The following is a 144,179-nucleotide window of genomic DNA, read 5'->3' on the forward strand; positions in this document are numbered from 1 at the left end:
TATTTGGCTGGTGAATATTTTTGCCGTCAGTTCTTTGACAAAGGTCAGGTCTCCTCTCCTGTTTGTTGCGAAGTGGGTGGAAATTTTGTTGAAGAATTTCAATAGTGAAATTATTTGTAGATGTTTTTGACATTATTTATTTTACAGCTTTTGCCTTTGCGATTGTGTCAGATATTTTGCTTTGTCGGAAAACAAAAGTTGGTAAAGATTATTATACATGGATAATTGGTGGGACGGGGGGGGGGGTGTTGGAAACGAAGAGCCTTTTGTTCAAAAATAGTTATTTTTTTGAGCAATTTTTTGTGTATGTAGCCTTTGCTTCCATTTGACGTAAAGAGCGTTGTAGGCAATCGCCCCTTTAATTGTGAACAGTTTACCAATATAAAAGTTCAGCAAAACTTCTTCGTGAAGTTGTTTGCAAGTGGTCATTTTTCGAAAATTCGAAGCCGGGTTGATTGACAAGAGGATTTTGAAAGAACGATGAATTTCATCTTAAAAGTATATATTAATGTGTTCTGGATATCTGTATATCTAAACACACACACACACACACACACACACACACACACATATATATATATATATATATATATATATATATATATATATATATATATATATATATATATATATATATATATATATATATATATATATATATATATATAGTATAGATGTGTGTATGTATGTATAATAAATAAACTGCTGTTTTGCAGTTAAGGAAATTGAAGGCATGTCGGGCCATTAACAGAACGTGTAGCCTATACCGACACGTTCTGCAAAATGAATAGCACGTACCAGTTCCAGAAGCACAGCCACTGAACATTCATTGCTAATTTTTATGTATGAATCTGTAACTTAAAAAAAATTCTCTCTCTCTCTCTCTCTCTCTCTCTCTCTCTCTCTCTCTCTCTCTCTCTCTCTCTCTCTCTCTCTCTCTCTCTCTCGTATTGCATGCTCCTTGAGTCTTGTAATTCACATGCCTTGCGTAATACTATAATCCTTCAGAGCATGGCGTTGACTTCGCGTGTGCCGGCGAGCGTGGTGGCAGGATGAATCTGCGTTATTCATTTCTCAGGGCAACAGAAATTCACGTGGTCTTCAAAATAGAGGAAGGTTCACCTATGCTATTTTTGTATTGATGAGAAGAGAAGTAACTTGGGTATTTTTCGGTTTAATCATTGTCATTTTAATGTTGGAAATGAGTGCCGTTCGAAGCCCTTATAAATAACTACAACCCTCAAAGTCACAAGAGGGGCAGAGAAGAGAGGAAAGAATCCTTTACTTCGTAAAGATGCTTTATAAAGCAATCAACCAGAGAAATAAGAATCAATGTATAATTAACTACAGATGGTAAGTTAGAACTAGGTTAGTGTTTAAAATTAGTTTGTATCAATGTGCTATCTGTAGTTTTTGATGACTGTTTGAAACGTCATCTTTTTATATACTTTGGTTTGGTGCATGATAGCCAATTTTAGCATTTTTAGCTGTTTACGCTGTCAAGGTGGCTGTTGTCATAATACTGATAATGTTGCCTCGTCATAATGAGAGGAATTATCTCTCCCTCCTGTAGCGTTTTTTATTTAACTTTTTCTTTGTCGTTTACTTTTTCCTCATTTGTTATTTCGAGATTTGAAGTATTAAATGGGATTTTTGGGGGAAAATCATCGTCATTGAGAGAGGGAGGATTGGGATTTGGATGTGTTTACAAGATTGTCTTGCGTGATGCACAAATTACCTTCCAGGAAGAGGTGATGGAGAATGTTTTTGGGAGCTGGGAAAGGGGTAATAAGAAAAGGAAAGGGAATGAAAAGGTCTGCGTGTTCGTTGTGAAGTAGTCGCTTCATAGAGCCTAAGAAAGCTCTTCTTTTGAGGACGTGGGGGAGAGGGGCGGGGTTGCAAAGCGAGATGTTATGTTCGTGATATTGTGTTGTGTGTGTATATATATATATATATATATATATATATATATATATATATATATATATATATATATATATATCTAATGGGGATGGGAGGGTGCTACGTATCTACAATAAATAAAACCAATAAAACCAAACAAAATATAAACAAAACAGGCCGTGTACCCCTACACAACAGTGTCACGAACATGAATCTCGCTTTGCAACCCCCTCTCAAAAGAACAACTCTCTTGGCCTCCATGATGCGACTATTCACATGGAACAGACGGACCTTACATATATATATATATATATATATATATATATATATATATATATATATATATATATATATATATATATATATATATATATATATATATATATATATATATATATATATGTTGTGTGTGTGTGTGTATTATACATATATAATATATATATATAAATGTATATAAATATATATAATTATATAATATATATATATATATATATATATATATATATATATATATATATATATATATATGTATGTATGTATCAAGATACATGGATACTTGCAACATGCGTGATTTCAGACACCTATTGTTTCACTGAACGATGCTTCTCACTCTTCATCGAAGTGTCAACGATCGTGAGAAGGGGACTCGAGTCTTCCTTGACAGTGACCTACATTTGCCTGAAGTGGAGGAAGAGAAGGGAGGGAAGGTCTCTCCCTCCCCAAACCAAAACTCTGGTGGTGCTGGTGCTGCTGCAGCAGTAGGGGCGTTGGTGGTATTGACCCGTCGGGCATCTCCCTCTCTCTATCTATTCTCCTCCCCTCCCCCCCTCCAACCTTCCCTCCACTGCCTCCTCCTTTCCTATCTTCTATCTTAAGTTCACGGCTGCTCTAAACCATTTATCCCTTCTCTCCTCCCCCTTCTCCTCCTATTATTCCTCACACACTCGTTTATCTCAATAACGATAAGGAGGACCTTTTGAGTAATTGGGGTCCACAGAGAAATGGGTTACCAAAAATTTGGGAGTATGAAGGAAAGAACATTCCTTTCGACATCAGTTTCCCTGTGGCTACTGTGTAATCAAATGGGCAGCAGTTTCCTTTAAAAACATGCCTCGTGTTTATTCTGGAAGTAGAAGGGGTTGGAGGCGGGGTTTAGCATTTCTGTAGGGAGCTGTTTTTGTTGTGCGTTATTTATTTATTATGATGTAGATGGGGGCGGGACGGAAAGGGGGAGTGGGGCGCAGAAACAGGGGTCAACCAATCGCGTGCGTAGTGCAGGTATGCGAACCGTGGGTTACTTTCACGTGCGTGACCTTTGATTTATGTATTTATTGTTATCTCCCCTACGTCTTTCGTGACCGGAGGAATTCTCCGTCCCTTTTAAAACATCGACTTTGGTTTTCCCCATTTTTACGCAAAGGTTGAGGAATTGAGATTGATCTGAATTGATCCTGGGGGATGTCCTTCATTGACAGGTTTTGTGGTTTGTCGTTGTACTGGTGGGGTAATTTTTTAAAACTTTCGTATTAAGTACTTGAATTAGTTTACTCCATATTGTGACAGACCAATTTAAAACCAAAATATTTTTTTCTTGCGACAGATAATGGGACTTTCCTTGTTTATTGTGGAAGACTGCATGGAATTATAGCTGTTGATTTATCAATTTCCTTTTCTTGTGGAAAGGCTCTTTTTTGAAAAAACAAGTGCTTTTGAACTCGCCATACAAAAAAAAAAAAAAAAAAAAAAAAAAAAAACCGGCTAGACAGGGAAACGTTCCTCATTTGGGGGCATGAAATTCATGTTGAATCCCTTCCCGTCTCTCTCTCTCTCTCTCTCTCTCTCTCTCTCTCTCTCTCTCTCTCTCTCTCTCTCTCTCTGGCCCGGCGTATCCTTATTAGCGACGTTAATGCAAGAGACGGTGGAAATGACCGGCATTCAAAACCCCTCTTAATGAACATTAGCAGGGTGCAGTCTTCATTTATTAATGACGCATACATTCCCTGTCTTACACGGTTTATTTTCAAGTTCACCTTTTCCTTGCCTTTATGAATCGCCAGGAATTGGGTTGGCTGATTTGACTGGCATCGTATTAACTGTGGAGGACACGGGACAACTCTGCGAGAATGCTAATAAGTGATCGCCAATATGTCAGCTATTATTCTCAACCCAGTCCTTGCAGAAATTAACTGAATAATTAAAATGCTAAAACCGTCAGCAATACGGCACGGGAATCTGAGCTTCATATTTTTGAGTGAAAAGTCGACAAAGTACAATTAAAATAAAAAAAAAACAAGCATAATACGTATTTAATAAAAGTTTATTTCATATTGTATAATACTTTTTTATCCTATTTTAGCGGTATTTCATTGACTTTTCGGTGGCAAATTTAAAACTCTGATTTCCCCAGAGGTGTTGCTAGTGGGTTTAGTATTTTATTTTATTTTATTTTGTAAATTTTTTCTAGGACTTGGGGTGGGAGAGGATAATAGATGATATCGTAGCATTCTAGTAGAGTTGCCGTGTGTCCTCCTCATTTATTGTTACGCCAATTGAATCAGTCAACCCAGTTGTTGGTCTGATTCATGCTCAAAGAATTTTCTAACAAGGTTTCCTCGAGGTGAATGACTTCAAGACTTCTTTACTCAGTTCCAACGCTTTACACATTTCTTAGAAAATACGCTCTCTCTCTCTCTCTCTCTCTCTCTCTCTCTCTCTCTCTCTCTCTCTCTCTCTCTCTCTCTCTCTCTCATATATATATATATATACACACACACACACACACACACACATATATATATATATATATATATATATATATATATATATATATATATATATATATATATATATATATATATATATATATAAATATAAATATAAATATAATATATAATATATATTCTTTGAATAGCATAAAAACTCTTTCTGCTGGCCTTTCCTTAAGTTGCTCTTTGATTAGGAAACTGAGATAGTGTAACTCATAAATTTAATTATGTATTTGTCAAAGCACTGTTACCCTTTGATCAAAGTGGAGTAATATGATGCATATAGATGATACAATATTTGATAAGTAGGCGCTGAAATATTGGGGTACATTGTCACAGCACAATGTAAACACGACATTTTATGGAGACACATCGCAGTAAATGCATATAATTCAGTAATCAAGTTCCCTGTTTACAGTCTGCAACCGCTGCCTTACGTCATTTACATATCTGAAAAGTCGCCAGTTATGAACGTTAAAACCAAGTACAGCTACGAATTTGAAGGAGACGGTGTTCCTCAAGGTACAACGTTACTGTTGTTAGGTATCTCGTTCCGTCTTATCATTCCACTGTAGTTCCGCTGTAGAACTACTTGTAATCTTAGGGGACACAACCTCAGTTCCTCCAGTCAGTCTGGGGACGATCGAATGAAGCTGAGGGTTTTGCCAATGTTGTTTTTCATTCGACTTGTCATTCGACTTATGTAGCTCGGTATTTAGGGCATTCGCTTACATAGCTTCGGGTATTTGTAAATTCATGTCGGTTTTTTGCAACTTCATGGATTTTTTTTATCCAGCACGGTTCTCCCCTTTACAAATAAGTTCAGTGAGCATTTCACTTTTTGAAAGAGCATTTTGGAACTGAGAATAATGCAAAAGTTTATACTAGGTTTGATGAGACTGGTGTTAATTGTTTGTGTAATGCTCCACTGGTCGCTTTTAAGAGTGCCCTTGGGCATTTCGTCGTTGTCCTATGTAAACGCCATAGCCCCAACCTTTAGGCCTAATTCCTGAACCCTGTTGTTCCCTTTATTTGAACTTCCCCTGGTAGGTAATGGAATCTCCGTTAGAGTCAAATTTTACGGAACGGTTTATTTATTTTTATTTATTTATTTTTTTTTTTTGGGGGGGGGGCGTTACCGCCAGTGCCCAATTTTTTTTATTGCTAGTTCACGTCCAGGCTCGTAGCGCAAGTCTCAACTTACCCAAGGTCAGTGTGTGTTTTTGGTGCAGACCTTAGACTTCCTCGTTTTCGTACGTGGTTGGTTTTTCATCAAAGGGGTAGGAAGGAGGTACCTCACTGACTGAGACGATACTTAAGTACTAAATAAGTAACTGTCATGGGTTTCTTTATTATTCCGTCTAGAAGCTCTTCGCCCTTTTGATAACATTTTATCGCGTGCTTACCGGATCTTTTTTTCATCTTTGTAAAAGATAATTTTATAGTTTTTCGTAGCCATTATGTAAAAGATTGTTTTTTATATATATTTATTCGTAGCCATAGTTAAAAAAATTTTTTTAGCCATTTTGTAAAATATCTGTTTTTTATATTTTTTCCCGTAGTTATTGTGTAAAAGATTTTTTTTATATATTTTCGTAGCTACTGTGTAAAAGGTCGTTTTTTTTATCTATTTTTTTCGTAGCTAATTTCTCAGTTTAATCAGGTTCCCAAGCAGTAAGGGTTTTGTAATGTTACTGTTACTTCTATTGTTTTATTCTGAGACACTTAACTTCACCTGTGCAGTTCAGGCTATTACCACCTCATGGCCAAAATAATCCGCTTCCCGTGTCTGTGGACCATTATTAATTTCTCTCTCTCTCTCTCTCTCTCTCTCTCTCTCTCTCTCTCTCTCTCTCTCTCTCTCTCTCTCTCTCTTCTTCCTTCCTGGCTTTCGTGTGTCTAATGGGAAACCCAGGACTGCTCTGATCGATTAAAGCATGCGGACGCAAGGTGATTATCCAAGTAACGTTTCTTCATTTCTTAATGCGTAAGAAACTGAGTGTTGCAAATTAAACAATGGCAGCGGTATTTCCTGTTATTACTTTTATTACTTTTAAGGTCAGCATTGTTATCAAAACCCGTAAACAGAAGTTTTTTTTTTTTTTTTTTTTTTTTAACATTAAGAATATCTGGGAATTTTAAGAATATCTCGGGATTTTAAGAATAGCCTATCTCGGGATTTTAACAATATATCGGAATTTTAAGAATACCTTGGAAATTTAACAGTGTTTCGGGGTTTAACAATATCTCGGGATTTTAAGAATATCTTGGAAATTTCACAATATCTCGGGATGTCAACAATGTCTTTGGATTTTAAGAATATTTCGGGATTTTAAGAATATCTTGGAATTTTAAGAATAACTCGGGATTTTAACAATATCTCTAGATTTTAATATCTCGGGATTTTAACAGTATCTTGGAATTTTAAGAATATCTCGGAATTTTAATATCTTGGAATTTTTAAGAATTTGTCGGGATTCTAAAAATATCTCGGAATTTATTTTAACAATATCTTGGAATTTGAACAATACCTCGGGATTTTAGGAATATCTTGGAATTTTAAGAATTTCTCGGGATTTTAACAATATCTCGGCATTTTAACAATATCTGTGTATTTTAACTATCTTGGAATTTTCACAGTATCTCGGCATTTTAACAATTACTTGGAATTTTAAGAATTTCTCGGGATTTTAAAAATATCTCAGGGTTTTAATTCAAGTGCGGAATTTGTGCGGTGATTGACTGGTGTGAATGAGTAATGATATAGGCTAGGTACATTACGCTATTCATTACGGCATCTTGACTGAGGTAAACGAATTTCATGGATGGCTGTGAAGGGACCAGTTGACCAGGACCCGCTGAGTTAATGGGTCCTGCGATTAACGTTCGTCGAAAGGCGAATTTTATTTTCTGGGGGATTTTTTTTTTCACACGAACACAGTATTCTGTTATTACACCTCCACTTAAGTGAATCATTTGAATTATAGTAGGTTCATGAAGGAAGGCACTTTCTACTCATTCATGAGTTGGTTTTTAAAGCATGTCGTGATTACGTTTTCTCTTAAATGAAGATGGGTCAACTGTTGTATGCCATTCCAGGCACCTGTGAATAAAAGGGCCTTTATGAAGTCACATCAGACGAGACTCCATGTATCATGATATGGTGGTTGTTGTTGTTTTTGTCTTTATTGCCGTTGTTTTTTTATCTCTGGTGTTGTTGTTTTATAACTAAAGCTTTGATCTCATCTTGGACTAAACTTGAACATGTCTTCTGTAAAGCGTGTAAAGACCTCCGAATGAAACCACAGATCAGCAGTTCTGTGTTAACATTTGCTGGTGTGCATTGTTATTCTGTCGTCAACCTTAAAAGACGTCCCATTTCATATTGTAGCTAAGCCTAAAAAACGTGAATTTGGGATGGTACTACTGCATGGTTGATTATTTATGTCATTTATTAGTTTTTTTTTTTTTTCTGAAAGTATGAAGGAATATCTTCAGGTCGGGCCCATGCCGGTTATTCAGTGTTTTAACTAGATAAGATCTTCCCAGGAGAGTATGCATAAATAACTTGTATGCATGTATTCTCCCAGTATATTCATTAAGTGCTGTTTTGGAAGTCTTCAGTTTATTAAAAGAGAACCCAAGTGGTTTGTAAGTTACCCTTGAAAATGAATTCCCTAAGTCAGCTGAAGTCAACGCTTTACCAAAGAATGGAAGGTGAACGCTTCCTCGAAATCGTTTCATATGGAAAGCTAAAATTTATCATCATGCTTCGTTTTTAAGTGCTATTCATAGATACTCTAACATTAGCGAATCTCACGGGCTGCTTGTCATATTACAGTCATGCATATTTAATCTTGTGAGCATGTCATCACTATGTTCATTCCATTGTCTTTGCGTCACTATTTTTGCTTTTGACATTGCCATCATCATGATCTGCATTTAATTTGTGTGGCCATCGCCACAAGCTGATGCCATTCGGATACCTCTTTTGTCATCATGTATATCATCATGTTTGCATCACTTGCATCCTTCTGCCTCACTGTCACATGAGCAAAAGCTGTTGAGAATAACCCTCACTGCCTTCCCGTTTCCTTCCTTTCCGTTTGGTTTCCTTTTGTGGGTCATTTATTGTCGTTTAATTTAAAATTGCTTTTTTTAATACAATGCGCATTCTGTCGCCTCCTGCGTCACACACTTCAACTAACACAACGTTTATTTTTTCTTCTACTTGCTTCACAGAGTAGTGTACAGCACAGGGTAAGCGGAGTGGAGAAGTGATTCGAGGTTGAGAGAGAGAGAGAGAAATAAAGCGAGGAGAGGTTATTGTAGAAAAAGAAAGCAAGAGATAATGTACTTCGCTTCCCAGAATATTGTATTCAATCGTTCTCCAGGGCTCTCCCCCACGTGCTCTTGGCCATCATTCAGAAAAGGGGATGAGACCGTGACAGTAAAATGATGTATACTCAGAATTATCGTTGAAAAAAATTGTTCCTTTTGTCAAGCTTTAACGCATAACTTGTCGAATTTTTATATTTCCACGTCAAAATTGATTTCAAAACTCAAATTCTATCGATTCAGATTTTATATTTTCTATACCAACAGAGCACAGAGCCCTAGGGTACGATATGCTTTGATATTTTAGACTGGTTGAAGGAGCCTGCTACGCTACTACAGTTATTAGCCAAAGGGCCAAAATTATTTGGTCGCTTTTTTCACTTTTAGGAGCTGTGGCACCATGCGACTCTAACGTTCCACCGAACATTGCCTTAGTTGCACGAAAAAGAAAGGACCTGGCAAATTGCGTACTAAGAGATCACGCAAGTAGACATACACACCTGTAATTTTGGTGTTGGGCAAGCTAAATTTGTTTAGTAGCAAAGTGAAAGATCTGTCCTTGAACTCATTTATTCGGAAAGTGGAGCCTTTAGACAAGAGGCCTGCTGTTCAGTAAATTTGAAAATGTTGCATGATTAGCCATGACAGCCACGGAGCTCTGATGTAGAAGCACTCCTTACAATAATAATAACTGTGGTGGCAGAGGCTGGCAGCGCATCACGTAATGCCTTCCTGTGTGTTTTTGGGGGAGTGGGCCTCTCCTCAGATGTCAGTAAGTGTTTATAATTAGGTGGAGTACGTTTCACGTGAATAGGCAGTCTTAAAGGTAAGTGATTTTGCTTTTCAAGGTCAAGTGCACTTTTTCCAATGTACACAGATTGTGTAGAGGTGTGTAGGCCTATATATGTGTTGCAGTCTGTATACATACATCCCACACACATGAATGTACTCGCATAGAGGTAATGTGTGTACAATCTTGACACCTCAAAGGAAAATATTGAGCACTCAGACCTTTAAATGGCTGTGGTCTTCATTTATTTATACAATAACCCCTTATTTTGGTGTTTCTCTTTTGTAATATCCTACTACCTTTTAGGAAGCCCTTGTGTGAATTGGTGTTTCAAATATTTTAAAACTTACCATTCATAAACCTGTAAGTTTTAAGTGTAAGGAATTTAATGGTTCAAAATTTAACGCTCTTTAAATTTCCAGAATCAGTTCTTTAACACGGAAACGTGTAAAATCGGCCCACTGAGCACTGTAATTTCAAAAGGTTTTCTAGTGTCTGCTTGTAGATAAATAGATATGTTGGTGAATGGAGTCAGGTCGTGCTTTTTTGAGATTTTAAAATAAATTATTGTATGTTTTTGCAATGCAAATAATTCCTCATGAGTTGTGTGTTTTTTGTAATGCTTGGAATAGTTTAGCCTTTTTTCTTGAAGCAAGGCGTTAGCGTTTTGTTTTTGTTACTTTCAGTGGTCAGATTCCATACACAAATATATTCAATAGTTTCTCAATTTCTTTGGTTGCTCCTTATTAAATCACCATCTATTTCACATGCTTTTTTTTTCCTTTGAATCCGAGAGAGTATTTCATTTGCTGCTTGGTTTTTGAGACCCCTAAAAATCACTGTTAAACCTGTTCAAGAATTTAATTGACTACTGTACTTGTATTTATAGCTACTCAGTCCTTTAGTTGTAATTATCAACACCAGAATCTCTCTAAAAGACGTTTTACTTATTTTTTTCCAGAATGGACAAAGATGGCACCTTAGATATAAGCTTCGATGAATGGCGAGATTATTTGTTGTTCCATCCCTCGGCCAATTTGCATGATATTATCCTCTATTGGAGACATGCAACGGTAAGATTTGCTCTTGTTTTTGTTGTTGTTGTTGCTGTGTCATTCATGGTGTAATCTATAACGTTAGATTGGCAAGCATGTAACATTCTTGTCCTTTATGAAAGTTAAGATTTATTAAACAGGTCGACTTTATTGATTCACCATAAGTGTTATGCTGTCAGCTATGTTGTCCCTCTTTTGAATATATTCGAACTTTAATTATTGAGTTTGTTTAATTTGATGTGACATTTAACAAAGTATCTGACTCATAAGTTTTTAGAACATTAAGAAAGTAAACGTAACGCAGAATACCCTCCATCCCCTACCCACGTTCACCTCTCCCTCCATGATTTTGCTGAGTGTGTGACGTCATTTGCTTATCCCCAGAACTTGGACGTAGGAGAGGATCTCTCGGTACCTGATGACTTCTCCCTTGAGGAATGGCTCTCTGGGAAGTGGTGGAGACACCTGGTTGCAGGCGGGGTTGCCGGAATGGTGTCCAGAACCTGCACAGCCCCCCTGGACAGACTCAAAGTTTTCCTTCAGGTGAGATTAAGTAAATCTACTACTGTTATTATTGCTGTACTAGTATTATTAGTAGTTGTAGTTGTAGTAATACCGAGTCATTTTGTACAGCATTCAAACCCAGAATGCATTTACAGACACCACCCTACTTACGAACATTCAACTTGCGAACATTCAGAAATACAAACGGGATCGCAGATTAAAATTGTGTTCAGCGTGCACCCCTTTGCCACCCGTAAGTTCAGTTTTTGTTTTGCACGCCTATTCTGTACAGACATACTGTATGTAAAGTGTATTGTGTTTTAGGATGAAAAAACATACAGCACTGTATTTATTTTATATCATACTGTACTTAAATGGGCATGAAGAGTACTGTAATCAACTTAACACAAACAAATCAACTTACAAACGGCCGTCCGGGACGTAACTCGTTTGTAATGAGGGTGGTGTCATATATGGAACAGGCCTGAATGATCATCAGTCTTACAAAGCAGACCTCAACAAAATGAAAGGCCCATTCATTACAAAACCTGATAATTTCCAAACATTTATATAAAACGTGAATTTTTTCTACATGCTGCCATGTCGAATATTTGTCCCCCTTGGAGCGCAAATATTCCGTGAGCATTCTTGCTGCGGTATTTACTGCGTTTTTTGAGAGCAGGATTATATACCCAAGATCCTGCCTGGAGCTGAGAAATTTTTTACTACAATCTTTTGTTAAAAAAAAATTATGCAGTGAAATACATGTACTTTATATACAAAGGACAGGATAATTCACTGTAAAATTAAGTATTAGATGGATTTTATACGGTATTTCTGTGATCACATTCCAAATTTTTAATCATGCTGTATCTCTAGATGACAAAGTTTAATGGCTTTTGAAGTTAGATGTTAAACTACAAATCATGTTTCTTTTTAATGATCCTTATCTGATGCCATAATTCTCTAAATTTTTGTAAAACAGCAGTGAGAAGTGTACTCTTGTTATTAGTATAAAGTAGTATAGTGAAATGAAAATTTGTAATCTGTATGTCAGGTACTCTCTCCTGTGTTTACTCCTTTCAACCTTCTCTGCTATTTGTCCTTATTGTCTCTTCAAAGCTACAATATAATTTCCATTCCTTTTTCAAGGTTCATGGAGGGAAACAATTCCAAGGACTAGGAAATTGCTTCAGATATATGTTGAAAGAGGGTGGAGTGAGGAGTTTGTGGCGAGGAAATGGCATTAATGTCCTGAAGATTGCTCCAGAGTCTGCGCTGAAGTTTGCTGCTTACGAACAAGCAAAACGCATGGTGCTACAATTTGGCGGAAGCAGAGAAAGGGAGCTGACCATCTACGAACGTTTTGTTGCAGGCTCCTTTGCTGGAGGCTTTTCTCAGACAGTCATATATCCCCTTGAGGTGAGTCTGCTTTGGAGAATCTCATCAGTTAGAATCTTTTAAGTATTTGACCTTGTATGTTGTAATGAATTGACAACGATCTTGATTATAATGGAGGGGACTGTTGACAAAGGCTAACAGAGCTCCATTTTAAATATGCAACAGTATTCTGGTATTGTACAAACTTTGTATTTAGTGGTAGTGATGTCTGTTAATTTTTTTTTCATAAAGAATGTTTGTTTTTTTGTTTTTTGAAGGTGCTTAAAACAAGATTAGCCCTTAGAAAAACAGGACAATATAAGAGCATAAGTGACGCCGCAAAGAAGATTTATAAGCACGAGGGAATTCGTAGTTTCTACAGAGGTTATGTCCCGAATCTCCTAGGCATCATTCCGTATGCAGGCATTGACTTAGCCATCTATGAAACACTGAAGAAAACGTACATTGATCATCATGCCGGGAATGCCACTCCATCAGTGTTTGTCATCATTGCTTGTGGTGCATTCTCTTCCTCTTGTGGCCAAATTGCTTCCTATCCCCTAGCCCTCGTCCGCACTAGGCTTCAAGCACAAGGTGAGTCATCATTGTCCATCGTGATATAGTCTCTCTTTCCTTTTGTAATCAGTTCGGATTCTATTTACGTTTGCAAAAAAAATTATGCTTATTCAATATGAAAAATAAATTTGGGAATTGATAGCGCCTTCTTAATAATTCTAACAGTATTTTCTATTGATTTTTCAGTCATAACCCCTGGTGTGGTCCAGACGCATCCAGTCACTATGTCTGGCTTGTTCCGCCACATCATGGCAACCGAGGGTTTAGTGGGTCTGTATCGAGGCATTACTCCAAATTTCATGAAAGTGGCCCCAGCTGTGAGCATCTCGTACGTTGTATATGAGAAATGCCGGCAAGCATTAGGTGTGTCCATGACTTAATGTGATTGTTACTCATTATCATCATCATACTGTTTGTTAGGAAATTTCATAAGCTGTGTACAGTTCTGCAAGTTGTGTGGATCAGCTGAGAGAATCATGCCCTCTTCAGTTCAATTATTTGGGTGTATATCTGCAGACTTCCTTGCTCTGATTTCCAGGTTTCAGAATCACTGTTATGTCAAGTTATCTAAATTAAATGATTATGTATTTGATAATGCCGTATTCTGTAATTATGGGGAGTAGGCAAGTTTTCCAGTGTTATATTACCCATTAATGATAAGTGAGGGACTATATGAAAATGATGGTGTGGTTACTATAACCAAAGGGTGAATGACTAATTCACATTGGATTTCTGCACTTACGTAGGGATAAAATGCTGTGCATATTCATCAATTTTGTGTCTGTGTGAAGTTGGTCAAAAGTAATAATTTTAAAAAAAAGAAGAGAGTGGACACTGTATACATGTAATTGAGAAGTAAACCAAAAGGTTTGGGGGATTAAGTTTTTGATGGAGACTGTTGAACAATGGTGTTAGTTTTTCTTACTGAAAACTGGTGCTGGCACTAGTTTCTGTGTCTGTGTTTAACCAATATTACTTAAGAATATGGTCTATTGCGAAAGGGGAAAATAACTAATGTGGCACTTAAGGTCTTTTCAATCGAATTGGAGGAGGGATGACATTAAGAATTAATCTCAAAATTATGCAATTGGTTTGGGTAGACTGAAGAATCAGATTGAGGGTCATGGTATAAACTGGAATCAGGCAAACTTGGTAGATGTTTCCTTCTGGATGATGACAGGCAGATTCTTCAGCTGCACCTCGTTCACTAGTTTTGTTTCAACTTTTCGCGACCTGTTTCCCGTAACTTTATATTGTGTGTATGACATACTTTAACCTTTTGCATGTTCCTGTCATAGCACCGGTGGTTATGTAACAGGCCTCGTACGCGTTCCTATTACTTTGCATGTCTCTGCCATAACACTAGTGGTTATGCACAGTTTTCATATGCTATCAAGTGATATCTGGCCCCAACCCCCTTATTTTTCACCTAAATATGGAATTGATGTGCTTTGGCCGTTAACTTGTGTCTGTTTAATGCCATCTCCCTCTTTTGTTGGCAAGTTGAAGCTTTGCCATTAACTTTCACAGTACAGTACTGTGATTAAGGCACAATACTGTGATTCATGCCTTATTGCCATTTCAAGCTGAATTCAAGTGTTAAAACTTGGTAGTTACTGTCACGCATTTCTTTCCTCTCTCTAACATTAATTAAGAGAAGTGGATGCCTCCATGTCACCTACATTTAACAAATCAAGCAGCTTGTGCTGTGCAATGTCATGTTCAGTAGCTTTTTACTCTATATGTTGGCTGCTTAAAAGTGTTTTACCAGCTGTTTCATCCACCTAAGTAGCATAGGTCAAGAGGAAGTGATAAATTCCAGTCAGCATTAAAATTTGCTAAGACACTATTGATGGATATGCACCAGATCTCCGAGTAAGGGATTTTTTTTTTTATTTAGTTATGTGGTGAATGCATGAGATATTCTTCCTAGTGAGAGCAAACGTGTTTTTCAAATTTTGACTTCATTGGTTATCAGTATTTTGCCAACCCAAAGGATTTTCATTTCTATTATTTAAATATTTGAAGAATCAGTTTCTTTTCTGGGTAATGACTTCCTCATTCTTTCTTTTAGTCTTTTTTGATTTGACCTGATTGTTCACATTCTTGATTTGCTGCTTTGTGGTCCTGAGATTTAGTTATGGCATGAGTTTGGTCCAAAGGAGATGTGTCGAACATAATCTCATTTTACATTCTCATTCCAGCCGTTGCACTGATATGTGTTTTTCACCTATGCCTTGTGTCTCAGTTATATGCTGTGAATGTGGTCAATGAGTTTATATCCTGTATGGAAGTATTAAACCTTATTACTGTATATGTATCTTACTGTAATGTTTCAAGTTTACGCCTCTGATATGAAGTGGACAGCTAGTTGTCAAAGTTTTTATTGGGAGGGTTTTAGGGGTTAATGATAGTTCAGATAAACTTTTATATAGAGTTCATAGTTTCTCAAAGATTTACTCTTACCATCTTGTCCTCCTCATGTGTTGTGAATCAAAGGCAATCTGAAATGCTGCTTTTTTTTTTTTTCAAGTACTGGAGTATGATTCTAGAATTTCAAGTTGTATCTCTATTACAATAACAGGTTAAAAGGTAAACTTTGTTCCTTAGTTTTATATGTTTGAGTTAAAGTAGTAAATGGTGTAATACAGAAGGGCTTCACTTTATGGGATCCTATTGCCTCGCTAATCAAAGTTAGGTATAGTCACAGATGGAAGTTGAGGCAAGATATTTTGTAAAATCTTTCCTTTTCCGAGCATGTCAGGTTTTCTTTTTTATCTGTTTATTACATTAGACTCAAAACTTTTGTGGGTAAGATGTGGTCATCATAAAGTTTGTACTGAAATTTCCATTCTGAATTTATGCTTGGGTATTTAGGTGACTGGAACTATAATACTTCTTCCTGGTGGGGGGAAGGTTCTGAAGTTTTAATCTTGAAGTAAAAGTCAGACTATTAAAACAAAAACAAAATACAAAAAAAAAAACCTGAAATGTATTGTAACTCTGTTTACTACTCTCAGGCACTTTGCAAAGAGTAATATTGGCTTTTGGATTAGTTAAAACTGGACCTTGGTTTGATATCCAACCATTCCACGGAGTAAACTAAGCTACCAAAGTTTTTTTATAGTTAAGCATAGCATTTTTTATCACTCATTATGCAGGCTAATAAGAAAAGATAAAATTTACATAGGTTTGGAAGTAAGGAAATAAATTCTTAAGTTTCCTAGGTTAAGAAGTAAGGAAATAAATTTTTAGGTTTCCTCCTTAAGTTTGATCAAAATTACTTCGTACTTAGCAGTGACACACTTACTGAGGGCTCTTAATTTGTGAAAGTGGTAAAAGAAGTCACTAGGTGAAGCCGCTATTGCCTAATAGCCATCTATCTATCCAGCCTGTCAACATTGTATAAACTTAGCATACTCTTAGCTTAGCATATCTCGTTGCATCAGAAACATTCTGTACAGCACACCGGATAATCAGGTAAAAATGAATAACTATGTAGTATGCTTACTTCTCTCTAAAAAATGATAAAATTTTATGGTGAAAAATGTGATATTCATGATGTACATAAAGCAGCTTTGAATGTGTGTCAAAACTAACACAGTTAACAGGTCCTTTTCCTTGGTATATACTGTATTTTGCGTAGGTTCAATGCTCGCCGTTCAATGCTTAGTTTTTTCCTCTTTCTCTATTTCTAGTATTGTACTTGTTATACTCTAAATGCAATGGGCTGTTATATTTTGGCCCATTCCTTGTTCTGATTTTATACACAAGGTTATTCCAAATGTAATAAGCATAATTGTTGAATAGTTATGAATATAAGTGCATTTTTGAACCTTTAAGAATATTTTTGATAAATGAATGTCCCGTACTTAAATTCAAAACTTTTTCTGTAAAGTTCTCATTTCTTTATTGAAGGCTCCTTTTAATTTTAGTGGTATCATTTAGCAGTGCTATCTTAGTTCTCTTTCGTCAATGACAAAACTGAACGTTCGTTCAATTAAGTTGGGTGAGCAACAAGAAAACGGCTGTCAGGAGCTTTAGGTGTTATCCTCTGCCAAAGGAAATTCTGTGGCAGTTTCATCTTAGTAGCAAGTCTCCATGAAGAAACCACTCCTAAAAGGTTTTAAGTTCTCTTTTTCAGATAATGTTTTATAGAATAAAGCAAATCCTTTTATTTTTAACTTCTTGTCCCGTGAACCAAGTTTCATCCAATGCTGATTGAGCTGCTATTGATGAACTGTTTCTCATTAAGATTGTGTAGTTGTGACTCATTCACGAATGTTGGTTTCTGATGAGTAAGCCTCTTTCATTTTCTCGAGCGTAGAGCACAACAAAATTAATGACTGACTTTCCGTTTGGGTTTACTATTTAGAAGGAACATTTTTGAGTCTTTCTACTACCGGTTTCTGTGATTGAATATGTTTCTAGTTTGTGGTAAATAAGTTGATTAAGATAGATTTTTTACTTTTATTTTTGTAAACTGTGTATTGAATTACTGTATTGAAATCAGTGTTTCCTCGGCAATGCTGAAATATGTGCCCCTAAATAAAATAAGGCAAGAATGATACAAGTGTTATGCACACACTGGTTGTCTTCTCTTAGAAAACATATAGACTGGTGATGAGACATAATTGTCTGTTAGTGGGAAAAAAATATTTATTGATAAAACCACCTACAAGTGTACAAAATGAATTTGTGTTCGTCACATATTTTAGCATTTTCAAGGCTAAAATGAAAGAGAGGTATGCCCTTGAAGATTTTTGCAGTTTTGTTTTACGTCCAACCAAGCTCATTAAACTCCCTCCATATACCTAAGGAGGAGAATCTTTAATTTTCTCCAGTCAAACATTTATTTTTTCTTAGAACGGTATATTTCTTCTTAAGCATACTTGCTCTTTGAAGTGATGAGCTGGTGCAATGGGAGGATAACACCCTGACAGTTCGGTTATGTACAGCTGTTGCTGGGAAAGCCTCAGTTAAGTTATTGAATGTTATATATTTATGTGTTTGTATATATATCATTATTTTTATGACTGCTGCAGACTGATGTTACGATTCTGTTACGATGAAATAAAAGTTTTTCCCCTTGACACTGCGTTTTTTTTCAAACGAATTGATTGTTGCGTTGATTAAGTATAAGGTTCTAATATTTTAAGCCTAATACTGGATTGAGGTAAATTTTATGCTAAGTGTTCAGTTCATTGAAAAGTTAATCCATTTTGTGGCGTTTGCCAGACTCAGTGGTCTGGTTGAACTACCCATTACTGATTAAATATTTGGTATTTCTTCGGAACAAACTTGAAATGTTTCACAACATCACTACAATATTCTGTGCAAAGAAATGTGGTTGCCATTAATGAGACTTGAAAGTAATTTGTTTTCCACTAAAGTAGTTAATGCATGGTGGGATAGAAAAATTAGGCAGAATTCAGATGAATTTCAGGAAGCTGTATGCTGAATTTAAAGGCGCTTGCAAGGCAGACGCTTTCAAATCACTGTTGATGCTAGGAAGCAAGATTGGAAGAAAGTTTTTCTGTGCAAAATTAGCTACTTCAAGGAATATGTTTTTTGAAGTACTCTGCCTGTGATAAAATAGAAATAAGAGGGGCTTTCAGAGGATCACTAAAGCTATTATATGCTCTAGATGATATGTCTAAAAATGGTCACAAACATTCCTAAAATGGAGAAATCCTCATTGTTTAATCAACTGCTGTGTAATATGGAAAAAATTGTCACCTACAGTATTTGCAAGTACACAAGAGAATTTACAGGTTTGAAAATATAACAATAAACAGTGCACCTTAGTAAAGTGGCAATATCACTTGAATGCGAAGTAAATCTTCTGTTGATATGTCATCTTCCAATATATTTTGAAATGAGGTGGTAGTGTTCTCTTTTTGACAAATGTACCATCTGAAGCTGCCAAATGCAAAAGAGCCTGTGCACGATACTTAACAGAATGAACAACAACTGAATCTAAATAGGACGCATCCTAAAAATTTGAACAGGAATTCAAGTTTCCTTTATAGTGATCTAGCGAAGAAGTCTAGAATTTATGGCAGGAAAATGGTTTGTCTCTAATTAGACCACGAGAAAATACATAAGTAGATATTGATGTAAATCGTTTTTGATGGTTTAAATCAAGATTGCCTTGTACCATCACGGGCCGTTGTAGTAAGGTGCTAAAAGGTTTAGGAGGACTTGGTCTCCTATAGAGGGGTATCGTTGACAGTGCACCTCACTGGGTGCACTGTAGGCTACTAAAGATCCTTTGCAGCGTCCCTTCGGCCCCTAGTTGCAATCCCTTTCATTCCTTTTACTGTACCTCCATTCATAGCTTTCTTCCATCTTGCTATCCACCTTCTAATAATTATTTCATAGTGCAACTGCGAGGGTTTCCTCCTATTACACCTTTCAAACCTACCTACTCTCATTTTCGTTTCCAGCGCCGAATGACCTCATAGGTCCCAGTGCTTGGCCTTTGGCCTAAACTCCATATATTTCATTTCATTCAAGAGGACTGAGCAGACCTCGTGACTCGTCCGAACAACAGCGCCAGTGACGTATTGGTGCAGATATGATGAACGGCAGGAACTACTGATTTTGTTGACGTTCTTGCGAAAGTGCGTTTAGATTCAGCCGCACGTGGTAAGAAGCACTTAGAATTTGTACAGGGTAACAGTAAATAATTAATGGAATAACTTACTCTTCATTCATCTACGTGATGAATAATACAAGAGGTACATACACTACACGGAAGCCTATGGGTTCAGTATTTAATGATACAGAAACAAAAAAACGGGTCCTTCATAAATTTCAACATTTCGTGAAGGTCAAACATTTACAACCAGACCATTCAATCATGAAGGTTCAGTTAACATAAGATAATTTTGCAATAATACAATATAAAAAGATACATGCAGTGTTCACAATAAAGCTTGTGAACCTGTCGTATGTAATCATGTTTGGCTGCGCTTTTCATTCACTGGCCTGGTAGAATTCCTTAAATTCTGATGGTTCTTAAAAACGCCACCAGACTGTCTTCATCCCTCGGTCTTCCAAGATATGTGGCTAGGATGTGTGAGGCACACGCTTGAATCTCTATCTCTCTCTCTCTCTCTCTCTCTCTCTCTCTCTCTCTCTCTCTCTCTCTCTTTTAAGTGTCAAATTCAGTGTGGTTTGATTTATGGCCGATTCCACAAAAAATGATGGGAAAAATATTCATTCATGAAACCGATGGAAGAAGAATGTCTTGGTTTTTATCAGAAACTAAATGAGGTTATTTACCACAACAACGGATGAAAAAGAGTATAATGTAACAAATACTCAGTATTTACACAACCTTGGACCCCGCAGGGGGCTAGTGCCGTCAGTGTACCTCATGCGGTGCACTGTAAGCATTACTTAAGGTTCTTTGCAGCGTCCCTTCGGCCCCTAGCTTCAACCCCATTTGTTCCTTTTACTGTACCTCCTTTCATATTCTCTTTCTGCCATCTTACTTTCCACCCTCTCCTGACAATTGATTCATAGTACAACTGCGACGTTTTCCTCCTGTTACACTTTTCAAACTTTTACTGTTAATTTCCGTTTCAGCGCTGAACGACCTCATTGGTCCCAGCCTTTGGCCTAAATTCTATATTCAATTCTATTCAATTCACACAACCTTGGAAAAACCTCTTTCTAGTTAAAATTAACTTAATCCAAACACTAAGAGTTCGTCGATTGTGGTGCTAAGTTGAATCAGGATTATTGCTGTTAATCCTTAGTTAAATATAAAACGCTCAAGTATGCACACGATCTCTTAGATTGATTGATGTATAAGGGCATTCAGCACTTAAGAGTGAAAAGATTAGCTGGAGTGGTTGGCCAGGAAGATAAAGAGACCTAGAGTAGTATTAAAGTAGTTTAACCAGACCACTGAGCTGACTTTCAGCTCTTACAGGGCTGGCCGAAAGTGACCTAGAAAATAAAGGAAATAAAATACAAGAATTCAAAGCTGGAACTGGGAGAAAATCCCACAGTTGCACTAAGTTAGAGGTGTTGGACAAGATTGAACAAAGGAAGCTAGAATAGGGTTAATTAAAGTAAAGGCTTAAAATGTGGATCAGCTAGGGGCCGAAGGGACGTTGCAAACTCCCTTTACTAATGCCTACCGTGGGGCGCACTGATGCCACTATTCCCCTGCTGGAACGATCTCTTACAGCGCAAGTGTACATCCGTAGTTGATACGTCTGAGCAAAACTTATTATAATTTTCATAGTCTATACTGTAGATACTACTAAACGCTAGGTGATCTATTCTCACGTAAATGAGTGATATGTAGATTAGTTTCTCTCTCTCTCTCTCTCTCTCTCTCTCTCTCTCTCTCTCTCTCTCTCTCTCTCTCTCTCTCTCTCTCTCTTTGTTTACTTCAAACACTTAGTTAAGAATCTCGTTAACAAGTTTAGCCATAGTTTTATACACAACCCACCCTCTCCCCCAAAATGAGCAGTGACCCTTCCCTAAGCCATTTATTTCGAGAGTATATCTTAACAAAACTAAAAAGACAACGAGCATCTTGCTGTGTAATGGTAATTCGTTATTTCTTGTTTAATCACTGAAAGTTCTAACAAACAGCCAACAAAACAGATATCAAGGATAAATGAAAATGAACGGGAAAATAAAGACAAATGAAAAAAAAAAACAGGAGGCGTTCTTTGAATATTATTGGAACAAGCAAATCGTTTGTCATTCTTAGTGAAAATGTCTTTGTGCAAACATCTTCTGGAGTCTCGAGAGGAAGTCAAGGTATAGTTAGGGAAATTTTCGATTTTTCAGCTTGACGAAAGTATTTGCTAATCATTTCTATTAGGTACCTGCAATCTGTAGTGCAGATCAACAAAATGTTTACTATAGATGAAAATTGTCGGAAGGCCGGTAGTTTTTCATTTTCTTGTGTATCAAAGCCATCCATTCTCTTGGGCATGTGCTGGCGAGCAGCGATCACTCTGGTCATTTCGTGAGTAGTGGCAAAGTAAAATTGCAGTTGTAATCTCGCCATTGCAGTGTTTTCGTTTTAAAGTGTACGGTATGTTTCTTGCAAACCCAACATAAAGCAAATCAATTGCTGTTTTCGTTACCAGTTACAAATGTATCTTAAAGCCGGTATTCTTCTGCTTCCGAGTGCAAAAGACACCAAAAACTGTGGAATAAAAATTGTTTAGTTTATTGAACAACAGTAGTGGTACCGAAGGCCGGTATTCACGAAAAGTAGCTCTTAATTATTAGACAACCAAGAAGGGTTCCCCCAATGTACCACCCAAAATGAGAGCCGGTAGGAGGGCCATCAGAAATTTTGAGATTGGAAGCGTAAATAGTAGAGTAATGTGTTTTACATATTAAATATTCTGTTATTCTCTAGAGACACGAATCAAGTTTAATCTTAGCGTTAGTGAAATTTTTCGGCAAAGTATTTTTTTTTTCATCATGAACTTTAAAATTAATATGTTCATAGACTGACGAATGCCGGACCAGTAAGCGTTTGCACGAGGCTGTAAAAAGACATGACTTGTCATTGCTGCCCTCGCATGGAGAGTTTCATGTCGATGTGCCCGTTCGCCTTGCTGACAGTTATTAAAGGGGACATCTGTGCACGGTGCTACATTCTTTTGGAATGGTAATGTGAGTATTTAGTTCTACTTAACTGATGTGTGTCTTTTCTGTTTATGATTTGTATAGGTTCCTATGATAAAAGGTTGTGTGTGTCATACAGCCGTTCTCCTGCAGATCAGTTTTTCATAGGCAGGTTTGTCTTCAGATGGCTCCACCCCGCAGGGGGGATAGTGCCGTCAGTGTAACTCATGCAGTGCACTGTAGACATTACTAAAGGTTCTTTGCAGCGTCCCTTTGCCTAACTGCAACCCCTTTCATTCCTTTTACTGTACCTCCTACACATATTCTCTGTATGCATAGTTATCCACCCCCTCCTCATAATTTTCATCGTGCAACTGCAAGGTTTTCCTCCTGTTACACCTTTCAAACCTTTCTGCTTTTGATTTCCTTTTCAACGCTGAATGGCCTCATAGGTCTCAGCGTTGGCCTTTGGCGTAAATTCTATATCCCATTCCGTCCACGTGGCTTCAGAGTTATTGAGGCTGGAAGCTTCGTTTACGCCAATTTTAAGCAACTTTCTTCCATTCTTATAGCACCGTTTTTTAATTAAAGTAAAGCTTACCAGGACCTGAATCAACAGGGGGTGGTGTTGGGGTGTGTTCCCTCGGGTGATCGTTGCATTCGCCATTCATGAAATCTTGGAACCCGGACGGTTTTGCGAAGTGGACTGATTTATAGTGACACAGGGACTATTCAAAGAAGATGGTTTTACTTTAGTTTAGATTTCCGCCCCTTTTACGTGTATGTTGATCATACGGCCGCATGCTCCTCAGGTTAGTGAAAGGTCGATTTTATTGGAGTTGCTGCATTACTTGCGGGTTACTGTCGAGTGCTAGATGCTTTGTGAACGAGTGGCTCTTAAGTTGCCAGCAATACCATTATTATGCCAGGAACCCTTAAGAAACGGAAGCGGTTTTTCATTTTGTTTTGAAACCTTTGGCTATAAGGTCGAAATTAGCCCTCTTGTATACCGATGCATGTAATTAATCCCCTAATTTGTCAACGACATCGCTAAAGTTGCCAGGCTCTTACTCACTGACAAGCAGTGGGTCATGGGATGATTTTAACCTTTCTGTGATAAAAAAAACCATTAAATTAGTGACCATAAGTGGTTTCCAGAATTATTACTGCACGGGAACATTTTCAATTCGTGAGGTGATGGAAGCTGGTTGACTGTTCGGGCTTTTCGAATAATTAGGAGACAGATGTAGATCTTAGTACATCGATGTTATTTTATTTTTTTCAAGGCACTATTTTGAAAAAAAGTATTTACGAGAACCTAATACATTACCGTCGCCCTTTTTGCGGCATGCTTAACTGAACTATGGGAAGTTGGAGTTGAAGAAAACTCGAATCAAAACACAGATTAACAGTATAAATAAATAACTGACAATTTTCTAGTGGCAATAAACAGTTAACGAGAAAAACGATGAGTGTAGTTAAGTGTCAGTGACTGGTAATGAACACTGATAAAAATCGTGAGTTAAATATCAGTAACAATAAAACATTTGCACCGTCAGAACTTCTCCGTATTTCATTATGTTAGAAGATATACTAGTATTAATAAGCTAAACACGCTTGAGCTATATCGATCGAGTTAACACGTTAGTCGCCCATTTAACCTGAACTTGTTCTGCTTGTAGTAGACTTCGTATCCGGTGCCAGTGAACCGGAAGCGCTATTTAGGACCTGCCATTCATTTGATATACTCATATGATAATAAACGCATTGAAAGAATCATGCGGATTACCCCATAAGTGTGAGATCTGCGCCTTTATAACAACCCAATCTTCTTTCCCGAAATATTGTATTTTCAGTCAAGTTGGTGGGAGATTACTGAACAGTCTTTGGGCTGCAAATATGGAGGCTGCAAAACTAAAATTGTCAGTACATCTTGGGTCAGATTACTAGAAACAATCTTTAGCCAGTCATATGCCGACTCCATTCACTGCACAGTGAAACTTATGGTGAGGACATCCAGCTAGAGTCATAACGTATTTCGGACATTATTCTAACTTTGGTAGGTCGCCAGTGCAACTCAAATAAGAGTACTGCCTTCCCGAGGTGCGAAACCCTTCATTGCCGTCCTATTTAGCATATTTTGTAGCTGCTTATGTTGCATCTCAAATAAACTGATAATTGTATTAGTCCATTCTGTTAATGGCAACTATACGTTAGTTAATAGAACTTTTAAATTATTACTGATCTGAACATAGTATTGGAGTTCGGGTCGTTTCGGCCGTAAGTCATTTAGGCCGTAAGCACGTTTACGTGCAAAATGGGCGCCGTGTTTAGTACCAGCCCCTTGGGGATGTACGTAAAACATAAAGTAATAACGATAAATACCATAAACATAACGGTAAATACCATAAACATAACGTCTTACATTGTTTTGGATGTTACGGCCTAAGTGACTTACGGCCGAAACGACCAGGACCGCAGTATTGCAGCAGACCTAAATCAGAGACTTACTATGATTCTGAATATCACCGAGGTTTAAATTATTTTTCTTTCCCATCGACGTAAATCATAGTTTCATTTGGGTTTAGCTGATTATATGCTACCCATTCCTTAGCATTGGTTAGAATATTATATGTTAACTTTTATTCTCGGTGTCGTATATGGAAGAGCAGATTGCTTGTCATCCATCAATGTCATGAACTTCACCCGTTGCCTCTGTAGCACGTTTGACAGTCTAGTCTTCATCCATCAATGTCATGAACTTCACCCGTTGCCTCTGTAGCACGTTTGACAGTCTAGTCCTATGAATCTAAAACAGTAATGGACCTAAAACACTTCCTTGGGGTACTCTTTATTTTCAATATTACATCAGATGAATATGGGTTTCCAATCTGTACACAGTATTTTGACATGCAATCATCAACAGTTCCACTGGATTGTGAATAATTTTGTAGTTCCTGCACAGCTGTATCAATTCCTGAATACTGAAGTTTCTCTTCGGTCTTTCAAAAGATAATTCAAACTTGAGGCTTTTTCACATCTTGAGCTCCAAAGCCTCACCACTGAACCAAGATGATTTGCTCTTAACTGTTAGAAATTTAACCATTAACGGACACACATATTCACTTTAATTCAATTTAGTTAACGAAGGCAGCGCATAATTACCATGACCACAAGGAATGCTTAGTTGGTTCTTAGCCACGTAAAATAAATCTAATCCTTCGGGCCAGCCCTAAGAGAGTTGTTAATCAGCTCAGTGGTCTGGTTAAACTAAGGTATACTTGTATCTTCATTTATTTTCTGAGTCACTTCAGCAATGAAAACAAGCTCAGAGAAATTCTATTTATTTCCAAAATTCATGTTCTTTATCGCATTGTTTTCCAGTGTTGCTATTCCAAACTTTATACGATATGCAGTGAAGAGATGGTGCACTTGTCATCAACACCATTTTCTAATTCATTTTGGACAAAACGTAATATACGTCCAGTCCAAGTTCTTACAAAATCCACTAGCTCTGGGTGAGAAATAAACAAGCGATAAGAACTGCTTTCAGCAAATTTCCCAGTCTTTAGTGTTACTGAAAAATTTGACTTAGTACCATTCTATCCGGAAAGCTCTTAATTAAACTTTAATCGAGTTCTCGGTGTTCCGCTACATTCAACCTTTATGGAATGTGTTAAACTCTAAAATGAATTAGCGGCATGTTTTCCAGTAAGCCACAAAGCGTGATACTTTAAGTTTACAGTGAAATTATACCTAGTCCTACGAGTCGAAACAAAATACAACCACGGAATGTAACTACTAGTTGCAACTATAACCGAGGGCTTCAGCTCGAACCTCAGTGAAAGGCTATATACAGTATAACAGTAACGTCCGTGCACTCATGCATGTGAAGGGAAATGTTGGTTTTATTCCCGTGTGCGCTTACAACGTATTCACCTAATTAGGCTGAACTGCAGAAAAAATTAGGCAAACTATAAACTTTTAACCGACGAACAGGGGCCTATTTAATAAACTGAGGGCGACGAAGAACAAAAATTAATAGAACGTGATACCTTCACTCGAGACAAACATGCGTTAGCTTTTCCGATATTGTGCTGTGAAATTAACTCACTATTTTCTTGAGGCAGGTTGAAATACCTACTATTTTTAAGTTTCAACAATTAAAAGTAAGTAGTGGTGAGAGTGTATAACAAAAGTTGGAATAAGCTTACTGAACATAACAGACACATGAACTGTTACCAGTTTCACCGTCCTAATAAAACCTAATTTTTTTCTTGTTTGCCCCTTAACGTGTAGTCACGAGTTTTCCGTACCCTAGTCTTCAATTTCATTTGACGGTACATTATCTCAAGTTATGACACATGCTCCTGTATGTAGGAGAAATATGTAGGCAGAAGTATATTTTGCAATGCTTAATAATGCTTCGAATAAGTGATATTATTACGCACTTTAATGGTTAGTAGCCTGTTCCTGAACCTAGGGGTTCTAACTGGGGAAATGGGAAAGAAAAGACATGCAGGAAGTAAGCGAACTCTCACATATTTCTTCTACCCCTGTGTAGTACAACACAGTATTTCATCCGGAAAGTGTGCCATAATATTAGCCGATGAAAATGGTTGTGATGATTAATACAGTAATCTTATAGAAAATGGAGATGCCCTTATTAAATCATGTTCAACATGCTACTATGGCTTTCCGTTTTTATTTTGAAGGCCTTCCTATTGACCCATGTTTGGTTCATCAGGCTAAACACTTTCAAATTTGATAAGCTTCCCATTTTTTTTAAATGCTTCCTAACTTTTTCCTTTACGTTTCCAAGTTTGTTTGTGAAGAGACTAGGCAATCAAATGAGCAACATAAAACCTGGAAAATTGTGTACAATAATGTAGTAATGTGTCGTTCTATAAAGTAAATGTTTACCTTTTAAGGTAGTTTTAATTTATATTTTGGGCTTCGGTTTTTTAAGACACCATATCAAATTTCCAAGAGCTTTTGACGGCCATACGAGTACTTTTTAGGATAGCCTCCAAACGGAACTTGAAGGACTAGAACACGGAACTTGCATTGGAGCGAATTCATAGTAAGCGGTCAGGACCACTATAGGCTTAGTGGGCACTTCAGAGGAAATAAGACCTAACCAGACTGACCTTTACCTAACCTAACCTCGGAAGCCGTGTTTTAACCTGGCCCGCGGGGTTTCCCCCCCTCCCCCCGCCCGCCCCAAGTAAATCGATACTTACACTGCATTCCACTGTACGGAGGATTTCAAGTCACATGAAAATAGTTTTGACGTTTTCTGTACTGCATAAAATAGAATATCAAATGAAGAATGTTTGGGTAACAAAAAATTAAAATTATGAATATTTGACGTTTGCAGTCTTCATCACTTACTAAATGCTTCGATTTGTAATGTTGTAGTCAACGATTTTATTCTTCAAACACGCCAAAAGTTTCTTTAGACAGTCTAGTCGCTTAGGTATAGTTTAAATAGGCAATTTGGAATGTTTAGCATATCGGCAAGGTTCTTGTCACAAACGGACTCGATAAAATTGTATGTTAAAATACAATTGAAATTGTGTAGTTTTCATATTAACAACTGATTATTACCAAAATTTAAAGCACGGTTTCTTGAGACTCGTTTTTACCGAAAGCAGAAAGCTAAAGAGTTAAACCGTTATAGTAGTCTACATATTTTATAAAATTTGGTCATAAATATGATTTAATTCTAGCTGTGCCATGAAATTTTTTTTATGGGTCCACTTACTGCAGTCTTCATCACTTACTAAATGCTTCGATTTGTAATGTTGTAGTCAACGATTTTATTCTTCAAACACGCCAAAAGTTTCTTTAGACAGTCTAGTCGCTTAGGTATAGTTTAAATAGGCAATTTGGAATGTTTAGCATATCGGCAAGGTTCTTGTCACAAACGGACTCGATAAAATTGTATGTTAAAATACAATTGAAATTGTGTAGTTTTCATATTAACAACTGATTATTACCAAAATTTAAAGCACGGTTTCTTGAGACTCGTTTTTACCGAAAGCAGAAAGCTAAAGAGTTAAACCGTTATAGTAGTCTACATATTTTATAAAATTTGGTCATAAATATGATTTAATTCTAGCTGTGCCATGAAATTTTTTTTATGGGTCCACTTACTGTAGTTTTTCAGCCAGCTTATCAAGATAGTTAATGGCAAGGCCAAAAAGTTAATATTTTGAGTACTAGGAACATTTTTTCTGAAGAAATACGCTACAATAATCATTATGCTTGCTGCAGTCCTGGTAGATGTCGAATGGAAATCGTAGCCTAGTGGTAAAATATTGATACTTAATGATAGTGACTATTGAAGCTTGTCTTAAAAATAATAGGCATTAAGCACTTGCTTTTAAACTTATTAGTAACATTCTGTAAGGAGTGTATTTGATTGTGTCAACAATGTGTGCTTATATATGAATTAATTTTGTGGACATTTCTTTGTTAGGTTGGAAACGTCACATTGGATGTCACTGTTATATCTGAATGGGACCAACAGAAACAGCATTGATTCCGAATATGTGGGATGCGAAGAAATCTACAACGGCGATCCAAAATTCACAATACAGGGACATAAGGGGACTAAAGGAACTGGGATGCAAGAGAGAAGGATTTACCCAGCTGCCGGTGACAAAGGTGAGGAGAAATTTTTAGAAGTTATATTCAGTTTTATTTATTTATCTTTGAAACAAATACAGTAACTTAATCCTACAATCCGGCGTAATGAAAGGTAAAGCATACACCTACACTGGGTTAAAATTGACCATCACTAATTTAAGAAATATACATCTGAATGAAAAGGAAATAGCATGCACATGCTATGGTATTTATCAGTGTCTTCTTATCAAAGTTGTGATCACTCTTCAGCCCCGTTATTACTGTGACACCTTAGGCCAGTTTGGAAATTGAGTGTTTTAACGTATAATCTAAAGTGAATATTACCTACTCGTTGCCGTTTGGTCATCATTGATCAGTCATAAAGTTGTGTGATTGCCATACTCTTTGTTGATATCTTAAGTGTTACTCAGGCTATTTAATTTAGATTTTGCTGAGAGCGGAATGCCAGGCAGTTACGGAGATTCCTAAACATACCGTTGTACATCGTTGCCACCCGCACGTTAAACTTTGTAAGAAAGAGTATATATCGTATAATGCCATTTGACATTTGAAGGGGAAGGTGGTGGTTCTCGTTATATCACCAAAGACGTAAGATTTTGGATACGACATTTTAATGTAGTGCTCGTTGTATTGATAATGTTAACGGGTACTGACAGTAATTTAAAGTTACCGGGTAGTGAAAAGTACTAGGGAACCGGTGGTAGTTAGAGAATATATTTTTGTTTATATGCTTTGAAAATTGAAGATTGCCCTGCTAAATTAGCCCTGCTATTACTGCAGAAAGGCAAGGGAGAAACTACCATCTAGAAAACTGGTGGTATGAAAATGTGTATATATATTTTTTATACATGTCGCATGAATAGGCTATTTGCGTTTAAATTTTACAAAGGAACTTAAAGTGCATAGACTGTTTCGCACAATTCACCTGAAAGTTCCTCGTAGTTTTGAGTTAATTTAGTTGCATCAGCTCGTGTTAAATGGAAGCTAAAAATTGTCTGGACGCGGAAGCATGTTGGTCATTTAGCATTCGTTGAAAGGAAAATTTTTGAGCTGAACAACATGACGTTATTGGCTCGGCTAGTTGTTTGCATTTAGTGTGGATGTTGATACAAGTTAGTTTTAACCAGAATTAATAGAGCACTCTATTAATCTTGGTTTTAACCATACGGACGACTAAATCGTTGGCACGGTCAATGAGGTTACTGAGTTTCCCTTTCAAAGTCATTTCTCTCGTGCCAAGAAAATTCATCTCGATAGCCTTTTCTTGTTGTTTCCCGAGACAGTCATTTTTCTAAGAATTCTTTAAGCCAGACCACCTCTTATAGTATATGTATTTTTTTCAAATAGTTTATTAAATTACAGAGGTTTCATAATTATTAATGCTTTGCCACAAAATTCTCTCTCTCTCTCTCTCTCTCTCTCTCTCTCTCTCTCTCTCTCTCTCTCTCTCTCTCTCTCTCTCTCAACATAATTACGCAGGAGTTTTCATAGACATTGTTAGCCTTTACTCTGACCATTAGAGTTTTACCTGTTAATACAACATCTTTTGTGCTGGGCAATTTCGTTATTTGGATCATCCCGGAAAGTTCAAGAAATTTGACAGTGGGAAATAATCAGGACCTTGTTTTTGTGGTGCTGAAAAATTTTTTTTTTTTTGCCGAAACAGGCTTGGTCGCATATTGATTAGGATGACCATTGTTTGGTCATCCTTATCGTATCCGTGATTTATTTATATTAGCATTGCCTTCATTTGACACAATCTCCCGTTTTTTTTTTATTACTGGACGACCTTTTCCTCTTTTTCCATGTGTTTGATATAAGATCTCAAGCACTTCAAGCTGTGATGATCTCGTGGTAGATTCCTCCGCTCGAGGCGATTATCTAAACACGTGAAATTTGACATTTCTCACTGTACATGTAGGTTTTGTTAATTTGTTGCTTTGGCGGCCACTCATTCATCCTCTTTAGGACCCCCAGCTTCGGGCCCTATTTTCGTGGCACCTCCTCGACGTCGTTATCGCGCTCAGCAGGTCTCTGCATTTGAAGACAAACGGACATGATCTCCTCGAGAGCTTCAGATCAGGAATTCTAAACAGCACCAGCACAGGAACCAGGGGTGTGTTAGTTTTACCGTTACTCCTCTAACTATACTACGTGTCTGTAATTACGAAACCATTTCCCAATAACAACGGTTTCTATCAAGCGGTTTGTCACAAGCAGAGTATTTATAATCAAATCAAGCAGAATTAAATATTGCCTTCGATTTTCTAGCTTGAGTGTATACAGAAGACTCCACGATATAAACTTTTGATTTACGTAAAAATTGAGGGATTGTATTGCTACTACAGAGACATGGCAGTTTGATCAACGACGTTTAGCGTGTTTAAGCGCGATGCGAAGTCAAGAGACGTGTATAACAGTCAACGCCGCCTGAGTCCTCATTACATGAAAATGAACATGAGATTTATTCAATCATTCAAATGTTAAACGTACTTGAGAATTCAATTCTTTTTAATTTTTTATTACTGTAATTAGCCATCTTAAGATTTTCGCAAATGAACTATCTAAACTAATAACTGCGCACCAGTCATCATTCCATGAATTACTTCACTTCAGTTAGCAACGTGGAAATTCCTGTGTAACAACAAAATGTGCTTTCTTCACGTGGCGTTTCTGGGTCCAGATTTACGATCTCAGGAGGACATCGATATTGGCAAGCGACGTTTGTCAGTTCCCGAAAAGTACCTTCATTCGGCTAAGCACCTTTTGGTAGACTGAAGGTGTTTATATAAATTGTAGTGGTTTACAGGATGAAAATGATCTACTCTGTTCCCTACATTACATTGCAGGGAACTGCCGCCAACCTTTCTCAGTTTTTTTTGTTTTTTTGTTTCAGCCGTTTAGATATAGTACTGATGGGATAACTTTGAACAACTGAATAAGATATACATTCAGAACGTGTAAAAAAAGAGAAAGTTTGGTAGGGAACGTTTGTAGTTTGAGAATGATCTGGAAGGGGTTACGTGAAGTTTTATAATTCTCTCTCTCTCTCTCTCTCTCTCTCTCTCTCTCTCTCTCTCTCTCTCTCTCTCTCTCTCTCGTTTAAAGTTCACATTTTTTTTCCTTTTTTTCATGGAAATTTATTGTTCCACTTTTCATCAAAGGTCTTTTTTTTTGTAAACAATTTACCCTGACTGTTGACGATTCATGATCCAAACTGGCATGTTCGCACACCAGTCTTTCTAGCTATCAAAAAGATTTAAGTTGCAGGTAATGGCAGAACAAAATAAATTGGTGCAAGGCCCTCTTTTTATACCAAGCATTTCGTTGAAGTGTCGTGTTTTTTTTTTTTACCCTACAAGCTATTTCTTTTTATTACATGGGATATAGTCGTATTTCTCTTTGTTTTTTATCTCCATCACCAGGAACGATAAAGCAATAGCGTTCGGGTCGTTTCGGCCGTAGGTCATTTAGGACGCAAGCACGTTTACGTGCAAAATGGGCTCCGTGTTTGGTACCAGCCCGTTGGGGATTTACGTAAAACATAAAATAATGATGGTAAATACCATAAGCATAACGTCTTTCGCTGTTTTGGGCGTTACGGCTTAAATGACTTGCGGCCGAAACGAGCAGGACTGACAGAAATCAACCGCTCAACTTCGTATACTATTTTGGTACGGAATTTGACGTGGATTCGAAATCTGCACATTCTTGTGCAGTTATATACCTTGCTTCATGCCTGCATTCGAAGTTCAAAATGGAAATGCCTGCTATGAAAATATTTGTTAGCTTGAAAAGTTCATGAGGTAGGTCGTTCAGTATAGTCATGTGACGTCATAAGTGTTCGTATGTAAAAGAAATGCCCTCTGCTATCTTTTTAATTAACGGCCATTTAGCGTTTTATGACGATAGGTTAACAAACCGTCGGGAGAGCGAATTTTGCTGGTTTCTCTGAAAGATTTTCGTAATCATACCTTTCGTAGATAATAACGAAATGTGACCATTACATCTGTTATTTTTTAATTTTTCTCTGAAGAGATTTAGTTGATCTTTCCTAGACAGTAACCCCCAAGGGTTTTCGGGGGTCGTTATCTAGGACTAATATTTCTTGGGGGTCATTATCTTTATGATATTTACAGTCTTTTGTATGTTTTTACGGTCATCCCCAACAAGACTGTAATAAACACGCCGCAAAGGTGGAGACAAGCTAGGTTAAAACCCGTAGGTGTCACTAATCTAGGAAAGATCCGATTTAGGGAGCCAAAATGTTTTGTGATTATAACGCAGAACATCGTGAATTTTTTCTTTTACATTTTTCTGTAATATTTTTCAAATTATTGGGAACTTAAAGAGAACCTTTCTGATGCGCTTCAGTTCTTAATGAAAAATTAGCTGACGCTCGATTCCACGAAGATATTCATCATTACTAAAAAAAAAAGTGCGATATACACCGGCCTCATGTCGAGAATCAATGAGACTTTACCGCACTGTAACAGCAGTGAGCTTGGTCTAAGAAAAATTTATATGAAACCCCAAATCCAAAATGGGAGCCATCATAGCGCCACAACTCTGGATGATTGGCGCAGTTAACGTCAAAAGGGCTTAATTTTTCATCTCCGCTCCAGACAAGCGAGGTAATGAACTAATGCCACAGACTACGTTTGAGCTCGCTCTCTCTCTCTCTCTCTCTCTCTCTCTCTCTCTCTCTCTCTCTCTCTCTCTCTCTCTCTCTCAGGAGATTGTTCATAGACGGCACCGATGGGTATTTACTATCATAGTCTTCAAAAGATAGTGTGGTTACGTCCATGAAAGTGGAATATTTTGTAATTTCTTTGTACAGAAACAAAAGCTCCGCTTTGCTGTTTACATACAGGAAAATGAACCAAGAATGAGTACCATTAGAATGTTCATCCAGCCATTTGAATGTTTTGTAAGGGAGACGAACTCCATCCCTTTTGTTGACCCTTTCCAATTGACTGGTATCTAGCTAGCGCTTGCTTCTGTGTTATTTGTTCAGGAAACGTTAGCATAACAGAAACATCAAGTATTAATGCTCATTGCTTGAAAATATGGGGTAGCTGGTCAATTTTTTCAAAGTATTTTTGTCTTGTAGTAGGATTTGGTGGCCGGTAATAAAGTCACAGAGAAAAACACAATATTGGCTAGAAACAAAAAATCACAGGAAAAAAAGTCACAATTTTGGCTAGGAACAAAAGTCGTAGGAAAAAGTCACAATTTTGGCTAGGAACGAAAGTCACAGGAAAAAAAAATCACAATTTTGGCTAGGAACAAAAGAGACAGGAAAAAGTCACATTAATTAAAGCAATTAAAGTAATCAAAAAGAAAATATTTTGGATTTTTCCTAGATGGTGACTCCCAAGGGTTTTCAGGTTTCGTTATCTAGGACTAATATTTCTTTGGGGTCATTATCTTTATGATATGTATAGTATATATATATATATATATATATATATATATATATATATATATATATATATATATATATATATATATATATATATATATATATATATATTTTTTTTCGGTAATACCCAACGGGCTTGTACTAAACACGCCGCAAAGGTGGATGCATAGGGGTTAAAAACCCTGGGGGGTGAATAGTCAAGATCAATGTGACTTTTTTTCTGTGACTTTTTTTACGTGTGGCTATTTTACCTGGATTCATAGGATTTCGTGTCAAACTGATTGGCCTTGTAAGTTTCACTGAGAATCGATTCTGCAGATATAAAATGATTGGTGGCCCAGTGGCGATTGAGGGAATTCTTATCCTATTTTTTTTTCTTGCCCTGATTTCACGTCCAACAAAATGCTAGGGAATCAAGAGATAACTTTCCAGATTGTGTGATCATGGGCGTTTTTTGAAACTGTACTTGGACCAATGGTAGTATTCCCACATTATTCTAATTTAAGTGTTGAGTTGCCAAGTTCGTCAATTTCATGTTCATTATTAAATGCATGGCTTTATCAAGGTTCTTCATTTTGTTCTCCTAGCAATAGCTTTTTATCATAGTTTCCGCTAGAAGCATTGGAAAAAGGATGTATATAAAAGAATTTCATTTTCCTAGTAACTGGTTTATGCAGACAAATCGCTTGTTGCGCAGTCCTTGAGTTGGAGGGCAGTGAGTGGTCGGTTTTCCATATTCTCCCTTTTTCGCTTATAGATGAAGCCTACGAATTTTTTTGAGCAATGGCAGATAGACGTTATACTGAACTTCAAAGACACTTTGTATGCTCAGAATAACTAAAGAACATTATGACTTTGGTCCTTTTAATCATTTCAGTCCTTCCAGCGAGTTTATTAGAGCATAGAATTCCCTCTTTTCTGTTATATTCTTGACTGGAATGATTTTAAACCTAAAGAACATTAGTCTAGCGTGAGCCTTTTATAGGTGTCACTGGTTCGTGATTGGTATTTGTATGTGGGAATAATGTTATTGTAAACTGCTTGTGCTTGATGGTGCTAGGAGAGGAGTCGTTATTGCGTTCTTTGGATGATATATACAACATAATGACAAGGTCAGTTCATGTTAGCAGTATTCAGCCTTGAAAATACATGTTTTTGTTCACATTTAATCGTATCTCGTTCGGCTTTCGTTATGGACGCATTGCCACTGAGAGTCGAATACATGGGCACGAATCGTATGCAAGTTAAACAACCTGTTACGGCTCGAATTATTACTTAAAGGAATGGCTCAGACTCCTGAAAACTTAAAAAAAAATATAGTCGGTAACGAATAGTTCCAGGCATGCTATAATGGGTATGATTATTATCGAAGGTAAAATGTGGGTATAGACTTATATATTAGGCTTCTGTACTGAACCTCTAATTGAAAAACTAGTGCCGTTGCGAATACTGATAAATGGCTCTTTACGAGACAATCGAAGAGCAGACGAGGCTGGATATTCCAGAGAATTATTGAGATGCTCTATGAATCTCAAAGTCCTCAGGGAAAATGAATAAGTACGGTGCATGGTGTCATCCCGAGGGGCATTCATTTAACTTAGAGTTGGTATCCCGTGGTTTTATTGATAACTGTAATGAAAAGTAATTGTTTACCATCTCCTGAAACGGGATTATCCTTAAACAATTTAAATCGACCAGTTTCAAGGTCATGGCTAATTAAGGCATTGCTTAAATGTACAAACTAGAAGCCGTGCAGTCTTTTTAACTGACATGCTCGACTGAGAATAAGTCAAAGAATATGTTTTGGTGGTTAATATTTATATATGCTTTCTTTCGCATAAAATGCACTGGAGTGAATGTCATACATGGAGGTTAACTACAAAATTCTAAAATAGTAAATAGAAAAAATTACAGGTTTAATACAAGAGTGTAACAATATTAAGCATAACGCCAAATCCCTCCAAATCCCAAAAATAAAGTTAACACCGGTCATCAGTATGTTTACAAAGTTTTTCCAAATTTTGTTACTTGATGCCTTCATTCTACCAAATTTAGTCTCTGGGTCACCCCAGTTTTTAGGCGAGGAAATTTTGTTTGAAACCTCTTTACTAACTTGAATCTCTCTATTCAAAGCATCCTGCGATTGAAGTTACCGGCGGTTTGATTCCTTTCGCTAGATACTATAAAATGTGTACCAACAAGAGTTTCTGTGTTTTCTGGGCTTGCGTAAAATGTCTTGTACGATCATCCTCTCGAAAACCTGCTCTTTAACCGAGCCTTTATCATTTATTAAGCTTCAGCTAACTTAATTGAATCATTTTCAAAGTTGTTTTGTCTTCAGTAATTCTCTGTCATTGATCTTTTGAATGAGTTTATTAATTTGAAAAGGCCTCCTTCACTTTTTTCAAAAGAAGCGAAACCGGAGTTAGAGGATGAAAGAAATCTCAGTATATGAATCATTCAGTTCATCACAGTATACGATGTGCATACTTATTCTCCAGCCCCTTGAATTCCGCTATACGACTTTATTAAAGAATAGGCAATATGTATCAATTATCTCAGAGTACAGGCTAAACATTACTGATCTGAAACTTTCAACATATAAGGTAGTTTCGAAAGTACATCTTCAGTGCTGACTTTTAACCACAATGTGACGTGATTACATTAGAAACTACGGAAATAGTTTGCTTTTTTAGATTTGCTTAACCTCAACTGTTACTGCTGTGGACAAAGGAATTTTCTTTATAAAACCGAGCAGTAAATTTTGTTTGCTCTTTTAAGTGAAAGAATACGGAGAAGTAATGTTCACTTCCACACAATGATCAAGAGTACTGTAGCTGTGCAAGTAAATGATACTAGGAGGACTGGAAGCATGGATCAGGAAATCAAGTTCTAAGCTTTCATAGTTCGCAAACATCAGACATAATTAGGAATATGAAGATTTGATGTCCAGCCAACCTTGTCTCAAGTCTATTATATGAAAGAAAAATCTTTCTGTAAATTATACTGTGTGATCCCCCAGCATTCGGAACTTCAATGGGAGTCACGTAGAAAAGTTCAGGAAACATCTTAAGATTATATGACTGTGATAATTTCGTTCTACTGTACTGCCAAGCTTCTGAATTCTGTTACTGCTTCTGTTTTTCCCGACACTAATAACGTTTCCTACTTTAAGAGGCCGTAATGTCTGTCTGGGGTTAAGTCTTGTCCTCTCCAGCTCATTGTAATTTTAATAATGTCCTCGTGCCTGGGCTATGAAAGTGCAATGTTCTGCCCGTTCCGTTGGCATCCTAACGACAGCATTCGTAAGGCGATTTCTCCAATTCCTCACAACTGGAAAACTATTGGAAAACACTCTCAAGAAGTTTGAATGGGAATAAAACGATAAAACCCCTCTCTGGAGAAAAGGTAAAAGACTTTATTGTAAAGTATCTGAGTTTGCTGTTTGGAAGCATGTGCAGATTTTATTATTATTGTTATTCAGTAGATGAAACCTATTCATATGGAATAAGCCCACAGGAACCATTGACTTGAAATTCAAGTTTCCAAAGAATGTGGTGTTCATTAGGAGGAAGTAAGAGGTGGTAAAGGGAAATACAGGTAATTAATCCTTTTTTTATTATTAGCCCCACTAAGCGAGCAGATATTGAGCACACACCTGAAGTTTGATCGGGTATTCATTATGAATGCACACAAGTTCATGTTTTGCCAAGTACTCCTATCCTGGAGAATACTGGGTTGAATCATCTGATCTCCGGAATGCTGATCAGTAACGTTGAAGACGTTTTAACCCCTAATTATGAACAGTATTAATCCTGATTATGAAAACGACGACTTTCCTGTTTGGCAAAATAATGATAATAAATTGAGTTAAAAAAGACTCGCTTCAGTATGTTGATTTAGAAATTCTGACTGCTTTGGAGAAAGAAATTTGAGCCTTGTCTTAAAGAGCTTAAGACAGAATTAACAGGGTCATTTTAGTCATTGATGACTTTAGTAAGGAATATGAGAACCTAATCTAGAAAATTTTTCAAGACTGGCTTCCTCTAAGGCTGTAGTTAGCCAACTTTGCTTCATGTGAAGTGGATAAATCGTTGGTTGGCTGGCTTTGATTGAACCGGCCTTATGCCAACATCGGGCTCAGCCCATAAGTGTGGTAAGAAGCTAAAAGAGATGGGAGGCCTGTTATGAACTTGGTATTTTTGCCTAACAAAGGGAAGATTTCTAGATAAATGTTAATTATCTTTATTGGTTTTATCTCTGACACATTTTAAGGATGGTCTAAACATTAAACCTCGTAAGGGGGGTAGTGCCGTCAGTGCACCTCACTGAGTGGACTGTAGGCATTGCTAATGGTTCTTTGCAGCGTCCCTTCGGCCCCTAGCTGCAACCCCTTTCATCCTTTTACAGTATCTCCATTCATATCTTTTTTCCATCTCGCTATCCACCCTCTCCTAACAATTGTTTCAAAGTGCAGCTGCGAGGTTTTCCCCCTGTTGCACCTTTCAAAGCTACCTACTCTGAATTTCCTTTCCAGCGCTGAATGACCTCATAGGTCCCAGTGCTTGGCCTTTGCATAAATTCTATATTCCATTCCTAAATCTTGAATGAAAGACATATTCTGAAGTTAAAGACCGACTTTTGCTCTTAAAATAAATTATTTTAGGTTTGAAATACAGAGGAGGGGAAATACGAAAAGACAAAATTTGTTTGCGAGTATAAGAGCTTTTCGTTGTAAAGTTTCAGGAGTTAAGTGATAAAAACAGGATTGCCTAGCGCGCTCCTTCCTCAAAAATCCTTACTGCTACAGGCAACAGGCAATCCCCTCGTTTCCTTATTCCTGCCGGCTTCTACGACCTATTACATAAGCATTCTCAGCTGCAATACAATTTCTCTTCTGATATTATATGTACGTTTTCCTTTAATATATTGTGATGGTAAGTCTCTCTCTCTCTCTCTCTCTCTCTCTCTCTCTCTCTCTCTCTTGAGTTTATTTGCGTAACCATAAATACAAGAATGCGATGTATTTTTAATTTTTTAATTTTCAAATATAAGATCCCTGAATTCATAGCCATTATTTTTAATACCCAACAAGGAGAGATTTGTCCAAACGATGTGTGGAGCCAAGTAAGGGCCATACTCAATACTGGCCTGGTTTCTTCTGTCGACAGTAGATATTGCCAGGTTTGATATATCTGATTCAGCCTTAATTTTCTTTCAGCCTTCCAATATTTAACACCCTCGTCTGAAATCGTACTTATGGTGGATGGGTAGAATGAAAGTGTTTGAAGAGGATTTATTTTATATATTAGGTGGCAGCATATCTTGCTTTAGAATCCTGCTTTTGTGGTAGATGTCATTATGGTTGTTGGTGGTACGTATGCAAAAAAAAAAAATTATAAATAAAATAAAACAAACAACAGCAAAAGAAACTAACGTTACATTTTTGTACAGGAGTAAAAATTACAAAAGTATTTTAGTAGCAAGACATGATATCTTACAAGTCAGCACATTCGAAACTATACCAAGTTCTCATGTTAATAATTTAGAAGTTTGTTTACCAAAGGTTTTAACCGTCGTAAGAGTAAAAAGAAACGTTTATCAACAGTTTTAACAAACAGAGAGAGAAAGAGAGAGAGAGAGAGAGAGAGAGAGAGAGAGAGAGAGAGAGAGAGAGAGTTGGCGGGGTGGGGTTTGGGAAACAGACTCAATTGCTGTCTGATATTATTGGAACATAAGCCAGCAACTTCACCGTACTAATGAACCTAATAGATTTTATACAGTTTAAATCTTAAGCTTATTTCACAAGGCTAAATTTCTTAGATGTTATTTGAAAGCTAGTCAAAAAATGCTAATCTATGACAGTTACGAAAACGGAATTCGTAAATTTGCAAATAGGTCTAAAGTCAGTTCCCCGCTAAGATTGTTTTGCCATTTCTAAAGGCTGGGTCATCAGTGTAATAGGATGAGAACTAAAATTTACAGACTGAATAATGAATCTGGAACACATGGATCTGATTTATAGGTAAAAAACTTATTGTAAATTAGGTTAAATCTTAAGGCTGTTTTTCTGTTCCTATAACTATTACGTACTGTACATTCTTCATACAATATTTCCTCCCTGTGTGTGTGTGTGTGTGTGTGTGTGTGTGTGTGTGTGTGTGTGTGTGTGTGTGTGCGCGCGCGCTCGTGCCTGCCATCTCTACTTGTTTTTATACTGCAATGCATAGATCATCTTGCCTGCCGAAGAGACTGCAGATCTATATGAAGAAAATAGATTTCTCAGCCCTTAGCTAAATAAAAATTAGAATGATCAAGTAATGTTACAAAATGTGTATATTTGGCACGAGGAGACAAATTTTTCTTCAATAATTTTTCTTTAATAATTTCTCTTTGATATCAGGCATTCATATTTAGGAATTAGCAGCAATCGAAAACCATTGCAAGCATGGGGCACCACAAAGGATAAAGTAACCCATGTTGTAGGGTCCTAATAATCCCAGATTGTCTTTTTATGCACTTTTTTAGTTCAAAATCGGGCTACATGTGTTAACTAATATAATGCAACATGACAATCTAGCATTTTATAAGCAGTTTTCGTGGAAACAATATTGGGATTTTCTTTACTTTTCATCTTAAGGTTTTCGACTATATAATTTGGTAATTCTTTCCCCTCACAGTGCCTTATTGGTAGTACAGATGGACTCAAGAAGTTGCGATATGTAAAATAACTACAATAAAAAAAAAAAAGATGCACTAACTACTCATTATTTTTCAGTTTGTGGTTAGAAAGGCGTGGACCTCTCGATTCGGCCCAAGTAACTGAGATGAAGATTTTTATTTCTCACCACAAAATCACACTTCAGCCAACTCTGGAAGGAAGGATGGCTTCCTGGAATTTCCACCTGCCAGTCTTGGTTCCCACCAGCAGTCAAAAGAATATATTCGCTGCATAGCATGCTAAGAACTGAAGAGTTTAAATTTCTATACATGTTCATCTCAGTTTTCACTTGGGTATTTTTGTAAGTAGTCATATGAACAGAATACGGTATGGGTCTCTCTTACGGTGCACTGAATTACTTACTGAAGTTATAACAAAGCTTAGTCAAAAAGGCATCCAAACTGATAACGAATATATCCCTCGGTGATAGTGAAACACATTTCAGTAGAACGACCATTTGGCGCAAATTGTTCATGTAAGTTACCTTGCTGGTAGATTTTGGCACTTTGAACATCTTTTATTCTATGCAATTTGTCACTTGGAGTTACAGTATTGTTAATGTGCTGTAGGCGCGTCCCGCGGATATACAAACAACCCCAGCTCTTAATTTATAATGTGTGTAATAATCAGAACTGTAATTGTAACATTATTTAGCACTATCAGATTTAAAGCTTCCGATATCACTATAATTCAGTGGTAATGTATTCTTTTATACTATAGCGTCAAAGGCTCCCGAAAAACAAAGTTTTTATGAAATAACAAAGTAATTTAAGGTCTCATTTAAATGAATAACGTAGCTTGGACAATATAATTCTCGGTGCTTGTAAAACAAGTTTAATTAAATTTGTCTTTGGCAAAGAGCGTAAAGTTTTGGTTAGTCTACAGACATTGCAGATATTTAGCTTTATCTAGGATTCCACGGCCATAAATTATGTCCTACTCGCAAATATATTCTGAAACAGATCAGTATGAAATAAGTGTATGGAGTTCAAGGTAAGATTCTTAATCCCAGTAATAAAAGATAAAGGAATGCATAGGTACAAATAACTAAGACATTTTATAACAATGAATTTGACAGGTGATGTTCCGTTTTCATTTGCCCCGAGTTAACTAAAGTTTGCTAAAATCTTGAGCACTCAGGATGTTACGTAAATTATGAAGACGTACGCTCTTATTCCTCCCCAAAATCCCAAGAAATTTATGATCACAGATCGTGGCAATACTTGAATTTTCCTTATACTTAATGAATGACTCTTTTTGGACCGTATGGCAACGGTCCTGTTTTTGGTAGTAAGAGCAGTACTACTGTAGACAAATTTTTCCAGATAAGTAAAGCGTTGGACCCTCAAAGAATGGAGTTGGTTAAAGGATGGACTGTCTGATGGACCAATTAAGACGTGATGAGTGCCGAAATGAGTTCCAGATTTACATATATGCAATTAAGAGTACTCTGCAACTTTGTGGGCAAATTTTTTCCTCTTTATTTGGGCACGTAATAGAGATTAGTATTATTGTAATTTTAAATGCAGAACACAAGTGTAACAAACGTGTACCTTACTAATATGTGTTGAATGAGGATTAACTTTCTTTAACAGATATTCTGGTGTTTAAAGGATATAGTATTCGCAGGGTTAATGTTCAATACATTATACGTTAGGTTCCATAATGTATTTACTATTGCAATGAAATGTAAATTGAGATCACTGTAATCCCTAGTCAACATAGCATTATTTTAGAAATAGTTATTAGGTGACTTATTGGTGCACTGAAGGGTGATCATATCCATTCCTCCGCTCTAGTGACCAACGTCGCCATTATAATTCAGTTTCATATTAGACGGGCTCGTGCGCAACTCGATGCTCATACAAACCTCATTTGGTCCATTGTTCTGTATGTCATAGCGTTAGTTATCTAAAGCAAATAGTAATATTGTGTTTTGTTAGTTTTTTTCTACAATAGTTAAAAAGTTTTGCATAATGTCTAGCATTGGGAATCCCTTAACACTGCATACTTCCGATAAAAATTGCCGATGAAACCCAACATAGGTGGGGATTGACTTGTACCCAGTTTGGTTGCCTAATTGACGAAGTCTTGCTGTTTTTCAGAGTAATTTTGTTGACATCGTTATAGTAATATGTTATCGTGATGATAACGTACAAGCATATTTTTACAAACTCGTCCAAATTTTCATTTATAGTTGTCGTCATCCAGATTTTTTCAAGGCTCTTTCATTGGGTATCATTTGGACCATCTGGCAGACCCCATTCATTTGCCATGCTCACTGTCTCAACTGCACTTTCTTCATTTCTATTTCACTAAAAGTGATCTGCAGGCCCCGACACATTCATTTACAGTACCACTTCTTATTAAGCTATTATGCCGATTTGTTGCCAGGCTACGTTTTCAGAAGTGATGCATTTTTGATAAATCTAATGTCTATTTAACTGTTAAAGTATAACGTGTAAAAGTACAGTTTAATCAAGAAACTGGAATTACCGTCGGCCGTGGATGTTATGAAAATTACCTACCGTATGGTTGTACTTGCTATTCTTGCAACTTTCTTGTAATCTTGGCATGATCTTGTCCTGTTAAGTGTGGAATGAAATGGAATATATAATTTTGGCCCAAGGCCAAGCGCTGGGACCTGTATGAGTTCATTCACTGTTGAAAGGGAAATTTGATAGTCGAAAGGTTTGAAAGGTGTGACCGGAGGAAAACCTCGCACTTGCATTATAAAACAATTTTTTGGAGAGGGCCTGTTCGGTGTAGACCTAGTCAAAGTATGTTTTGCAACATTTGAAATAGAGTAATTCACTCCATAGTCTTTCCCAAGATTTAGGCATAAAAGTTCTCCAGTTCATTTGTAGTGCTTGTATCCAATTTTCTGGCATTGGAAACAGAGTATTATTGTAGATAATAGGCGAGATAACTCTGCTATAGATATAGGTACATATTTAGTCTGTTTTTTTTTCTTTTACTGCTGATTAACTGTGGCGGGCATTTTATGCTGAGCTTTTATTTAGGAAGTATTACTTTTGCTTTTATTAAGTTTTATTGACTTTACCATCTGTTGCAAAGTCTTATCCTTCGTAAGGTGTAGGATAACTGAATTAATCATAATTATTTCTTTAACTTTTCATATCCTTGGTAAGGTGTAGGGTTTTCATATCCTTGGTAAGGTGTAGGGTAACTGAAATTATTTCTTTCACTTTTCATGGGCTGCAATCCCCTTAAATACTCGTACGATCATTCTCTCATTTTCTGTATTTTATAAGTTTGCAGTGTCTGGAAATTCCACGGGTAAGTGTTAATCTATCATTTCTATCATAATTTGTTATATTCAGCTTCCTATTTAGAAGTTTAGCTTTATGTTCAGCTTGCGTTTTAGCTAGCTGGAATTTTTCTGTACAGTACTGTTATAGTACTTAAAATGATTTATTTCCTAATGATTTGATTCTTGAGTGATCAGTCTTGCTTGAGGAAATTGCAGTTATCAACCTCACAATTAATGCTTTTTGTAAGCTTGTGTAGCAAATTACTTTCTTGCACTTGCAGTGTACGTAACGAGATGAAAGATTAGACCTTGTGTGTACTTCCCACTGAATTTAGTGTTGAAGTGCATTTTCACTATAAAAAAATATTTTAATAAAGCTGTGAGAGCTCAAGATTACTTAAGCTATGGCAGCAAAAGGTATAAAATATTATGCCAGTTCAATAGCAAAAGGTATAAAATATTATGCCAGTTCAATAACTAACATTAAGTGCTCGAAATTTTCGGAGAAAGTCAGTTGTATATTTTGGAACTTGAGATGCAAGCACAGTAGTCTGCTGGGTATGTAGGCTTTTTTACTTCTCTCATTCTTCACTGAGTTCTGTCTTTAGGTTCTCTGTACTGAATATCTGGCATTTGTAGTCAACCTAAGATTTCCAACATCTAGTAAAAATTAGGGTCCAAAATATACTGAAAGAATATTTTAGTTTTTAAGACTCATAACTTTCATAACCTTTATATATACTCGAGTTTTTAGCATAATACATCAGCATAATACATCAATGTAGTTTCCACTACAAGTTTTATAAGGAAAGTACTGTTACTTCCATATGCAAAAATATATAATACTGTATACATCATATGTCGAGAAGTTATGTCAGTAAAAGTGAATTTTATTAATGCTGAACATTTGTCAGACAAAACGTTTATATAAATTTTCACTTGTGATATTTTGTAAATTTTACATGCAATATTTTGTAAGTTTCATTTGACTTAAAAATGTTTTTCCTTAAAAAAAAAAAAAAAAAAAAAAAAAAAAAAACAAACAAGTGTAGGATCCAGAATTTTTCTTTATAACAGCCGTGGATTAGTGGCTCAAAGTTTAGTTTCTTCTTGGAGTGCCCAGTGAGTCCTTCATGGTTCAACGTTTTGTTTTTTGTTCCTGGAGTGCCCAAAAAGTTGTTCTCAATGGCTCAAAAATTTGGTTTCTTCTTGAGTGTCCAAGGAGTCTTTTGTAACAAAAGTCTGCAAAAATAAAAAATCCAATTAGTACAGCATATAATAACCTCTCAATAAATGTTTAGCAATGAAGGGTTCAGGTGACCAAATGCCAACATAACCCAAATTCTACAGTTTTTTTAATGATTCTGGAAATGTCCCTACAACAACTTTGTTTATTAAGAGCCTTCATGTACACTATTTGTATATGCACTAATTCACTATTAGAGTACATGAAGGCTCTTAGTTTAAATATGTACAAATCACTTGATGAAGTTCACCTTTGCACCTGGTAAACTTCATTACCTTGATGGTATCAAGTGATTCCTTAACTGCAACCTTTACCAATTTGTATAAAATATTTTTGAAGTTGGTTACTTCCCCCCTCTCTCTACAGGAATTGGACCATAACCCTCCACTATTACTGGAGGTTCAGGAACTTCATCTTACATAAAAAATAGTTATAAATACAAACCTTATACTCTCATTTATCCTTTGAAAATCTATTCTTTACACTACCTGGATATTTAAACTGCTTACAAGGTTTTATTTGGTAAATTAAAAAAATATATAGAATATATAAAACATTCCATTTATGTATCCTTTAAAAACAAATTCGATGTTGATCAAGATACTGTAAAAAAAAAAAAATTCTCCTGTATGTTTAATAAAAATAACCACTGGCTATCAAGTTCTTACAATTACTTCTGAGTTAAATTAAATACAACATGCCTGTACCTTGCTGTGATGAAAGGAAGGGTGGTATAGGTCATTTAATCCCTCTACCTTCTAAGAACTTAAAACTTGATACAACCCTATGCAGTCTGGTACAAAAAGATATATCAAGAGACCCTAGAAGCAATAATTAATAAAAGGAGGTAAATAGGTTCACTAACTGAAGGTGACCAGCTAATACTGGCTATGTAATTTAACACTGACCAACCAAGTAAAGAGAGAGAGAGAGAGAGAGAGAGAGAGAGAGAGAGAGAGAGAGAGAGAGAGAGAGAGAGAGAGAGAGAGAGAGAGAGAGAGAGAGAGAATCTTACTTACATCCACACAACAAATTATGAACAATGTTGCCTCATGAAAAAGTCAAAACTGATGAAGGGGGCTGAATCTATCAATAGGAACATCAGCTCTAGCCTTCATTACAACATAGCACTTTCTCTTCTCCATCACACCTGGAAAAAAAAAAAAAAAAAAAAAAAAAAAAAAAAAAAAACAGTTAAGATATGCATTCAAACCTTTAAAATTACAATTATTTTCAAGCTCTTCATTACAAAAACATACCTTATTTAATTCTAGGCTAAGGGGCTTTTCTTCAAATTACCACCAGTGCTGGATACTACATTTAGTATAACACATTTCATACTTCACAGAACTTACAAAAAATGTGTTACGTACTGTACTGCACTTGTGACCAATTAAATGATGAAATGTCTTCAGTTACATTTTTTTTTGGTTCAAAGAAGGCCATATCTCAACCATTGGTCTAATCTGGTTTAGTTTTTGTTATACAGGTCAATTCCAACAATCTTTATTTTATTAAATGTTATTTAAGAGATACTAAATGATCACAGACTTGAGATGGTTACATTTAATCTGGTCTCAGTAACAGCTGCTCTGTCTGCTTCATGCCTATATGGGAATAGATCCAACTTATTTCAGTATTTCCACAAGCTTCATATAAGCTGTGGTGTAAACTTAATCTGTTGTGAATGAGAATATTTCAGACATTAATTCCGAAGGATTTCAACAGCTCTTATCTGATCACTGGGATCTGAGGCCACATATTTTTAATCATTGTATAGTAAGGGACAACCTGATCTTTCAGTGGGTTTTTACGGGGGGTTATCAAGATCAACATACAACTCCCACAAAACCAAACTTTACAAGAACAATCCACCATTCATCTCAACATTTACCCTTTTTTTTTTTATGATCTGACAAATATCTAAAGCCCGTACAATTATTGCCCATGGCTGATGCTGAGCAACAAATCACAATTAGATCTGGTATACAAGGTGCAGTATTTACTGTTGACTAATAAAGTAACAACAGTATCAAAGGAATCTGGTCTGCAAGGAGGTACCATGGACTACAAACCAACCCTAACTCTGATTATTAAGTCGTCCATGTATTGTTTTCACATCCTTAGGATATGTAATTGTATAGGAGTTTCAGAAACTTCCTGCTTTATAACTTTGCAACATTCCTGCTTTATAGCTTTGCAACAGACATTAAAAAGCAATTTTATTGTGTAGCACTTGGGTTAGTGATGTTAAATTCTAAGTGTGGGTAACATCCAATGAAATGACTCCAGAATACAAGATTATTCCTGTTCAAGCAAGCCTTGTAAAGCCTTGTATGGACTCATGCACTGTAACTGGTTAATATTAATAGTTTAATCTAACTATAATGAGTATGATAAAATTCTTAACTTTCATATGGCTGGCCTGAAAGATTTAATAAACCACAACTCCTTAAAATCAAATAATGATTAAAGACTTACACAACAGTTAAAAATTTAAACAATAATGATTAAAGACTTACACAACAGTTAAAAATTTAAATAACAATGATTAAAGAATTACACAACAGTTGTTAATGACATTTACTGTATTCCCAATATTTGATTTACGTTGTTGGTTGAAAGTTACACAAAAACTAAAGAAATATTCAAGAGTTGAACTGCAATTAGAAACTGGTTCAAGTGGGCTATTCTCTCAACCATGCATCGTGAGTGTGACCAAATAAAGGATGGGATATTACTTCAGTCTGGCATACTTTTTGGGATGAACACCATCACAGTCCGACAGACTTTTCAACCCGTTGTGATTTGGCAGTCACATTCCACAATTACTGCGATTTAATATAGATGATGGGCTCAGTATGTTACAATTCACCGACAGGAACAGGTACAATATATTTTATCTAGTCACTGATTACAGCTTTGACTGCCCTATCATTTCATTAATGCATATATGACCAGGAACCAAACATATTTCAATACTTCTAAATAAACAGGCTCTCATAATTAGTGGATGAATGGATGGAATTGGAGAGACCCCAAGCATTGAGACCCCCAAGGATTGAATATATTGTGAAAGGATGAACACTTTTAAAATCAATAAAGTACTCATACTCTATCAGTGGTTATATGGGGAAAAAAAAAAAAAAAAAAAAAAAAAAAAGGTAAATGAGATATAAGAAAATAAATTTTACAAAATAATTATGGAAGTAATCATCTTTTAATCTTTATATTCATAAAAACTGGTGAAACTGGCAAGTGTAAGAAAGTCTGCATCATCACCATCTGCAATTTAAAACAAGGACTTTCAATCCAGCTAGAATCTCTGCTACTGGTCACTATACTTGAACCCAGCCCGAGAAGAACCCTAAAAGAGTTCAGAGGTCTGGTTAAACAAATCATTTATAACTAACTAACTATACTTGAAGCAATGCTCAAGAGGATGCTCAGCTGATGCTCATCAAAATGAACAAACTCAGGGGCACAGCTACCTTACAAAAATATACTGATGGGGTATGAAGGTAATGCTCAATCTTCAAGTGTCTCAAAACAATTTCACTCCTATCTTGGAGGATGACCATCTCTCTTACCATTTCCTTAAAATATATGACCTTAGAAGTCATTTCATATGCTACTGGGAACTGGATTTACTTGATATACATTATGAGAAACATTCGTTGCATACTTGTCAACCTCCTCAATTTCCTGAATCCCAACATGGGGTGGAACTTGGCAGAAACATGGATATTTGCTGACAAAATATGTGGAATAGCAATGTCAGTCTTGAAGATAAGTGGATGCAGTGAATTAACATTATTTATGGTGTCAATTACCCTTGTTTTGAGTGGCATGCTGTATCCAAAGCACAAGCTACAGCTGTCATCTCTGCTATACACACAAACAATCTGAAAGTTTAGCCTCAAACTTCATCTCCAAAAACAAAAGCACAGCCAGCTCCATCTCTTGGTACTGAAAAATCTAATTGCTTTGTATCACATTCTAAAAAATTAGGAGCTGACCTCCATTTGTTTTATTGATACTCACTAGCAACACGAAATTTCTGGTACATGTATAATCCATGGTGGAACAGTTGGCAGCTCACTGTATGTACTTTACCAATTTTCTGATACCAAATTATATCACCTAGCTTCTCTGCTGTGTTTGGAAGGGCTCTGAGGATCTTGTACCAAACCTTTCCAAGTTACATTACCCAAGAATACTGAAGGTGGATTCTTAGTTTTTTTTTTTACTTTTTCCATACAGCACAAACCAATTCCTCTTAAAAGTTTTAAAGAAACTCATTGTGCCCAACAGACTTTTAATGGGTGATAAGTTCTACAAATGCTCAAAGATCTAATATAAGGGCTACATCTAAAGCTTTGTTTGGACTGACAAGTTGATGAGTTTACAAGCCTTAATCCAATTTGGACTTCTATCAAGAATCATATATATATTTTGAATAAAGAATTTTCATCCCTTCCCCAGTTAAAACCTGATACATCTTTAATAGTTAATGATTCATTTAGCAAAACAGCCTCTTAACTCTTGGAAATACAGACTCCATGATGATGATGATATTAGCAAAACCAAAACTTGTTACGAGTACACTGTACTCCCTTGTGGGATTCCTTCTTCCTGCAGATACTACTCTTGGCCAACTCTTAAGTAACTCTTAGATACGGCTGAATTCATGGATCACTCTGACACAGTACCCACTTTGTTGGGTTGTCTGGTAATATTAATATGCTCAGGAGTACCACAAACCTTAAATCAGAGACCACAATAGTTTGGCACTGCTGGGTTTGATTGGAAAGTTTCACCAGGGGATCAAGGTTACTCCTGTTTGTACACACACCCAATTGATAAAAAAAATAAATTATTCCCATCCAAGTGCTGTACAACTTGAGATCAATTAGTCTGTGACTAGCTTTATGAAAGGCATCCTTATCTGATTTTCTGACAGGTTTAATTAGTGCTACTCTCTAATTCCCTGACAGAATCGCAGTTCACCAGATCTTACTTTAAATAACAGCTCTCTAGTCTCTCTCTCTCGCTTTTTTTTGGGGGGGGGGGGCATTTATAACATCCTGTAAGAAACTGTCTCGTCACCTGAGCACTCAAGCCAAAGTTTCAGAGCATCAAATGAGTTCCCTTAGGGAACAAGAGAGATTTTTGGGAGGATAATTTTGAATGGCTTCTAAAGCACCTCCCGAGTCACTCGAAATTGCTATTGTCTGTGGAGGCATATTTTCAACAAAATAGACAACTGTAATGCATACAAGTATTGCCATGAAAGCCATTTTCATTACAGGATGGTGGAACAAATCCTACACCATATGGCAATTTGGGACCACTTACACGCACACACATTGTGTAATGTGGGCCTTCACATCTTGTATGCCCTGTTTTTGATATTCATGAGTATAAATTTTTGGATGGACAGGTCAAGTGTGCACAAATACAGACCCCATCCACAATCCAAAGGAGAAAATTCTATGGTTGGAGGAAGTTTTATTTTCAAATCTATTGACTATACGCACTTAGCTCTAATTGGGAATGATGATGGATTACTGTTTATAAAAATGTTTCTTTGACTGTAAAGTTCTTTAGTTATTGATTCACTTGCCTAAAACTTTTTTGCACAGGTCTCTCTATAACCACTTGCTTAAATGTTTATTGCACAAGGCCCTGAATTGCTACTTGCCCAAATCCTCACTGCACAAGTTTCTCTACTGTTACTTGCCTAATTGTTTATTGCACAAGCCTCTCTGTTACTACAGTCTCAATGTGGAGTGAGAGGACGTTCATAACTTGCAACTTGCAGTGATATATTTGAGGTGGACCTGAGTGTCCCAGTGCAGGTTCAGAGTTCTTCACTGTGAATTGGATCTTAAACTTTTTAATGCTGAGTCTGACCCTTAAACAAAATAGGAGGTAATGTATAAAGGTAAATCCCCTTCATCAAGTATGTTACAGAACTGCACCGGGTGAAACATTAGTAACTGTAGTGCAGGTGAAGTATGGGGTATAAGGGTACTACGGAATGAGCCTGTGTGTACTGATCAACAGAGCTGTATGGCAGCAATAAAATTTAACCTGGATGTATGTTTATATTACTGGTATTGTACACTTGTAAATTTTTGAAATAAAAAAGGGAAAAATAGTACAGTTCAATGTGCAGCATACACATGAATAACCACATTGTACATTGATTTATACCAGTGTAATCCTATCATTATTCCATCCATCTTTTGAATATGTGCCCTTAGAGGTAACTAGGATCATATTAATAACGTACTGTAGATGTTACTCAATATGTAAACAAGGATAAATGCACAGTACAAAGCCTTTAAAGTTGGGTACCCACAGGAAATACAGTACAGATTATTTTAACACTTACCAAATCTGACATGATGCTGTGCACTGGGATCAGCTTTTTTTAAGAATAGTCTTATAGGCCAAGCACCTTTTCCCACCCTCTTGGCAGGTGGATGTACCACTACAATACAAGCACATCTGAAAAAGAGGCCTCGTCATTCACACGACCAGTCTTCAAAAACAACAGCTTCCACTGCCCAACATGTTGGTTATCAGTGGGAAATACAAGGTTATGGCTTGTACAAGCAGTAAGCATTCATGCCTGCAAGAGATATGGTACAGTATTTAGTTCCTAGTTCCATCTATGTCAAAGTAATTTTCAAATATTTGCTCTCCTTTACAATAATACTTATTCAACAACCACTTAATGATGTTTAATAATGTTGCAAACGTTATAAAAAAAGAGGAAAATGCTTGTCCTGTGACGTAATGCAATTGTTTCAGGGAGTATTTTCTTTCCAACATATCAATTAAGCTGAAAAACAATTTAAAACTGTACCTCAAAACTATGCACACAGTTGATGTGCTTCACATGCAACTGCCAAGATGATCTCATACAGGCACTGGACTCATGCCATACAGTCCTGAAAAAAAAAAAAAGTAATTTTAAAATACTTTTAATTCCCTGTTCTGTTATAAACACCATTTTTCCAACTCAACAGCATACCATTTAAGAATTGAAATAAAAAATATGCAAATGTCAAAATGGGATGGGATCATTCTGAAACATGAGTAAAGCCACTCAAGAATAGGTTGTAGTCTAACAACGTTGGATTACCATGGGTGGTTTAAACCTCTTTGGGTTGACTGAGTATTGTATATGTTATAAGGTGTTCTATCCATATTGAGGTTAATCAAGGATAGGTTGTGGCCAACTTCATAACAGTAATTAAGGATTCTTTTTTTAAATAATGTACTGGGTAGAGTTCAGTGCCCCTCTATAACTTAACAACCAACTTGCAATTTGTGTATAGCAATCAATTTAATCATAGCACATCATTAGTGGGTACTAAAAACTTAATATTGATATGACATTAAGTTTGTAAACTTGAAAAACTTTCAAATCTCATGTTAACAAAGAATTCTCAGTATACTGTAACCATCAAATACCTCACCAGCATATGAGTCAAGTTACTAATGATGAATCAAAACAAATTTAGTAATTCATTAATGACAGTAGCCAAGGCAGATGGCATAACATGTTCTTGAGTTTATGAAAATAGAGCACATCATGAATGTTGTTAATCTATTTTGGTTATTGCTTCCACCTTTGGCACCTTTGTAATGGACATTTCAAAAATAAACTACTGTACAGGTACTCCAAAACCACCAGCCCCATTTGGGGCTGGAGTATGTAAAGACATTTTTATAATAAAATAAAGTTTTGTATATACTTACCAAGTAATTACATAGCCTATACTTACTAAGTAATTACATAGCCTATGTTTCTAAATTGCGTGGCATTGCGTTCTATTGTTTTAAGTGTAGTTGACAAGGTCCTGCCCAATTTTGGGGGAAGCATAGGTACAACAGCTGAAGAGCTCAATTCATTTGTGCCCTCAATGTCTGTGAAAGGGGAGGAGGGAGGGCTCTAATTTTGTAATTAATTGGTAAGCATATATAAAAACTTTATTTCATTACAAAAATTACATTTTTAAATAAATAACTTACCAAGTAACTATATAGCTGAATTCCATATTGACAGGCAGTGGGATGCATGGACATACTTTAATCCCAAAATTTTCAGTGAAATAAAAAAAAAGATAGCTAGCACTGGTTAAAATGCTTGTTGCACTCTTACCTGTCAAGAGAGCTGCTGCAGATAAATACTGCCTCTGGTCAGTGCTCATCTTAACTATAGTAGCACTGCGGTATAGCCGTGGAGCGCCCCTACTTCAGTGGGAGCTTTGTAGCGAAGGACTATTCTGACTGCTACAAAGCATAAGTGGAGGTTATGCAGCTCAAGGAGTCATCCAATGGCTACCAGAACCTTAATAGTGACCCCTTGCCCTGGGCACAGTACCATAATGAGAGACAACCAGGCAATGCTGTTACCTACACAATTAAAAAGCCACTACCCATCCAATACAAAAGACTGGTGGGTACCCCAGGTACATAGTACCCCTAGGCTCCCTAAAGAACTTGACAGCCTATATAAAGGTGAAAGAGGTAGAATATGAGCAAAACTCCTATACTTCCTCCCCCAATACCATGCCAGCCACAGACAATGGACCAAGGGTACCGCAGCTTTCAAAAATAGTCTCCACTTCCCGTTAATAATGGGTTGCAAGCACTGACTTACACTTCCAAAAAGTTGATAGGAGAATCGCAGATAAAGACACGTTTAAAAGCCAACAAGGTGGCGACAGCTCTAATTTCGTGGGCTTTGACTTTCAACACTGTTAAACTCCTGAATTCTGGAGTCACACTCCAGGATGACATATCTTAAAAAGAACAACATTGCGTTCTTGAGACGAGGTCTGGAATGGTTCTTCACAGAACACCAGAGCTTACTAGAGGGACCTCTGATCCTCTCGGTTCTAATTTATGTTGGTAGTACTTCAGCGCCCTTAAGGGCCAAAGTGTTCTCTCCTCCTCCTGTGGTCCAAGGATTTAAATAAAATTCCTGATGACAAAAGAATGAGGCCATGGCATGGAAGGGGTCTCGTTCTTGGCAAGGAAGCCCAACGTAAAAGAGAAGACGGCATCTTCCTGTGAGAAGCAGGTTCTCTTATCAACGGCCTGCAGTTTGCCGACTCTCTTGGCAGTAGCCAAAGCAACAAGAAATAGAGTTCTCCTTGTTAGGTCTCTTTAAGGAAATTGTGCGAAGGGGTTCAAAAGGAGGGCCTGATAACCACTTGAGGATCATGTCTAAATTCCAGGCAACTGAGATGTTCTTGCTCTCCTTGGTAGTGTCAAAGGACTTAAGTCGCTGATGTCCTGATTTGATCCCAGATCCAGGCCTCTGAGTCGAAAGAGAGAGCCCAGCATGGCTCTGTATCCCTTGATGGTTGACAAAGACAAACCTCTGTCAGTCCTCAAGAAAAGTAGGAAATACACAATGTCCACCACAGCTGTTTCAGAAGAGATGTTATTTCTTCTGCACCAGTTGCAGAATACTGCCCACTTCACTTGGTAGATCCTGGAAGAAGCCTGGGGTCTACACCATGGAGCATCAGTCACCGGAGTGACGATCTCCCTGCCAAGTGTGTGACCTCGGGCAGCCCTACTGAAGGTCTCAGTCCAGCTTGTACTATACTTTATTACTATTATTTTTATTATTATTATTGTTACTGTTATTATATTTGAGTATTATTATGACGATGATGATGATTCTCATCATCATTATTATTACTACTTCTTGAGTGCTTTGGTTGGCCTAAGCACTCCAACCATTGTGGTCAAGGCCTACGAATCTGCTCTTGGATCTAAGCAGTGTTTAGCGTAAATGGTTCCTATGAATTACAAGAGTTTCTTTGCATACAGTCACTAAACACTAACTATACAATACAGGTAATGTACAATCACTAAACAATAACATTCACAATACACTTACACTCACTAACCACTCACATTTACTATACTCACACTAAACACACACACTTACTATACACCCACTCACTCACTAAACACTTACTATACTCTGTCTCCATAACACTAAGCACTCACTGAACACTTACTGTACAACAAACTCTGTAAACATTCACTATACACTAAACACTCACTAAACCCTAAAAACTCCCTAAACATTCAGTGAATACTTACACACTTAACATTTACTAAACCCTAAGCATTCTCTAAACACACACTAAACACTCATTAAATGCTTACACACCAAGCATTCACTAAACACTAACATGCACTAAACCTTCACTAAACCCTAACTAATCATTTACATTCTAAACATTCACTAAACCCTAAACACTCGCTAAACATTCACTGAATACTTAAAAACACTAAACACTCACTATAATTCACAAAACATTCACTAAACCCTAAACACTAAACATTCACTAAGCCCTAAACACTAAACATTCACTAAGCCCTAAACACTAAACATTCACTGAATACTTAAACATTCAACATTCACTAAACCCTATATACAAACTAGACATTCACTGAATACTTACACACTAAACTTTCACTTATACTCACTAAACACTAAACTAAACATTCACTAGACATTTACTCAAACATTCACTAGACATTTACTCAAACATTCACTAGACATTAACTATTAAACATTAACAAGAGTTAGAGGAATTTATTTCTGGTGATAGAAATTCATTTCTCGCTATACTGTGGTTCGGATTCCACAATAAGCTGTAGGTCCCGTTGCTAAGTAACCAATTGGTTCTTAGCCACGTAAAATAAGTCTAATCCTTCGGGCCAGCCCTAGGAGAGCTGTTAAGCAGCTCAGTGGTCTGGTAAAACTAAGGTATACTTACTTACCAGACCTTAAAGGATGGCAGCGCTGCCATGGTGGAAGACCACCGAACTCTGTAGTACTGGTATAGAGATCGCAACTTCAAGTATAGGCTATACCCTTCATGTTCCAAGTGGATCTTGTATGGATCATTCTTATCATCCCTGGGGTGACAGTAGGGAATCTAGGAATTCTGAAGGTTTCTGGGAATTCCAGAGGTTTCTGAAGGCTTCAAGACATCTCCAGGCTCTGTAGCCTTTGGATTTCTTGCACAATACTAAAGAGTTTTATGAAGAAGAAATTGGAGACGAAGGACTTCGAAGATTTCTTTGGAGGAAGCCCGCATTTTTGGAGATGAGTAAGCCTATGTTCTTGGAGATGAATTCTGGAGGCTTTCAAAGGCTTCAAGATGATCTCCAGGCACTGAAGCCTTTGGAAATGCCAATTGGATTCTCCAGGAATGCTTCAGGAGCTAAAGACTGCTTCAAAGGATCCTGGAGTTGTGAAGACATCTCTAAGAATACCCAGAAGACTTCTCTTATCATCGAAAGATATCTATATATATATATATCAGTAAGATGGAATCCCACAATTATAGAAGAATCATTAAAGTAAAGAAACTGTTTTGTGTCAGAAAAAGAACTCGAAGTAATGGTTAATGCACATCAAAATGATCTAAAACCATCAGGATTTTCCCTGAAGACATTTAGGAGTCCTTCAGTCTTCATCTGGAAGAATGTGAGAAATGCCCTTCACGCATGCGCCGAACTCCAGTCTCCAGGACAAATCTCTGAGATGCTTCAAATCGTCTGGAAGCTTTCCGAGAAAGCAAGTGTCATATTTGAAAAGCTGGGTAAGAGAAAGCAAAGAGTATGGTGAAGGGAAGGGTCCAACCCAGAGGCTGCTTCCTTGGAGGAAGGCAGGTATCCTGCCAAGCTGGGGAAGCAGGCCTGGAGAGGGCCCCAAGCCCCTCAAGGATGGGCCCCAAAAGCCCCCAAGGCTCGCCAGTCTCTTGTGGGCAGCTTTGAAGGGAAGAGTCCAACCTAGAGGCTGCTTCCTCAGAGGAAGGCAGGTATCCTGCCAGGCTGGGGAAGTGGGCCTGGAGTGGGCTCAAGAACTTCAAGAACGAGGCCCAAAAGCCCCCACGGCTCACCAGTCTCTTGACGGCAGCCTTGAAAGGAAGGGTCCGACCCAGAGGAAGCTTCCTTGGAGGAAGGCAGGTATCTTGCCAGGTTGAAGAGGGCCCAAGAACTTCAAGGATGAGGCCCAAAAGCCCCCAAGGCTCACCAGTCTCTTGAGGGCAGCCTTGAAGGGAAGGGGCCGACCCAGAGGTTGCTTCCTCGGAGGAAGGCAGGTATCCTGTCAGGCTGGGGGAAGCAGGCCTGGAGAGGGCCCAAGAACTTCAAGGGTGGGCCCGACCCAGAGGCTGCTTCCTCGGAGGAAGGCAGGTATCCTACCAGGCTGGGGAAGAGGGCCTGGAGGGGGCCCAAGAACTTCAAGGATGAGGCCCAAAAGCCCCCAAGGCTTGCCAGTCTCTTGACGGCAGCCTTTAAAGGAAGGGTCTGACCCAGAGGCTGCTTCCTTGGAGGAAGGCAGGTATCCTGCCAGGCTGGGGAAGCAGGCCTGGAGAGGGCCCAAGAACTTCAAGGATGAGGCGCAAAAGCTCCAAAGGCTTGCCATTCTCTTGAGGGCAGCCTTGAAAGGAAGGGTCAGACCCAAAGGTTGCTTCCTCAGAGGAAGGCAGGTATCCTGTCAGGCTTGGGGAAGCAGGCCTGGAGAGGGCCCAAGAACTTCAAGGATGAGGCCCAAAACCCCACATAATTATTATTACTATTATCATAATGAGATAGGACCCCTTCTGTAGGAGTAGTACTGATGAATATAATACTTTAGCTGTGTCTAATTCATTTAATTTGCACAGTTTCTCTATGCCTCTTATGACTACCTTTTCATCATATATTTATGTTGAGGGGGTGCCTACCCATGGGCAAAACCCACCGACCTACCTTGGACTACTAGTATCCCTCCTCCTTGGTGCATGAGAGTTAGACAGTGACCTTTGTCTAGGAGCGCCAGTGGGACGAGTAGCTACCTCCTCTGCTAACGCTTCACTTGCACTTTTAGCACTAACTTGGTCCATAAGGACTTTCACTGAGACACTTAATTGTTCCATAGTATTAACTATGAGACCAAACTTCTGATCAACACGTGATTTGAGGCGGGCAATGGTGTTAGGGTCGGATGCATGGGGGCCAGGTGAAGGAGTAGGTTGAATGGTTAGAGGGCTAGTTAAGGGGGAAAAAACAGTAGAGGTAGAAGACAGAACAGGTAAATCACCTACACCTGATTTAGGAGTACACTCTAGGCTAGCTATGTTCCTTGCTTCAGCTCTAACAGTTGCCTTCCTTTTTCTGTCTCTAACTTGTCTAAATGAGATTTTAAGGTTTTCCACCTCCCCTGATCCCAGTCCCTGCATTCAGTACAAGACAAGCCAAACGAACAAGTCTACCTCCTACAATTGCTATAGATTGTGTGGGAATCATATGATGTTTTTGTCAACCTAGTTTGCAGCCTTTGCTGCAAAACCGATTATTAGAAGCACTAGTGTCAGACATCGTCGGGAAAAAAAAGTCATAAACCGTGAATAATAGGTCTAAAATAATCTAAGCTATCTGAAAATAGCACAAGACCTACCAAAATCAATGAATACATCACCAAATGGAGACTAAGAAGAACCATCCGGCAACCAAATTCAAATCAAAGCTGCTTGATCGTTAACCGCCAGAAACAAATTGACCTCTTCAGCTGTGCTGTACCATATGCTTCCCCAAAAGTGGGCAGGGCCTTGTCACCTACACTAAAACAATAGAATGCTACCACAAATTTCAAATTTTAGCTGCCGTGCGAGTTAGAAACATATGCTATGTAATTACTTGGTAAGATACTTATATAAAATAGCATTACTACAAGACAGAACAAGCCAGATTTTCAGTTAAGGATTTTCAGTCATCCTTATCAGAGTGCAGTTCTGCAATTTAGTTTAGTACGTCAGAGTACTTTTCTTAAATGCCTGTCCTTCTTAAATGCATGTCCTCAAACACTTAATGCAAGCAAGAAGGGCCTTTTCTGAAAATCATGTAGGCCTAAGGACATGGTTGCATACCTGGGAAAACTTTACAGTGTAGAGGGGTTCCAAGGTGAATGCTCTCCCCTCAAAAATTCAGGATAACTGTGTTACAGATTACACTCATGCCAGGACATAGCATCCTGGATAAAAGTAGAATTCATTGAGTAAAACATATGACGTCCCATCATGGCAAGTGGGTTGTCCCAGATGAAGTTACATTATGAGATGCACAAGTTAAAAAACCTTTTACAGTATCTTCTTTGAGGAGATTTCTTTAGTTATTTAATGAAATCTTACATACAGTATTAAGTAGCCGCACATTTCTCTGAATGTTTAGATTTAACAATTGCTACTGGTTAAATGTAGTTTTTCGTGTTCCCAACGACCATGCAAATCTCCCCCGAGATTTCCATTACAGTCTTGTGGGGGGGGGGGATGTGTGGGAAACAAAAGAGACAGGCAGTTTATGTTAATGTTGATTATAACAACGAGTAAGCTAAAACCTTTCTTCTTGATGTAAAGAAGAAATATGACAACTATTATCTCTCCCTGTGCAGACACCTTAACAGCATCCAATATAAATAAAATGACAATGGGCCATATTTGTTCTAAATGTTATGCTACATACATACAATCTGGAATATCAGTGGAGCCTGTTACATTTGATAAAAGTTTAAGAATTAAGGGTTTTTCTCCTGAGTATGAAATGAGGTGAAAGACGTAAGAAATCTCATGTTTATAAGTTACAGCACACTAGGTCAAGTCATGGAAGTAAAACCTTCCCCACTAGGTTAGGATGCATTTTTGTACCTTGCTCTTAATTTGTTGAGTTCTAGGCCTGGTCAGGCATAGAGGAGGGGGGTAGGGTACCCTATTAAGGAACCTGCACCCCAGGACAGGTTTGATTATGGAAGATTAGATGCATCCCTGTAACTATCCTTAAATGAATTTTAAATTTTAAAATTAATTTTTGAATACCTGTACTTATCTGCAGAGCTAATATTTGCATGCCCATAACTGGTTGACAAACCTACCAGTATTGAATCCTATACATTCAATAAACATTAAAATAACACATATATATGCATATATATAATACAGCCACATATAAATACATATGAGAACTTATGCCCCAAAACAATAGGCAACAAGCCAGTTGGTCTCTCTGAAATTACACTGCTGTCGCTTGTTCCCGGTTGTTTGCAGTTAAAACAACCCAATCCCCCCACAGCACTGGGGGAGTGACGGAGCTCCCTCCAACACCAAGCCATTCCTTCTTTAAGCAAGTGCATTGACTGGCCCATAAAGCAAAGTGGGGAGGAAGGAGGGTGCCTATTAGTTCTGCAGATAAGTATTCAAAAATGATATTTTTATGATAAAATAAAGTTTGTTTATACTTACCTGGCAGATATATATATAGCTGTATTCTCCGAAAGGGACCGACAGAAATTCAAAAACTTACGGCACACGAGATGGGCCAGGTGGTTAGTACCCATTCCGCCGCTGGGAGGCGGGTATCAGGAACCATTCCCATTTTCTATTCAGATTTTCTAGAAACTAGAACTACTGTCTCCTGAGGGGAGGAGGGCGGGTACTATGATTATATATATCTGCCAGGTAAGTATGAACAAACTTTATTTTATCATAAAAATATCATTTTGTTCATGACACTTACCTGACAGATATATATATAGCTGAATCCCACCATTGGAGGTGGGAAGAGACAGAATAGGATTTAGGAAACAAAACTATGTAGGCGATTGACGCCTTGGTTCCTTACCTGTTAGCATTGCTGACTTCGTGATTACTGTCACCCAAGCCTGCTTCTGCTTTACTAGAAAACTCCAGCGAGGTAGAGACCTATAGAGCTGGTGGAATCTAGATGATCTGTCAACGGGGGCGAGACCACAATGTGACTAGACCATATGACCTTACTATGAGGGTAAGCGACAAACTAACAACCACCTGACCAAGCCTAGTTACGTCAAAAAAGATTAACATAAACTAAGGACTGGGGCGACCACCACTGGTGGAGACCCAACGACCATAAAAAACAACACAAAAAATATTAAAAACACACCAAAACAAAACTAAAGGAGAGGATGAGAGTCGCTTTCTGTTCCCAAGATCGTATTTGCGGAAACGTAAGGCCCCAGCGCACAGCAATTCTCATAGGACGTCTTCACTTCTGTGAGATAATGAGAAGCAAAGACCGAATTGCTTCGCCAAAAAGTGGCACCCAGAATGTCATTGAGAGACTGGTTTTTCTGGAAGGCCACTGAGGTAGCAATGGCTCTCACTTCGTGAGCCTTAACCTTCAAAGTTCTCAAGTCTTCGTCTAGCACACTGGAATGGGCGTCTATGATGGTGCTTCGTAGAAAGAACGCCAGGGCATTTTTCGAGAGAGGTAAATCAGGCCTCTTAACGGAGCACCAGAGATTGCTAGAAGGACCTCTACAATTCTGGGTCCTCTGCAAATAAAATTTTAGAGCCCTGACAGGACACAGGGTTCTCTCAGGTTCTTGTCCAGTGATGTCCGTCAAGCCCTTAATTTCAATGGACCTGGGCCAAGGGAAAGACGGGTTCTCATTCTTAGCAAGAAAAATAGGGCTCAGAGAACAGACAGCATCAGGGCCTCTGAAACCTATAATCTTGCTGAACGCTTGAAGTTCACTAACTCTCTTCGCCGTCGCCAGAGCAGTTAGGAAAATAGCTTTCTTTGTTACATCTCTGAAGGAAGCAGAATTTAAAGGTTCAAACCTCTTCGACATCAGGAATTTTAGAACTACATCTAAATTCCACGAAGGTAACTTAGGGGAGGCTACCTTAGACGTCTCAAAAGACCTAAGAAGATCATGAAGGTCTTTATTGTCCGATAAGTTCAGGCCTCTATGCCTGAAGACCGTTGACAGCATACTCCTATAGCCTTTGATGGTAGGGACTGCCAGGTTCAAATCCTTTCTCAGATATAAAAGGAAGTCCGCTATCTGGGAAAGAGAGGTCGTGGTGGAGGAAATTCCCTTAAGTTTACACCACCTCCTGAAAATGATCCACTTGGACTGGTACACTGCGCTGGAAGAGGCTCTCCTGGCGTTAGCGATCGCCTTAGCCACTGGTCTAGAAAAACCTCTCGCTCTGAGCAACTTCTCGATAGTCTGTATGCAGTTAGACTCAGAGCGGGAAGGTTTTTGTGGTACCTCTCGAAGTGGGGTTGTTTGAGAAGATCTGTTCTCAAAGGAAGCGTTCTTGGATAGTCTACCACGAGAGACATGACCTCTGGGAACCATTCTGCTGAAGGCCAAAAAGGAGCGATTAAAGTCATTCTCGTCCCTTCTGAGGCTACAAACTTTCTGACGACTTCCCAGAATCTTGAATGGGGAAAGGCGTACAGATCTAGACCCTTCCAGTCCCAGAGAAAGGCGTCTATTGCTAGGGCTCCCGGGTCGAGAACAGGAGAGCAGTAAAGGGGCAGCCTTGTGGTCCTTGAAGTCGCGAAAACGTCCACTAGGGGACGTCCCCAAAGTTTCCAAAGATCCTGACACACTTCTGCGTTCAGAGTCCATTCTGTTGGCAGAAGCTGATGTTGTCGACTGAGAAGGTCGGCGTGAACATTCTCGACCCCTGCAACAAAACGAGTGAGAATCGTCACCTGGTGAGAATGTGCCCATAGCAGGATCTCCTTGGCGATCAAGAACAGGGACCGAGAATGAGTACCTCCCTGTTTCTTGAGGTACGCCAGGGCCGTGGTGTTGTCGGAGTTGACTTGAATCACCCGACCTGCAACTTGATCCTGGAAGAACTGAAGAGCCAGGAAAATCGCTTTCAGTTCTTTGAGATTTATGTGCCAGGACACCTGTTCCCCTTTCCAGGTGCCTGACACTTCCTCCCCCCCTAGTGTTGCTCCCCATCCCGACATGGACGCGTCGGAAAACAACACTAGGTCGGGGCTCTGAAGATAGAGAGAGACCCCTTCTGCCAACTTTACAGGATCGAGCCACCACCGAAGATGGTCCTTGACAGAGAGAGAGATCCTGAGAGACTCGTCTAAGTCCTCCTTGTTCTTCCAGTTGTCTGCAAGAAAGAACTGTAGGGGTCTGAGATGCAACCTCCCCAGGGAAACAAACTTCTCCAGTGATGAAATGGTCCCCAGCAGACTCATCCATTCCCTCACCGAGCATGTTTCTTTCCCCAGGAAGGCCGAAACTTTTACTAAGCAGTGCTGCTGACGTTCCTGGGATGGAAAGGCTCGAAAACCCGCTGAATCCATCCGAATCCCCAGATAAAGAATGGACTGAGAGGGGATCAGATGCGACTTCTCTAAATTCACAAGAAGTCCCAGGGACTTTGTCAGTTCCAAAGTCGAATGCAAGTCCTCCAGACACCTTTGTTCCGATGTGGCTCGGATGAGCCAGTCGTCCAAGATAGAGCGATATCCTTATTCCGGCAAGATGAAGCCACCGGGCAACGTTCCTCATCAGGACTGTGAATACCATAGGAGCTGTGTGCTCAGACCGAAACAGAGAGCTCTGAATTGGTACACTCTTCCCTTCAGGACAAACCTCAAAAACTTTCTCGATTGAGGATGAATGGGGACATGAAAATACGCGTCCTGAAGGTCGAGAGAGACCATCCAATCGCCTGGTCGCAGTGCATTGATAACCGACTGGGGCGTCTCCATTTTGAACTTTTCTTTGACGACAAAGTTGTTCAGTCTGCTGACGTCCAGGACTGGTCTCCACCCCTGACTGTTTTGGAACCAGGAAGAGACGATTGTAAAACCTGGAGACTCCAGATCCAGGACTCGCTCTATTGCTTTCTTCTGAATCATTTCTTCCAGCAGATCTAAAAGGATCTGTTGCTTCTCCGGTGGTAAGAAGGCGACAGATCTCTGGGAGTAGAGGACAGGGGGGCAAACGAGGAACGGGATCCTGTAACCTTTTTTGATCACATTGAGGGACCAGGAATCCGCCCCTCTTACTTTCCAGGCTTCCGAAAACAGGAGAAGCCTGGCTCCTACTGGTGTCTGGAGGTGAGAAAAGTCACTTCTTGCCCCTTTGGGAAGAAGGGGCTCCGCCTCTGGAGAGACCTCTTCCTCGCGAAAAAGGTCTAGAGGAGGAAGATCTCCCACGAAAGGGCTTCTGTCTCTTCGGGGGAAGTCCTTGCAAGAAGAAGTGGAAGGGACACTAGGACGTCTGGAAGATTGAGCAAGGAGATCCTGAGTAGCCTTCTCCTTAAGGCTGGAGGCGAGATCCTTGACAAGCGGCTGGGGAAGAGATGGCTAGAAAGAGGGCAAAAAGTAACTCAGCCCTCTGAACAGGAGAAACTGACTTGGCAGCGAAATTGCAGTACAAAGCCCTCTTCTTTAGGAGGGTTGTACCAAAATGAGAAGCCAGTTCATCAGCGCCATCCCTGACGGCCTTGTCCATGCACGACAGTACACTGGACAGCTCCCCAGAGAAATAGAGTCCGGACTACGAGTCCTTAAGTCCAAGGCCCCCCAAGCACCAGTCCAGAAAGTTAAAAACCTCCATCGACTTGAAGAGGCCTTTCAGATGGTGGTCGGTTTCAGAAAGAGTCCAAGACACCTTAGCTGAAGAAAGAAGAGACCTCCTTGACGCATCCACGAGGCTCGCAAAATCACCTTGAGAGGAAGAAGGAACTCTAGAGCCAATTTCCTCTCCCGTCTCATACCACATTCCCGCTTTCCCGCACAATCTAGACGGGGGGAGAGCGAAGGAAGATTTCCCTTGAGACTTCCTATCTTCCATCCACGCATTGACCCTCTTGAGAGCTTTTCTTGTAGCCAGAGAAGTCTTCATTTGTCAGGAAGCCAGGGCGATTTCCTCACCTTCGAAGAAGCTAACTGCGAAGGAGGGGAAGAGGAGCAGAAGGCTGAAATTTATCAGGAAAAAGCTCTTTTAAGCATACTAGCCAAAAACCTGTAGTCGGAGAAAGACGAAAGAGGGGGCTCTTGTTCAGCAGAGTCCGACTCCTGAGACAAATCACCTCTTCGACAGGAGCGACAGGAGAGTCTTCCGGGCTAGAGAGAAACAAAGACCTTTGGGTCCAATTCGTCCCAGAGACCTCTTCTCGTGGGAAGAAGCAGCAGAAAATTCAGGAACAACTCGTACAGGAGCGTCCTGCCGAGCGTCCTGAGGAGCGTCCTGACGAGCGTCCTGATGAGCGTCCTGACGAGCGTCCTGCTTCACAAGCAGCCGAGCGTCCTGTCTTACAAGCTGCCGAGCGTCCTGGACGAGTCCCGACGAGCGAGCCGCCGAGCTTCTTGACGAGTCCTGAAGAGCATCATGCAGGGATCGGGAAAAACGAAGCGTCCTGGTGGGCGTCCTGCCGAACGTCAAAACGAGCGAAGCAGGAGGAGAGGCAAGAAGAGCGTCTTGGCGCGAACTCTTACTAGCAGCAAGCCGAGCTGCAAGAGGAGCGTCCTGATCAACCAGCGAGTCACGACGGGGCAAGGAGAGCTGATGATCCGCAGAACGATGAGGGCGACTACGAGAAGCCGCAGGGGAGAGAGACAAACGAAGAGAAGGAGAGGGAGACCTCTTAGATCTTTTAACTGGCAGCGACAAATCCTTGCGGCGCCCACGAGGTTGCTTCTCCTTAGCAGCGAGAAGGGAAGCTAACTGCCGCTGCATATCTTGGATAAGACGCTTCGAAGGAGAGGAAGCCCTCTCAGGAGAAGGGCTGCTCTTATGAGAAGAAGAGGGGGAAGGAGACGTCCTCCTCCTTCTACCAAGAGCGACAGGGGCTCTCTTTCTGGTGCGGCTGGGACGTTCAGCAACGTCCTCCTCCGAAGAAATCCTGGTCCTCTTCTGCGGCGGGAAATCTCAAAGCCAGTCGGGAGAAGATTCTAAGGCACGAGAAAGAGGAGAAGAAGCGTCCTCTTCAACGCGGCTCCTCTTGAAAGGACGAGAGTCCAACCGAGAACGTGACCCCTTAAGTGGAGAGGACGCCTCGGAGGACGAAAAACAATCCTTAAGGATCCGTGCGCGAGCACGATCCTTGGCAGCCTGGGAGACGTCAACAAGGCCTGCCGAAGGGACGCCAGATCGGTGGGGGGTCCCCGTAACCCTCTTGCGGCTTTCGACATGCCCATTCCCTAAGTCCTGGGAGTTCGGCAGAGGTCTAGACCTAGAGGCATTATAGGGCCGATCTGACGCCCCCTCCACAACACTGGGGGGATCACTACACTTCACTGCACTTTCGATCGCCAACACCTTAGACTCCAAGGTACGAATGGAGTTCAAAATCTGCGCAAGGGCATTACCTTCCGCAGACGCAATCACAGGGTTAGAAGGCGACTCTACAGGGAAAGGAGAAGCATTAGTAGGGTTAACAGGAGATAAATTAATACCCTGACTCCCACCTACCGACACACTCCTGGAGGAAGACCTCCTTACACGATCACGCTCTAGCTTGCGAACGTAAGAATCGTAAGCCTTCCAATCAGAATCAGGCAACGATTCACACTCCTTGCAGCGATCATCCAACATACAGACATGCCCTCTACATCTCATGCATACTGTGTGAGGGTCTACCGAAAATTTTCGGTAGCCTCACCTTACACTCCTGAACAACACACACCCTGAAACTAGCAGAACTAGATCCAGACATCTCGTTCAAGGAAAAGCCAAAACCAAAATCAAAACAGTCCAAAGAAGCGTATGCCTATCCACAAAGCCAAAGTCAAAAACCAAAAGACAATCAGAATACTTAGTGGAAAAAGTTTACGAAATCCAACAGCGGAGGTATTGACAACAGGTGTTGACAATACCGGCGACAGAGAAAATCTGAATAGAAAATGGGAATGGTTCCTGATACCCGCCTCCCAGCGGCGGGAATGGGTACTAACCACCTGGCCCATCTGCGTGTGCCGTAAGTTTTTGAATTTCTGTCGGTCCCTTTCGGAGAATACAGCTATATATATATCTGTCAGGTAAGTGTCATGAACAAAATTAATTTTAAATTTGATAATTTATTTGTTTCATATTAACCTGCAGAACTACTATTGCATGATCCCCAACACTGAAAATTGGATGGCAGGATGCAATTAATGATACTCAAACAGGCTTTGTTGTATAATAATAACCTTAAGATTCAGACCTATCTTAAAAGTGACTTATTAAAACTGACAATGCAGGCTTGTGATGTCGCAGAAAAAGAAAATGTGGCTGACTGTCAGTTAGTCATTATGTCAGTCCGTCTGCCTAAGGTGGCCTATTAAGCTCCACACCCAGTCAGACAACAACTCTCTCATGCCCTTTCCTCGCAGACACCGAAACCTCCACCCCGAGTCTTTGAGTTAAGGCAAGTGGCAATGACTGATATGTCATGTGATCTGGCATGTATCAGACTTCCATACACAGATATACAACCTTATTCTCTCTGTCAGGTACTGGGAAGTATCAGACCTCCATTCACTGACATCCCAATCATGCAGCTTCTTAGGCTCATTCACACAGCTTTCATGTCTCTAATCTTACATGCAAGCCAGACTCACCCAACCATACATACCTCTATTATTCTAGGTACTGTACAAGGAACATGGAGAGAGTGATGATTAGGTTAAGATATCACACCACCAGCAGCAACAATGGGACCAAGAGATCTTACAGAATCATATAGTACAGTACATACCATACATCTCTTATGTAACGACTAGCAAAAATACTATTCGATCTCCATGTTGCAGCATTTAAAACTGACAGTATTGAAACATTAGACCAAAATAACATGGGAGTAGAATGGTCCCAATACTATTTGGCCCTCTGCCCCTAGAAGAGAGTTTATTCTGCCCATCTGACTGAGCCCCTGATATTACCTCCCTCAGCAGAAAGGACAGTCCATTCTTGGAAAGAGGTTGTGAATTGTTTCTTAATGATACAAACAGATCTAGGTCTCTGCTTGACTGATTTAACCCCGTCCAAGTAGTACAGTACCTCAATACCCTGACTGGACACAAAAACCTATCTGCCTCTTGACTGCCGACAAATGCAGCCTAATGAATGGATAACAATCTAAATTTTTGCTCTAAATTCTGGCAAATATGAAACTACCAAATCTTCTCCCTTCACTGCTACAATTGATGAAAGAGCATGAAGCTCACCTAGTCTTTTTGCCATAGACAGTGCCAAAAGGAAAAGGTCCTTATTCGTCAAAGACCTTAGATCAGCCGATCCACGAGGTTCATAAGGTGGTGCCAATAAAGCTGCCAAAACCTCATCAAAGTCCCATTGGGGATGGTAAAGAGACCTCCTATGGACTCCTACCTCAAATAAATGAAGATGATCAGAATCTAAAAACAGATGCTAACATCGCCTTGTAATCCTTAACAGTAGAGACTGAGAACCTCTTCTATGTTGCAAATGAAGCAGAAAACCTGCTACCTTTGACACTGTGGGGACTGATACTGTGTCTATTAGTCCTACACCAAGTGCGATATGTATACAGTACTCTCAACTTATGCTGGTAGTTTACATTTGTGGTATTTTGTTCAGCCCTGGAGTCTTGTCAGACAACTTGCGCTGACACTCCCCTTGCTTGAGCAAAATGCTGGATAGTCTCCAAGCAACTAGATGAAGCACTTGGGGGTTGAGGTGAAATTTGTGCCAGTGGGACTGCTTCAAGAGATCTCGTCTGACAGGCAGCTTCACAGGTACTTCTGCTGACATCTCCCAGAGATTCATCCACAACTAATGGTGCCACCAAGGGGCTATGAGTGTGACCCTGCATTGTGATGACACTTAACTTGTTCAAAACCTGTTGCAGAATGGGAATTGGAGGGTATGCGTATACCTCCACGTGTGACCAGTTCTGGAGCATAGCATCCACTCCCCCTGCCACAGGATCTTGATGTAAGCTGAAATAAACTGGAAGGCCATAACTGAGAGCTGTGGCGAAAAGATCCACTGTTGCTGGCTAAAGGTGAACCAGGTGGTCTATCTACCCTTTGTGCTAATGTCCACTCTGTGCTGATAATCTCTGATCTGATCTGCTGTGGGCATCTGCAACTACGTTCTTGCTCCCCATCACAAACTGAGGTGGCAGTGTGACCTGATGGACTTCAGTCCAACGAAGGATCTCTTCAGCAAGTTGATTTAAAGCCTGCGATTTGGTGCTGCCTTCTTTAATCAGGTATGATATTGCCACGGAATTGTCTGAGAAGACAGCCACCACACCAGAGCTGCACTGTCGGCGAAGGTGGTGAAGACCTGGCTGGACTGCCTTCATCTCTCACCAATGATGGAATTTTCTTGATCCTCCTTTGTTATCTCCCTGCCATAAAAGACCTCCCTCCTACTGCTCCCCAGCCCTGATCTAAGGCGTCGAATGACAACATTACATCTCGGAAATTTGATTTCATCTGTAAGTCCCATGGAATTCTGACTGTCTGGTCTTCTTCCCATTTCCTGTGAAGCATATGCTGTAGTGCTCGAAGACAACATCTCCCCAAGGGAACTGGCGCTATCAACAAATTCAAATACCCCAACCGATGAAGCCACAAAGATACTGGGGTACTTTCCTGACCTACAAAGTCCCGTATGCAGGTTTGAATTGTATCTATCTATTCATTCGTGTGTCAGAAAAGCCTTCAAAACTATAGACCGAATCCTCATTCCTAGATATACAGCTTCCTGCTTCGGAATGAGGTCCAACTTGTCAAAATTGACTATTAAACCTAATTGAGAACATAATAATTAAAACTCTCCTTTGCATGGAGCCTCTTTCAGGCTGCTCGCAAGAATTAGCCAATCATCCAAGTACCCGAATATTCGAATGACTCGAGAGTGAAGGAGACCTGACACTGGGCCATCAACTGAGTAAATACTTGGGGGGGTTGAGGAGAGGCCAAAGCACATCGCCCGTAATTGCCATACCTTCCTGTCCCAACAAAACCTGACATGATGATGAGACTGAGGGTGAATGGGGACTTGATGAAATGCATCCATGAGATCGATGGAGAACATCCAATCGTCCTGACGGATTGCAAGAGGAACTGATCTGGGTGTCTCCATCTTGAATGAGGTCCTGGGCATGTTTGACTGAGATGAGAGAGATCTATAACAGATATCCAACCTCCCGTTGCCTTCTGACAATGAACATCTGACTGTAGTAGCCCTTTGATGGAAGTGGAGGTGGTTACACTGCTCCCTTCATTACTAAGGAATTTATCTAAGCCTATAGAACCCTCCCTTTGGTTGACGTGGGAGAGTAACTGTTGAATCGGATATGGGTACTTGACAGAGAAGGGCCCCCTATTACTTCCCGCGAAGGAGATGGCCCCTATTTCCCAAACTTTTGCCCCCATACCAAGCGAAGCAGACCGTTGTCCACCAGAAGCAGCAGAATAATCACCCCTACCAACGCCTAAACCCTGAGAATTCCCTCCTCTAAATTTCTTACGAGGGACCCCAGACTGGTCCTGCAAGACCTGCTTTGTCTTCTCCAAACCTTGGGGCTTCTGAGAACCGGAAGGCTGGTGAATGACAATGGTAGGCTTATTCTTAACTACTTGAGAAAGCAATGCCTCATCATGCCTCTCTTGACCTCAAGATTAGAATCAGCTAGGGCTTTTTCAAGAACTGCCTAATCAAAAAGACCAACCCCCCCCAAGGAGGACGCTGCTCTAAGTTTCTCCTTGTTTAGGTCTGAAAGAGTTGGAAGGGCATGTCCTAAATAAAAGTCCCTATGCTTAGCCGCAAGAAAGAACTTGAGGTTAAACATTTCTGACATAAGTTGTTTCAGGGAGGTATTAAAACTATTCACCTATTGATAGCAGACAGTGGTGACAGGGTGTCTTCAATAAGACCATGAACTGACACAAGGACATTGTTTGCTGACCAGACCCAAACTAAAGAATTAACAATCTCCATCATGGTACACAAGGCCCCTTCCAACTTTGAATAATCATCCACTGAAATCCCAACCTCAGCCTTCAAAGACTTACCAGAAGCAGATAAAATATTAGCCATATTCTCATTCAAGGTCTGAGCTGAACATGAACCTGAAACTAAAAATATTTCTTCCTGGATATCAAAGCAGACAGGGGAATAGCTGGTTTACCCTCCAAAACCTTGGCAATTGCCCTATCATTAGCAATGTCCCCTGCCGTTTCAACAATCTCATGAAGGTTCCACTATGGAAAGGAAGGTGGTGATGCTTCCTCTCCGACATTCCCCCAACAAACCTGGATGTCTGACCTGAAGAACACCGTTTAGCCTAAACCGAAAGACCTCTAGCCTCAGGGAAAAGTTCCATAAACTCCTGCACGACCCCATACATTCCCACTAAGGCTCTCTCTCCATCCCACTAATCGCAAGTCTTACTGGAAAAATTCTCAGCAATCTCTGCAATATTCAGTAAGGTAGACACTGAGTCCTGATCATCGCCTTCACCATCAGAAACAATCACCTCCTGAGATTCCCCCACCCTGACTGACTAAGTAGCAACTGAGGGCTGTAAGAACGACTCAGTCTGCTGCAACCCAAACTGAGACCTCACTCTACTAGCCAGAGAGTGAAGGGGTTCTACAGAAGAAGACTTCACCCTGCCAAAAACATCCTTCCTCTCCTTACCAATACAAACACTATTCTTCAAACTAGGCAAAAAAAAAAAACCTAACACCCAGATGTGATCCACTCTCTTGCACCTTCCCAAAACTAGTACAGTGCCAGCATTAAGGTTACTACCCACACTAGAAACCAAGCTGAAATAAACATGATTAGCCAAATCCGTAACATCAGCTAAATCCTTGATCTGACTATCTACATGATCTCTATAGTTATCAAGGACAGAGCTCAAATCATCGAAAGCCTACCTCAGAGTCAGACTACGTTAACATGTTTAACTGAATCATCTACCTTCTTGCACTGATCTGGTAACACGGAAAGATCTGATAACTCTGAAAAAAAAAACTTGCACATCCTTGGGCAAGAATGAGAGTGCTTACACTGCTATCTTGCACATCTGAAGCCACGCACTTAGCTCTAATCTTACATTTGCTACTACTCCTAGTACTGTAAGTACTGACTTAATGAAAGACACGTACTTCTGACATTGCAAATCACGCCAATACTTACACTGATCACAGCTAATCTTGAAGCAGTCATACCGTTCAACGCTTAGCTGTTTGCGGCAAGAAGTACAGTGTCTTGTGTTTGTTGAAGCTGATGAAGCTGCACAGCTATGACTGGATAAATCGCCCATAATACTGCAGACAAATGCACTGATAACTAAAAGTAAGATTGCTGGCCAATAGAACAAATAACTGTCAAGCGTCCATGTGCACTGGACAGCGACAAAGAAGGGAATGGCTTGGTGCTGGAGGGAGCTCAGTCGCTCCCCAGCGCTGGGGGTGATGGGGTTGTTTTAACTTTAAACAACCGGAAACAAATGACAGCGGTCTAGTTACATAGAGACCAACTGGCTTGTTGCCTATTGTTTTAGGGTAAACATTCCTATATATATTTATAGGTGTATACTGTATATGTGACTGTATTATATGTGTGCATATATATGCAGTATTTTAGTGTTGTATTGAATGTTTAGGATTCAATATTGGTAGGTTTGTTGACCAGTTATGGGTATGAAAAGTACTGTACATGCAAATATTAGTTCTGCAGGTCAGTATGAAAATATATTTCTTAAACTTTATAAACGGTCAATGTCCAGAACAACTCCGCGGTGAGATATAAGAAAATAGGTCACACTATAATTTTCACAGTATAAAATAATAAAACTTTGTCTCTGAACACTTTTTGAGGAGATTCACCATATCCGAGATATTAATGATTATCTAATCGGCATCCTCGAAAATTTTCTAAGTCGTTTGTTTACATCCAGTAGCTGATAATTATTACAGTTTCGGTCAAATTCGGATATCTAATATTTTTTTACTTGCTATCATATATTTTTGTCATGATTCATACGAAATACTTACTAATCTTCCGCAAATTAAGAGTTACGGAGATATTTGCCGATGAATATTGTGCCTTTGGTTGTTATCGCAAGGATGCGTTTATGCTGCCATGTCAGTTTTTCTGCTGATGCGTTTTTGTTTTTGTCAATGTATTGTGGGTAAAAATGCCTAATCGTCTTTTGTTTTTCGTTATGAATTATAAGTACGGTACAAATGCTGAAACCTGATTGGTTGCTTTGTTTCAAGAATATCCAATTAACTATTTTGAATATCTTCTTTCTACAAAAGTGCGCTTCAGTTGACTGCCATGGATTCCGTCGTAAATGTCTGCAGTGGGTGTTCTCTGTCTTACTTTGAGGCTATTGGTCGTTTCCATGGACATTACAATGGAACTCCACAGGTTGTGAATACCTTTCTTCGTGAACATTTAGTACTACCATCTATTTAAGGTAAACCTGAAGTGGTTAACGAAAAGGGTAACATTGCAGTTTCGGCCGTGAATTTCACCTTTGTAACTAGACATTAGGGTAAAATTTCGTTCCCTGTAACCCCTGTGTAATACTATATTAGCGCATATTATTACCGCTTGCCAGAACATACGAGCTTGCAACAATCATTTAAAATGTGCATAAGCCGCGTAATTTGCACCACCCGAAACTGAGAGCTGTACCCATGGCGGCCATGTCTCTAAATCTAATCATTTTGGTAGAAATAAAGGTCAGATTCGTTGAAAGTACACTATTTAAGCTAGGAAAAATGTAATTTTATATCGGAAATGTGAATTTGACCGAAACTGTAAATTTACATCCAGTAGCACTTCGTGTACTTGATCTTACTGGAGTTAGTTCGAAAATGAGGTTTTTTACTGTAATGTTTCTCAGAAAGAGTGTAATGTTTCTCAGAAAAACTAGTTCCCCATCGAATGATTTTCGATTTTTGACTTAGAAGGTTAGACAATACCTGTCCCCCAACCCCCTCCATAGCTAATATGGCAAAATTGTGGGTGTTTCCTCATCATAAGAAGTGGTCTAAAACGCTTTAAATATGAAAAATATTACATTTTACTTTTAATTTTGGTACTTTCTGCATGCGGAGTTCTTCTGGACATTCACCTTATAAACTTTAGGGCAATTATTACAGTCAACTTAAACTGACCTGCATTTTCTTTTCTACTTATTTCCTTGTGGATTTGTGCACTACCTGCTTTTCTGACATTTCACATAATTGTTGGATATATGGGGGTAAGGGTGGGGGGTAATTTGACTACTCTTTGGATGGCCCTTAGGTACTCTTTAATATCAATGGAAATTATATTTTTTCAATGAACTACACAAATCTAAATACAGTGCAGACCTGCTCTGTAAAATTACCACTGACATTATCTATAAGGCTAAAACTATCAATAAATGGTGCTGATAATGGATAAAGTACTTCTAATCTCTCAATTCTAATTTATGAAAACTTTAAATCCTACTTAATTAGTCATATCACAAAAACTCAGGTGCAATCCAGTCACTTAACATAATGCCTAGTTAGGCAACAAGATTAGTGGATATCACTCTGAACGTTAGTTTTCCTTTTGGTGTGCATCACATCCTCAATGTGGTATGCATAGCCACACAGTTGCTGCTGGTACAAAGTTAAGTGAAATGTGGGTCTGTGTTAAGAGTTCAACTTGGAAGTTGTCATTGTTGGGCGGTGGGTGATGTCATACCAGAGTCCTAGCATAAGGTTGCTAGAGCTTGAAAAGGCAGGCTTTTGCAAAAAACTATTTATTAGGGCAGGCTATACTCCATACGTGGCTCCATCCCTGCTCCTAAATTACCTATACAGTATGTACAAATGTTAACTTGAATACTTGTTAAAACTGCAGCCTACTACCAAGCCCCTCTGGTTCAGTAACTACCAGTTCACATTCAAAATTGGTACTGCATTCAGTAACAAGCTACTGGGAGCCGAATGTAAAAACAAAACAGTAAATATGAACTTAATGAAAAAATGAAAGGCAGTAAATATTCAGATTGGCAACTGGAACCAGGCTGCAGTACATCTACAGTTTTGCCTAAGAATATTAGTTTCTTTGTTAAACATTTGTTCACTGGGCTTTGACATTACAGAAATGTCTGATTGCATACTGTTTTAAACAACTTGAGTGAACACACTGCCAATGAATAACAAAATTCTAACAGTACAAGGAACCACAGGATGAGAACCAATTAAGCTCTATGTCTGGACACTATCTGGTAACATCAAAGGTATATGACTACATTAAGCTGGTCAAGTGTTTCACATGAATAGGTTAATACACAACAATTTTCTCCAGCATGTAACAGTACTGTACAGTAAACCCCGTATTCGTGTTCTCACGATTCGCAGATTTCTCTGTGGAACGTATCTACCCATTATTCACGGAAAATTCGCCCATTCATGGGATTTTTCACTGAGAAAAATTCACTAACTATAGTATTTTCATATTTTCATGACTAAATGCACTTTTTGTGATAAAACTATTAAAATACTCAGGTAGAAGCATTTTTAGAGGTTTTTTCTTGTGTTTAAACTATTAAAATAGGCAGTTCTAAATGGTTTTAGAGGGGTTTTGTAAGAGCCCGATGCTGTCTCTTCCAAACGTGTGTGTTCGTCAATCGTCATCCATCGGAGTGGACAGGACAAAGGCAAGCGTCTCATTCTCTTTCTCTGGCAGAACGCGATTTCAACCATACAATATTTCCGTCTGTTTCTCCCTAACCATTGTTGTCTCGATTTATGTACAATCACCACTACTTGCATTGCCAAGCAAGCATTCTAATCATGTACTCAATGTTCCACCGAATCTTCTGTATCAAACAGTGTGTGTTTCTGTTTGTGAAGACGCCAAACGTCTCTCCATTTCACATATATTATGCTACTGCATTGTATTCAGTAATCTGTCATGAATCTCATGCAATTGGCCATATGTAGAATTTCCTGGCCTTTCCATTGATATATGTTTCATCACTGTATGTTAATCATGTCTATCAATATCACCATCTGTTTGTCAGCCAACAAACACAGATGTCCGAGTCTGTATTTCTGTTTTTACCTGTGTGTGTAGACGTTACCTTACTGCTCGCATGTCAATAACATCTTCAAAGATTCTGTACATTTATCTCAGTAAGGAACCACCAATAAACCAGTTGACACCCAGCCAGTATGTCACTCATACCCCAGTCCTTACACTGGTGGCCCCGGAGTGACCCGAAGGACCTGGCCGACCCAAGATGACGACCCACGCGCCAACAGACCCTTTGCTGCCTTGCTGCTTCCCGCCGTTCCTGAGCTCTCAGTGAAAGTCTGACCCTCCGAGATGACCCACCCCACCACCGGAGCCCTGGATGCCTCCTCCCGGAAACCTGAAGCAGCCCCTGCACTCATACTGGACGAGCGGACCAATGAAGGACCAGCCAACGTCATCCTTCGGCCTGCTGCCGCCCCCCTCGAGCTGGCTACCAAAGATCAGCCGCAGTCATCCTTCAGCCCTCGAGCCGACCACCCAAGGATCATCCGACGTCACCCTTCAACCCGCTCCCGTCCTCCTCGAGCTCCTGCTGGCTGGCGCCGCTCTTCAGCCTCCTACCCTCTCCTAGCCCAAGCCCTTCGAGCCAACTGCAATTGACGGCAAGACAATTTCCGCATCGATGCCTCGCTTGTGGGGAGTATTAAAGAGCCCGTCGCCGTCTCTTCCAAACACAACCGCACCGCTCCCTCTGCCTGAGCAGTCATCTCAGCAGCCGCCGAGCCGATTAATCAGACGTTACCCACGTCTTGGGGGAGAGTATTTGTAAGAGCCCGACGCTGTCTCTTCCAAACACATGTGTGTTCGTCAATCGTCATCCATCGGAGTGGACAGGACAAAGCAAGCGTCTCGTTCTCTTTCTCTGGCAGAACGCGATTTCAACCATACAATATTTCCGTCTGTTTCTCCCTAACCATTGTTGTCTCGATTAATGTACAATCACCACTACTTGCATTTGCCATGCAATCATTCTAATCTTGTACTCAATGTTCCACCGAATCTTCTGTATCAAACTGTATGTGTGTTTCTGTTTGTGAAGACGCCAAACGTGTCTCCATTTCACATATATTATGCTACTGCACTGCATTCAGCAATCTGTCTTGAATCTCATGCAATTGGCCATATGTAGAATTTCCTGGCCTTTCCATTGATAGGCTATATGTTTCATCACTATGTTAATCATGTCTATCAATATCGCCATCTGTTTGTCTGCCGACAAACACAGATGTCTGAGTCTGTATCTCTGTTTTTACCTGTCTGTGTGTAGAAGCTACCTTACTGCTCGCACGCGTCAATAACATCTTCGCAGATTCTGTACATTTACTCAGTAAGGAACCACCAATAAACCAGTTGACACCCAGCCAGTATGTCACTCATACCCCAGTCCTTACAGTTTTAAGTATTAGTGGATTTTAGCTATTCAGGGGGGGGGTTATGCATCCCCCCTGAATACAGGGGGTTTACTGTAGTGTAAAATTTAAGCAGTTTTTGATTTGCTAAACCTAATCATATATCCCCGTAAAACAACTGTAAATGGGAGGGGTTAATTTTTATTAAGTATCACTTACACCAAAACCATACATACGAGGGGGGACCCAAAAGTAACCGGAATTGTGTCATAGAATTTTATTCAGTTATTGTTACATGTTTACAGTCTTATCACCTTCAAAGTATTCTCCATTTGAAGCAATGCACTTATCCAGACGTGTTTTCCACTGTTGAAAGCAATTCTGGAACTCTTGTGAAGTTATGGCTTTTAATGACTCCGTCGTTTTCTTCTGAACCTCTTCAACGTCTGCAAAACGGTTTCCTTTGAGGGCTTTCTTCATTCGGGGAACAAAAGAAGTCACAGGAGCAAGATCGGGTGAATAGGGAGGGTGGGTAAGTGTGGTCATGCCATTCTTGGTCAGAAACTGTCTCACACTCAAAGGCAGTGTCTTTGGTGCATTGTCGTGATGAAGCCACCACCCTCCACTTTGCCCCGACCTGTGGCAAAGTGGAGGGTGGTGGCTTCATCACGACAATGCACCAGCGCACACTGCCTTGAGTGTGAGACAGTTTCTGACCAAGAATGGCATGACCACACTTACCCACCCTCCCTATTCACCCGATCTTGCTCCTGTGACTTCTTTTTGTTCCCCGAATGAAGAAAGCCCTCAAAGGAAACCGTTTTTGACAGACGTTGAAGAGGTTCAGAAGAAAACGATGGAGTCATTAAAAGCCATAACTTCACAAGAGTTCCAGAATTGCTTTCAACAGTGGAAAACACGTCTGGATAAGTGCATTGCTTCAAATGGAGAATACTTTGAAGGTGATAAGACTGTAAACATGTAACAATAACTGAATAAAATTCTATGACACAATTCCGGTTACTTTTGGGTCCCCCCTCGTATGAGTGGTTTATAGAGTAAAACTATAGAACTCCTCCACATGGCTTACTACCTTGGAAATTGAGTCTTCCTATACTTTTAGTGTTGCTGATGAAGGTGGTGTTATTGGCAGTCTATTATTAACCTCACATCTTTTTTGGGGACCCTTTGGGAATGGGGGTTTTGGGTGGGGTAAAACAAAGGGAGAGATAACGGACATGGGTAATTCTAAGTTGGCTGTCACGTGAAATAGACTGTGGCAATTGGCGTTTTTCTGTGTTATTTTTACTTGCTTTATAAGAATTTAAGTAATATTTTGTCGGCCGGTTGTAACTAAACTGTAATTGACCTTTGAAGACTACACAACTTGAATTACCTAACGCAGGGGTAGGTCTAAGCCGGCATTCTGGGCAAGCCTGCAAAATTTCTCACCTCCATAGCTAATACGGCAAAATTGTAACCAGTAAACACCTCTAGGGTACGTTATGTAGGTAATTTTAGGGGTGTTAACTGGTTATAATTTTGCCGTATTAGCTAAGGAGGGGTGGGGGGCATGCTGCGGAATGCTGGCTTAGACCTACCCTGCGTTATGCGATTCAAGTCACGTAGTCTTCAAAGGTCAATGACAGCTTAGTTACAGCCGGCCGACAAAATATTACTTTAAATTCTTGTAAAGCAAGTAAAATAACATAGGAAAACGTCAATTGCCATAGTCTAGCTCACCGCGGACAGCTGGCTTAGAATTACCCGAACATGTTATGACTGCCACCACGGAATGGTTCTATACATACGCAAGGCATATGGGAGCCATATGTTCAAGAAGGGATTGGCTAAGGAAACCTATTATAAGAGGAATTATACTAACCTAACCTACCTTAAAATAGGAGGCCGTGTTACTTAGCCGGGGATCAGAAAACTCCACTTATTAAATGGGTTATTTTTCGTTAGACTCCAGCCACCTCCCGCTTTATAATTTATATTTTTCTTGGGTAAATCACATCAAAACAAAAATTTCTTCTCAATACATAACCTTCATGCAAATGCCTAATAGCAGAGAAAAATAAGGACTTGTAAGGTAAGACAATACCAGCCCCCTTCCCCCTCCATAACTAATACGGCAATATTGTAACCAGTAAACACCCCTAGTTTACGTTAGGTTGGTATTTTTAGGTTCTTTTACTACCTTATCATTTCTGGCATTTTTGCATGAAAAATCCAAAATGGTTTTTCATGCAAAAATGGCTAGCTGGCACCTTTGGAAATGGCTGGCTGGAGTCTTCCGAAAAATTACCATTAAATGTTCCCCTACAACACTGTGCATGCATGGTAGCATTCCAGGATGGTCAACATACAACATCAATTTTGAGGCTAATTAGTGGTTTATTACAGCTGACCACCAAAAACACTAAATTCTTGATAAGCAACCAAAATACTATTGAAAAACTCAGTTTCCAAGTTAATAAGCTGTGCAGTCATACTATAGTTTTTCCATTTATAGTATTATATGACTCGGAGCACCTACAGTTTAGTTGGCCAAAGCTGTCGTGTAGGTTCCGACTAGGAAACTGGCGGACGAATACAAACAAGACAAACTTTTCCTATAGTGCCAGGTCCTGACCTAACCAGGTGTAACCAACCTTACCTAACATAGGGTGGCGTGCCCTAACCTGGCCGGGGGGGGGGGGGCCTGTACCCCAAGAAATTGTGGGGTGTCTGGGTTGGGTCGCGGAACTACTTACCTTGGCGGAGGTGATTGTAGTCTAGGCAGAAGGTGTTGCGCGGCCTGGCCAACTAAACTGTAAACTACCCTATGACTAATGAAAATCAGCATTTTGGGAGCTTTGTCAGTCTTGTGTACATGTCCATAGGCTAACTGATATTTTCAAGCTTTATTCAGCTAAGCAATACAGACTGCAGTTAAAGCCTAGGCCTAGTCTGAGCACATTAAATGGGTTCATCTAAATCTCAATTCACCAGTATTACACGTTTCTGATTAGGCTCCAGACAATGGCCAAAAACAAACTTGACCAATTCCTCTAGCCTAGACCTTTGAATTTCGTGTTAGCCTACCCTAGCCAAGCTAAGATGGGGTAAAATACAAATTGGTGGCATTAGCTAGAAGCAAAGAATCGCCCAGTTGCAAGGTATCCACTATTCCACCAATGGGTTGTCAATACTTCCTACTGTGCACACGAAACTTGGGGTAATATCCTAGACTACAAGTGAAAATGCATGGCTTGATCATTTTGAGGTACTGGACAAGGAATTCATAAACAAGGAGTTTTTTTTTCATGGGTGTTAAAGATGAATTTTGGTTTAAATGTATCTTAACTTACCCTACGGAGCCCTGTCTTGTTAACTCCAGGTAGGGGTCAATGGGCCAACATGGCCTAACCAACATCCAGTTGGAGGTCATGATAAAAAGGAGTGTCCCTGATCTTGTTATAGGCATTGTCTTACCAACAAGGCAAAAACGACAAAAAACTACACATATTTCACAAACATTACAATGTAAGATATTTTCCCAACGGGGAACACACTGAAAATGACGAATTCAAATTCTACCAATGAAATACGTGGCATGGACCAGCAAGTCGGTGCTAGTGTGACCAGGTTTTCCGCAATCTGGAAATCCAGTATCCTTGGGAGACCACAGGATCCCCCGCATTTCCTTGACACACTTCCAATTTTCTTTTTCATTGTTATTGTATGGTTTTAATGGGAGATAAGTGCTCCATTCAAAAGTGCTAATTGAAAAAACTACACATGAATTTTTTATTCATTATGTAAACCACTATAAATTGTTTCTCCTACTAAAACTAGCTTATCACAAAACAGATTTAAACAATGATTTTTTTTGATACTCAAATGGAAATTGATCTTTATAGGTGAATTAGCAAAGTTACCTAATTTGGTTAAAAATTTGCTGCTGGCTGCAGATGCACGCAAGAAAACTCCAAAGACCACCATAACCGAAAAAAAATCTGCTTATTCTGAATTAGTCGAAAAACTAAAGGAGTTGATTCTGCTGCTGACAAAGGCAATGTCCTTGGGTGTCCATGTAATGTTTATTCATGGTTATAAACTAAATATTCAAGTCAGCTTTTAAATGAGAACAAATATTAAATATAGCGAAGTAATGTAAGACAAGAATAGGCCTATTCATGATTGTGCATCATGTATGTAATTTAGTTTAAAATGAGAACAAAGTAATTTCCAACCACTCCTTCACAGGATGTCTATCATTCTTTGTTGCTATCAGCAATCCAAGCATTGCCAGAGCATCGACTTTTGGCTCCATGGCTATTACAGAGAAATGAGCGAAAAAACTGTGAAGGTAGCCTGCACAGGTCCGCCGGTATAGGCAGACCTGCGCAGGTATACCCGAACTTTAGCCGCGGCCTATGCAGTCAACATTGAAGAAGGAACAGGATAATTTTTCATCCATAAAACATTTTATCCATAACTCATATGCAGCATTTGCAATTTGGCGAAGAAAACCGTTTCATATGGTTTAAAATATATAAGATAACAACTGAGTTAAATGTACAGCCCATCACCAAATCTCTGCCAGGCATCGGTTCTGCACCTTGACTGCACAAACAGAGACGGACCTCTCACCTCTCCTCAGTGGAGTGGAGTGGACATCGGACCGTCTTTATGTTAAGTGAACTTATCGATTTCCCACACCTGAACACCTTTATTTTCCACACCTACGTGACCATTCCATGGCCCACACAGCGTATTTCCCACTGCCAACCTTTCTTACTTCTTAGTATCTGAGAAGGTTATATTTTTTATTCCGTTTTGTTTGTCTAAGTGTTATCATAAATAAATGATCAGATCTGAATTGCATCCGAATCTGGATCCAATGGGGTCGAATGATTGTTTTGCACGAAGTAAAATTATTATTATTATTATTATTATTATTATTATTATTATTATTATTATTATTATTATTATTATTATTATTATTATTATTTTCTATGTTACAGATGAGTGGTCCGCTAAATTCCACCTTCTTTGAAAAAAAGTTCAGTCATTCCTACCCTTGGGTTTAGTGCTTTAATGACTGCTTGGAGTGCTTTCACAACCAAATATTGCACTCTGCTGCTATCATACATGCGCCCATACCCACAAGCACGCTCACATCCCATTAAACTTCATTTCTCGCCATCCCTGTAGGTAGATTACAGAATCAGTTTGTACGATATCAAACTCAGACGATGCACAGCTTATTATAATAGCAATGTAGTTTTTTGCAATACCATACTTTGTTTCCTACAATGTTTCATCATGTCCCATGAAAATACCAACAGGTTTCCTTTTGAGAATACTGTAATTTATCTATTTTTTCTTTTTGACAATTCCTTTGCACACCTACAGCAAAGAATATTCAAATCAGGATTGGTAATGTTTTATTATCATAAATTAGTTGACGACTGGTATAGATAAACTTTCTTATAATATGTTATAATTTATTACATTTGGCTCAGTCAATTGCTGATAAGTGTAAACTTTTGTAATATGTATATATATGTAATTATGAGGGATTCTAAATTTCTCCAGGAAAATATCTTGATGAACGTTTTCTGTCGTTTTTTAGTTACACTCACATCGGGACATAGTTCATCTTGAAGCAATTTAAGTTTATATAGATAATACATAATGCTGGGTAACGTCTATAATAGACAGAAAAGTTTATAAATAACTTAAGTTAGAAAAAATACTACGACAATGGACGACATAGCAGTATAGTTTACCATGAAATTAAAAGAAAACGAATATTCGTCTTTGAAGAAAACTATAATTCTAAATACTTTACTGTAACTAATTTAAAATTTAAATGCCTTATCTCTCTCTCTCTCTCTCTCTCTCTCTTATGGGAAGGGCCAGGGTGTCCGTCAAACTTTTAGGGGAAAAGTGAGGGAAAAATTTTTTATTTTGACACATCTAATTTTAATTATCTGGATACCTGTATTAAAACCAATCTTCGTAAATGTTCAGTAAATCTTATCAGTAGGCCTAGGCTACTTTTTCCACATCCTTCGTTGGGTTGTATACCATTTTTTTTTGTTTACACAGCATTTCAAATACACCAGTTCCCATAAAGCGTTGCTAATACCAAGTCATTGGTTTTTAGCTACAGAGCACCCACTGTAGAACCGAAGTTTTTTTTGGTTTGTTACATTTCTTTACTCTGATGCTTTCCATAATTTGTTGACTTCTTCCCAAAACTTAGACTAGTAAGGGGAGGCCAACCCACCTCCCTAAAGCTTTGCCGTTGCAATTCCCTGGTCCGCAAGCACACAATCAAACACATATCACATACAGTTTCCCTAAATCTCAATCACCTATCTTTGTTATCTCCCTAATCCAAGGCAAATACGTGTAGATGTCCATATACACAGCAGGTTTCCCGGGCTGAGCGCATCCTTCTCTCCAAGACATCACTGCAACAGGCATAGAATTACATACGAGAGGACCTCCGTTGTCACCCTGTGAATGAGAGAATAGAACGTGTGTGGAACAAGTCAGGTGAACTATCGCATGGAAAAAGTGACGAAAGTTTCATTCAAATGTTGGTTGCCATTTTCAAGACGGTGTACTTACATGCGCAGGAACTGATTTTCATACAGGGGTGGCAAAAGGTGAGACAGAATTTTCTCCCTAAAGTTCGGACGTAAGTTTTAGGAAACAAAAGCAACTTGAATTAAAGGGGAAGTCTTATAGCGGGGCATAGATTCAAATTTCTTGTCAATTGTATTATTAACACGAGTAATGATAATTAGTACTCATGCAAAGGCTCGGATGTAATTAAGGGAGCTACTCTTAGATAATTGGGAATAGGTTTTGATTTAAAGGTTACAGACTTAGGTTAGGACACAGATTTGCTATAAGAGATATACTGCGCTTGGAAGAAAGGCTTCGAATTAGGAGAGATATAAGGGATAATAAAGTACATTAAATGAAACCATATTATAAGAAAAATGGCTTTTCGAGGATTGGGATTACGAATACGTTTACAGAGAGAGAGAGAGAGAGAGAGAGAGAGAGAGAGAGAGAGAGAGAGAGAGAGAGAGAGAGAGAGAGAGAGAGAGAGAGAGAGAGTGCGGAATTCACATAGTTAAGTAGAATCTCTAGACAACGGAGATAGAGTTTGATAATAAATGTATAAAATTCAGCTGAACTGCATAATTCATGGATTAGGCCTTATGCGGGAGAATGGCTTGAATTTGAGAAAATGGATCTTAATTCAGTTGAAATGACTCAGATATAAGAAGACAAATCAGTTTTGATAGTTTAAATTCCGAATAAGGATTTGATATATTTTTTGTCTTGGTAGTGCCCGTAGGTACACGACAGGTCTCTTACTCTCTTTCACACCTTTCTATACTTACTGGCCACATGAGGGCAAGAGGCCGTGCTGGCATAAGGCCAGCATAATCTAAACCAAACTTTAAATTTCAGACAGACTACATTTGTGGGGATGCCGAATTTACGTTCCTCCGTATAAAATTCAGTTAAGGCGTATGGACGTCAATTGTGGAAATGAGTATAACTCTGTTGAGAATTGGGGCGACCTTGAAAGATGAAAATATATGTGACTGGAAGAAACAAACAAGACAGACATTCATGAGCTTGGATTAGATTCATGGGACTGGTTCAGATTTTAGTCATAGCTTTCAAATTCTGGAGTAGTAATGTAAGTTAAAAATCTCTCTCTCTCTCTCTCTCTCTCTCTCTTTATGGATAGTTCATAATTGCAAATGCATCTAGCCTAACAGTTAACATGGGAAGGGACAGGATTTCCGTTAAACTTTTGGGGTAGGGTAAGGGAGAAGTAATTTTCCTGATACGTCATAAATATTAATTTCACATATATTTACTGGATCAATGTTTACTTATATGAATACTTTTTCTTTTCACTTATATGAACATTTTTGGATAGACTCAAAAATTCGAAGGACTGAACTTAAGTCAAGAGTTATAGGCACAAATTTGAAGGATCATCTTCATTTCGAGGGACTGATTTTGTTACCGGATTTTTTTTTTTCCTAGGCTGAGGAACAAACTTTAGTGTCGGAAGACAGTCTTCAGTTTCGGTGGTGGAGGGTACCGGAAAGTTGACACAGAAAATACCTTAAATTTCCTGGAAACAAGAAACTGATTAAATATTTCAACGCATTTCTCTATTCCTGATTCGGCATAAAAAAAACTGTTTATTGTAATATATCAGTTATATATCTCAGACAGGTATAAAAAAGCAAATATTTTCTGTGAGCAAGGAATCCCTCACCAACAAGCTTCTGAAAGATCTAATGTTACTGAAACCTACCACGCATGCGCCGACGCCATCTTGGCCAGCGCAGATGTTGCCTTCTCCAAGTACCGTGGAATAAGCTGCGTTGCATTTCTCCTTGGGTAATATCGGCACAGATGTATATTTCAAATAATTAGCTCCGGGCGTATTATCTCGAAGAGGGCCCCATCCTGGCTCGTGGCACAAAGCTTGACGTAGAATATCAAACATGAAGGCAGTTAAAAAAAAAAAGAAGAAATGAAAACGTCAAGATACAATTTTCATAAGAATATATATAATAATATAAATTGGTAAGAATGGCATGCAAGATGGCTATTAATAGCATATGTGTTCGGTAAACTTTTTTTATCAATATATTTCACGACACAATAACTTTATCATGGATGAAAAAGGTGAGTTTTTCTAAATTTAAACCCCTGCTAGTGTGAATATCATGTTGATTTATTATTATTGTTATTATTATTATTATTATTATTATTATTATTATTATTATTATTATTATTATTATTATTATTATTATTATTAAAAAAACTCATACTGAGCAAGCCTGAAAGATTATTAAGAAAATGGAATGGTATCTGTAAGCAGAGTAAAGAAAGTATAAAATAAAAAGCTATTAACAAAGAAGTACCGATAAAACCACATACATACATACATACATACATACATACATACATACATACATACATACATACATACATACATAGAAATATGAATAAAAAACTAAGTTTTTCAGAGTGAAAGGCACAAAAATATTCAAAGAAAACGGGATCCTTTTATGGGTATAACATGCGTAGCATGATCGTTACGATAACGATGGTGATTATTTTCTTTGCCTTTTTTCACTTTTATGCATTTATCGAGAGCTTGCTACTTGTTGATAATGATCTGCTTTCAGTTTTGTTTATTGTTATTTTCAGTTCGTTATTCAGATCTGTTCAATGTTGTTCATAATATTCTTTTCTACTTCTCCTCGATTATTCTTTGCTCCTCTTTAACTTTTCCACATGCGTGCTTGCATCCTTTACTACTACTACCATTACTACTATTAATACTAGCCTACTGTTACTACCACTATTGCTATTATAATAACCTTTGATAAACTCTACTGCAAAGTATTTTACCTGTAAAGTTGTCAAAAGGTGAGTCAGGCAGGGGAGCAATTCTCACGAATTCGTTCTCGGAAACGGCATCTGCCAGACGGACTAGGCCTACGTCGTGGCCGTAAGGTTTCGTGTGGCTGGCCAGGTAAAAGTACAGGAAAACCTCAGTCATAATATGTGGAACATTGACTAATAAGACAATACAACACTTGTATGATAAAATACAGTCACAACACGCAGCTCATCGACTAATTATACAACGCAATATGACAGTGGTTCTCAACTAGTGGTCCATGGATCACTATTGGCCCATGGCGACTGTTTGGGTGGTCCACAAGACGTTCACTATCTTCTTTTGGTAATAAACTGGAGACTGGCACATATACTTTTCAGTTAACTAAAAATGCAATAAGAGAAATTTTATGCAAAAAGACGATTGGCCATTCATTTCGTTGTACTATTAGTATTTAAATAACATAATGGCAATCTTCAGGTTGTAGCACCAGACCCAAGCTTAGCACACCTATGATCAAAATTTCGCATCCTGGCCTTGGTGAAATTTCGAAACGCTTGGCACCTCACTGAACCATTTCCTATAATTATCAGTCCTCCCTTAACTGCAGAAATATATTGCTGGTGCGTTTGAAACGACTCGAAGCAAGCTTGTCAGTGAACCAGTTCAAAAGAGCATCCAAAAGTCTGGCTGCAGAGAAAAATGAGACCAAAAGTTAGCTGTTAGCTTGACCCAACAATCTGATATAAATTTCACGAAATTCAGCTTGAAATTCTTGTACAAGAAATATATTTCTAACCAAAATTAAATGGTCCATGATATTTTTTTCATATTGGGCTGGTGATCCACTATCTGAAATGAGTTGAGAACCACTGCAATACGTGGGTCAGTAACTGATTTCTTCTGTCAGGAATTTTCGAATGACAATGTGAAGAAGAAGAAGAAGAACACGAAGAGGAAAGTAATATAGATAACTGGTTGAGTCTGAATATAAGTAACAAGTTACTGGAAGCAGTTGAATAGAAGTAAAGAAACAGGAGGGGAAGGGAATGCAAATAATTAGCTGACCATAAAAAATATTCAGTAACCTGAAGGTGTAGAGGAACAATGCGAAAAACAAACGAAACTGATGCCACTTACTACTCATATTGGGGATGCATGAAAAACTCACTGACGCGAAACATTTTTCCAGTTACCTGCTGGTGACCGATGTACTTTTCACCTGCGATTACCTGGGGAAGGTGGAAATGAGAACTTATCGGTTACTGGTCACAGGTGAAGGTAACGTGAGTCTTGTGACGACTGATCAGTTACGTAAGGAGGGATGGTGAAATGAACCAGCGTTTTTCAAACACAAGGGAAAGAGAGCCATAAACAAATGTTATAATGACACTTCCATTTCAGAAAAGACTGAAGGGAGACAAATGATTGCAAGGATGTCAGTCATAGCGGTGTGGTTCATAATGTAAATGTAATCGCTGGTAAGCTCGTAGTTTGTGATAAAAGATACCCAAGGTAACAGCTATATTTAGCATTATTATTATTATTATTATTATTATTATTATTATTATTATTATTATTATTATTACCTACAAGTACTTCCCTCTTTGAGCACTTGTCCCAGGAGGTGTTGCCCTTCCGATTCTAGCCAACGACTCTGGAATGCGATTGCTAGCCTCAAGCCCTTACCCACCCTGGTTGAATCCCACTAGAGTCAGCCAAGTACTAAATACCCAATCTACCACTTAAGTCATCATAGACGCAGTGGGCTCTAAAAAAGAACCTAAATCACACAGCCTCTCCAGAGAATGAAGCCCGAGCAAATAAACTCTCACAGTAATAATAATAACTTCATTGAACAGTATGGCTGTCTCCCGTTCAGCTTGTATTGTAGTTTCTCAATCTCTCGAATGAGTTTCTGTCGTAGCAGCAGGAAAATCAGACAGCCGCTGTCCAACGTTCATGGATTCCTTGACATTTCGGTAGAGCTTTTAGCGCTTGGCTTCATTCGCCTTTAGAGTATGGTAGGAAGCTCCACCGAAACGTCAAGGAATAAAGGAACTTCGGACAGCTGCTGTATGATTTATCTGCTGCTACAGAGAAACTCGTTCCAGAGACTGAGATACTACAACACAAGCTAAACGCCATCCAGACGGCCATACTGTTCAATGAAGTTTGCTTGAGAGAGGGGTCCGCTCCCGAAATAATAATAATAATAATAATAATAATAATAATAATAATAATAATAATAATAATAATAATGAAGAAACAGTGGAAATAAACATACCACAAGGTCCTCAGGCCTCTCTGGATCCAGGCAGTGGGCTGCCGTGAGAACCCAATTAGGCGAAATGAGCGTTCCGCCACACAAGTGTAACTTGGTCCTGTGGTGGTTAGTCACCTGGATGCTGGTCACGTATGGAAACTCTTCTTCTGAAATGGATATTTACGTTTTCGTGTGGCATTTCATGAAGTCGTGAACACGAGCGAATTAAACTTTATAATGAATACCGTGGTAATGTTACTGGTGATGAGAAACTCTACAGATAAAATGTTTTATGTTTGGTTGTATGTGGGTTTCCATGGAGTATGATTAACTTTTCAATTATATCTATGATAATGTTACTGATGAGAATATTTAAGGTGGTATTAAAATAATCAGTCTTTTGTTAGCTAAGTAAAAAGCCCAATAAATTTCGTTGTATAGAGAGTGGAAGAGAAGTTTGGCGGTGAAATATCAAAGTTTTGATTGATCCGTGCTACACTATTAAAAGATAGATTGGCTGTATACTGGAAAGTAATGAAAAAGGCTAAAACGATGCGTGGTTGGGTATTATCACACACACACACACACACAATGATTGACTATTCGAAGGAAAGAGAATCTAATTCAAGTTAACTGATCAATAAACAGGAGGAAGTGAGAGAAACTGCAAGATGAAATTGTATCATGACTGAAATAACTGATAGTTAAGTAATCGGCTTCAAAGGATCTCTTCTTTAAAGGATGAAACGGGAGCAAGAAAGAGTTAAAGAAGTTGGAGAGCCAGGTGGAAAGGGACGAGAGGGTGGGGATGGAAATGAAAAGGCAGAAGGCAGAGCAGCTGGGAACACGTAAGGCACATTTTGGGTGGTGTGATCAAAGAGGCCATCTAAATGAAAGTGACTCCAAAAATGAGATGACTTACCTGGCGGTGGTGGTGGTGGTGGTGGTAGATTTTCCGGTGTCGGATCTAAAAGGAAAAAATAAATTAACAAATTAATAAACAAATAAATAAAAGTGTGAGTAAATTTTACAAATACAAGGGTAGAAATGTGTTGCATTTTCGTTTAAACTTTTGAAGTTCCAATTGCACGACATCCTCAGTCTAACGGTGTGAGGGAGGAAAAAAGGACCTCTGGAACTGAGAAGTTCGACAACGAGGCACATTTAATGCATGTTGGTGTTGCTGTTCAGCAAATGTGGTTGCCCTCGGCAAGAGAAGAGGATCAGGGATCAACTGTGAACTTGAAAGATCTGTTAAAAATACAACTTATGAAAAACTGACAAACGAGACCATCCGTCGAAGGTCCAAGTCATAACTGCTACTGTTAGGAAACAGAAACCTACCACCACGAACTACTCTGTCTAAAACAGTGATTCTTAAACTGGGGGGCGCGCCCCACTAAGGGGGCACCAGAGGCTTCCAAGGGGGGCGCAAGCAGAGTTGTCAGGTGGTGTCTATTGTTTTTTTAATTTGTGATGTTAATTACAAAATTGCTAAAAACGTCATCACTGCTTCCATATATTTTCTAATTATTATCTCAAAACATGCCAAAAATTCAAAATATAAGTCAATTTTAATTTCAAATCTTGTTTATGAATTGTCTTTTATTGTTATGAAACGTATAATAGCATACAAATAGACAACATATTGTTTATAGATTAAAGTTGGCAAAAATTTCAGGGGTAGGGGGGCGTGGGGTCTATACATAGTGCAGAGAGGGGGGGGGGGCGCAAGGCAAAAAAGTTCAAGAACCACTGGTCTAAAAGATATAAATCTGTGGCAGAAACAGACATCCGCACCGGAGAACAGTAAAGGAAGGACAAACAACCTAAAACAGGTTGCAATGATTTCACCGCTGATATAAAACCCTACGTACAATACCTAACCTCTGTGTAGCATTTCCTGACACTTTCCTTAGATGTTTCTCAAAAGTCAGATATAGGTCAGAAGTTACACCAAGTATAGTTAAAACTTCAGACTCATTCAGCAGAGTCTCATCCACTTGAAGGGGAGTATGGGGTGGAAAATCTGTACGAGATCTACTAACGAATAGCGTTTAGGTTTTACTGGAGTTGAGCTCCATGCCCCACCGACTACACCAATCACTAATCCACTCCATGTCCCGACTGAGACTAAGGGAGCTTCATTTCTTATAAGTGGAGACTTTAACACACCGGCATAATTAACAATCTTGTTTTGAAGGTCAACAGCCATATCCCCTGCATACACTAAAAATAACAGTGTACCAAGGACGCTAACCTGTGGAACCCTAGACACAACAGGTCGATGGTTTGCTAAAGGTCCAACGAAAGCAGCACTAAAAACCTATTTGGAATACTCTACACTCAAAAAACTTAACAAAGTTCTCTTGCAAATGGCATGTCAAATCTAAAAGAGCATCACAGGTACCTAACTGCTTTTTATATGCATATTGACTATCAGGTAATGATCCTTTAGATTCCATCTACTTGTATTTTGGCTCAAAAATAAGTTTTCTGCAATTTTGGAGAGCCCAGGGAGAACAGAAACTGGGCGGTTGTTACTTCAGTCTGCAGATATGCTAGTCTTTGGAACAGGCACTGTGCTACTAAGCTTGTGCTCATCTGCAAAGATACTATGTCAGCATAAACATCCATAGAATTTACTATCATGGGAGACAACGCACTAGAAACCTAAAAAAAAAAAAAAAAAAAAAAAACACGGAAGAAACCCTCAGGATCTTCTCCAACCCAGCTATCAAGTTTATCAAGAATTTTCCTAACATCTCTAGAGCGAGTGCAAACTCAGTAAGAACAGATTCAGGATGACAAGTACCATGGAGAGGGACATCCCCAGCTGATTGCTGAAGCTTTTGAATCCTGTGACTGGGTTATATTAATCTTCTCCAAGAGACAACTATATAAACAACAACTATGTGAACATTGTAGAACTTACTGAAAACTTAAAACAAAGGACTTCATGGCAACTACACTCAAAGTTTTTCTAACGATCAACAGGTCGTCCGGACTTAGCGTATACAGCCATGCCTTGCACATATGGCGTGTTACGACGATAGATCAAGTCAGGGCCATCAAACCCTGGTATTAAAAACTCAGCCTTTGACTTCTTACTACTTAAAAGTTTCTCAGATAAAAACATCAAGCCGTAGTTACGGGCACAACGATGGAGATTAATAGAATTTGACCTTAAGCCTCGAATATTTGAGTAGGGTACTCTGCAATTTTTCTACAGTAATGAGTAGGAGCCCCAGGGTTCAGCTGAATGTCTCTCGGAAGAATTAGAATTAACTAAAAGATTAGAAGCAAAACTAATAAATAGACGCATAACAACAGCAACATAGTAAAAATCAATAGACCAACAAACAATAAAATCAACAGCGACAGTATTTACGTTAATTACGATAATGTTAACAAAATAATGAATAATGCTGACCATAAGTCATTAAAAAAAAAAAAAAACGCTAGAAGCAACTTGTCGACAATGTGGAGCCGGGGCACTTTGTAAGGCAAATGAGAAACCAGACAGGTTTGCCACAACAGCTGGGGAATGGCAAACAGGATAGATTTAGGAATTATAAAAAGCTTAGAAGGAAAAGACTTGGTAAAGAAGAAGGAGCTTTCATGATAATCCTCCAAGCAACTTGATGCGTGGTTAGCTGTTATCACAAAAAATTATTGACTCTTTGAAGAAAAGAAAATCTAAATCAGGAGAGAAACTTCAAGACAAATATGCATCATGGCGGAAATAACTGATGATTAAGTAATCGGTTTCAAAGGATCTTTTCTTTTAATGTTAAAACTGGAGCAAGACAGAGTTAAAGAAGGTAGAGAGAGAGAGAGAGAGAGAGAGAGAGAGAGAGAGAGAGAGAGAGAGAGAGAGAGAGAGGATGAAAATGAAAAGGAAGAGGGAAGAACAGCTGGTGACATGTGAAGTACAGATGGGTGGTGAGATCAAAGAGGCCGTTTAAATGAAGGCGGCTGCCACGATGAGGTGACTTACCTGGCGTTGATGGTGGATTTTCCGTCGTCGTATCTAAAGAGAGAAACAAGAGAAAAAGAGTTACAGAACTTCACTTAACCGATTTCAACCAACGCCTACCAAACTTCACACTTTTTACTAAAGTTTTTAAAATCATTAATCGATAACTGTGTTGTTGATGAGAATACCTAAGGTGGCATCAAAATAGCAAGTCTTTTATTACGCTAAGTAAAAAGCCCCATAAATTTCGTTTTATATAGAATGAAACAGAAGTTTGGAAGAAAATTATTTTAGTTTTGTTCAGAGGATGAACCCTCTTCACATGGAACCAGCCCACAGGGCCACTGAACTGAAATTAAAACTTCAAAAAAATGTAGTGTTCATATGAAAAAAGATAAATATAGATAAATCTCTGGCAGAAGCAGACATCTACATTGACCTAAAACAGGTTACACTGATTTTTTCACTGATATAAATATATGAGGTCTCCTGTACCATACCTAACTTCCGTGCGGCATTTGCTGACACTTTCATAAGATACTTCTGAAAAGTACTGATGTTAGTCACAAGTTACGCCAAATACAGTTAAGCTTCAGCAGAGTCCCATCCACCTGAAGGGGGGATGGGGTGGTAAATCTGTACGAGATCTACTAATCAATAGCGTTTTCGTTTTACTGGAGTTCAGCCTCGTACCCTACTGACCACACCATTTAATAATCCGCTCCGTGTCATGACTGAGACTAAGGGCAGCTTCATTTCTCATAAGTGGAGACTTTAGTACACCCACGAGTTTTGCTTCATCAACATACTGAACAATCTTGTTTTCCAGGCAAAGAACCATATCACTTGTATACACTAAAAATAACAGCGTATTAAGGACATTACATTGTGGAACTCCAGCGCAACAGGTCTTGGTTCGCTAAAGATCTCATCAACAGCAACTCACTGCTGCCTACCTGTGACTGCCACAGTGAAATGACTTACCTGGCAGTGGCAGTGGCAGTGGTGGCGGATTTTGCGGCGTCGGCGTCGGATCTTAAAAAGAAATAAGAGAGAGGGAGATTTACAGAACTTCACCTAACTGCTTTCAAACATTGCTTTTTCCATTACTGGAAAAGAAAAAATAAATTATTAGATAAAAATGCAATTAAATTATTAAACAACAAGAATTGCATTAGGGTAGTAATATGTTGCATCTTCGCTTGAACATTTGAGGTTCCCATTGCACTACTTCCTCAGGGAGACTGTTTCATTGTCCAACGGTGTGAGGAATAAAGGACCTCTGGAACTATGAAGTTCGACAGCGAGGCTCATTTACAGCATATTGGTGCTGCTACTCAGCAAATCTAGTTGCTCACGGCAGGAAAAGTGAATCAGGGATCAGCTGTGAGCGTGAAAGATCTCTGTTAAAATACAGCTTATGAAAAAGTGACAAACAAGAGACCATCCGTCGATGGCCCAAGTCATAATTGCTACTGTTAGGAAACAGAAACCTACCACTACGAATCACTCTATCTAAAGAGATTAACCTCTGGCAGAAACAGACACCACACTGGAGAACAGTATTCTCGTAAGGGCATATAACATGGCCTAAAATAGGTTGCATTGATTTTATCACTTTTATAAATACCTGAGGCCTTACGTACCTTACCCAACTTCCGTGCAGCATTAGCTGACACTTTCATCCGATGTTTCTCAAAAATAAGATGTGAGTCAGAAGTTACACCAAGTATAGTTAAAGCTTCAGAATCATTCAGAGGAGTCCAGTTCACCAGAAGGGGAGGATGGTGTGGAAAATCTGTATAGATCTACTTATGAATAGAGTTTGGTTTTACTGGAGTTCAGCCTCATACTCCATCAGCTACACCTTCACTAATCCGTTCCATGTCATGACTGAGACTAAGAGCAGCTTCATTTCTCATAAGTGGAGACTTTAGTACACCCACGAGTGTTGCATCATCGGCATACTGAATAATCTTGTTTTCCAGGCCAACAATCACATCACTTGTATACACTAAAAATAACAGTGTACCAAGAACACTACCCTGTGGGACTCCAGCACAACAAGTCTTGGTTCGCTAAAGATCCCGCCAACATTAACTCGCTGCTGTCTACCTGTAAGAAAATCTTGAAGTAATCCTAAAACCTATCCACCTATTCCAGTATTCTGAAGTATATAAATGAGTGCTTTGTGATTTACTAAAGCGAAAGCAGCACTAAGAATCTATTTTGGTTACTCTAAACTCAAAACCCTTATCAAGGTTCTCTTGCAAATGGCACGTTAAATCTAAAAGAGTATCACAGGTACCTAAGCGTTTTTTATATACATATTGACTGTCAGCTAATAATCCTTTAGATTCCACATACTTGTATAGTGGCTTAAAAATAAGTTTTTCTGCAAGTTTGGAGAGCACAAGGAGAATAGAAATTGGTCTGTTTTCACTACAGTTTGGAGGTATGGTACACTTTAGAACAGGCAGTGCTTTACTAAACTTGCGCTCCTCTTTAAAGATACTATATCATCATCAAAATCTATAGACTCAACTAATCTTAGGAGGCAGCACACTTGAAACCTTTTTAAAAAATAAAGGGAAGAAACCATCAGGATCTTCTCCACCCCAGCTATCAAGATTATCAAGAATGATCTTAACTGCCTTAGAGAGAAATGTAAACTTTGTAAGAACAGGTTCCGTATAACAAGTATCAGGGAGAGGGGCATCCCCAGCTGATTGCTTAGCCGCAAAAGCTCGATGAAGCAGTTCAGCCCTTTCCTTAGGGCCAATAACCATTCTAACATCATCTGTTAGTAACTGAGGCTGAGTAATTCCTTCAAGTTTCCACTGTAAGGAATTATTATTAATTTCTCCCAGCCATATGGTAAATTCTCTTCGCAGCATGGTGAGACTCAACAAAAATAGTGCAATTTTCATGCAAACAAGTTCGTCTCCATATGTTGAATTTAGTCTGCTTGTCATGGTAAGCTTGCCTACGTGTATCATTAAACCATGGCTGTCCTGAACTTGATGACCTTTATAGGGTCATATCTTACTAAAATGGCCATCAGTATTTCATTTAACTTTTTTTGCGACCTGCATCTGATAGAGCAAATGAAATATTACGTGCCTGACAAACTTAAATCAAGAGATCCCAATTGGCTCTGGGTTCCAGTCAGACCGTTTTTCCAATAGTGGTATTAGGAATATACTGATTGACAGATACATCTATTTCTATGGTACAATGGTCGAAAGTGCCTATATACTTGCATACCATGGACTTGACGATATCTGGAACATCTGTGAATGTGAGGTCTAATCTATTACCAAATATATGCGCGAGTTCCTCAAGTAGCTGGCCAAAGTCGGAGAATTCGCAGAACTCAAGAGCAGACTAGACATGGTGATCTGTGGAATTAGAATTAAGCCACTCGCTGTGCTCTGCATTGCAGCCCCCACAAATAACAAATGAAGCTTTTGAATCCTGTGACTGAGCCATACTAATCCTCTCCAAGAGACAGTCAGATACAGAATCGCCAACATCTGGATATCGATAAACAGCAAATACGTAAACATTATAGAACTTACTGAAAATGTTCAGACAAAGAACTTCATCCAAGCTTTTCTTATTAGAAACAGGTCTTATGGACTTAGTTTGTATAGTCACTCCTTGCGCATGTGCGATGTTAAAACGATAAATAAAGTCAGACCTATCAACCCTGGGATTAAAAACCCAACCTTTGACTTGCTACTACTTAAAAGTGTCTCAGATAAAACCATCAAATCGCAGTTACGGGCACAACACTGGAGATCAAGAAAATTTGACCTTAAGGCTCGAATATTTGATTGAAGTATTCTGCAATTTTTCTTACAGTAATGAGTAGCAGGCCTATAGGGTTCAGCTTAATGTCTTCCGAAAGAGTTAAATTTAATACGTAAAATAACAAGCAAAACTAATAAATAGACTCATAACAACACAACATAGTAAAATTCAATTGACCAACAAACAATAAAAAAAACGGTATTTACGTTATTTACAATATTCAATAAAGTGATGAATAATACTGACCCAACGTCGTTAAAACAAACACCAGAAGCAACTGGACGACAAGGTGGAGCCGGAGCACTTTATAAGACAAATAAGAAACTCTGCAGATTTACCACAACTGGGGAATGGCAGTCAGGATGGATTTAGGAATTATAGTAAGTTCAGAAGGAAAAGATTTAGTAAAGAAGGGAGTTTGCCGATAATCCAGTAAGCAACTTGATGGTTGGTTGGCTATTATCACAAAAAATTATTGACCATTCGAAGAATAGAAAATCTAAATCAAGATAACTGACCAATAAACAGGATGAGATAAACTGCAAGACGAAATTGTATCATAGCGGAAATAACTGATAATTAAGTACTCAGTTTCAAAGGATCTCTTCTTTCAAGGTTAAAACTGGGGCAAGGCAGAGCTAAGGAAGGTTAACATCTAGGTGGAGAGAGAGAGAGAGAGAGAGAGAGAGAGAGAGAGAGAGAGAGAGAGAGAGAGAGAGAGAGAGAGAGAGGATGGAAATGAAAAGGCAGAGGGCAAAACAGCTGGGGACGCGTGAAGCATATTATGGATGGTGGAATCAAAGAGGCCATTTAAATGAAAGTGACTACCTTAATAAGATGACTTACCTGGCGTTGATGGTGGATTCTCCGTCGTCGGATCTAAAAAGAAATAAGAGAGAGTAAGAGAGTTACAGAACTTCACTTAACCGCTTTCGAACATTGCCTATCAAACTTCGTACTTTTTACTAAACCTTTTGAATAGGATTATTATTCAGGATTTAAAGTTGCCCTCACATATCTTATATCCAAACACCCAAAAAGAACCAAAAATGAATAACAGAAATGGGTTGTCGGCAGATCCCCAGTACTATTTCAAGAGGTCAAAACTTACATCTACAATCTTATGTTGACATCAAAGTCAATCAACTTTCGGTTAACTGTAACCAGTGAAACAAAAGATGCCCAGCTGAATAAAAATACCTATCACAAAATGGGAAACGTCACTTGCCAAAAATAAGCTCTAACAGAGTTGATCAGGTTCATCTTAAGCAGTCAGTTTTGGACTCAGAAACGCCAACTGACGACTGTACATTACTTTGGTGGTTATAATGTTAAAAGATTCCCTACAGAATACCCACATTTAGGTAATGAGATAAATATCAGGCAGCTAAGGGGCAGTCTTGGGTGAAAATGGTAAACAGAGGCAAATTACATAAACCCTGTGACGGATTTTTCTCTCAATTAATAAAGTTGAGAGGAGAATTCAATGCAATACACGGCAAGTCCCTCATTCACAGAGGGACAAGAATGTAACAAATCTAGTCTAGTGAGTTTAAACAGTCGGGAGTTGATGTACCAGTTGAGGTGATAGATATTTTTGCAAAAATACCTGTATATTTTAGAATTAGGCACCTCAGCAACATGCTAGGAATAAAAAAAAAAATTGAGAAAACTCAAAACCTCACGAAGTAAGAAAAAATGGAAAAGAATGAAGTTAAATATTTAGCACTATTGTAATCACTATTGCTGGCAAAGTCAGGCACTTTGGCGCCTGTGACGTCATTTTAGCTAGCACGTGTGACCTTTGATATTTGTATGTGGCGAAATAGATGCTAAAAGTTGCCGTTTGACCCCGTCTTTAAAAGGTCTCCGATACCATCGCGGGAGCCAACAAGAAGTAGGGTAGGATGCGTAACCTGAATAATTGGCGTAATTATTACGCACCGTATAATCTCTAGTCACGATTCCTGTGGCTGGTGGAAATTAATATATATATATACTTATATATATAGAAAAAAAAATATATATATATATATACATACAGATATATCCATGTATATATGTGTATGTGTGTATATATATACATATATATTTATATATTTACATGTATATATATATGTATATATATATATATATATATATATATATATATATATATATATATATATATATATATATATATATATATGTGTGTGTGTGTGTGTGTGTGCGCGTGTGTCTGTGTGTGTCTGTGTGTGTTCGTATGTGAGAGTGGAGTGAGTGCGTGTGTGCTGAGACAAAACTAGAAAATAAGAAAAAAACGACTGTCAGCTTGACAGCTATAATTCCGTCCTAACAAACATGAAGAGTCGAAGACAGGTTTTATAATAAGTTGGTCTGATCAGAAGATCGCAATTTACTTCTCCTGTTTTTCATTTCATGATATTTCAGACGAAACAGTTCAATAAAGAAAAGTTATTGAAAGGATAAACATATTCTACACTTCCGTTTCCAAATTTCGAATTAGCTACAGGTAATGGGTTTAAGTTGAAATGGGAAACGAAGATACCAGAAATAGGGAACAGCAATGATAAACAGAAAGCTACTGAAAAGAAATTCTACTTGGAACTGACTAACCAATGGAACAGCAGTATCACTGAAGAGAGAGAGAGAGAGAGAGAGAGAGAGAGAGAGAGAGAGAGAGAGAGAGAGAGAGAGAGAGAGAGAGAGAGAGGATGGAAATAAAAAGGCAGAAGGCAGAACAGCTGGGGATGTGTGAAGCATATTATGGATGGTGAAATCAAAGAGGCCATTTAAATGAAAGTGACTACCTTGATAAGATGACTTACCTGGCGTTGATGGTGGATTTTCCGTCGTCGGGTCTAAAAAGAAATAAGAGGAAAAAAAGAGTTACAGAACTTCACGTAACCGCTTTCAAACATTGCCTACCGAAATTCATACTTTTTACTAAACCTTTTGAATAGGATCATTATTCAGGATTTAAAGTTACCCCCACATACCCTATATCCAAACACCTGAAAAGAACCAAAAATGAATAACAGAAAAGGGTTGTCGGCAGATCCCCAGTACTATTTCAAGAAGTCAAAACTTACACCTACAATCTTGGGTTGACACCAAAGTCAATCAACTTTCGGTTAACTGCAAACAGTGAACCAAAAGATGCTTGGCTGAATAAAAGTACCCATCACAAAGTGGGAAACGTCACTTGCCAAAAATAAGCTCTAACAGAGCTAATCAGTTTCTTCTTGAGCAGGCAGTTGTGGACACAGAAACGCCAACTGACGACTGTACATTACTTTGGTGCTTATAATGTTAAAAAATTCTCTACAGAACACCCACATTCAGATAAGATAAATATCAGGCAACTAGGGGCCAGTCTTAGGTGAAAATGGTAAGCAGAGGCGAATTACAAAAACCCTCTGACGGATTCTTCTCTCAGTTATTAATAAAGTTGAGAGAAGTACTCAATGCAATACATAGAAAGTCCCTCACAGAGGGACAAGAATGTCTAAAAACCTAGTCTAGTCAGCTTAGACAGTCGGGAGTTGATGTCTCAGTTGAGTTGATAGATTTTTTGCAAAAATATCTGTATAATTTAAAATTAGGCACCTCAGCAACATGCTAGGAATTGAAAAAAAATCGAGAAAACTCAAAACCTCCCGAATTAAAAAAAAAAATGGAAAAGAATGAAGTTAAATATTTAGCAATATTATAATCATGATTACTGGCAAAGTCGAAGTCAGGCACTTTGGTGCCCGTGGCGTCATCACTTTAGCTAGCACGTGTGACCTTTGATATTAGTATGTGGCGAAAAAGTTGCTAAAAGTTGCCGTTCGACCCCGTCTTCAGAAGGTCCCTGATACCATCGCGGGAGCCAACAAGAAGTAGGATAGGATGCGTTACCTGAATAATTGGCCTAATTGTTACGCACCGAATAATCTTTAGTCACGATTCCTGTGGCTGGTGGAAATTAATATATATATATATATATATATATATATATATATATATATATATATATATATATATATATATATATATATATGTGTGTGTGTGTGTGTGTGTGTGTGTGTGTGTGTCTTTTTGTGTGTGAGAGTGGGGTGAGTGTGCGTGTGCTGAAAAAAAGAAAACTAGAAAATAAGAGAAAACGACTGTCAGCTCGACAGCTATAATTTCGTCCTAACAAACTTGAAGAGTCGAAGACAGGTTTTATAGTAAGTTGGTCTGATCAGAAGATCGCAATTTACCTCCCCTGTTTTTCGTTTCAGGACATTTCAGACGAAATAGTTCGATGAAGAAAAGTTATCGAAAAGATAAAAATATTCCACACTTCCGTTTCCAAATTTTAAATTAGCTACAGGCACTGGGTTGAAGTTGAAATGATAAACAAAGGGAACAGCAATAATAAACAAAAAGCTAATGAAATCCTTCTTGGAAATGACCAGGTAGATGGAACAGCGGTATCGCTGGAGAGAGAGAGAGAGAGAGAGAGAGAGAGAGAGAGAGAGAGAGAGAGAGAGAGAGAGAGAGAGAGAGAGAGAGAATCTAAATGTACCCTATAGCAATAGGTTACAGCTTTGCGTGTCTGACATAAAAGAGGCCAGCCCTATGAGAGCTGAAAGTCAGCTCAGTGGTCTGGTTAAACTACCTTAATAATAATAATAACTGACATAAAAGAAATGATCCTTCAGAAGTTAACTACGCCGATTATTCGAAGTTATTATCCTATAACGGCTCTTATTTTGGAATTACGCTGTCTCTTTTCGACCTAAAGATAAAAACAAGCTTTCCATGAATCAAATTCCTTATAATCTCGACATAGGACAGATTTACAACTGCGCCATCAAATTACAAGAAAGAACAAGTAAAAAATACGCCAGAGTTTTCTGTACAGCCTATAATGCTGTATGAAACTCTCAGCCACGGTGTAGGCCTGTCCTACAGCGTTGCTAGACGCACGATCATGGCTAACTTTAACCTTAAATAAAATAAAAACTACCGAGGCTAGAGGGCTGTGATTTGGTATGTTTGATGACTGGAGGGTGGAGTATCAATATACCAATTTGCAGCCCTCTAGTCTCGGTAGTTTTTAAGATCTGAGGGCGGACGGACAAACAAAAAACCATCTCAATAATTTTCTTTGACAGAAAACTAAAAAAGAAAAAAGGTCGAGAATCGTGATTCTTCTTTCCTGGTCCCATAGGACTTCGAAGTTGTTCAAGCGTTTGTTATCAGTCCCATGAATTGATCTGAATTACTGGATTAATCTTTAAGGATCTTCAATGCTCACTATATTGATTATTCAAATTATGAGATAAATTAGCTAATGGTAGAGGCAAAAAAAGATTAATGAACTTCATTTACCGAATAATATTGATTTGGTATAGTTCATTCGCTTGATTATTTAGCTTGAAGATGGACACTCGTAAAGCGCAAATTCCTTCGAGACAAAACAAGAAGAATCAGGACAAAGACAAACAATGTTTGAAAGAAAACTTAGAATATTACGAGTTTGTCCCCTGGATACATTCACAGCTTAGAAGAAAGACAAACAATAAAAAGAATAATTAAGGCGAGAAATAAAAACCGAAGAAGGGAAGAGAGAGGGAGGAAGAAAGAAGTGGAAGGATGAGGAGAAACAAAAGCAGCAATGAAAAATATAAACGTAGGAGGAAGAAAAAGATTTTAAGAAGAATAAGAATAAAGAAAAGAGGGAAAAGGAGGAAGAGGAGATGGAAACGGGGACATAAGAGAGTAGAAGAAAAATAAGGATTAAGGCGGGAAAGAGGAAAAGAGGATGAGTAGGAAGTAAGTGAGGAGAAGGAGTAGACTAAAGGAAAGGGAGAAGGGTAAGAGCGAAAATAACAAGTGTAGGAGGAAGAGGAAATAGAAGATGAAGAGGAAGAACTGCATAGATGTTTGAAAGCTTACACATGCACAGTACAACCTCTTTCTTACCCTCGTTTTCCCCTGTGGTTTTCATGCCTCTACTCTGGAACATTACTTACCATTGGTCGACCGATTTCCAGCTTTGCAAATATTCTCCCAGTGGCAGGGCCCTTCTGGAAAATTGGTGTTTCATTAGGCATCGGAATATAGGCCTAGCGCTGGGACCTATGAGGTCATTCAGCGGTGAAAGGAAAACTGAGAGTAGAAAGGTTTGAAAGGTGTAACAGGAGGAAAACCTCACAGTTGCACTATGAACCAATTGTTAGGAGAGGGTGGAAAGTAAGGAGGAAGAAAGTGAATATGAACGGAGGTGCAGTAAAAGGAATGGAAGGGGGATGCAGCTAGGGGTCGAAGGGACGCTTCAAACAACCTTCAGTGATGCCTACAGTGCACCGCATGAGGTGCACTGACGGCACTAATCCCTACGGGGGGGATTAGGTATTGTCAGCTGTTTCCTGACAGAAGTATCACTCAGTTCTTCTGCTATTCTTCAGAAATTACTATTTCCATAATTTTCAATATTCTCAAACAATAATGCGTTAAAGCTATCAGTTTTGTAGCATCAGGGAATGTCACATAATGAGTAATACGTTGATTATGCACTCTTAATACAAAAATCTGTACTGTACAACAATTCCTTGCAGCTTGAACCACAGATTATACTTTTAATTTTATGTTGTCAACGTTAACGTGAAATTGTTGGGTGAAGAGTCTTATACAATTCCATCTCTCTCTCTCTCTCTCTCTCTCTCTCTCTCTCTCTCTCTCTCTCTCTCTCTCTCTCTCTCTCTCTCCCGTTTATGAAAATAATTGTACACATTCTAGCCATTTATCTACACATTCTATCACTCCCGCATAGAAGCTCATGTATTTGCATCCATAATAAACGCATTTATGAGGTGCCTGACGCCTAAGAAAACACCTTCATGGTCACTGGTGTGACTCCTTTAGTTCTGAAGTTTGTTTTCACTGGATTTGCTGAAATAGCAAAGTCCTAAATGAGGTTAGGTTTGATATGGTTAGGATAAGGTAGAGCTCCAGTTCTCATTCGCAGTATGAAAGGTGCAGAAACGACTGCCTATCTAAGAAATAGTGGTAGTCTAGGTTAGGTTAGGTCATTTATGAATTTAGATTATTCAGTGTTCTTCACTGCCTAATATTGATCTTATTCCCCTGTTTGTTGGTTGGACAACGCCCAAAAACGACCATCTATCTAAGAAATGGTGGTAGCCTAGGTTAGATTAGGTCATTTATGAATTTAGATTATTAGGTATTATTTATCGTCTAATATTGATCTTATTCCCCTGTTTGTTAGTTGGTCAGAGCCCAGAGGTCCACAAAAGATCTCTAATCCACTTCAGCACCTTAGCATACAAATCGGCAATTTTTGGGGGAGGACCTGTGCTGGCACAATTTCGGCTTTGTAGAAACCAATCAACATTTGATTTTCATCTCGTGGTAACGACCAGGCCAATGCTTTCTGGAAGCTCACAATCCTAGGAATCTTTACTTAACCAACACCTTGAGAATGAAAACCCTTTTAGTGACACCTAACTACCTATGCTAAAGTAGTTTACATACTCAAAGAGAAGCCCTGTCAAGATACACTTGTACCGATGAAATCAAGTTTACGTTAGACGGTTTAGAGATGAAAAGTTTTCTGTTGTGGTCACTGGTCTGTACTTACAGTTTGTTGGGACCCGGAATGTTACTTAAAAAGCTGCTGAAGGGATGATGGTACCTAAGGTAAGTTAATTTCTTCCTATGAAAACCAACTGCAAATATGACCATTCACGCAATGCTAAGACTTGGAGAAAACAATAATAATTCTTTAGGTCAGGAGTAGAACCTTAGATCATATGCAAACAGACAATTCAATAACTGCTTTTAAGCACTTTTCACTGTAACTTGTACTGAATACAGATTTAATCAGGCTCATAGCCAAAACACACTATTTGATGATGCAAACAGGGGATCTTCAAATGTGATATAGAGTGAAACTTCTTTTAGGCAAGGCAGACGAGCTTATAGGTAAAATTAACTTTTTTTTAGGATCTTTCCTAGATAGTGACACCTAAGGGTTTTCAGGATCGTTATCCAGGACTAATATTTCTTGGGAGTCATTATCTTTATGATATTTACAGTCTTTTGTTTATGTTTTTACGGTAATCCCAACGTGACTGCACTAAACTCACCGCAAAGGTGGATACATAACAGGTTAAAACCCTTGGGGGTCACTATCTAAGAAAGATCCTTTTTTAATTGTAAACACGGTTTAAGGGTGACCTAAGCAGACAACTCAGCTTAGAAGACTATCTTCATTATCCATTTACTTAATAAGTCCATCATTTATGTAATATGAATATAGGCCTAATTTATTAAACAGTGTCTAGAGTATGTGGGACAAAGAGACTAGAACAAAAATGGTAATTGATTTTGAGGTACTTGCAGTGCTGCTTTCTTAATTCAGTCACAAAGATACTTATGACCGTCAGATCCATAAACATTAATCCATTTTATGCTAATGAGAGTAGTTAACGGCACACTAATAAGCACTCCTTAGAAGAGTGCAAACCTAAAGCTAAGCAGTTAGTGAGAGTACAGCGCGCATTTACTTAACTTTTCGGACTTAAATGGAACCATCGAAAAAAGGAACAAGAACTAAGTCTTAAGCTATGTGCAGTCGCAATGGAAAATAATATAAATTTTGTGGGATGTGCTTTCTTTATGGAAAATATGTTACCAAGCTTCATGCTACAACGAAGGGACGGTCTCATTACCTTTCAAAAAGTAGGCCTACTCTCAGATATCTGTGTCAGTTTATGGATGCACTAGTTAGGCCTACTCTCAGGCATCTGTGTCAGTTTATGCATGCACTAGTCTCCTGAGCAAGCGGGACCCCGGGTTAAAACGCTAAAACACCAGACCACACACTGATCCAAAAACAGAAAAACACCAATCGACTTAAAACGAAAATCCCATGACAGAATTCCTTGCAAGAAGCAAAAACGAAATAGGGTGAGACCGCACCTGTCGCGTCCTGTTTAACCGGGGGCTGAAAGTCTCTCAAATACCCAATGAGCATGTGTGACAAGTGGTTGATAGCCAGATGGTTGGACAGCTTGGCAGCCCTCAGGTTTTCGAGCTGGCTGGGGCATCCGTCGCAGTCTGAAGCGCTCTTGGATATCAACAAACTGGGCATCAGAATGTGGTATTGCAGAAGCTGGTAGGACAACAGCTGTTGGTGGAGGGCGGCCGTTGGAATCGACATTTTGCCCTGTTCTGTGGGAGTCGTGTCAGATGGTGTACTGATTTTTGTTTTGGAGGACTTCTTCGGAGTTTAAGTTGTTTCTGAAATATTGGGACACTCATATATCTATAATTAAACACAATGCACTTGGGAATGCACATTTGTACACATATTTTATATAAAAAAAAGCTTCACCGAATACGCAAACGAGCATGAACATAGATATTTAGCCAAAATTCATCTACTTGAAAAAACAACAGTAGTTATACACGTGCAGATATTTGCATATCACACACACACATTATATATATATGTATATATATATATATATATATATATATATATATATATATATATATATATAGATTATTTCCTCTTACCACATTCAGTGAAACATCACTTCCCTTATTCTTCGTCAGTTTCTCTCAACACCGACCTCTTGCGATGAACCGCGTAGTGTAGACTGATTGATGATTTAATACGTGACCGACAGATGGGTAATTCTAAGTACACAGGCACCGAAAATGGTGGCAGGATGTTGTGAAGTTGAATCAATGTTGCAACAGTATATTTCTCTCTCTCCTTTTACACACACACATACACACACATATATATGTATATATATACATATATACTCGTGTATATATATATATATATATATATATATATATGTGTGTGTGTGTGTATTGTGTGTTTGTGTGTGTGTGTCTAACAATGATGATTTCCTTTGACAGGATGTGACTCCAGAGAAATGAGAATGCATACATACATACACAAACATATACACACACAGAAACACACACACACACACACACACATATATATATATATATATATATATATATATATATATATATATATATATATATATATATATTATACGGATCCTTCTTTAAACTTTGACAAATTATTAATTAAAAGAAGTGTCTATTTTGTTACTTATAAATGCATATGATAAACGATGTTTAAAGACAAATCTGGTACTTACACTACTTTACTCATCTTGTCACCATAAGTGATGCTAAATCCTCTGCCTGGTACGGATTATCACAGAAAACCTGATGTGTAAGAAACCGGTTCCTATCCGGGTCAAACGTTGGCTGCGTGGTTCTTACAGCACGTGAGAGAACCAATCACATTGCGTGAGAGCGCGTCGTGGCTTAGGTTCGTCTTTTCACGTGACGGATCTTCTAGAAAGTGTACAGTTTCCAAGTAGATGTTTTTTGCAAGGTTTCGTTGGTAATCAAATCAGAATTGAAGGCAAAACAGGAGATGGATAATAGATGAAGTGAGTTCTACGGTGGATAATGTGTAAAACATTTGTAGAGGAAAGTCATGATTTCAAAGCTAAATATTGTCGTCCTTTCGGAGAAGGACAGAATAATTTCATGGACTAACCTTAAAAGGACAATAATTTTCAAAGCCAGCTTCCAAAAACAGAATTTCCTTGTAAATGAAAAGAGAAAATGGAGAAAATAAACGCACATTAGATGCGGTGCAGCCAAGTCCATTAAATACATGTGTACCAATATGTGCAAACGATGGGACAAATATTGAATAAACTGAGTATCTGGATATTATGCAGATAAATAAAGACTGGATATCGACAAGAAGGAACCTGGAGGAAGTGTTTTGCTTCTAAAACAAAATCAAGAATGATTAAAGACGGTGATGTCCTTAAGAAATGCAAATAAAAAACGTAAAAAATGCCCCGAAGTTTCTTCGGCGTAATCGAGTTTTCTGTATAGCGTATAATGCTGTATGAAACTCTCAGCCACGGCCTATGAAAGTCTCAGCCGCGGCCCATAAAACTTTCAGCCACGGCCCGTTGTGGCCTGCGTTGTTGGTACCTATAGAGTGCCAGACGCACGATCATGGCTAATTTAACCTTAAATAAAATCAAAATTACTGAGGCTAGAAGGCTGTAATTTAGTATGTTTGATGATTGGAGGGTGGATGATTAACATACCAATTTGCAGCCCTCTAGCCCCGGTGGTTTTTAAGATCTGAGGGCGGACAGAAAAAGTGCTGACGGACAGACAAATAGCCATCTCAATAGTTTTCTTTTACAGAAAACTAAAAACTGCTTCGAGAACATTGATAAGCAGACGGTTTAACAGCTCAGCTGTGAAAAGGTAAAAAGCAAATCCTTTGGCTAAGAAAATGACATTGAAATGCACCTTTATATAAACAGATGAGAAAGTCGTTTTCAAACCTTGATGTATTTATATATTTGTAAATCTGTCTGTATTTTCCTTTCGTATTGTATACAAGATCTGGCCGAGGTACTAGCTGCCGCGCTTGATCGTTGATTTAAATGATTTCAGTAAACACTAAAAGCATTTGCTTTTTTTTTTCTATCTGAGGAGTGTGGCTCTCTCAGTCCCTCGTCACTATTTGCTGTAGCAATTCAGGTCTCTGAATTGGTACCTAAGTATTTTGAAACACCTGTCCTTTCTTACTCACGGTCTGTCCTGTTAAGGGGAATCCTATGCCTTTACCTTCTGTAGATCTGTGGCATTCATTTGGGTTTCAGAAGAGTGTTGTGGTACGCTTGCTTCCAGGACAATACTGTGGTAAGAGAATTTCCAGGAAAATGCTAGAGTAAGAGAATTTCCAAGACAATGCTGTGGTAAGAGAATTTCCATGACAATGCTGCGGCAAGAGAATTTCCAGGACAATACTGTGGTAAGAGAATATCTAAGACAGTACTGTGGTAAAAGAATTTCCAGGAAAATGCTGTTTCCGGCAAACTTTTATTGTAACAATGTTGTAGCAGGCGAGTTTCCACGACAGTGTCATTAAGAGAGCTTCCAGGAAATGCTGAACAAGGCAAGCTTCAACACCAATGCTCCGCTTGACAAGCTTCTAGGATAATAATGTAGTAGCAGATCTTCTAGAACACTGCTTTGTTAGGTCAGCTTCCAGGAGAATGTTCTGGTAGGTCAGAGAACTGTCATGACAATACTGTTTTAGGTAAACCTCCAGGGCAACGTTGCATCAGGTAAACTCACAGGACAATGCAGTGACAGAAAATTTTCCTGAACAATACCATGTAGTGGCACTTCAGGACAGTGCTGGGCTAGGAACTGAACTTTCATAACACTGTTGTAGGCACGTCTCCTGGACAATGCTGCAGTTGGTTACATTCCAGATCAGTGCTGTGATATGCAATTGTCTGGGAGGATGCTGTTCTAGGCGAGATATCAGGACAGGGCTGCGTCAAGCTTCTTGAATAATGCTATGATAGGAAAAATTCCAGCAGTGCTGTGGTGGTCGAGATTCCAGGAAATTGCTGTGGAAATTTCACTCACACGACAATGCTGTGGTAGGAGATATTCAACAACAAAGGTTAGATTGGGCATTCCAGTAAACTGCTATACTAGGTGGAGTCCCAAGATAATGATGCAGAAGGCGAGCTTCTAGAAGAACGCTGCTAAAGGAGATCTACAAGGACTGTGCCGTTATTGGCGAGCCTCTAAGACAGTGCCAGTTTAAAAAGAATTTCAGGACATTGCTGTGATAAGAAAACTTCCAGGACAATGTATTGGACCTCGAGCTGCTAGTGGTAGGCGGTCTGTTGGAAGATTCTTAAGGTAGTGGGTTCCTAGGACAATGCTATGTTGAGCAATTAGTTAGTTTCCAAGAAAATGCTGTTATAAGCAAGTTTCTAGGACAAAGCATATGTATATATATGTGTGTGTGTTTGTGTGTGTGCGCGTGAGAGTATGTGTGCGTATGTGTGTACATAACTATCACTCAGTCAGTCTATCTACCTATCTATCTTCTATATATACGAGTATATATATATATATATATATATATATATATATATATATACATACATACATACATATATACATACGTACACACACACGCGTACACACATATATATATTATATATATGTGTGTGTGTTTGTGTGCGTGTGTATAAAATCAAAATATGAATTCACACAAGCGTTATGAGCACATATGCATTTGGGAATATACTTAATTATATTGATTACTTCTACTTACCTTCATAACAGCAAGATTCCGCTTGAGTTTTTGGAAGTAAAAAAGTTTTCTAAGGTCATTCGTTCGAATAATTTGCTGCTTCCTGAAGAAAGAAACATTCTGAAACCGACAACATAAACATGGAGATGATTATATCATATTTAATAAGCGTAGGGGAAGGCAAAACTCGGGAAATCCTTCAAAGATGATTTTTCAGTATAGAAGAATTCCTTTAAAGCATACAAAAAGTTCAAGAATTAATAATTTACGAGCGACGACCCTTATAAGAAAGCCGTCGTTATTAGTTAGCTTTCTTTATTAGAAAGTTATCCACGGGCGAATAATCTCCTTTTAAGAGTTAATTTTCTAGAAAATTTATATTTATAAGTATTACATCAAGGAAGTTTTCTTGTCATGAGATTAATCTTCATTTAATAGTCACTTTTACTAGAAAAATTTAATACTTATGAATATTGCATAAAAGATGTTTTCTTGTCAAGAGATGAATCTTCATTTAAGAGCTACTTTTACAAGAAAAATTTTATATTTATAAAAATTACATCAACGAATCTTGTCAAGAGATAAATCTTCATTTAAGAGCTACTTTTACTAGAAAATTTTTAGATTTATAAAAATTACATCAACGAATCTTGTCAAGAGATTATTCTTCATTTAAGAGTTACTTTTACCAGAAAATTTTATGTTTATAAATATTACATCAACGAATTTTACTAGTAAAGATATTAATCTTCATTTAAGAGTTACTTTTACGAGAAAAATTTAATATTTATAAAACTTACATCAACGAATCTTGTCAAGAGATGAATCTTCATTTAAGAGCTACTTTTACTAGAAAAATTTTATACTTATAAAAATTACATCAACGAATCTTGTCAAGAGATTAATCTTCATTTAAGAGTTACTTTTACAAGAAAATTTTATTTTTATAAATATTACATCAACGAATTTTACTAGTCAAGATATTAATCTTCATTTAAGAGTTACTTTTACTAGAAAAATTTAATATTTATAAAACTTACACCATAGAATCTTGTCAAGAGATGAATCTTCATTCAAGAGTTACTTTTACTAGAAAAATGTTATATTTATAAATTTACACTAACGAAGTTTTCTTGTCAAGAGATGAATCTTTATTTAAGAGTTCTTTTGCAGGAAAAATTTAATATTTATAAAAATTACATCAAACAAGTTTTCTTGTCAAGAGATGAATCTTCATTTAAGAGTTACTTTTACAGGAAAACTTTAATATTTATAAAATTACATCAGACAAGTTTTCTTGTTAAGAGATGAATCTTAATTTAAGAGTTTTTTTTACAGGAAAAATTTAATATTTATAAAAATTACACCAACGAAGTTTTCTTGTCAGGAGACTCAGCTTCCAAGACCAACGACCTCCTACGAAGGTCAACGCCCTCAGAAAGTCCTGCTCACTTCCACGATTGCATTTCTTGAAGCTACGGAGGACAAAACCTCCTCTGCAACGTTGCCCAGTAGGTGTCAGCGGACATGGTGTGTACGACGTGACGACTGGAGAACATCGTGGTTCTTGTAGTTTATGATTATGAACATATGATTACTTGATGATGATTCCAGTTTTTTCGATGTCTTCAGTAAACTCTGTCAAAGATTGAGAGTGTTCGGAATAAATAAATAAATAGATAGATAGATAAATAAATATATAAATAAATAAAGAAATCAATAGATAGATAGATAGATAGATAGATAGATAGATAGATAGATAGATAGATAGATAAGTAAATAAATATATAAATAAGTAAGTAAGTAAGTAAGTAAAATAAATAAATAAATAAATAAATAAGTAATTACGTACTGATAAATTCACGGTTTTTAATCGCAAGTCAGCTCTGCTGCAGGCTAAGTAAGCTTCAGATAAACAGAGAAATCGATGCATAAATAAATTAATTTTTGAATAATATCAAATAATTTAGAATAAAAAATGACACAGCATATCTGCTTCTTTCCTGTTTTGTTTTTATTTTGATCTTGCGCTTTTTACAGTCGATTTTCTTTTTTATTTTTTTTTTTTAGAAGTACTTGATATTTTGTAATTACTTCAAGCGAGCTGCAGAACCTACCTTTGTATCTATGGCTATATTTGAGTGGCTTCCAAGCAGTCTTCAGCCTAATTATTTTATATATATTCTACTTGAGATTAGACTGAATTATTAAATTAATTTTATAGATCACATCTTCCATCTCATATTTCATTTACACTTAGATGTTCCTTATTTTTATTAGTTTTTGAACCTCTCTAACTTTGGCTATATCTGAGAGGCTTCAAAGCAGTCTTCAACCTAATTGTTTATTATATATTTTACTTAAGATTGAACTGAATTGTTCGATTAACTTACCGAGTCACATTCAGATGTTCCTTAATTCTATGATTTTTCAAAACTTTCTTTCCATCCTTTGTCCGTTTTCCGAGACTGTCGCCTCCCACCACCGAAACGAGGAAGAAGAACGAACACGAAAACAAACCGTTATTTGACCCTGCTATGGGGGCACATTTCGACGGGTACGGTGGGTTACGGTTTATGGGGGGGAGGGGCTGAGGATGGATGAGGTGGAAGGGGGAAGGGAGGGGTTTAAGAGGCTCTTTGGTGAACAACCCAACCGTCGGGAGGAGATCTAAGCTGACGGAGGTGCAGACGTGGACGGGGGAAGGGAGACATCGGCGCCGTCTCCGGCTTGTACCGCTGCCGTGGATGTGCCCCGTCGAAGCATCGCTCCGGGCAGCGCCCGGCCACGGTTTCTTTGTGCCCTCTATTCTAAAAAGCGACACAGCCTTCTTTTCGGGTATCCGTGACATTTTGGGCCCTGCTTCTGCTAAGATATGAAGTGAGATCAGCTTATTAATTATTATATTAGGCTGAGGATGATAATTTGTTAATACTTCAAGATGAATTCAATTAAATTTGTTTATGTAGCTGTTTCCAAATCTCTCTCTCTCTCTCCCTCTCTCTCTATCTCTCTCTCTCTCTCTCTCTCTTATATATATATAAATATATATATATATACATATATATATGTATATATATATATGAATATATATATACATATATATATATATACATATATATATATGTATATATATATATATATATATATATATATATATGAATATATATATATATATATATATATATATGTATATATATATATATATACATACATACATATATATATATATATATATATATATATATACATACATATATACATATTATATATACATGGTATATAAAGTATATATACATAAATATTTATATATATAGATAAGTAAATATATATATATATATATATATATATATATATATATATATTATACAATACATATATATATATATTTGTATATATATACAAATATATATCAGAAGATATGTGCATAATGTAAACCAATATCAAAGACATCTGAAAATCCTAAGCTTGCTGGATACTTTTTGATAAAACAGAAAGAATGCCGTTTGACTAATGCGATCGTTATCATAAATTTTGGAGGAAAAATTTTTATTTAATATATATTGGCCACTTAAATTTTCATCAACTTCCGCTTTTATTGATGAAATATTTAAACGTTCAATAAATTTACGAGGAGGTTTAGAATAAATTATAGATTTCGGAGAAATAATAGCTTAGACAAAATTATCCTACTGGTCTTGAAACCCTGTATATCTTGATCGACATAATATATCGATATACAAGACAGGTTCTTTTCAACATGAACTATCATGACCAAGATAATATTCAGTTATTTCACTGGTTTTGAAACCAGGAGCATCAGGGTTGAGAAACGGGGAATATCTTTGATACTGAAAACTGAAACCTCATAATAAAAAAAAGTTGTTTTCGAAACCAGTAAGGTTATGTCCTTAATTTATTTTTCTTTTTTTTGTAAGTGGTATCTCTTCTTTCCGTATTTCCCTTTACTTCCTCTTGCTTCTTCCTAATGAATACCATATTCTTTGGAAGCTTGAATTTCAAGTCAATGGCCCCTGTGGGCTTGTTTCATACGGATAGGTTTCATCTGCTGAATAATAATAATAATAATAATAATAATAATAATAATAATAATAATAATAATAATAATAATAATAATAATGGCCGAGAAACTCGGAAAACATATCTGACTGGTTTTGAAACCACTGGTTTTAAACGCTTCAAAACTATGACCTATAATAAGCCCAAAAATATTCCACGGGTGTTGAAACCCTGATTATCATGGCTTAGAAACCCCTCAGAATATTCCGCTGGTTTTGAAACCCTTTTTTATCATGGCTTAGAAAACCCCAAAAATATTCCAAGGGTTTTGAAATCCTTATTGTCATGGCTTAGAAACCCCCAAGAATATTCCGCTGGTTTTGAAACCCTTTTTATCGTGGCTTAGAAACCCCCCCAGAATATTCCGCTGGTTCTGAAAACTTGCACATCACGATCTGGAAATTCCTCCAAAATATATCCTCAGTCTTCAAAACCATTATCATCGTGTTTGAGAAACTGCCCAAAATAAAAGAGTTCCAGTGTTTCTCTCTCTCTCTCTCTCTCTCTCTCTCTCTCTCTCTCTCTCTCTCTCTCTCTCTCTCTCTTTATATATATATATATATATATATATATATAGAGAGAGAGAGAGAGAGAGAGAGAGAGAAACATACACACATATATATATGTACATAGATATATATACATATTTATGTATGTATGTAATTGTATACATATATATATATATATATATATATATATATATATATATATATATATATATATATATATATATATACATACATATGTACTGTATGCATGTATGTATATACATATGTACATATATACAAAATTATATATATGTATATATATATATATATATATATATATATATATATATATATATATATATATATATATATATATATATATATATAAAATCTTCCTTATCTGGTTACTCGTATCAGACACGACATGATAAAGGATTACCGCAACAGCATCATCCTGTTCAATGACATCTCCATCACAAAGTATCATAGATCATAAAAATGCACAGCAATTATGATGTAAAATTTCTCTCTCAAAAGAGCAGGTTCAATACCACTGTCGAACAGTCTAAAATTCTTGTCTCAAAGGGTAATGTAATTTTAATTCTCATTCCCACTTTGAAATAGGGCGGAATGGAACAGTTTTCTAAATGATCATTATCTCGAAATGGCCCAGATCTCAGAAATATCTCTTTGGTCTGATCCGATATATATATATATATATATATATATATATATATATATATATATATATATATATATATATATATATATATATGTATGTATATATATATATATCCTCTAAGCTCTAGCCGGTTGTGTATGAGATTAAAAGGTTCATATCCAACAAACTTGCACAAAAGCCCTCTACACACACCGTTCCATTCACACACTCTTGCACCTCTTGATGGTAAACCCTTTTCATTCTAATAACCTTTCAACTCCATCTACGCAGGACTTCCTAGGCCCTCATCATTCCTTTCCCACTAACAACCTATTCATCAACTTATCGCCATCCATTCTTTCCACATGGTCAGATCATCTTGAAAAACTGTTTCATCCTTTCACTTACAATAACCCTTTGACCACTTCTACATATCTCCACATTTCTCACCGTTTGTTCCTTCCTTCTTGTGCCACTTATATTCCTTAAATCATTCATCTTAAAACTTAAACCTTTTTTATTCTCCCATTGAATTAAAATTTCCGACTTCACTTTCATAAAGAAGTAGCTCAACAATTCATTTGTAAATTCCAACCTAAGTTCCGTAGATTCAAATTCTTCTATAAATCTTTTACACGCACCCTGTTCCTCACATGCTTCACCCCTTCTGTGACTCATGTCATCTTTCACCCAAGTATCATTTGCGATATTAACTCCCAATTTCATAAAGAAATCAACCGCTTCCATTATACCACCATACATACTGACATTCATTGCTCCACTCACCAGATAATCATTTACCTTCAAAATGGAATAGCTGGTAATCAGAGATTGCATGGCCGACTTTTTGGATGAAATAAAGTAATCTGGCTTGAATTAGCTTCCGCAAACAGTTAGCTGTTACAGTAGTCCTAAACAACTCTAAAATGAATGGATGTGTAGTTATAGAACTAACAGCGCAAAAGAGGTCTTTTCATCTGATGAACTTGTTCGTTTTATATCATATTTTCCTCCATTTCTTCAATTGTCTCCTTTTTTGGAAGCTGTAACAAATGACATCCTTCCCTTTTCTCTTGAGTATGCAGATTTAATCTCAGACACCTGGAATTCCTCAAGTTCTACAAAGTTCTTTTACTGTCAAGTTGCCTTAGGTCAGCATTCACAGAACACACAAGGTTCTAAAGATAAAATAACGGCTTCTGGACCAAAGGAAATTCCTCTTGTTAACAAGGAGTTTGCCTAAAAACTTGCCTAAGATTTGGTTGTTTACTTCATATTTCAGATGGTGAGAGCAGCATATGTATCTTGAAGGGAATTTTTGTTTATCACGATTTGTTTTTTTAATGTCTTCAGGTACAGTTCCGATGGTCTTAACTCTTTCGCAGTTAAAGTTTCTGAACCAAAACACGACAAAGTTTGCGCTATGGCTGCTACGCAAGAAGAATAAATAAAATTGCGCATTTGTCACATTCTTTTAGGGATTTCTATCTATTCAATGATTTCATTTCTCCATTGTCAGTGTTGTACCTTGTCTTCTTCATTGCTTTTTCCTTCAAGTTCACGTACTTTTGGTTTGTTAAATAGGAATGAATCCTCTTCATGAACAATTCTCAATTTCTCCAAGATTTATTAATCTTATCCTGACTGAAAATAACTTCAGTTTTCACTAATATTTTACTTTTTTTTTTAATTCCTCTAATGCTTTTTCTTTTGATCTTATTCCACTGGTGTCTCTACAGTCTCCTGTAACTCTTACTGTAACAGATGAGACTTAATAATTACTGGTCCTTAGCTGTTTCTTCCATGTGAGTTCCTTCTAACTTCTATATATTTTGCATCTGGATGTGAGTATTCAGTGCACTAGAAGCATTTAATATAACGTCGGCTAGGGCTGCTTTTAATGGGAAGTCGAATAGCTGAAGCAATCCCTCTTCTAAATTGATCAGCTTCTCAATTTATTCTCATTGCTAACATATCTTGGGATGGAGCAATGGGAGAAATCAGAGATAACAATAAGTCTTGAATGAACTGTGCAATGGATGATGCTTGCAGATGATTACAGCACTAATTAGTAATAGTAAAGAGAAACTGCAAAAACTAATGGAAGGCCCACGGTTTTCGTTTCATAGCTTGACTTACACTGGCTTTTTTCAAAAAGGTCTTGGCCCTTAGCTTTTCTTCAGGTGCAATTTCAGACATTACCCTCTCCTGTCTGATCACTATTCTCTTCCTCTTCTGGTGTTGATAATTGCGTAGTGAAGGCCTTTTTCTTGAAAACTAATTGTCCATTTGACTATGCTCTCCTCTAAACCTGCAATCTCTGGAACTCTTTGTATCTCTGTATTCCCCCCCAAGTCATATTCTCTCACTATCTTGGTTTTATGGGTTGGCCTATTAACACCTTGCGAGAGAACTCCCTCCATCGATGTTTTTTTAATATACGTTTGCAAACGGTGTCGGATTTGGGTTTTTATTGCCACAGGTGTCGATAACGCAAATACAAATATATGTCTATCTTTTGCAAGTGTCTATGTGTGATAATAGCACAAGATACAAACTTCTCTCTCTCTCTCTCTCTCTCTCTCTCTCTCTCTCTCTCTCTCTCTCTCTTAGTATGCCCCATACATTCTGCACAAGTTACGCTTACGACTGTATTCATAAAATACAGAGCAGAATTCAAACTCTCTCTCTCTCTCTCTCTCTCTCTCTCTCTCTCTCTCTCTCTCTCTCTTAGTATGCCCCATACATTCTGCACAAGTTACGCTTACGACTGTATTCATAAAGCACAGAGCAGAATTCAAACTCTCTCTCTCTCTTTCTCTCTCTCAGTATACCCAATATATTCTGCACACGTTACGTTTACAACCGTATTCATAAAGCACAAAAACAGAATGCAAACTCTCTCTCTCTCTCTCTCTCTCTCTCTCTCTCTCTCTCTCTCTCTCTCTCTCTCTGTATACCCCATACATTCTGCACAAGTTACGCGTGTATATTTTGTAAACCACAAAAACAGAATGAAAATGCTTTCCCTCTCTCTCTCTTACAGTACATCAAACATATGAGCGTACGTGATGTACAAGACAGAGTTCAATCCACTCTTTCTCTTTCTCTCGCTCTCTCTCTTTCTCTGTCCCTGTCTCTGATCACACAAACGCGCGCACAGATTCGTGGTCGTGACGTGTCATTCTTCCCTGGGGACCATTGCCTCTTCTAAGTGAAAATAACTAGCTTGTGTAATGTAGCTTCCGATTATTATTATTATTATTATATTATGAAAAAAATTCATAAGAAACGAGCCGAAGGAATTCAATCATGTTGAAGGTCACTAACCTTTAGGAGGTAAGATCGGCGAATAGAGCAATATAATGGAACTGATTCTGAGAACAAATTTATGCCACGAAGTAAGTACTTTTTAGTTTTCTGTAAAAGAAAACTATTGTGCAGGGTTTGTCTGCCCGTCCGCACTTTATTCTGTCCGCACTTTTTTCTGTCCGCACTTTTTCTGTCCGCCATCAGATCTTAAAAACTACTGGGGCTAGAGGGCTGCAAATTGGTATGTTGGTCATCCACCCTCCAATCACCAAACATACCAAATTGCAGCCCTCTAGCCTCAGTAGTTTTTATTTTATTTAAGGATAATGTTAGCCATAATCGTGCTTCTGGCCCGTGGTTAAAGTTTCATGGGTCAGGGCTTATACAGCATTATACCGAGACCACCGAAAGATAGATCTATTTTAGGTGGCCTTGATTATACGCTGCAACAGCTGTAAAGAAAACTCTATTGCGCCGAAGAAAGTTCGGCGCAGGTTTGACTTGTATCATTTTGAGCATAACACTTATGAAAGTGTTCCTTAAAGTGTTGATCCCTACGATAAAGTGCTTTGTAAGTGGTACTTAGGATTTGCTTCTGAATCCAGTCCTGCCCTCTCTCTCTCTCTCTCTCTCTCTCTCTCTCTTCTCTGAGAGAATGTATTTACTGGGTTATATGAATATTATATGAAATATGTCATTTTATTAAGTGTTGCATATTTCATTTTAACAAACATTCATTCTCAGTGTCAATAGCATGAGGAATTGTGACGCTAATTTAACATAAATGAATTGGTCAGTTAATACACTTCTCTATCTGTCTGGTTCCTTGCTTAGAATAATTCCGTTTATGTATATTTCCATAACATTAAGAGATGACTGAGAGGAGAACTATCAGTAAACAAGTCAATAATTACCCTTCATAAAGGTGAACATAAATTCACCCATTCATCTATACATACATACACACACATACATTCATACATACATACATACATACATACATACATACATACATACATACATACTGAATCAGCGTATGTTTACTTATTTGCAAACGATTATACTTCTCTACTACAATATTTGAGAAACCTAGGCCTTTTTCGTTACTACTTAGATTCAGCCAGCCTTGTGCTGGCACGGGATCTTGCTCTTCAGAAGCCGGTATTTTTTTTTTATTTTACTTTTTGTTAAACCTGAACCTAACGTTTTCTGGTTCTGTAACTGATGCACCCCGCAGGGAGGTTAGCGCCGTCAGTGCACCTCATGCGGTGCACTATAGGCATTGCTTAAGGTTCTTTACAGTGTCCCTTCGGCACCTAGCTGCAACCCCTTTTGTTCCTTTTACTGTACTTCTGTTCATATTCTCTTTCTTCCCTCTTACTTTCCACCCTCTCCTGACACTTGTTTCAGAGTGCAACTGCGAGGACTTCTTCCTGTTACACCTTTCAAACTTTCCTACTTTTAGCTTCCCTTTCGGCGCTGAATGATCTCACAGGTCCCAGCGCTTGGCCTTTGGCCAAAAATTCTGTGTTATGTAAATGATGAAAGCGTTTGTCAGCTTCAGTGAGGTTGTACTGCTACCGTTAACCACCATCCGTCGTTTCCTCTTTTTTTTGGATATGCTTATGTTTATTTCTATGTTAATTCTTGTTTATTTGCCTCATTTTTTTCATTTGTTATATTCTTTTCTCCTTTTTTCTTTTCCTCACATTTGGGTGCTGAGTTTCGTGAAATAATATTCTTCAAGCTGATGCTCTTTGGGCTCGTTCTATTGAAATGTTCGCTCTTTTCAACGGAAAAACACTACTACTACTACTACTACTACTACTACTACTAATAATAATAATAATAATAATAATAATACTGAGTTAACTGAATTGTCGATGGCTATTAACGAGAGTGCGAAGCGACATAAGTGGAAGCCTTTCTTATATCCATTTCTCCACCATCCGGACTCATCCGGTTACACACGACCAAGAAAACCTTTGAATTGTTCTATAGTTCAGAACTTGTTGGGAGCGCCAACGGTCATTAGTGGGACCTGAGGCATGAGGAGCGTGTACAAAGGGTTGATGCGCCTAAGCAATTTTACCAGACGCCGTTGCCACACAGATTCCAGCGACCATCTGGGCCTATCAGGAAACAAGACGAGGAACCTCTTGCCTTCATTCCATGTGTAAGAGTTGATGGGTCACATCGATACCTTAGAGGCCATAGAGAGGAATAAAGGAGTCCTAAGGTTAATCGAACTACTGTCTAAAAGTACCAGTCTTGGATGCTGTGAATTACAATGAAATATCATGCACAGGATGCTTAGTTCTTATATTTCATGTTCCATCTCTCCACGAGAGAATTTTGTCAACTTTCACATCGTTATGTGATTATAGTAAGAAGTAGCAGATGGAGAGAGTTAACACAAGTAAAAGGAATAACTAAGGACATCATAGTAAGTGAAGCATTTTCATGCTTTAGCAATTTTCCTTTCATTTCAGCAAATGCACAGCATATACATATTTGACCCCTGGCTGAAGAATATTTACAACAAACAAATGAAAAATATGGGAAACAGTCATCTGATACAAAAAGGTATGCAAAAGAAAGGGACATCTAGTTTAAAAAGATCTCGAAAGCATGTCATCAGAATTTTGTATATTTGCTTTGTAACCTGGGTTATAAAGCAATTTAATTTATCGTTGTTATGTTGTTTTCACTCTTTCTTTTGCAGTCTCTTAATATCACAAAAATTCCATTTTGCTCACATCTGAAAAATCAGATAGGAATGTCAGATTTCAGTAGCCATGTTTCCACCAACCAAATTCCAAGGTCGAAACTCAAGTCCATATCATTAAAGCCTTGAAAAATAATTCAGCACCTCTTTAGCCACAGGAAGAGGGGAAAGAAGCACTGACAATGCTGCAGTAAAACGACAGAGAGAAGGTGGTTGATGTGTTCGTGGAAGTTGAAGTGATGGTGAAGGTGGAAGATGTGGTAGACCAAATGGTGAGCGCCAAAGCCTGCCGGTTGGCGCCATGTTGGATTCCAGTACTCGAGCTGTCTGCCTCAGGGTTCTCGAGCAGTGCGCTGTCCAACTCGGTGCTGTTCCAGGAATAAAAGGGGGACTTACTCCAGTGGATATTTTTGTCATAATAATGGAAAATACGAGTTACAAGACTGGAAGCTAACGAATTAAGAGGAATTTCTTACTTACTCAAAAAATTAAAACGATATGGAATGGGTCATTTTAAGCTGAACCTAATCTCAATAAACGAGGAGGAAAAGATATATTTCCGGTGGAAATTCTTTTTAAAACAAGGAAAATAATCTCAAAATTATCTGTGACATTAATTTAAAATTCTGTTTAAAATTCATAAGAAATAGAATGGAGCATCAAACAGCAAGATCTGATTAACCCTGTGTCAGGTATATTTTCAAAACACCAACCAAGAGTTTTGGATAATTTTTTTCCCCCAGTGCAAATAAATTTAAGAAAGCTACATCACTAATCAAATACAGGAGCATTTAGATGCAGAAACATGGATCAAATGCTAGAAAGTCTAAATGCTGGAACACTGATCAAATGAAGGTAAATTTAGATGAAAGAATGTTGATCAGATAATAGTGTTTAAATGCTAATTTCTGGCAAATGTCGGGATATCTAAACCTTGAAAACATAAAATTTCAATAACGTAGCTCTTTTTCATGCAATGTACTGAGATTAAGGCTTAAATTAATTGATGACGTAACTGTGATTTCAGTGCTCCTGCAATAACATTACGTGATAATTGCTTTATGCAGTAATAAATTAGAACATAAGATGAGGCAATTTTGTAAAATATCTCTCTCTGTCTCCCCGCCCCCCCTCTCTCTCTCTCTCTCTGAATGAATCAAGATGTGATACACTGAATTCAGTTTCAAAACCAGTTCTGACATCGCTGCTTTCAATAACCATAGCAAACAATGGCTGCATCTGCTTCTCGGGACTAACTCTAAATACTGGCTTTCATCCCATCGCCTTGGGACTGAATTCTGATACTGGCCATTCTGCTGTCAATCAGCTCTCTTCCATTACCTGGCATCGCCTCGGGACTGAATCCGAATATCAGCGACCCTTCGGAATCTCCTCTTCTGGCAGTTCGAGGTTCCAAAATAGTTGGCGCAGGTAAAGGGAATGATGGAGGTCTGCGTCGTCAAAGTGATAATGGTTCTGGTGGAGTAAGCAGCCAAGAACTTCGCGTTGACATCTTTGGGCGGCTCGTCAGCTGTGGGTCAGAAGAACTGATTAATTGTCTAAGTCAAAACATGGGCGTTACCATTGGGAAGAGGAGGGGACTTTTCCTCCGTCCCCCAACCTCAAATGGATTTTGGCCATGAAGAACCATTAAACTGTGAAAAGCTTAAAAGCACACCTGAATTTTTGTAACTGGTACTAAAATCTTCAAAATCTTTCTAGTGGTCAGGTTGGCAACGTGACCTCGTTCTGACTACTTGGGATGCCGGTTCGACTCCTGCTACCGGACATCAGAATTACTTCCTATTTTTTGCACTTGGAACTAAGGCTTTGTAGTGGCAAGCGTATCGAAAAAGTGTGAAGGATTCGAGAAGTTAAGAGGGCATTGTGGCTATTACAATTACATACGTATCTGGTAAAAAGTGACCAGCAGATTCTATATACTGTATATACACCGAGAGATTTGTAACTGATCCTGTACACTACAATCCACAATATGCATTTTCTGCATATAAGCGTCAGTGACAAAATATTAGCAGTGCTTTATGGACAAAAATTCATTGAATCTGGGTAGAATAAACACTGATAGGATGTGTGTGAGGATAAATTCCCCCACCCAACCCCCACCGAAACCCTGAGTAAACCCATGAGTCAAATCCTTCTTTTACTGTCGGGTTTGAACTCCACTTAGTAAATACGTAGCCTTGCCAAGTGTAGCAATTCAGTGAAACAGTAGTTTATCACAAATTTTAGACCTGAATTTAATCTTTCATAAGATGTTTGACAGATGGTCTCGGAAGAAATGATTAATGTCATTCCTCGCTTTTTAACGTTAATCCTAACAAGTGAAGAGAACTGACTTAAATCCAGATTACCTGCTGCTCATACGAGCAAGAGCCCGTGCTGGCATAAGGTCATCTTGATCCAACAACAACAAAAGCATACAATTGCAAGATATTAAAAATTTATGAAAAAAAACAAAAGTAACATGGACTACTTTTGTTTACGTTGGCACCTAATCCGTATCAAGCTATTGGATAACAGTAAGGAAACGTTCAGATGTAAATATAATTGATTGCTTTTGAGGCAAAGTTTTTCTTGTATCCAGATTTCGCTGGATTCAATGGCTTTTGGATTATTGATCAACTTCTTATTAGTTTGACAGTACTTCCTGAATCTTCTACGTAGAAGAACGTAGGTGATTCAGGAAGCTTTGTCAAACTAATACGAAGCTGATCAATAATCAAAATGCCACTGAATTAAACGAAATCTGCTTATAATTGTTTGTATACCTATACTCGTCATCGATGTTCAGTGATGCTGCAAAAACTAGTTAATGTTTAAAAAATGATTAAAGTTTGATTAGCTAAGTAAATTACTAACCTTGTGAGAATACACGATAATTTGAATCATCTATAATATATTGACAGAAATAATATCTTTTTGTAATTTTAATTAATGGAACTTTAAACAGTTGCTGATATCTTCCTTTGATGAGTGGTCTTCGTATGCTTCGTTTACACAAATACCCAGTAATGTTAAAACTGCTTGAAAATATAATCTATTTTCAAAGCCCATAGACTTACCAACAGACAACTTCAGTAGCACAAACAAGAGACAGCTGCACAAAAGCTTCATTCTGAAAGTAACAGTAAGAATATGTTACCAACAGCATCAATAATAATAATAATAATAATAATAATAATAATAATAATAATAATAATAATAATAATAATAATAATAATAATAATAATAATAATAATAATAATAATAATAATAATAATACGATTTTGGGTAAGATTATTGAGAGAACTCTGACTAAAACTAACTTATAGGACAAGCTGTTGAGTGGCTGGTTTAGATTGAGGTTGCGTTATGCCAAAAATTACCCTTGTTTGAAGGCAAGGATCGCTGATATGTGATAAACCCTTGGAGGGTATGAGAGGCCTGGTGTAGACCAACCAACCATGACCTTAGAACAAGAATGAAATGGTAGTATCAATGGTTTTATAAGTTCAAGCGTCATAATCGGCGAATATTAATTAAAAATTATATTTGAAACTAACTCAGTTCAGCAGCTGCATTTAGTTTCGATTATTAATAAAACAGAAACGCAAGGTTCCCCAAGGACACAATTTTTAAAAATCCTGTCTTTAATGAGCGCTTTGTTAAAGCCAATGACAATATTGGCATGATTTGCGAAACGTTGGGGTTTCTGGTCACATTCATCTTGATCATTTTCTATAGAGATTTTTCAGCATTTGTTTTCCCGTTTCCTTTTCGTCTTTCATCTTCGACTTTTTTCTTTTTTCTAAAAACATAAAACAGTTTTCACTAGGACATTTTTAATGTCCGTCGCTATTTTTGAAGATTCTTACTCATTTGGAGATGCAGTTTTAACACAGAATGGTTATGATCAGTCTAACAGTTAAATCGTTTAATAACATGTATCGAATTTTTTTTATAATTCATCAGCGGACTGGAGATTTCATTCAGTTTTATTGAGGTTCTGATTTTTAAGTTGATTTTTTAAAAGTGGTGAAGAGAGAGAGAGAGAGAGAGAGAGAGAGAGAGAGAGAGAGAGAGAGAGAGAGAGAATGCTGTTGTGAAGGTGGTTTAGATAAAATGATGCTGAAACTCAGAAGTTTTCAGTACTGCGATTTTTATTTTTATTATCTTCTGACATCATCAATGAGTAATTATGAATCGAATGATTTACATTTGATATTTCGGACAGAGTTTGAAAGGTCCGTCATCAGAGTAACAGCTCTCTTGTATTCCATTCTTGTCAAATTTCACAGGAATCTCGGTTAGACTGTAATGAAGGAATTTTAAGTGTCAGCACGACGCAGTATATGAGAATAATGTAATTTACACCATCTACCTTTATCATTACTGAAATGCTGAATTCCTTTGAATTTTGTGGGTAACACTGAGAAATGTTACCTGTATCAATCAGTGGAGCTGGAACATAAAATTTATGCCAAAGGCTAAGCGCTGGGATCTATGTGGTCATTCAGCGCTTGAAAAGGAAACTGAGAGGGAAAAGGTTTAAAGGTGCTACAGGAGGAAGACCTCGCAAGTGCACCATGAAACAAATGTTAGTAAAGAGTGGAAAGTAAGATGGAAGAAAGATAATATGAACGGAGGTACAATAAAAGGAATGAAAGGGGTTGCAGCTAGGGGTCAAAGGGACGCCGCAAAGAACCTTAAATAATGCCTACAGTGTACCGCGTTTGGTGCACTGATGACACTACCCTCCTTCAGGGTTACCGGTCAGTGGACCCGGCTTCTAGTTAAGACTTGTATATATATATATATATATATATATATATATATATATATATATATATATATATATATATATATATATATATATATATATATATATATATATACATATACTAATAATGTACGACAATATAATATATGCATATCGCTTCCATTACTTCAGTAGTAAATAAGTCTTCATCAAATTTTGCACTGCATGGATTCTTATTTATCTCCTTTCGACCATAACGAAAGAACTAAAGTAGGCCTACCGTGCCTCACTGTGACCCATGAGCGATGCCAACAGACTAACGTAAGGTCTGCGGTAAGTTTCAGTAATGGTTCTAATCTAGACCTTGGTTCTAATAGTATAGAGAATTCAGTGCGGTCTATGAGAAGAGCTGCACTGCTCGAACAACAAATATGGTCTTCAGTAAACGCCATATATCAATTTCGAATCATCACCATCATCTCCTATGGTGCATCACTATAACGTGACCGGAAATAATAAGTAAAAAGCCACAATAATTTATATGCGCTATCGCATTTTTCCAAAATACAAAGAAATTGGTTAAAAAAAGAGGGAGCTTTAGACCGTTTGCAAAACGGTCATCTTCAACCCCCCTTTGTTTTTATTTTGGAAAAATACAATCACTCATATAAATTATTGTGGCTCTTCACTTATCATTATCATCATCATCTGGACCACAGTGATGAACTGTGTAAGAAAATATTACAAAGTTTGAAAAGGGTTATCTCACTGTGAAGCAGCTCTCATTTCCCTTTGGTATACGTCCAAGGTACGTAACACCGCGCTCTGTGACCTGAGTGCATGTTTTACATCGACGAGCATTTTTATTGGAAGAATTATGAAAAATATAATATAGAGACTGAATCATATTCTTGGTATGAAGTGAAAGCATTTTACCTCATGATGCATTTCACTTCTATATGTTTTATAAAAGCTTAAACAACGTTTTCCCGAGGGAACTAAATGTAATTTCCCGATGCGACTAAATGCAATTTCCCGAGGCAACTAAATGTAATTTCCCGAGGCAACTAAATGTAATTTTCCGAGGCAACTAAATGTAATTTCCATAGGCAGCTAAATCTAATTCCCCCGCAACTAAATGTAATCCCCCAGGCAACTAAATGTAATTTCCTGAAGCAACTAAATGTAAGCGCCCCCACTAAATGTAGATTCGCGAGGCAAACAAATGTAATCCCCCCGGCAACTAAATGCAATATCCCGATTCAACTAAGTGTAATTTCCCGAGGCAACTAAATGTAATTCCCACCCCTCAACCCCGAGGCAACTGAAATGTAATTTCACGAGGCAACTAAATGTATTTTCCCGAGACAACTAAATGTAATTTCCAAGGGCAACTAAAATGTAATTTCCCGAGGCAACTGAATGTAATTTCCCGAAGCAACTAAATGTAATCAGTGAAACTGAAATGCTCTCCGAGGTAGATAAGTCAACACCTAGAAACGTTCAATACAGCGAAAACCAAAATTTGTATGGTTAGCTTTGGAAGTATTTCCGGCGTCATATAAGCGGTTATTAACCAAAGCGCCATTAAGGATGGCAGAAATAAAAGAAAATCAAAGCAAGGTATGGAAGATCCAGTAAAAATGAATAAAACGACTGGAATAATTTGGAAGTTAGGTCTCAGGTATGAAAGGTTAAATATTTCATGCTTTTGTTGAGATTTATGAATTTGAACTTGGACAGCCAGCCTCGATTTTATCCCTCCTTCGTTATAAGGAAATCGAATGCATTCCTTCAGAGGTATCAAATAAATCGGATATGACTCTCAGTTTCTTCTTTTTTTTTTTTTTAGCTGATAAATAAGATGGGCGAAGGAAGAATGAGGGCAGTTAGTTAGCTAACCATAGTGGGGAATTGTTTAGAAAGTTTAGTATTAGTAAGAGTAATGTAAAGTGTGATTTGGCCAAAGTTTTATTTAGATAAAGGTACAGTTTTTTTTTACTATGGCCTTAATATTAACATATTACAAAAATTATTTTTCACTACATTGACATAGCGAATTGTACAGATTATATATTTTACGGAGCGAAGATTTGACCCTAGAAATCTTGGACCAGATTTTCATGGGGTATCATAATTTGAATTTTTTTTTTTACAATAAAGAGCATTTCACTAGAGAGCGAGAGAGAGAGAGAGAGAGAGAGAGAGAGAGAGAGAGAGAGAGAGAGAGAGAGAGAGAGAGAGCTCAAGTCCCCACGGTATCTCAACAGCTATCAAATTCATCAGTAATTTTGGACTCTCTTAAATTCTAAGACCTATGACACCACAGATACCTTTTAGTACAACAAATACTTTAAGCTTAACACCTTATAGGATATTGACACCTCACACCGTCAGAATGATACTGTTAATGACAGCTATGTGCAACTGGCTTTTATACTCCAATGGGTAATTTTCCTCATTGGGTAAGGAAGCGACACTTCGATGAAGTAGGGAAGAATGGGACAGGGTATGGGTAAGGGGAGGGTTAGGGTAGGGTGGGTAGGGAGGAGCGTGTTTTATTGCATGCCATAGAATAAAAAAAAAAAAACCCAAGATTTTCCTCATGTTGTGGGATCTCCTTCAGATTCTTCGGAACTGCTGGGCATGTTGGACGTTCTCTATTTCGTTCTCCGTTCACTGGTGTCGTGATGCCAGACTGCAGGTATCAGTCAGTCAGTCAATCTCCATGCAGTTAAAAGAAGCCTAGGAAGCTCAACGTGCTTAAGAAGCGCCCACAAAATATGGTATACTCGTTCTATATTCTTTTTTTTTGATAACGGCAGAAGACTCGCTGACATTTTCATATGGAGGACACTGTAGTAGTGTCAAAAAGGTATTTCAATAAGATTATTGTTGCAACGGTTACCAGGAGGACTTTTCAGGTCCGGCCACTCACAACATTGCTGCAACCAAAGAGAATTTTGTTGAGTTTGTTAATGACAATCATACTGAGTACACATTCATGCCCTGACCAGTGGTAACAACTCGACCCCAGAGTAGAATTGTAGTGCATTTACATTTGGTCAGTCACTGTCAGTGGTTGTGTAGGAAAACTGTGCACAGTTATTTGCAATAAGTATATCGAAACGAAACTTAACAAACGAGGATATAAAAAAAACTTTTTGATGAAATGCTCTGGCGAAAGTTACTGCCGCTTTCTCCATTTTACGCCTTACCACTTTTACACGGGCAGCTTTAGGGCAAGTACCCAAGGTTGGTCCAAGGCCGGCATATGATCTATACCAGTGGTTCTCAACTATTTTTGGCCCAGGCACCCTTTCACCATGTGTCAGAATGTCATCCAACACCCCTTTTTCCAAATTGTCTACCTCAAAAGGAGCATTCCAAATAGTATGCAAGAAAATGCTAACACAGACACATAAGCTAGCGGAGAAAAAACTTAGCGTGACCTCTCAGTAGTACGACCAATGCACACTCCGTTTTGTGCGGTCTTAGAGCCAGTTTGAGCCTGCCAATCTGTGGTCACAATTTCCCCCCCTGAAACTCTGAAATTCCCCCTAGTGGAGAATTCCCCGCTGGTTGAGAACCACTGATCTATACCAACCAAAAAAATTAATCGAGCGGGTTAGGGACAACATCTCCCTTCTGATAATGATAATAAAGATTCTTCCTGAAAGTGAGTATGATTCCGAAGGTGACGCTGGGGCATCATTCCATCTTGAGTCTTTATCAGCTACCAAAAACACAGAATGAAAAATGCAATTAAATGTGGAGAGTCAAGCATCTGTTTTTTTTAAAGTCATTATTGTTTTGTCCTGAATTTTTTCAAAATGATATCTGTAAATGGATCAACAATGAAGGCCAAACGTCTCTTTGCAATGAATAGAAATGGATTGACACTGATGATATATATACTGTATATATATTTATATATATATACATATATATACAGTATATATATACATATATATATATATATATATATATATATATATATATATATATGTTTATTATACATATATATATATATATATATATATATATATATATATATATATATATATATATATATATATATATATGTTTATTATACATATATATATATATATGTTTATTATACATATATATATATATACATATATATATATATATATATATATATATATATATATATATATACATATATATATATATATATATATATATATATATATATATATATATATGTATATATATACATATAATCAGATGGGTAGGTGAATTTATGTCTGTTAACAGACACTTCAGTTTTATCTCTTTGGTATGTAAAAATACATACAGGGAATGATTTTAAATAAGGAGCCCGATAGATAGAGAAATATATATTAATTGACCGACTGGTTTTCATTGACTGAGCGTCACAACTACTCAAGTCATTGCTACATACATACATACATACATACATACATACATACATACATACATACATACATACATACATAGACAAATAGATATATGGAAAGACAACAGAGCTTCAGTAAAAAAATCCTTGTAGCGTGTAGAAGCAAACCCAAAAGTACCATTTACCATATATCAGACAGTTAATCAGAGATGAAAACACTTCAGGAAACACTTTCACAAGTGGCATTTGCAAAATGAAAAAAAGTACTTATTGTACTTCGTGACCAAAATTTGTTTTCAAAGTTAGTTTCATTATATTGCTGTATTCACCGGTCTTGCCATGTAAAGGTTAACGGCCTTCAAAACGAGTAAATTCCTTTCTGCTCTAACTTGTTTTGTAAAGTAATTCTTAATAATAATAATAATAATAATAATAATAATAATAATAATAATAATAATAATAATAATAATCACCATCATTATCATCATCATTTGGAGGTATAATACACAGACCAGCTTTTTAGTTTTCTATAAAGAAATTTATTGTGCAGGCTTTGACTGTCAGTCCGCACTTTTTCTGTCCGTCCTCAGATCTTAAAAACTACTGAGTCTAGAGGAGCAAATTGGTATGTTGATCATTCACCCTCCAATCATCAAACATACCAAATTGCAGCCCTCTACCCTCAGTAGTTTTTATTTTACTTAAGGTTAAAGTTAGCGGTAATGGTGCTCCTGTCAACGATATAGGACAGGCTACCACCGGGCGATGGTTAAAGTTTCATGGGCCGCGGCTCATGCAACATTATACCGAGACCACCGAAAGATATATATATTTTCGGTGGCCTTGATTATACGGTGTAGCGGGTGTACAGAAAACTCGATTGCGCGGAAGTTCTTCGGCGCATTTATTACATGTCTCAGTGAGATGGAGGTGGTAAATGCTCCTTGGGGAAGATGACACGTCAAGACCAGGAATCTGCGCGCGCGCGTTTGTGTGATGAGGGCCGGGGCAGAGAAGAGAGAACGAGAGAAAGAGTAGAGTGTACTGTTGTTTTCCGTATTACGCACGCATGTTCGGTGTGCTGTGTATGTGCGTGGGTGTGTGTGTGTGAGAGAGAAAGAGAGAGAGAGAGACAGACAGACAGACAGACAGTCAGACAGAGAGAGAGAGAGAGAGTTTTCATTCTGTTTCTGTGCTTTATGAATACAACAGTAAGCGTACCTCGCATAAGATATCAAGGATATACTAGAGAGAGAGAGAGAGAGAGAGAGAGAGAGAGAGAGAGAGAGAGAGAGAGAGTTTGTATTCTGTTACTGTACTTTTTAAGTACAACAGTAAGCGTATCATGTATAGGATATTAAGGATATACTCAGAGAGAGAGAGAGAGAGAGAGAGAGAGAGAGAGAGAGAGAGAGAGTTTTCATTCTGTTTCCTTACTTTATGAATACAGTAGGAAGCGTACCATGTATAAGATATCAGGGAGAGAGAGAGAGAGAGAGAGAGAAGTTGAGAGAGAGAGAGGTTGAGAGAGAGAGAGAGAGAGAGAGAGAGAGAGAGAGAGTAGTTTGGTATTTGTGCTATATTATCATCTATATGCACATATATATGATTAACAAACAAACGCATTCGCGTCACTGACGAACAAGTGGTTTTCAAGGAAATGGTCTTAACTATGTAATTTCAACACCAGAACAAGAGGAAGGGAAAAACGAATTTACAGCAGAGAGTAATGTCTGAAGTCGTACCTGAAGAAAAGCAAAGCAGAAGGTGCAATGCATTACTACTTGCTATTCTCCTTGCATTTTAATAGATTTGTATCTACTTGTTAATTCATTAATTTTTTTTTTTACCTCTTACTTCTTCCTAATGAGCACCATATTCTTTGGAAGCTTGGATTTCAAGTCAATGGCCCCTGTGGGATTGTTCCATATGAATAAGTTTCATCTTCTGAATAATAATAATAATAATAATAATAATAATAATAATAATAATAATAATAATAATAATAATAATAATAATAATAATAATATGATGATGATGATGATGATGACAACGGAAATAATTTCAGAAGTTCAGTTTTGAAGTGGAATATTCTTCAACAATGAAAATTCCCATCCAGAGCAGTCTTACCCAGCGTTAAATTAATTGTTTCCAGGTCCAAATTATGCATACATGATGAGGAACACCGAAGATATATTAGACAGCCTCGCATGAAAGTGACAGATAAGGAGCAATAATTATTACGAGCGTCGTCTGCTTCAGTTGGAGTTACAGATGGTTAAGACAGCAAAGGTGTTCCGTCCTGAAAGTAGGTAAAAGAAACAAGGAATAAGATGGACAAGAAAAGAAAAAAAAAACTGAAATTATTTCTAGGCAGGATAAGGATAAGAAAGACTAATCGTTGCATTCTTAGAGAAAGTGTGCAAAAATTGACTAAAGAACAACATTTGTTATTATTATTATTATTATTATTATTATTATTATTATTATTATTATTATTATTATTATTATTATTATTATTCATTAAAAAGACATGCGTTCTCATGGAGCAAGCCAAAAGTACATGAACTTGGATATAAAAAAAGGAAAATTACCAGTAAAGAAATGAAACCTTAGGTTAGAAAAAATGATCTCTAAGAGAAAGTCCCCGTAGGGGTGTAGTGTTGTCAGTGCACCTCATGTGGTGAACTGTAGGCATTACTTAAGGTTCTTTGCAGCGTCCCTTCGGCCCCTAACTGCAACCCTTTTCATTCCTTTTACTGTACCTCCGTTGATATTCTCTTTCTTGCATCTTGCTTTCCGCCCTCTCCTAATGCACAACTGCGAGGTTTTCCTCCTGCTACACCTTTCAAACCCTTTTACTCTCAATTTCCCTCTCAGCGCTGAATGACCTCATAGGTCCCAGCGCTTGGCCTTATGCCTAAATTTCATATTCCATTCCACTTAGCCAAATCAAAATCCTTCAAAAGAAGGCATCGTGCTTACCCCATACAAAAAACGTGGAAAAAGCACGTTAAAAGAAGAAGAAGAAGAAGAAGATTCCACTAAACTCTAATAGAATGTGGCCAGATGCATAAGAAATGTTATCAGTTTGATTTATTATTCGTGAATACCGGCTGTAGTGCAAGCGTTTTACTGTATATATTCTCTCTCTTCCATCTTACTTTCATAGTGCAACTGCGAGGTTTTCCTCCTGTTTACACCTTTCAAACCTTTTTACGCTCAATTTCCCTCTCAGCGCTGAATGACCTCATAGGTCCCATCGCTCGGCCTTCGGTCTAAATATTATATTCCACTCCATGTGACCAGATACGTAAAAGATGCGACCAGTTCGATTTTTTCTTCTTGTGGAGTAATTATAGTGAAAGCGTTAACGTATTACGGTTCAAAACTTCAACAACAGCAGAGGCAAGACCATCAGAAAGTTGTTAAAGACAACTGAAAAATCATGGTCAATAAAAACTGCAATTAGGAAATGTGATTTAACCGTTCAGAATGACACGAAATAGACGACAAATCCTTGGGCAAGTATGCCAGAAAGTGCCTTGCTAACAGGAGAGGAACTTCACTTGGTCCAGAAGCTTTTATCTTATCTTCAGAAACTTGAGCAGCGTGTGACTGCTGACCTAACTTGTCCTTGATCCAAACCTTACCTTTCATTGAAGAACATATCCTAAGGCTGAGCTTTGCGAGTCTAGAAATATGACTTTGAGGCTTGAGAAAATATCTAATTACATTCATAATCATCAAAAATATATCAGTTACCTGCAGGGCACTTCTTACAACCGTTTAAATTCCTCTTTAGTAGCACGTCGAACCTCCTGCCATAGACTGCGTCATTACTTTAATGTAGCTAAGATGTCTCTCGTCCATCAAAGCCCCTTGTTTAAATGCCATTTATATCCATAATGTCAAATTTTCCTCAACTGAGCTTCTTAAATCTTTTTAAGCTGTTTCCGGTGCTGAGGACGAACTTGATTTAGGCAGCTGTGTCCATCTCTGTGTCCTTATCTGATCCTGAAAGTATAGTCGCGTTATTTAATCGTCTGTCCAACAGTCACACCCCATTTTCTAAAAAGATGTGATCCAATTATCCCCTAATTTCACTTGTGGTTATTTTATTGAAGTTCCCTTTAGTGACTCCTTTCAACAGACTATAAATGAATAAATAAAATGGAAACAGTGGAGTGTAACGTTTGCAAGCAGCGAAAAACTTACACTTAATCTCAGTAGCATATGGCATGATAGCAAGATCCCTAAGAAGATCTCATGACGTTCTGCAGAAAAGAAGAAGAAGAAGAAGAAGAAGAAGAACGAAGCCTGACTGGGTAGCGTGATGACGTGGCAGCTTAACAGAACGAGGATGCTGGGAATAGTAAACTGAGTAGCGCGCACTTCTTGAGACAAAAAACTGTTGCGTAAGTCCCTGTTGAAACGGCATTTGTGGAAAATAACCAAACTGGATTTCTTATGGAGATAAACTAAATCACGATGACCGTTGTAGTTAAAACCACACCCGACAAAGAAAGGAGAATCTTTCCACAATGGTACTAAAAGTAAGATGTGAAGCTTGTGGCTTTGATACCATCACATATTCCGATATAGGAAGCCTTATGATGAACACTCTCCAGTACTGGATAATGTCTTTTTAAAATCTGTAGGTGAAAAAGAGTCGTAGGCGGCATTAAGTTTCGTCCAGTACCCAGTCATCATAGAAATACCCTTTAAAGTGGGGCTAATAGTCAGAAATCGTGACACTGGTAAATCCACTGGCAATGTTGTCTTGGAAGTCAAATTAACGAAATCAGAGAAATTCATTGCAGATCGATGTGAACTAAGGCACATACAAAGTGGAAGATAAAATCACGTCTAATTCTGATTCAATGGTTATCATATTTTGCTTTAGAGAAAGGGAGATGGAGCTACCACGAGTGCTAAGCAGTGAATGAACTTCTTGGGGAGGCAGTCGCCGGCAGACAGTAAGCGACAGGATTATCCTGAATGTTAATTCGGGGCATTTCCTCCCAATTCCTGAACGTACAAAACTCCATTAAATGCGAACGGAGTTTTCGGGTTCGCCATCTGAGGTACTTCATATTCTTTACAATTTAGATATTCCTTCTCTTAATATTTTTTCAACGCAACAACGGATCGTCAAACGTGATTATCATCGTCTGACAATCCAAGCGAATATTTGTGAAACTTTTTATAATGATCGGATTGAAAGCACCCGGAAGAAAGCGGAAAATTTTAAGCTCGTATCCCCCGAAGCAGTCAGGTGGGATTCTCTCACGGGTGTATTACTTGCCGGTTAAAAAAACCAAGCAGCCAAGTATAAAAGCCGCATCAAACGATCCAACATTGTTTTCTTTGTTACGTGTTTATTAACATATATACCACAGGTGCGCGCTCGTGTCTGATTTTTAGGAGAATTGCGCATTGCTTTATCTAAGGGGGCTTGGGAAAATTCGGTATTCCTTTATTTGTGAAACATGTCGCCTGAAAAATTTTATAATCTGATGGTATTTTTTCCTTTGAAATGAATATTTCATCTTCAACAATATCATCATCATCATTATTTCAGAAGACGGTAGTGCCGTCAGAGCACCTCACGTGGTGCACTGTAGGCAATTCACATTTACTCGGATAAATTTCGCTCTTATAGCTTACTCATTTAAGCATAAAGATGTAGAGAGTCCATTCCTGAACATCTCCACCTCACCTGGACATTGTAGTAACAGATCAGTATCAAACTTTAAAAAAAAAAACACCAGTTGGAGAACAAACATATTCAAGAAATCCTCAAACAGTTTCGGAGTGTCAGGCTCCCTGTTCAATGGAGCACGACGCTCCGAAACTTTATGTTGATTTCTTAAATACATTTGTTCTCCAGTTGGTGAGTTTTTTTATCAGAACATTCTTCAGCACTTGTTGACACACGAAGGGAAGCTTTCTCACACGCCCTGTTTGCTCGTGTTTATATGGCACTGATCTAGGAATGTCTCTCATAGGCATCCCAAACTTACTATCTACAGTGGTTTCTGTGATAGAATATTCGCCTCCACTAAGGAATGATGGAGAGTTTCGGAATCTAATACTTTCCCGGTTTATCTCTGTCACTGGTTTCACGATGCAGGTGGACTTTGTAAAGCACGGCTTCGTTTTTACGTTGTTTTTGGACAAGAAGAAGAAATGTAGCCTGTCTGGCAAGCTCGTTAATGCCGGGAAATGCTTGATGGCAACAGGAAACTGCTGTGCCGATAAGACGAAAGCCAATTGCAGTGGCTGGAAATATGTCAACGAAAAACAAGACCCGATCTTTGCAACTTTCGATAAGTAAAATGAACCAAAACCGCAGGACAGAAGAGAGAGTCTTTTGACAGACAGATACATCTGATACCCTGGCCAATGATCATAATGAGAAAAATAGGAAACGAAACATTATTATAAGATTAAAGAATGTGCCTGTTCGGATGCCGACTTCGTTGACTCCCAAACCGAGGGAATTCGATTAGGAAGTACTGTAGAAAATATCGACCACAAAATTATTCATTCTGGGCAGGTTCAATTCTTGATAACAAATGTCCTCATATATATATATATATATATATATATATATATATATATATATATATATATATATATATATATATATATATATATACATATATATATATATATATATATATATATATATATATATATATATATATATATATATATATATATATATATATATATATATATATATATGTTCTGGGCCGACTATGGCAGAGTGGACAAAGAGCGTTGCGTGTTCATTCTTCAAGGAACATGCTTATTCCATTTAAATGAAAGTTAATTCTTCTAGGAGGCTAACTGAAACTCGTATAGTGGTTTTTCTTTATTATCTCTTTGGAGAATAATTGTTCCACCATATTTTTGTTGCTTCTTATGAGAGTCGGCTGGATTCGAGACTGAATACGCCAAGTCCAAACCTGGGCTAGTAAAAAGACCAAGTACGAGAGAGAGAGAGAGAGAGAGAGAGAGAGAGAGAGAGAGAGAGAGTTGTGAAAAATTCCAAGTCCCTTCAGTCACTGAGATAGGGGTTACGTTTTCACACCCAATGAGTGCACGAGCCACCATCTCTTCAATTCTCTGTTTCCGTGTCCTTCCTTCTCCGTTTATGGTGTGTAGGTGATGAGTTTGATGCGTCATAGTTTATGAGGTGTGTCGACTACGTCACTGTTCACCATCTCTAACATACTTCATTGTTCACCATTCTCTGTTCACCATTTTCTATTCACCATTTCTTTCGATGGCGAGTTCACGAAAGGCGGTTTGCAAAGTGTTTTTATAATCTTTCACCTTCGCCTTTGTGCTTTAGAATGCTGATTCAACTCGTCATTACCCGGCTAAGAACGGTCGTTAATTTTTTTTTTTATTTTGTCTTAGCCCTTGATCAACAATGCTCATTTCCTCTCTCTCGAATTTTCTGACTCATATCCGTAAGACCACGTGTCTCACACCTTATGATAGTCTCGCTAAGTTTCTATAGTAGATTTCTATAGTAGTCTCTCTGTGTTTCTATAAATACTTATATATACATATATATATATATATATATATATATATATATATATATATATATATATATATATATATATATATATATCGTTATGAGTTCAGTTTTTACCAAGAGCTACTAAAATTTTATTTTTTCAACTAGGTCCTCTGCTCAATAAATCAGTTGCCAGACCAGAAAACGATTTAACACGAACACCAAACTTAAGGCAATAAACACTCAAAAGCGGGTGAGAAAGACCCTGAATGAAAACTTAGCGATGATTTATTAACATTTAAACACTTGAAATAATGAAAAATATCCCCGAAAACCTGCTTGAGGAACTAGAAAAACAAACAAGCATTTACAATCTCCTCCCTTACTGTTATACCAAAAGCAAGAGAGAAATGTCACAGCAGTAGAACAAAAACAACACTTATTCACTTGCACACAATAGGTGGAGACACAGAGAGGAATAATTTTAACACTTGTAATTACAGTGACTTGTTTCCTTTACACAAAGATGGTTATACAAAAATAAATGATAATACACCTGATTTCATAGACACAAAATAATCCATCCTCAAATACGGTGAAAAATACGCTAATGCTGATTGGAGCTTTGAAAACACTGTCCTTTCCCTGAAGGCTCCAACGGGAGTTTCCACCTGACACTAAAGGGTTAGCGCAAATGCTCCAACAGGAGAATCCACTTTGCAACAGTAATAAAGAGGTAAAGCAAATATGGGCAAAAGGGGATGGTTGACCTTCTCCAGCCGCAAGAGGCCTCCTGACAATTCCCAAAGGGTCCAGCAAAGCACTCACATGAAAGGGTGGACCTTGCTCACAGGTGAGCAATGGCAAAACCCACTGACAAGCTCGCACAGGAGGGCGTAGGGCAGACCCTCACCACCAACAGCAGAAGACGTGGAAGAAAGCAAAGTAGTGAGTGTATAATATCTTGTCCTTGACCAGAAGGCAATGCTGATGAAGAGACAGTGCTGACGAATATGTTGCAAAAGCAAAACACAGTTCTGGGAACCGTAACAGAATTCATTTTCGCCCAACTAAAAACTTCCCCACATAAAGCAAGGGCAACAAGAAAAGCAGCGTAAAACCTTCAAGCAAAGAGAAGAGAGGCAATTGCAGAAGATGATACTCTGCTTGTTGAAATTGCAGAGAGAAACAAGTGGTAAATAAAAACTATATAAACAAGGCATCTAGCAATACATAAAAAACCCGTAGAGTGGAGCAGAAAGAACCAACCAGTAGTTTCTTGTGACTTACGAAAAATGACAGTTAAACTTACTTTACTGGAGGAACCAAAGAAATAATTCAAGAAGTTATTACAATATATATATATATATATATATATATATATATATATATATATATATATATATATTTATGTGGATATGTATGTGTATGTTGTGTGTGTGCCCATGGGTGTGTACATGTCTGTATATTTCAATGTATACAATGGCAGCAATATTTTGTGAACTTTTGCTGAAATCCCTTGACATCTGACATGGGAAGGAAATGAAAGGCGAAATTAGTCTGTTCAAAATGACACATGAATCCACGTAACAGAAGAATTCAAATCCAAGGGTTTGCAATACTGCGTTACCCTCTCAGTAATGGAGTTATTGAGACGTTACTATGAAGATTCTTCAAGTATTTGTTTGCCTTAAATTTTCTTTGATCTGTTTACAGAATGAAGTGTCTGGCTTTAGTGGTCTTCGCCCTTCTGGGGACAGTTTGCCTTGGTGAGTTTCACTGATGTTGTTTTTATCACCTTTGTCTGAAAAATATGGGTAAATTTGTATTGTCAGGTTTTTTTTTGCATTGACAACTGCCTTGCTGCTAGCATTTTATGCAGATTGGTATATACACTCGTTCCTAAAATTAGCATTTCATCGTACCATTCCCGAACAAAATGTCTGACAAGCATTGCCTTGCTTTAGACAAGCTTATAGACCCAATTTCTACAATTAATATTTCTATGAAGCCTTTAAACCCAGTTCCTACCTTTATTATCTCCATGGAACGTTTGTGGGAATATACTTGAGCCTATTGAGATCCATAGACGTAGTCATCCAACCTGAGGCCTATTATAACCCAGATGTCATCGCCTCCGTACAGTACGACTTAGCAAGCCCCAGTTTACAGTGTTATAATCTCTATGAAGCTTCTATGGCCAATTTCCTTACTATTATAACATCTATGAACCATTTGCAGGAAGGGACGCCAACGACGCCCGGATCGTGGCTGCTTACTCCACCCGCACTGCCCTCACCCTGACGACAATCACCTCCGTGCAGCCCTACACCTGCGTCGTTAATCCTGCTACCACCCCGTGCCAGGGGAGGAAGATCCGTCGACGACAGTCCACGGGACTGATCGCCGAGGATGACTCTCTCGCCGGTGATGAGTGAGTGTACAGACAGTCCTTTATGTGCCTGTCTACCTGTTTATCTTTTTTTTTTCTTTTTATATTTTCTCTTTCCGATTCTTCTCAGACTTCTTTCTACTTTTGTTTGATAGCTCTTTCTCTCTTGTTCTGTGTTGCAGTAAATAATCAATTTTTAACTCATTTAACATAATTTTTTTTTAACTCAGTTTCATGAAGATTTGCTAATTTCACTCTAGATAACGACTTGTCATGATAGCCTTTCCAGTGTGGTAGCTTAGTCATATTTGTCGGCCGTTTTTTTGATGTTCTGAAATAAAAAAAAATTAGTGTCATACCATTTTATTAAGCTACCTATCTGAAAAGGCTATTGGTCTAATATTTGCTGCTATATGCACAGTAATTAAACTGGCACCAGGAAAAATTTGGGGTCTCCTTTTGATTAACGATGACATTTTGCTTAGGTGCCATTGCCCGTCATTCATTTGACTTCATAAGCAACATTCTCCCATTTTTCTTCTTTTCCAGCACAACTCTGCTGGACAGCACCTTCGAGGACCCACTGTCGCCAGAGGGCAGGGCGGCGAATTCCGCGAATCGACAGGGTCGAATCGCCCTCACCGTCTGGACAACCAGTTCCAGCACTTACACCGTCACGTCGACTTCCATCAACTCCGCAACCACTTACTCCTTGTCCTACTACTGCTCCATCAACGGATTCCCCTACCCACCTACCTGTGGCTAAGGCCCAGGAGTGCCCTGGAATTGCTTGGTTTCCAAGAACTGCTTGAGTTCCTGGAACTTCTTGGTCACCTGGAACTGCTTGGTTTCCAGCAACTGTCTGGGTTCGTGGAACAGCTTGTGTTCCAGGACGCCAAAATGTCGCTTCTGCTAGACAGAATCACACCGAGAGTATTCACGAATCTTCGTCCACAGATCTGTGCTTGGTTTAATTTTTCTCTCAAGTTCTTTTCTTTTTGTTTGATTTCTTACACAAACTTGTCTACTTTGTTTCTCCCCGAATTATTTATTGTTTTAATTTGTAAGTAAGGGTCGCAATTTTGTAAATACGCACTATTTTATAAGAAAATGTGTTTTGCTTGTATGACCTCCTGGTAATAACCAGCAATAAAGGCAGATTACGAGTAGTAAGAGCAACTGAAATAATCTCTCTATTATTTATCATGGTATGAGACATTTACCTAAAAGGAGCGATGCTGGTAGTGATATACTTAAAGAGACTGATAAAAAAAAGAATTACAACAGGTCATTAAAAATGATGACTGCATCATCAGAATTAAATAAACAATATTCTCTTTGACTTTCTAAGGATTCTCATTCCTGTCTTGTCTTCGTGTCATTTTTGAAGGGATATGAACACAGTCAGGTGACATCACATTGATGGATGCTGAGATCTTATTCTGGTATTCTTGCCTCTATAACTACCATCATGGTACTGAATAAGATATTTAGAACAGATGCTGTCACTTCTGAACATTCCTTAATACTTGCTTGAAGAATTGGTCTCACCAAGTACACCAGAATCATGAAAAAGACAATTTTTAGGACTTCAAGGATCTTATGCCAATACAATATTCTGCAAAATTTCCATCTTTTGTCCTTGTTGTCTATGGCAGTGAGCATGTACAAAAATCCCTTTTGTCTCAGAGTAGTTGCTCAAGAAGAGGAAAGCTGGTTCCCAACACAAGTGTAATACAAGTCCATCAAAGCAGGAGGATGCCTAGGTGAAAAATGACAATATAGTGAGGCTGCTGAGTGTTTGGTGTTCTCTGCCTACTTGAACAAGGTTTTCATACATCACAGTAGCTAGAACTCTGTCTGAAGCAACTATATCTGATCAGGCATCTTAATCAGAAACTCATATCAGGATCACATGAAAGAACAGAGCTTCCGTAGCAAAACTGAGAAATTCAACACTCAGACCACTTGTTCTAGTTTAAGCTAACCTTATGCTAGCATGGGCTCTTGTTCATAGGCAGCCTGTAAAGTGAACTACTTTTGTAATGTCACCCAGCACCGAAAAAAAGCAGGTCTGTTTTACCACAATATGTTATATAGCCTAGCGTTTAAGGGGAAAACAAAGTCATTAAAGATATATTTTAGATAGGAGATGCTCCTTGTCCTTGTGACAAAAGTGTCTCAATAATCTTTGGCTTGACACAACTGGTTTTCTCCCCTGATAGCGAGAAGTTACAATTAATTGACCCACATTGTATATGAAGCCCAGCTATTGTGGTTTACTCTATGGTACCACGGAAAACAAGACTTCATATTTTATTATTCTGCACAGATGCACAACTACACTTTATAAAGACCAACTAGTGCAAAGAGCTAAAACTGGATGCAGTGACTGAAGATTTGAGTAGCTTGTAATCTCTGAAGTTATCTCAATCTGTACATTCATTAATGTACAGACAGCTTCTCTTTACATATTGTTTTCTTGTCACAGGTGTGGCACATCAATTTAGCGACAACAGGTGGAGGCAGGAGACACAACAGCGAGACCAAGAACATAGAGTAAACGTTAACAACATTGAAGAAAGACTGTATAACCCCAA

At 38.1% G+C, this 144,179-nt stretch overlaps 4 protein-coding genes and 2 long non-coding RNA genes across 18 annotated transcripts in view; 3 read left to right on the plus strand and 3 right to left on the minus strand.

Annotated features, from left to right (window-relative positions):
- SCaMC (Short Calcium-binding Mitochondrial Carrier) overlaps positions 1-18,403 on the plus strand; it is a 228,344-nt gene extending 209,941 nt beyond the window's left edge. For 4 of the 7 annotated variants that reach the window (XM_067106120.1, XM_067106176.1, XM_067105927.1 and 1 more), the window contains 5 exons: positions 10,757-10,868; positions 11,235-11,393; positions 12,507-12,776; positions 13,013-13,328; positions 13,497-18,403. In XM_067106120.1, the coding sequence (XP_066962221.1) occupies positions 10,757-10,868; positions 11,235-11,393; positions 12,507-12,776; positions 13,013-13,328; positions 13,497-13,690 (1,051 nt within the window). In that variant the 3' untranslated portion in view covers positions 13,691-18,403. Of the gene's footprint in view, positions 1-8,909; positions 8,928-10,756; positions 10,869-11,234; positions 11,394-12,506; positions 12,777-13,012; positions 13,329-13,496 lie in introns of all 7 variants that reach the window. The other 3 variants (XM_067106006.1, XM_067106064.1, XM_067105774.1) reach the window with 1 other exon arrangement.
- Positions 18,404-21,837: 3,434 nt separating this feature from the next.
- LOC136839996 (uncharacterized) lies at positions 21,838-46,266 on the plus strand. The gene is made up of 3 exons (XR_010853500.1): positions 21,838-22,100; positions 29,410-29,597; positions 41,783-46,266. It is a non-coding gene; the product is annotated as an uncharacterized lncRNA (long non-coding RNA).
- LOC136839935 (uncharacterized) lies at positions 46,020-82,095 on the minus strand. The gene is made up of 5 exons (XR_010853484.1): positions 81,873-82,095; positions 53,123-53,207; positions 52,646-52,761; positions 47,265-47,395; positions 46,020-46,241 (listed from the first exon to the last, which is right to left on the minus strand). It is a non-coding gene; the product is annotated as an uncharacterized lncRNA (long non-coding RNA).
- Positions 82,096-83,993: 1,898 nt separating this feature from the next.
- On the minus strand, positions 83,994-107,701 carry LOC136840042 (trypsin-like). 7 transcript variants are annotated; one of them, XM_067106483.1, is made up of 13 exons: positions 107,617-107,701; positions 107,017-107,337; positions 104,046-104,096; positions 100,866-100,898; positions 98,884-98,916; positions 95,206-95,256; positions 94,243-94,275; positions 91,165-91,209; positions 90,264-90,409; positions 89,117-89,208; positions 87,985-88,100; positions 86,876-87,048; positions 83,994-85,035 (listed from the first exon to the last, which is right to left on the minus strand). In XM_067106483.1, the coding sequence occupies exons 2-13, from the start codon at positions 107,255-107,257 to the stop codon at positions 84,883-84,885; spliced, it is 1,167 nt and encodes a 388-aa protein (XP_066962584.1). In that variant the 5' UTR covers positions 107,258-107,337; positions 107,617-107,701; the 3' UTR covers positions 83,994-84,882. The 7 variants fall into 7 exon arrangements, with proteins under 7 accessions (XP_066962584.1, XP_066962496.1, XP_066962838.1 ...); XM_067106395.1 differs by having other exon boundaries at positions 104,046-104,099; XM_067106737.1 differs by lacking the exon at positions 100,866-100,898.
- Positions 107,702-122,078: 14,377 nt separating this feature from the next.
- On the minus strand, positions 122,079-129,656 carry LOC136841514 (uncharacterized). The gene is made up of 4 exons (XM_067108477.1): positions 129,630-129,656; positions 125,588-125,640; positions 123,843-124,032; positions 122,079-122,869 (listed from the first exon to the last, which is right to left on the minus strand). Exons 2-4 carry the CDS (start codon positions 125,637-125,639, stop codon positions 122,650-122,652), a joined length of 462 nt encoding a protein of 153 aa, XP_066964578.1. The 5' UTR covers position 125,640; positions 129,630-129,656; the 3' UTR covers positions 122,079-122,649.
- Positions 129,657-137,024: 7,368 nt separating this feature from the next.
- On the plus strand, positions 137,025-142,750 carry LOC136841525 (uncharacterized). The gene is made up of 4 exons (XM_067108485.1): positions 137,025-137,049; positions 140,904-140,956; positions 141,429-141,621; positions 142,129-142,750. Exons 2-4 carry the CDS (start codon positions 140,905-140,907, stop codon positions 142,343-142,345), a joined length of 462 nt encoding a protein of 153 aa, XP_066964586.1. The 5' UTR covers positions 137,025-137,049; position 140,904; the 3' UTR covers positions 142,346-142,750.
- The last annotated feature ends 1,429 nt before the right edge of the window (positions 142,751-144,179 follow it).

The sequence above is a fragment of the Macrobrachium rosenbergii genome, chromosome 1 (genome assembly GCF_040412425.1).
Source record: "Macrobrachium rosenbergii isolate ZJJX-2024 chromosome 1, ASM4041242v1, whole genome shotgun sequence".
NCBI lineage: Eukaryota > Metazoa > Arthropoda > Malacostraca > Decapoda > Palaemonidae > Macrobrachium > Macrobrachium rosenbergii.

What these genes read in the sequence shown, in the direction of transcription:
- LOC136840042 (XM_067106395.1), bottom strand. Translation starts at nt 107,257, where the DNA reads ATGTCGATTCCAACGGCCGCCCTCCACCAACAGCTGTTGTCCTACCAG. An exon ending in AGAGGCCTGAGGACCTTGTG is followed by an intron (nt 89,209 to 90,263) that starts GTATGTTTATTT and finishes CACCTTCCCCAG; the next exon opens with GTAATCGCAGGTGAAAAGTA. An exon ending in ATGGCGTCGGCGCATGCGTG is followed by an intron (nt 85,036 to 86,875) that starts GTAGGTTTCAGT and finishes TCTCATTCACAG; the next exon opens with GGTGACAACGGAGGTCCTCT.
- LOC136841514 (XM_067108477.1), bottom strand. Translation starts at nt 125,639, where the DNA reads ATGAAGCTTTTGTGCAGCTGTCTCTTGTTTGTGCTACTGAAGTTGTCT. An exon ending in GCTACTGAAGTTGTCTGTTG is followed by an intron (nt 124,033 to 125,587) that starts GTAAGTCTATGG and finishes TCTGACCCACAG; the next exon opens with CTGACGAGCCGCCCAAAGAT. An exon ending in CAGTCCCGAGGCGATGCCAG is followed by an intron (nt 122,870 to 123,842) that starts GTAATGGAAGAG and finishes TTCCTGGAACAG; the next exon opens with CACCGAGTTGGACAGCGCAC.
- LOC136841525 (XM_067108485.1), top strand. Translation starts at nt 140,905, where the DNA reads ATGAAGTGTCTGGCTTTAGTGGTCTTCGCCCTTCTGGGGACAGTTTGC. An exon ending in TCTGGGGACAGTTTGCCTTG is followed by an intron (nt 140,957 to 141,428) that starts GTGAGTTTCACT and finishes AACCATTTGCAG; the next exon opens with GAAGGGACGCCAACGACGCC. An exon ending in GACTCTCTCGCCGGTGATGA is followed by an intron (nt 141,622 to 142,128) that starts GTGAGTGTACAG and finishes CTTCTTTTCCAG; the next exon opens with CACAACTCTGCTGGACAGCA.